Source organism: Barbatula barbatula, assembly GCF_947034865.1.
Source record: "Barbatula barbatula genome assembly, chromosome: 21".
NCBI lineage: Eukaryota > Metazoa > Chordata > Actinopteri > Cypriniformes > Nemacheilidae > Barbatula > Barbatula barbatula.
Window position 1 is genome coordinate 19,007,957 of NC_136784.1, and position 130,430 is coordinate 19,138,386.

Genomic DNA, 130,430 nt, shown 5'->3' on the forward strand with positions numbered 1-130,430 from the left:
AGTTCTGGTACACCTTTGACAACTATTTTAAGGGTATGAATTTAAATTCATGACAGAATTTTTCATTTTTGTGTAAACCATCCCTTTAACATGCATAGACTCCTTGATGCTGATGAAGTCATTCCTGAAGAATGACATCAGACTAAGCAGATGCTCATTAATAGCGGGGTGTGATGCGTTTCCTCCTTATCAAGTAAAGCCTGGCAACAGGACCGATAAGACAATGCAAATGCACTGATGAGAACTGAGCGCAAATATTTTTGATGTACCTTCAGAATGGCACGGACATGAAAAAAACCAAAAGCTTCCTTTGTGTGGTCTGGAGAGGTGACCAGAAAATAAGTTTAGTTGACGCTCTTTTTCTGAAACCGCGTGTTTGCGTGTGAGCGTTCTTCTTAGCTTTTCATTTAGAGAGGGTAATTACTTACTGTAATTACAGTGATGTCATTGGCTTAATTGTTTTTGAAAGTGACTGTACAGCTGTCAGAAAAGATTGCTGGACCCTTTACAGGATTTGAGCCGGAAAGCGTTTGCTTCAACACCAAAGTCTGCTTTTTGTAGCATCGACTAAACAACCTTTTCCGAGGAAAGATGTTTGTGTATCGTCTCATTTAGGTTAATTAGCAAATGTAATGCCCGCACTTGGATTAGAAAACATAAAAAACAAAGATTTGAATGAATTACCGGTGGGCTGGATGTAAACACAAGTTTGAATTTAAATTCTGCCGAGAGCAGGTGAGTGGCTCACTGCTCTCATGCACAGTGCCATTACAACAGACAACATAACATCATTTAACCTTTACAATGGTCCTATCGATTTGTTTTGTGCTTATCAAGACTGGGATCCGAGCTCGTCGCTGGTCCTGATGCTGGGTGATTGGGTTAATTGAACGCGTGCGAGAAGACAAAGAAGTCCACCGGGTTAGACTAGCTGCCGCGACTGGGCAAAAAAGTCAGCAAGAGCCAAATAGGTCCATTGTAGAGACATTTACATTTATTCATTTGGCAGACGCTTTTATCCAAAGCGACTTACAAGTAGTTTTTATACAGTGGAACATTACTGCAGAGCAATCAGGGGTAAGGTGCCTTGCTCAAGGGCACTTCAGTCATGACCTGCTGGCACTGAGATTAGAACCGGCAACCTTCTGACCACAAGCCCAACGCTCTAACCATTAGGCCACAGCTGACCCCTAGAGACGTATCGTACGTCATTCCTATAAAACCTAACCAAAGGAAGAACCGTTATATTTAAATACGCACAATATACAGAAGTCACTAAATCAAACCCTATAGGCCTACGGCTGATTTTCAGTTCCTTGGGAAGTCCCTCCGAGGGATCTCTGGACAGAATTTGGAACACACGTTTTAATTAAATCTCTGGGAAATAACCACTGACCATTATAAATCATTTGGTATCACGTAAAACTATTTTACGCTTCCCATCGTGGTGAGCAGAGTGAAAGGCCTTTTCAGGTCCAGATAAGTGTTAATAAATTACCCATGTTTCCCCGTTAATGGCTGTCAGCCTGCCTTGGCGAGATATCATTGTGTGTCATGAATATTTTGATGTTGTGATTAGATCAAAAACGCAGCGAATTCCTAAACAGCCTGACGCGGGCACCGCTGATCAGAAATGGCTATTTCACCCAAACAGATTACAGTGCTTGCATATCTGCAGATAGGGAATAATTAGAATGACACTGGGCCTGTATTCTGCTGTAATAGCCGTGCAACTTTAGTCTATCCCTGTGATCTGGAGACTGCGGGAAAATGCATGTGTTTCTGAGATTCAGCCTACCTTGGCAGCTGAGATAATGACGGTTCTGATGCATAAGCAATTTGTATTTACTGGAGGGGGAAAATAAAATAAAACAGATCCAAAAAACTCTATTCTCGTCCCTGTGAGACATTGATTAGATACTTCAAGCCATTCGTGTACGGTAGTTTCATTGCCTGTGCTCATTATTTGTTGAAGATTATCATCGCACAGCATGCGCACACGCCAGTTGATGTTTTAATTGACAGACACAACAAAGAAAGAAGTGAGCTGGGTGTTTGAAAAGCACTGTTGAAATAGTTTGGTGCATTCCCCATTCCGTGCCTGCTATTTCAAAACCTTTCTGTGCATATGCAAGTGTCAGACCAAAAATCCAGTGTTGAGTGTTCCCTTATAATGGAAATTTGTGAAGAGATGTGGGGAGGGCATGTTTACAATATTTGCTTCAAATGGCCTTTCACTTTAGATTAAACCATCCAAATTTGACGTATATGGTGTCATGATCTTACCTCGCCTTGTCGTGATTTTCTAGTCTTGTGGCAGGGTCATGACAGTCCCACGTGTTTTGTATGGAAACGCCAGATCATTTTTTGTTTACGGTGGTCATGCGTTCTCCGGTCTCGTATTTGTCCCCGCCCCCTCGTTCCCTCATTATTGCTTGTTAATGACTTCGTGCTCCGCAGCTGTTCCCCTCTTGATTTGGTCCCTTTTTAATGCCCTTGTGTTTTCTGTCCTGTGCTGGTGCATCTTGTCATTTCTCTGTGTCATTCTGTGTCATTCTGTGTCATTCTGTGTCATTCTGTGTCATTCTGTGTCATTCTGTGTCAAGTCAAGTCAAGTCAAGTCAAGTCAAGTCAAGTCACCTATCCTACCCTTTTTCATGTATTTTTGTTTCCTCCACTTCTGTCGGCGCCTGGGTTATCTGTCCTTGCAATCCCTGACAATATGGTACATAATAAACATGCAGTTTAATTTGACTAAATGAAAAAAGGAAAACTACACATTAGGTATATTTTGTTATTTCTTTCTACACAGACGCTTCAGCAGTCATTCTCCAGGCTCCTAATAAATGTGTAGTTTTATTTTTTGCAAAGCCTTCTTACATTCTTTTCAAAGATGAGCTTCAGTGAACATCCCAAACACAACCACACAGCATGCATACCAAATCTTTAAGAATATACTGTATATTTAAACATAAAAGATGTCAATTTGGACAGCTTTTTGCCCCTTCTGTACGTTTCTTCCAGACAGAAATGACATTGCCTGAAAAGCAAATGCAGACTTAACTCTCCTGTTTCTTAAATTTCTTTCAAATCTAAAATCTTAGGTGGACAGTTTCATAAACTATTGTCATTATTAGGTCAAACTTTACAAATTGTTCCATGATCAAATGGTTATTTAGTCATTTTTTAAGTATGTAAATGTATTAACATTCCTTGTTGGTGGTTAGTTTTTCTTCGCCTAAGGAATGTTAGGAAAACTTTAAAGACAAAGTTGATACATTACAAAGTTAAAATATTACTGATAATGACAAATCAACATCTGAGTATTACGTTTTTTCTCTAGGTTGATGTTAACACGCATACCTTAATAGATTAAGTAGATGTTTCTTATAAATAATTTAACTTTGTAAAGTAACTTATTTTTAATCATTAATTAGTTTGCCCATATGCCACACATATGTATATTCACTTTAATCCATATGGTACATTCTTTATGAACAAATCTGAGAGCAATTGCGTGCAGTCTACGATCTAGTCAGAACAACAGAAGACAACAGCAAACTTCTAACTGTGCATGTGTGGAAAGAAACCAGTAATCAGTGCAGATGGTTGTCAAAATTGATGAATCTTTCAAAAGAGACGCGTCACTCCAGATTGCCACTACAGTATCAGACCACAATGCAGTGGCACGCTCACGTTGCACGCTATTTGCCTGCCATACCGCTGAAAATGAGCAGGGAGAAGTCGGCAAACATCTGGAAAAGCAAATCCCAAATGGCATCCTGCGAGATTCTGCACTTGTCAGTCATCAGCCGTAATGGCGCTCTCGGGGGTTGACAAGCTTTCATCAGAAAAGTTGATGTTTATCGCTTCAGAAAACTGATGCAAAGCAGCTGTGCACTGACTGTTCACAGCACACTTGACCATTTAAGCAATGACACTGTGCTATTACTTTGCACAAATGAAGTTCATCCAGTCAACTGTGACTTTGAATTGAAAGATGCTACCCTTAAAACCCCAAGAATTAAAATAAAATATGACACATATTCGACACGAATGATACCTAAGGTTGTGCATGTAGACTTGATGAGTTCAAAAAATGTGTTTTTACATTACAATTAATATCACTCAAACTGCAGTTGGGTTGTTATGATTAGGTAATATTAACTCAAAGAAATACAGCTAACTAACACAATAAAGACATGAACATAACCAAGAACAAGATCTTTGGAAATGTATCAGTTATCTGTTTTTGCAAATTCACTCTTCAATTGTAAACAGAATATCACTGCGATTTTTGCCAGGTCATACAATATGAATCTCATTAATACGATTAAGTACGGTCTGTTTGCGTGTAACACTTACAATTGTACGTTTTGCAGACCATTAAAAAAATTTGTAACATATATAACAAAACACACTTTAGTAATAACCACTCATAACAACCCTGGTCATCTAGAATGATGATTTAATCTATAAGCACTGTGGTGTCCAGGCATTTTTTGTTTTCTTGCTAGTTTTAATGCTTAAGAGAGGATCAACGTGTTCGTCTGTCAAATAAAGATGACTGCTATACAACGCATCGCAGATATCTTTATTGGATTAGACAGACGGTTCACTTGAAGTTCAGTGTCATCTTCTGATGTTTAATGTATCTCCCTCTCTGTTTCTGCTTCTTGGTGTATAGCAGGGCTACTATTTTTTACCCCCTCTCTAAAGACCCTTCATCTGAGCACTGAGATATGACTAGGGTGACATTTTATGGAGTCAACAGTCTCTTATCGAGTACTGTGTCTTAAGCTCTTCTCTCTGGGGTTTACTACCACTGAGAGTATGCTGAACCGCTCTGATAGCGCCACCGATCTGAGCCATGAAAACACTGATGTGTGGAGTTCTGAACCAGTTTCTATCATTGATCTTTTCTAAATTAAAGAGCACCCTTTACAGGCATTTTCCTTTGCTGTACAACTCTCTTGGCAGACGCGATATGTAAAATATCTTCATCCATCAGTCCTTTTCTAAGAAGAGCTTTGTGGTATTTTGGAACAAACCAGACTGCCCAGACGTGCTTGAAAAGCATTTCAACATTATCGAGTAACACTGAAAATGTCCTTGTTGATTTTGAAGCGAAAGGCGCAAATAGCGTGTCTCCTCTGTAAAGCTGTCAAGGTGTCATGCATATTATGTTTCCAGGATTGTCTTTATCGCACATGTCTGTGGTCTAAAGAAACTTGTTGGATATTGGACATTTTTAGGAAAAATGTCAAGACAGAGGCAACAATGCATAGTGTGATGAAGATAATGACACAATACACCAATGCTGCCATCTAGTGAGCAAATGTGATAGGCACCTTTATGGCATAAAGTCGTCTAGAATTATTGGAGTGTATGGACTTTTAAAATTAAAGATTAAATAGGGAGATACTAGTAATGGAAGACAGAATCGAATACAGAAGATATATTTACACAGAAAATGTACCTGCAATTTTCTGCCAGTAGCCTACATTCATTAATTTTACAGACCATTTCATTTGTCTGTACAGAATCTAAAAGTATAGGCAAAACGTTTCCCAATATATTATTCAAAATCAACCTAAAATCTTGATGTTTAAAACTAAATCTTAACTTGTTCATCAACCTAAAAAGCACCATGCTGGAGCTTAAGGACACTATTTTAGTAAAAATAATACGCTTATAATAATATATGAATATAGTATGCTAAAGAAGATATTTCGAACAATGTTGGCATCCGAACAATGGCGGTATCCATTTACTTTTAATGTATGGACACAAAATCAATGAGTACCGCCATTATTTGGTTACAACATTCTTTATCTTCTTTTTGAATACTTGACAGACAAATGAAAGAAAATGACACTAACCCTCTTCTCTCAACGGGTAGTGGTCTAGCTTTTGTTGAAACTAGTAACTTTGTATTAGCACCTGATGTACTATCGCTCCCCGAACTCTTTGTAAGTCGCTTTGGATAAAAGCGTCTGCTAAATGACTAAATGTAAATGTGAATGTCTTTTTGTGTTCTGCTGAAGAAGGTCATACAGGTTTGAAATTTTTGGGTGAACTATCTCTTTAGCCCATAAATAAACATTCTCATCCTCATATTGTGAAAAGTGCATACCTGTGAAACACAAAAGAAGACATTTTGAGAAATGTATCAGTGGTTTTGTCTCCGCAATGCAACAAGTCAATGTGGGACACATTTGTTTGGTTACCAACATTCTTCGAAATCTTCTTTTGTTTTCTATAGAAGAAAGTCATACATGTTTGCTGTGACTTAAGAGTGAGTAAATGTAATGATGAACTGTCACTTTTAGCAGCTTTCGGACAAAAGCTAAAAATCCTGAGCCATCTGTTTACTTCCTAACGGATTAAATCCCTTTTACTTGGCATGCGCGGCTGACACGGCATCTGTCACTCAGGTCAGAAAGGGGCACAGGGACCCTTTGAATGGAGACAGATGTTTTTTAACCCCTTGGATCTGAGTCCAACAACAACAAGGGATCCTGAATGCAATGACCTCTCTCACTATAGAAAGACAATCCTTTTACCAAATCCTTTGTTAAACAGTATAAAGCTCAAAATGTGTGGTTTACATTTTGAATATTATGTGCTGTTTTTCGTTCTCACAGGCTCTGCTGAACTTTGGAACCCAGTTAGGACATTTTGATCAAATATTGTAGAACCTAAATCATATCTGTGTGTGTGTGTAACACAAACCGCTTATTATTCAAACATGATGGGCATGAAAATGTGTAATTCATAACCTCAGCTCTCTATAGTACAATCGGAAGATGCAGAGAGAGAGAGAGAGAGAGAGAGAGAGAGAGAGAGAGAGAGAGAGAGAGAGAGAGAGAGAGAGAGAGAGAGAGAGAGAGAGAGAGAGAGAGAGAGAGAGAGAGAGAGAGAGAGAGAGAGAGAGAGAGAGAGAGAGGTGGGTAGAGGGGGAAGGGATGATTTGTGATGGTAAATACCCGGCTGTAACAACACACAACCGATCGGAAAGGCCAAAATTCAGCGTGTGTTTGTGGATTACAGTCAGGACAGCAGATGGTCATGTTGTATTCATGAAGCCAGAAATGTAACTTTATATCCAGCGTTTCTACTGATCGGATAGTAGCGAGTCTCATAATGCTGTAGATCAGTGAGCCGCTATATTTCTCTGGATTAGGGCTCTGTAACACCTTCAACTGTGGGAATGTGTTATTTCACGTCGGATCGTCAATAGATCATTGCCGATGTCGTTTTATGCGTTTAAGGAAACGGTTTGTGGTGTACAGGAGCTCGAGAGCCAACAACAATAGCGCAAGCACAATCGGCTAACGTTAGTCAAACACCGGTTTCTGTAACCATTTGTTGTTAAAATACACCCGCGATGGACAACATCATTAATTTGCCTTCATTATTAATACGTTAACTCGACTGCAAACCTCATAGATGCGTTCAATCATCCATGGGGTTTATATCATGCATTAGATGTATAGGTTGACATTTAGCGTTAGCTTGTTAGCACTAGCCGCTTTGTTGTGGAAAAAACCCAGGGTTGCTTTAACGGCTTTTGCCTTTTTGTTTAGGTAACTGTCATTTTTATGACTTTTAATTGATTCTTTTATTGCCTTTTTATCGTTCGCACGTGATTTATTTTTAACCTTCTGCATTGTAGTAGTATTGCGTTTAGTGATGTCCAGACGAAACGAGATGTTACACGATTAGCGTCTCTTTAAAAAAAAAGCAACACAGACACGTACTGTGTATAAATAACCACATCAAGCTACAAAGTGGCACGTTTTATGGTTAGATAACGCTATTATGGCCTACACTTTAAGCTCAAAGAGGAGCTGTTTGTTGCGGACACATCTAATCTTCATTTTCATAGGTAAGAGCTCTTATTTGTCGTTTTTCACTGTGCTAATAATGGTTGGTTATTATGGTGTTTTGTGCATGGCATTGCATGCTACACAATAACACTTTAAAACAAGTCCGAATTGACCCGTGCATGTCATTATTGGTCAGTGCTTTTATGGGAGTCTCTTTGTTGGCCATTGTGTGTTTTTTTTAATGTTTAAAATAGGGTTTGATTTTGTTACAACCACAAATATGTAGTGTAACTCTTCAGTCAACCCTTTCAAAACTAACATGTTTGACCTGTGTGTTTGAGATCAAACCCTGTTTAATAAAGGGAACAAAGACTTCTATTGTTTACTGGATCATGCAATATGATGCATATCCCCCCCCCCCCCCCCCCATATCTCTACACGTTGTTATTTTTACTTTCACTTTTGCTTGTTTTGTTTGGATTATTTTTACCTTTCCTTGCAGATGGTTCTTAAAGTCGCACATGTTTTAATGTAAAACTATTTACAGACAGTGCATTACAAGGTATCATTTTATTTTTAAAGGATGTAGGGATCGAAGGCATGATGGTTTTTTTGTGCTGTTTACAAAATGCTCTGCCAATGGAGTTACAGGAACGAACACTTTCATATTTGCATGTCATGTTTAAACTTGGAAATACCTTTGATATCCAACCTGGGACATTTTGGCAAAATGTTCAAGTGAAGGAGTTGGTTGTCAAGCACACTTGAGTTATTAAGGGTTTTCAAGTGTCCTGATGGACAGATCCATCTGTTCCACAAATCCGTTGCAAGGGATATTACAAAAGACCTATTGATGAAGGCATCATCTGTATCCATCAGTTGTTGAACATTTGCTCTGTAGAAGGTTTTGCGTTCCTGTGTTTGCATGTGGGCTGTTCCTCTTCTTGGTGTGCTCCCACGATGCAGTCAGCTGCTATACACAAACATCAGACAGAAGTGAGGGAAAGCCCAGCAGAGGAACATCACACTCAAACAATGAGCGCTGTTCAGGGTTTGTCCCACGGACTGTTTTCAGCATTCCACACTCTGAACTTGCTTTTTATTTCAATTTTAGCAGGAACCATCATCCCAACCAAACATTTAACGCAACAAGTAAAAATCATAATATGGAAGCTTACCATGTTTTTATGCTGCTTCAAAAAGTGGAAATATCGAATAAACATTTTCAAGTTCTGCGGTGAAAAGGTATTATTTTCTTCAGGGCTCCAGACCTAACTTCTTCTTTAATAGGAGCACTGTAGCCCCTGACTTAATTAAAGGAGCGCAATAGGGGACCTATTGTGATTTGGCTACCTCGGCTAACACGTATGTAGAAAGAAATAGCTCATTCTAAGATAATAAAAACATTACGCTTCTTTGTGTAAGCTCTTTATACACTTCTGTAGGCATAGCTACAGTATGTATATTAGATTGCATTACTGTCAATAGGTCATCCTAAAAATGACACTGGACCTTTAAAGCAAAATATAAGGTCTCGTGTTCTTACATTCTTACGATGATTTTGTTGACTATTAAGTAGAGGTGTGAGGAGACGATACTCGAGACTGGGTTCACGAGAACGAGTCGATTTTTAGACTTTTAAAAAAAATCCTCTATGATGAAATATATAGTGAAAAATAGTCATTTCTTCACCTTAAAACACAATAGGCAAAAAATGTAGAGCATTATAAAATCACATTGTACTTTATGAAATAAATTAAACTTCTATTTTAATGAATTATAATATGCAGTAATAAACAATATGTAAATACTGCGAAATATTTTGTCACAAACTCAACTGACAGGCAGGAACCGCACAAAAAAATTTGCTTTGTTTTCTTAACAGGCGCAGCTTTTAGTAAAGAGCTGTTATCTTTAGTGCTCGACTGCTCGTGTTAGCCGAGGTAGCCAAATCACAATGTCAATCCTCCTTCCTACACTGTCTGAACCCTCATAGCCTTCAGAGAAACAGTTAAAAGTACATAAACACAATGTTTTATGCATACATTGCACATAAGAAATTTGCAGTTCGCACACGCGCAAGTACTTGTATAAAATCCTTGCAATATCTCAAATGCGACCATTTAGTCTGGAAGTCTGGAGCCCTGTTCTTTATGAAACCTGCCCTTGATCCGTTATAGCAAGTCAGAATTGTGACGAGGGTTATCCATGTGTTATGATACTCATGACTTGATCACCAGCATTCTTCGTGGGTACATTTGGAGCGAGACAGCCGGTTACCCATATTATCAATCAAATGAAGCTAAGGATTCAAAATTTCTTGTATTCTCAAAACCCTGCTGAATCAGTTGACGCTATACATTTGATTTGTGGCTCTTTGCATCCTGTAGGTTGTCATTTGCTTTCTGCTGTAAAACATTGTCTTTTGCATCTCAGAAAACCCTTTCTTTCTGTTGTTTCTATAGGACATGCAGTTTCTTTACAACACAGCGAGAATGTATATGTATCAGGGATGTCAAACGGTGAGTAATCCGTAATGATATAATCTTCTGATTATCCCTCTAAATCAAGTTAAACAAAATGTAGATTGTTAAAATCAAAGCTCATAAGTTTGTTTTGACCAAGCCACGTAAGGCATAAAATGGGTCATGATAGCCCATAAAACATTTCCTTCTGCCCCAGTAATTTTGTCGAATACAATTTCAGTGTTTTGGTGTCATGTTTATTTAGCTAATACATTTACACGGTAGCTCTGATACAAAAAACTATTGAGATGTTTTCAAGTTATAACGTCGGCAAGTTATGCCTTAGTTTTAGAAACCAGTTTTTCACCCATATTTAGAGCAGTATTTGTTGCCTTGCAGTACTAATTCCATTAACAGATTTCATTAAATTTGGGATGCTGCATGTGTAGACAGACAGCCTGACAGTTCAGTAACGATTTGGAGCTGAGCTATTCAAGTTTAATAACCCAGAATACTTCAGAATGCATGATCCTTCCTAACTATTATGTTGGTGTGGATTTCTTTAGCTTGTGGAGATGTGGCAGAGCAGATCAGAGCATCCAGTGGAGTGATAACCAGCCCTGGCTGGCCCTTTGAATACCCATCTCAAATCAACTGCAGCTGGAACATCAGGGCCAACCCTGGAGAGATCATCACAATTAGGTAAAACTGCATTAACAGCAATGTTTGTTAGGGCTTGGCTGTTAGACGATGCCATCTATGGCTAATAGACATGACGATGTTGAGCCGGCATCGTGAATCCAACACATGTTTCACTTTCGTCACATGACTCGCTGCTCTGCGGTGCAGTCTTGCAAATCGCGTTTTAAACAAATATGAACAATGCTAAGGGGCCTAAATCCTCTCACTGTACAGATCAGACTAGCCTGACTTTGTAACTGTTAAGCTTATGCTGTTAAAATAGGACACGCAGTTTGCGCGCAGTGTATAAAGAAGACGCGTGTCTGCGCAGCTCGCGACCCGCCTCACTTTATATTTTTTATTGAATATAACATCAGAATAAGAATGCAATCTAACCCCACTTTACAACTGTGAAGCTTGCGCTGTATAAAGAAGCTGTGTCTCTGCGCAGCTCATGCCAGTCGGACCTCACTTTATAATGACGCGATGTTTCACTGTAACCGATGCCAATTTGGTAGACATCGCCCAACCCTTGATGATACACCTGAATTGATAACTGCCCAGCTTGCGCTGTTTAAAGATATGTCTCTGGGTAGCTCGTGCCAGATGTACCTCACTTTATAACACCGCAGGGCGATGGTCATTGGCCATCACCCAACCCTAATGTTTGTGAAAAAAAAAATCAAGATCACAAAAGTTAAACTTTTCCCACAAACTAGAAGGGCGTGATTACCCAGAATTACAGGCTTTATCAATTTTAGTCAATTATACTTGCACTCCACGTGGAAAGGTTTTCAATGTAATTTCCTGCCATGGTGAAGTCCAGTTGTTCGTTCCAAACTCTTGACATTTCGTCTTTACTCTTATTTAAGCTATAAAAACATTCTGCAGATGTGCAACATGTCAGATCTATTTGTTTTCTATATCACTCATGTACATGTAATGCCGCCTCAAAATGTTTATTTAGGTTACATTTTGTATTTGCACTTAAAGGGATGGTGGTTCATACATTTTGGCGAAGAATTATTGCCACCTCAAACAAACTCCTTCCAACTGGTTCTGTATTTGTGTTCTCCTTCTGCTTGGCTCCTGCATTGATTTGTCTCAGCCTGTGTATTTGTTTGCATCTTCATCTGAACATTATGTCCATGGTTACCCGAGCAGAAATAGACCCGGTATTTTCTTCAACAGGATGTGATTTTGTGGCAAAAACAGCAACTCACTAAATCTCCCAGTGGGAACAGTGTGTCTTAAAAGTATTTTTGGCCTGATTTTCATTGAGATTTGCATCCCACAAGTTATGGCAAGCTCACACTACGTGATTTTTGGTGGGATTTTGCTGTCCTGGAAAGGTTGGTTACAAACCCTCGTTAAGCAGGTCTGCAACGTTATCTGGACCTGTCTCGAGCTATCCCAGACACTACGATATTTTCAAACCTGCTTGATATTATCGGCAAGTGATCTCGGCGCAGGTGGTTTATGTCAAATTATTGCGTGGAGGATATATGTGTGTAACCCAACCTTAAAAATATTTTGGACTTAGTTTTCAGGACTTTGAGATTCAGAGCTCACACCGATGTGGTCTGGATTGGATCTCCATTGGAACCTACAAGAACCTGGATGGGTACCGGGCATGTGGCTCGTCCATTCCAGCCCCGTACATCTCCTCTCAGGATCACGTGTGGATCAAGTTCCACTCTGATGACAGCATTACTGGAAAGGGCTTCAGGTTTTCGTACATAACAGGTAGACTGCTATTTATATTCCTTTGTAGACAAATGGTCGCATCACAGAGGATGCAGTTACGTAGATGTCTCATGCTGTGTGGTGCTGGCATACCACACTAATACAGTCACTCTCTCACATCTAGGCCAGTAAGCAGTCAGGTAGCAACTACACAAAAGTCTCTAGCAACCCTCTGGCAACATGCAAAAACCATTCAGAAGTCGATACTGCTTTATATCTTACTTTATTATTTACTTGATTTTCAAATGTCTTCCTTTATTTCATCCTTTATCTTTATATCTACTGGATGTAATATTTGTATTTTGTAGGGAAATCTGAGGAGGCCAGCTGCAAGCCAGAACAATTCCACTGCACTAACGGCAAGTGTATCCCAGAAACATGGAAGTGCAACACTATGGACGAATGTGGCGATAATTCGGACGAGGAGCTGTGCGTGCAGCCCAACCCCTCTGCGTTCTTCTCCTTCCAACCATGCGCCTTCAACCAGTTTCCCTGCCTCTCACGCTACACCCGCGTTTACACCTGTCTGCCGGAGTCGCTCAAATGCGACGGCAGCATCGACTGTCAGGACCTGGGTGATGAGATCGACTGCGACGTGCCAACCTGCGGCGAGTGGCTTCGTAACTTCTATGGCACTTTCAGCTCGCCCAACTATCCCGACTTCTACCCGCCCGGCAGTAACTGCACCTGGCTGATTGACACCGGCGACCACCGGAAGGTTATCCTGCGTTTTATGGACTTTAAACTGGATGGCACTGGCTACGGCGACTACGTTAAAGTCTATGATGGGCTGGAGGAGAACCCCAGGCGTCTGTTGCGTGTCTTGACTGCCTTCGACTCTCGAGCGCCCGTAGCAGTGGTTTCGTCCTCGGGACAGCTCCGGATCCATTTTTATGCAGACAAAATCAATGCAGCCCGTGGCTTTAACGTTACTTACCAAGTCGATGGCTTCTGTCTGCCGTGGGAGATTCCTTGTGGTGGGAACTGGGGTTGTTACACTGAGCAACAGCGGTGTGACGGCTACTGGCACTGCCCCAATGGACGGGATGAGCTGAACTGCAGCAACTGCCAGGAGGACGAATTCCCGTGCTCTCGAAACGGCGCATGCTACCCACGCTCTGACCGCTGCAACTACCAGAACCGTTGTCCAAATGGCTCGGATGAGAAAAACTGCTTTTTCTGCCAGCCTGGAAACTTTCACTGCAAGAATAACCGCTGTGTGTTTGAAAGCTGGGTGTGCGATGCCCAAGATGATTGTGGGGATGGAAGCGACGAGGAGAGCTGCCCGGTGATCGTTCCCACGCGAGTCATCACTGCTGCTGTCATTGGGAGTTTGATCTGCGGCCTTCTGCTGGTCATTGCTTTGGGCTGCACATGCAAACTCTACTCACTTCGGATGTTTGAGCGAAGGTAAGCAAAGCTGTCTAAGTTGCACTTATTCATCAAATTACCCTGGACAACAAAACCAGTCTTATGGGTCAATTTTACGAAATTGAGATTTTTACATCAACCGAAAGCTGAATAGTTAAGCTTTTTATGATATATGGGATGTTAAGATGGGACAATATCTGGTGGAGATACAAGAGTTCAAAACTCTGGAAGTAAAGGGTGCAAAAAATCGAGAAAATCGCCTTTGAAGTTGTTAATCCGAGTCACTGTAGCAGGCCATCCACTCACAAAAATAAAGTTTTTATATATTTTGGGTGGAAAATTTACAAAATATCTTTATGGAACATGATCTTTACTTAATATGATTTTTGGCATAAAAGAAAAATCTATCATTTTGACCCACACAATGTATTTTTGGCTTTTACTAAAAATGTTCCCGTGCTACTTAAGACTGATTTTGTGATCCATGGTCACATATGCAATTTTTTTGCAGTTTGATATTCATCATATGTTTTAGGAGTTGGGTTTCTGTTTCTTTAACAATTCTAATGACAGCCAATAAAATATGGGTTTGCACTTGCAGGTCTTTTGAGACACAGCTCTCCAGGGTGGAGGCGGAGTTACTGAGAAGAGAAGCCCCTCCTTCATATGGTCAGCTGATCGCTCAAGGCCTGATACCACCAGTAGAGGATTTTCCTGTTTGCTCTGGAAATCAGGTATTGAATATTAAAATGGGTAAAAATGTTTGAGGTTTTAAATATTTGCTGATATAGTCCAGTTCAACATTTAAGTGACAGACTGAAGATGACCTGCAGTGTAATTTTAGAGAAAAAAAAATATTGTGAGTTTGTGTGATGCTGCATGATTGGTCAAAAGTAGAACTTCGACTTCAAGAATACAATTAATGTTTAGATTGTTAGTAGTTTTTGTTGTTGCTGTAGATTATCAAAGTTGGTAGCAAGAGTTGTCAAATTTTGCTGCTGTTGATATCAGGTTTTGTAAAAAACATAGTCACTAATGCTCTATTTCTCATACATTTAGGCATCTGTTTTAGAAAATCTGAGACTGGCAGTTCGATCTCAACTGGGATTCACCTCAATCAGACTCCCCACCACGGGACGTCACAGTAACATCTGGAGACGCTTGTTCAATTTCACACGTTCGCGGCGGTCTGGTTCTCTCGCCCTGGTTTCTGCAGACACCGAAGAAGGAGCCGTAGGCAGCGGTTCACGAGAGCCAGAGAGGCTTGGCTCTCACCGCGGGCTCCTGCCCCTGGACTCTGACGACACGGACACTGAGAGCGAGCACCATTCCCGCAGGGACGTTGCAGGGGCTGTTGGTGGCCTGATGTCTCCCCTGCCGCAGAAAACTCCCCCTACGTCGGCAGTGGAAGCCATTGTCTCGGTCTCTGCCAGCTCGGCTCCACTGGTCAGCCGTGAGAGCAGCATCTCTGAGAGTATTTCAGAAAGTTCTGCAGTGAACGGACCTTCATGCCCCACCTCCTTGGTCTCTTCTGGACGGAGCCCGTTCAGCTCCGCTTTAAACCGAGTCACTCGCAGTCTGCGCTGGATCCGTTTCTCCCTCGGTCGCTCTGGAGATGGCGGATCAATTAGCGTAGGACAGAATCACAGCCCGTTGCGCCAGCTGGAGCAGGGAAGCGCAGGCGCTGCTGGTGCCAGCATCAGGGGCGAGGACGAAGATGATGTGGAACTTCTCATTCCCGTCTCAGACAACGGCTCACTGGACAGTGATGAGTGTTCCAGGCCCCTGCTGGAACCAGGTCTAGAGCATGCCTTCGGACCTCACCTGGCCCCAGCTGCCGTCTCTCTCAGAGGCCGGGTGGTGGGCAGAGACGGGCCCTGTGAACACTGTGGAATTGTCCACACAGCACGGATCCCTGATGGCTGCCTGGAGGCGACAGCAAAAACGGAAAGCAGTGATGATGAGTCACTGCTGCTTTGTTAAGACTCGGTACATGACCCATGTGACTCTAAAGCGCCCCTGCTCACAGCTTGCCGCTTCTTTTATCACCTGCTAGTGGAGCAGAGGACCGGTGTGTCCTTTTAGAAAACGAAGTGCTGTAGAATTCAGATACTTTTTAAGATCGTTCTGCAAGAATGAGACCGAAGAGTACGAGAGCTCCCCACACTCCCTTACACTGTGCAATATCAGTATTTGTTAAGATGTTTACTAGGTCAAAGTCTATTTTTCTGCCGATCAAATTAAAAATCATGTCAAATTAAAATCGCTTAGAGAGAGTGAGACACTCTGCAGTTCTTTATCCGGGAAAGCAGCACATATAAATGCATCTATCCTGAGTAGTGTGGAGCGATGAACGAATGAACGCATACAAGCTCGCCGGAGATTTGTTATCTAACCTTTAAGTTATTTGTACTTTGATGTCAAATATTTTTTTGTTTCAATTCAAGAAATGGTTCAGGCAAAAATGTAATGTAAAATGTGTGAGTTGCCACCCTTACCCAAATTTCACGAAAGAAAGTGTTACAGGATTAAAGTCATGGTACACGATGGTGGTAGGGGTTATAAATAATGGCAGATTTTTCATTCTTGTCTGAACCTCTCCTTAAACTGAAAGAAAAAAATTAGAACTCACTATTATAAAAAAGTTGCATTGCTACAGCTGTACGAGGCATGTAACATGCAATTATGGGCAAAGGACGTATATTTATAAGAGTATAATCTGAGAGGGAGCTATTGTTGTTAATGGTATTTGAGTTGTATAACAGCCATTTTTGTTTGTTGTATTTATTTTGTTACCTCAAACCCTTTGGTAACTCTAACGTTTTGGTACTGAGAATTCTTGTGTGAGTGTGTGTATATTTATTATTGGTTTTCATTTCAATAGCGTTTACTTGAAAAGCATGTCCAGCAGTCTTGTGCTTAGTTTATCCCATTTCTTAATGCGATGTTAATAATATATAAATATAAGCACGTACACAAACATGCATACACATACACACACACACACACACACACACACACATATATACAAATAAAAAGACAACTGTTAACTGCACTATCAGAATAAAGTGTTCATCCCACGTGTTTGTGTCTGATATTTTTCTCTGTCTTTATGTAGTCTCGCGTGTGCCATTTGGATACAGATGACTGTATTGAAAACATTGTAGCCAGAAAACACCAGTAAACTACAGAGCTGCGTGTGCAGATTAACCGCAAGAGGGGGTTGTGTGCACGGGCGATTCTAGGATTTTTTCAACAGGGGGGCACAAGAGGGGCAACCATTAATACAGAGGGTCCAATCTTGTGTTGTGTGAACTGTATATCAAAATCATTTTTAGAGTTTAGGAACCTTTAAATTCAGTAATAAACAGTGATACCCTATTATATTTTAATAGCAGTTATTCACTGCTCTAAATCAAAACAATTTGTGTTAACTTTTCACATTACAAAAGTGAAAGAAAAACTTCTGTGAAAACACAGTACACACTAAATTTGAGACTCATTTTATTTTCTTTGACACAAAATTCAAGAAAACTACAATATATTGTATAGCAAGATGGCAAGAAAAGTAAACATCAAGTTACAGAAATTAGATACAATTAATTTTAGCCAAACAACTGTTAATACTGTGATAGAATTGTGAAAAGCGCTATATAAATAAAATTGAATTGAATTGAATTAAATTAAAAAATCTGACTGGAATGTATCCCTTCTAACTTTAATTTGATTTATTATTTTGGAAAATTGGAGGTATTGAATGTTTTTTACAGAGTCCCTTCTCACTTGGTAAATTACTCATAAAATAAGCAAAATAAAAAAGAAAACTGGTTTTATTATCATGGTTACTTCACTGTTGCCTTACTTGGAATAATCAGAGTATTGTGTACAGAAATAAATCATAATTTCTTTGAGAGATGGTATTTGAATTTTTTTGTTAATCAGTTGATGGATGATATGGTGGATTTTATTCATTTTTAGAATTTTCTGAGATGTTTGATTTTGAATTTTCGTAAAAAGAATATAACATTCCTAGGCAAGCAAACCTTTGATTCTGTGTCTTTGTACAATAACTCTATTTCAGTAGAAAGGGTTTTGATTGTTAAGGACGAATTAATGACCGTTTGTTTGAAATCTTATTAATAAAACGTTTATACCAGCTTATATAGTTTCCCCCTCTATTTTATTTTTTGTTTATTGGTTATTTATTTATTTATTTTTATTCCTTGTATGATTTAGATTTTTGTATCAATATTGTTCTAAATAGTTTCTGTATGTTATATTGGTTTATTGGCTTATAAAAAGCCTGCCAAAATGGCGGAGTTTAGATTGCGTGGTGTCAACCTCCGGAGCTCAATAGCAGAAAAATAGCCAGAGATCATTTTATATTTGCACTGCTGATAGTCAACGTTGACCCTCATCCTATTAGCTACACCTATGTTTCTATACAGCACAATTACAGATTGTGTACTGTGGCTTAATTTTGAATACAGATAGAAGTAGCTCTTTACTCTATGAAAGAGAGGCAATATGTAAAATATTCCCACAAGCTGCAATTATCGGTGTACAAGCAGGTTAGGCAAAATGGGAACCAGGGTCTCAAATGGACAGCCAATCCGGTTCTAAGGAAGAATCCAACGGACTCACCCGCTTGCTTTAAACTCATCAGGACTCTGAAGCCTTCTTCATCGCACACCAGAATTTGTTCAGCACACCCAAAAAGCCAATGCAAGTACCTGATCTATTTCTAAATAGCTGCGTTTAAGCTTTGCCCCTCATAAATAAGGAGATTGTCCTTGATGGTTTATGCAGATGTGAATAGCTGATGGTAATACTGCCACTCTTACTTTGTCTATTTCTTTCTTTACTGCCTTAACGTTTCATGTGTGTTCGTTATTTGTTAGTTGGTTTGTATCCCCTTCTACGTAGTCAATAAACCCGCATTTGTATTTCACGCATGAATTGTTTCTGTGCTTATTGATCACATTTTAACGTCACTTAAACTGCTTGATTTTGTTACGAAGACTGAAGTGTTACTGTACTACAGTAAGAGTAATGTTTTCCAAGGCCAGGAAGGTGATATTTCTTAATATACGATCTGCTGATCACCCGCTGGGAGAGTGTATTTAGTTGTTGCTATTATTGATTCTGCTGCATCAGGTAAAGTGTAAAAGATAGGTATGGTTAATCACCGTTAAGCATACATATCTTACTGGGGTTAAATTCATAGTTCCCTGAGAATACACTACACACTTCTGATATCTGTTTCTCTTTTATCTGTTTTTTTTTGCTCTACGCAAAAAGGGATGGCAGGCAGAGTGCACTACGTCAGCTGAGTGGCTCATCAAAAACAGCACACGCCTCAAAATCTCAAGGTCGCAGGTTAGATTCTGAGAAGCATGTGTGTTGCTTATTTATATATAAAGTGTACTGTCATAATTCTGCTGCATCATGTCATTTTTCTCTTGGTTTAGTGGCAGGATCATGACAGAGTCTCATGTTTTGTGTGGAGAGAGGCATTTATGGCCCTTATGGCCTTCCATACATTCTCTCCGGTCTTGTCTCTGTTCCCGCCCTCTCGTCTCCTCGTTATTGATTCATGCCCTTCACATGTTCCCCTCTTGATTTGCTCCCTTATTTAATGCCCTTGTGTGTTCTGTCGGTACATTGTGCTTGTCAGTTTAGTCATGTGTAGTTATTTGTAGTTCATGTTTAAAGTTAATTTTAGTCCTGTTTAACTGTAGATAGTCTCAGGCCTGTCTTGTCTTGTTATTATATCCATCGCTGTTTTGTTATGTTACCCCCTCGTGGGTGTTAGTTTTATATTTATTATTAAAGTCCTCTGTTAACCCCTTACCCACTGTCTGCACCTGGGTCCTCTGTCCTTGTCTTACCACCCACGTTCACGACATGTACACACTGATGACATTCTTGACTGTTCTTTAAACATATCTGTTTTGACGTACATATTGTTCTTGTTCTTGTGCGCTGTCATAGTTACCACTTTGGTTATTGTTAATTATCACTATTTACACCTCTATCAACTTATCTTAGTAGCCTGATTACCGGATATAGGCGAGTATCACTAAGCCACTGGCGTTGAGTCTTTGGGGTCAGCGGTTTGTATCCGGCTGTGAGTGTGTTCTCTGCTTGTGTAAATTGTGTGCTTATGGCAAGCCGAATTAGCTTAAATTGTCCCCAGCCTTATTTGGATATAGGCGAGTATCACTAAGCCACTGGTGTTGAGTCTTTGGGGTCAGTGGTTTGTATCCGGCTGTGAGTGTGTTCTCTGCTTGTGTAAATTGTGCGCTTATGGCAAGCCGAATTAGCTTAAATTGTCCCCAGCCTTACTTGTCTTAATTGCATTTTTACTAGTAAGAATTAAATTAGAGAGCTTTATAATTCAACTTTTACTAGTAACAATTACGATTAGAGATCTCTATATTTAAATTTTTACTAGTAACCATTATGATTAGAGAGCTCTGCAATTGCATTTTTACTAGTAAGAATTGAATAACAGAGCTCTCTAATTAAATTCAATTGCAATTGCAATTACGACGAGTAACGCTGGGGACAATATAAGCTACTTCGGCTTGCCATACGGATGCTGCTGCGGGTAACACAAAACTAACATTTCCAACGCGAAACTGAAACCAATATATTGAATTTAATAGGTGTCTCTCACATTGACCCACAGCAACAATAAAGTATTGTACATAAAAAGCAGAAATAGAGCGTGATCGATCATATAGGCAAATAAATACTTAAGAAAATTCCAATTCAGAAGACTGCACACACAGCCAGTCATACTCACGCGTCTCTGCCCTGGTTGCGCGTCCACAATATAACATTTCATGGATTTAAGGGTTATTATGGGAGTTGTATTTTTTTATGGAAACTATAATAGAGTACACTGTTATTTGTATTCTATTGATGTGATGTAATCTGAGTTGGGAACCAATAGAACAACAGTAATTCATATTTAAATAATACCCCAAAAAAAATTACAAAATGATTTTTTCAATGGAAACAATTAGAATTTCTGTAATGTATTTTCTTTTTTCTTTCAGCAGGGTAGCTATACCCATAGTGTGCTCCACAGTATTGACAATATTGATCTGAAGCTTGACTTGACAAATCAAAGCGCAATCGCAATGTCTAAAAAAATTGCAATTCGATATTTCCCCAAATTTGCACAGCCCTTCTGACACTTTTTTCAGAAGAATTATAATGATAACAAGAACAAACTTACCTTACAAATGCAATACAGTTCCAGCACTTCCTGCTTGGACCACTAATGATGAATTTCTGAACAGCACATGACTCTTGAACCAACAAAACCGTTTGTCAACATTTGTGGAATGATTTTGTTTATCTTCTGTAATGATCATGCCTCTTTCCCTACTACGGCCGTCCCATCTTGCCCTACCCCTTCTAGTTCCTCCCACTCCCACAGAGGTTTCCTCTGTCCATTGTCGGTTCATTGTCATTATTTGTCATCAGTACTCACCAGTTGGATTACCCGTGTTTCTTGTTTCTGTTTCTTGTGCTCAAGTTTGTGGACTATAGTTTATTTATTATTCAAAGGACCTTGTTTGTTTTGTCCCCCTTGTGGGAAGTGTTCATTTGCATATTTGTCTTTTGTTTCTGTTTTCCCCATCGTGGGTCTTTTGTTTAAATAAAGTTTTGATTTGTTCTCACGTCTGCCTGTGCTTGGGTTCTGTCCATAACCGTGACATCTTCTTTAAACATTCAACATGCTTGTTGTCATCTTGGGTTTTTATACAGTTTCTTTGCACATTTTAACTCGACGTTAAAGTTGTTAGTGTGTTTATGATGCTGTTCAACTCATTCAGAGCAGCACATTTCTCTGCAGGGACAAAAAATACATTTATTAAGTAATTATCTGCACTTCAGTTTAAAGGGATAAATCACCCAAAAATGAAAATCCTGTCATCATTTACTCACCCTCATGTTATTTGTAAAAATGTATTTGTTCTGATGAACGCAGAGAAAGATATTTGGAAGGATGTTAGCAATTGTCAGTTCTGGTACATCACTGACTACCATAGTAGGACAAATAAATGGTAGGCAAAGCTGCCCCAGAACTGTATGTTTTCCTATACTCTCAAAATATCCCATTTTGTGTTGAACAGAACAAAAAATATACAATATTGCTTGATGCTATGGTAGTGGGTATTGTCCCGGAATTGAAAATTGTTAACATTCTTCCAAGTATCTTTCTCTGTGTTCATCAGAATAAATACAGTTATACAGATTTGGAACAACATGGGGTGAGCTAATGATGACAGAATTTTCATTTTTGGGTGTTCCTTGAAGTTGTGATGTCCACCAGCTTTTCGTGTACCGTGGAAATACAAACACAGGAATTAGTAAATGAATTTTATTCTCTCAAAACAAGAAACAATTAAAAATTCATATTTTGTGGCAATTTTCCCATCTTCACGAACTGTGTGACTCCTAATTTAACAACCGTTGTGTCCGTTGTGTTTCACAACACATGGGAGAACATTGTCCAGTCTTTAGAGTCTTCATACAGCACCATCCAATGGGAAACTTTTTTTATACCATTTTCTTTATAACAATAATAAAATAAAATATAATTGCAACTTTTTTCCAAGTCAACCTTGAATAAATATACATTTTCTTTCCTTTTTTCCCCTTGTTTTTTTCTTTCATGTGTTTGATTTTCTTTTATTTCCTTTTGAAAACTTCAAGAAACGATGAGTGCCAAGAGGTGGAATGTTGCATTGAATGTCTGAACCATCAGCCACAAAACCTCGATCCCGAGTCCACGGACGATCAGATCAAGGGTCTGGTCCACATGCACTGTACACAAAACTGTGGAAAACTCCCAGATGTCTCTATCAAAAACATGCTGTTTTACTCAGACAGTGTGCTCAATCCATGTTGCAGACCCTTTTCAACATGCTTGCTTTGAATAAATGAGCCATTCTAGTGTAACAACTGAGTTAAGACAGACCCGTAACATAATCTACGGCTGTCTCCACATGTACACAAACATGGCTGCCGCTGAAGGGGGAAATGTACGATTTTCATATAACTTTACAATCTGAGGCTTGCGCCTTACATTGCAATGAATATTGTACATTTATTAAGTTTTCCTCTGCCATCTCTTATTTTTCTCGATAGCTTTTTTCATTAATGACGGCAACACCTGTGTCTGAGCTCTGTAAAAATACAGAAGAATAGTCTTAAGGATGACAAACACATCTTTAGCTTGTTGCATTCAGTCTCTTTGAAAACCATGCACTAGAGAATTTCATATTAAAAATAATACAAATGTTGAAAATGGCTGATCCTGAAATCTTTTTCTTTTTTCGCAAGTTGCAGCCTTGAGGAAAATAACTTTTTGAAACAAATTTGCATTCATGCAAACAAAAAATGAACAAAAAATCCCCATGAATTTCATACAGTACATTAACAAAGAATGTCATACCGGAGCACAAAAGGTCTATATGTTTCTTTCATGATTCTGTTTTCTCCTGAATTAAAACACGAACGGCATATTCATTTACATATTCATCATCGAATGCTAAAGATCACATGGAGATCTGGCTTGTCAGAGTATGAACATCATCTTTCTGAGGTTCCCTTTTCTTAGCCAAGTGCTTCTTTCTTAAAGGAGCTTTTTTCAGAGCTTGGCTCACAGTAATGGCTACAATGCATCGAGTTCTAGTTAAGAAACACCGACATCTCTCTGAATAAAACAGAGAGTACACAGCCAGAATAGTATGATGTCTTCCTTTCCATGTTCCATGTTCCTGTGCTCCATCCACGAGTCAGAACTCTGCTGTGTAAGGCGACCGCATCTCTTCGGAGACGTCCTGTGGCTTTATTTTCCTGCACGTGACAGCAGCATGCTGTTTTCTTTTCGTATATTTTTTTGGCAGAAGGATGCAGGCCTTTTCGCAGCCTCTCATCGAACGGGCTCAGAGAACACAACATCAAGCATGCAGTGTAACCAGGACGTGACCCGTCGAGACTGTTTTCTCTCTGTCTGTAGCTGGAGCTACTCACGCTGCTCTCTACCTCTCATCTCCCTGTGCTGCTACGACCGAACTTTGGAGCGCTCCACGCCTGTTTCTGGAGGTTTACTACTTAAAGGGGCCAAGGTCGGGTCCACCAAAGAGGTGGGAGGGAAGAGCTTGTACCAGCCAATGACCATGTTGGTCAGCTCTAAATCGTCCAATAGGATCTGGGCTGCTCCCATGAAAGATTTGTGGTCCATGCGTCCATAGTCCCCCCAAACAATGATCTGTAAGGGTAGGAACAAATGTTAATACCATGTAATCTGTAATACAACATATTATATGTATTGCAAGATACGATCATTGTTATTTCGTCTATACTGTTTGTTCTAAAAATACATGCCATAGTAGGAAAAATACAAAAAAGAAGATATTTTGAGGAATGTAGGACAACAAACAGTTCTGGGGCACTTTTTCCTACTATGGCAGTCAATGGTGCTTCAGAACTGTTGGTTGCTTACATTATTCCAAAATATCTCTCTTCGTGTTCAACCGAACAAAGAAATGTAAACATGTCTGGAACAACTAGAGGGTGAGTAATTCATGACAGAATTTTCATTTCTGGGTGGAGTGTCCCTTTTAAGATGCCGAAAGGCATGAACGCATGCTTTTTGACTGAAAAATAATTGCAAATAACACTACCCCATTTTCCACATAATTTACTGTAAAAATACATGAATATGGATGCTGCCCTGGTGTTACCTGTAAAACCTTCCCTTCAGGATTCTCCTCAAACTGAAGCTGCTGTTGATAAAGAGGATCCAGTGTTTTTCTTGCTGTCCGTGTTTTCTTCTTGTTTATGCACTTCCCGTTGTCTAACAGATATACTTTAACATAGGGTGCTGCAAATGGAATGACACCAGGATTTAATTTTCAACCACAGAATAGGCCATATTTAAAGAAGAAGACTGGTCGCTTTGGCTTACCTGGCGTCTGTTTGTTGCCTGGTTTGCCCACCAGGCCTCTAGCCCGAATAACTTCCACATCCAGCCTCTCCTTCCGGTGCACCATACCGATCTGTATGTCGCCTGCAATAGAAAGACCACAGAGGACTCTCAGAGCAGAGGAAAGTTTCTTTTTAACCTGATAAAGAACTGCTATAAAGGCTTGATGTGCTATGTTGTGTTGAACTTATCATCTGTGCCAATATAAAATGGAAGTAAGAATACTTACCCATTGGAGGTGTGGCCAATGTCTGTCTCCCTGCCAGTTGGGCGGGGCCAAGACCATCCAAAAACTCAGTGAACTGACTGTCTGACGAAATCTTCACCCCAGGGAAGATAAAACTTTAAAAAGAAAGATCAGTAAATCAGGTGTTAATGTCATGAAACATTTTTTAATTTTGAACTTGAGAAGGCAGAAGTCACAGTACATACTTTCCAGGTTTAGCCTTTTCACCATCTTCTGCGGTCTCTCTACTGGGCTGACGTGTCATTCTGTTCTTCATCTCGATGGCCAATCCCGTCTCCACGCTTCGCTGGATTGCCAGGCGCACTGGCTTCTTCTTCTTGCCTTCCTCTGAAAAAGAGATAAATGAATGAGAAACACACATGAGACTTCTACCCCCACCCCAAACTGAGCCAATAGACTGTTGAGCCGTGAAGTTTTAACACGTCAGGAAGTCAGTCTATGGTTTAAGTTCTGCGCATTAAACCGGGATGATTGTTAAATTCCCAGTGAATATGCATTTGGATAAAAGGTTCACCTTGAAGGTCACTTTGGATAAAAGCATCCACCAAATGCATAAATGTCAATATAAAATAATATAACACATATTGCAGCCATGCATACGGACTTCCTCATGCACATGTCGCATTGGAACACCTGCCACCAAGGTCAAACCCTGTCTCCCTCTCCTTCACAACGTAGCAAACATCACACAAGCTCATCCGCCAGTTCATCTACTTCATCACGGCACAGAACACAGCATCAATCTCACATCATATTGCTCTGAGTATTTTGATTTTAAAAGAGCAGAAGACCATGCGCAGTGTCCTCCAAGCAGCACAGAGCGAGCGATTCTTACCTCCGTCACCCACTTCAAAGGAGTTCATACAGGGAAAGTAGACAGCCAGCGCCTCGAAGGACGCAGACAGGCTGAGTCTGCTCTGGGATCGCTGCATGCGTGTGCCAGGGAGAGTGGCGCTACTATCCTGCCCTTGTCTGCCCATTTTACCAACCCGGCGTCCTCGGACACCTCAAACTACAGTGCGCAGAGCGAGAGAGACCTATCAAAGATGGTTTTGGAGAAATGGGTATCCGAGGGTTTTCATCAGCAGCATGTGCCGCCGCGCGTCTGGTTTCTTTCTCAAGAGTGTTGTTATGCAGTGAGAACGGTATCTGAGACGGTCTGGTCTGCAGCGAGGTACTGCTCATCTTGCAGGGGACTGGGAGGGAGGGCGGTAATGTGCGTGTGGCTTGCAAATGATGCGGCCAATCAGAGGCAGAGGAACTGAGAAGTCACTCGAGTGAGACAGAGCTCTGCCTAGAGATATGTCTTCACACAGACGCATATAAAAACACACGCACATGACTTCATCTGCCACGCACAATAATATGGTCCTTTTGACATCTAGATGTCTTAAATCTCTCGCATTTTTCTCTAGGAGTAGAAATGTTAACAAAGATGTTCATTGAGACAAAGCTACATGAAGCTGGATTTCGCCAATAACAGTCGACAAGCTAACTAAAAGTTTTTTCAGGCTGAAAAAGTGGTTCTTTGTTGTGGAAAAAGGATCTTCAGATTGTAAAAGGATAAGAAGTACATGTTTATAAGAACCAATGGCATTGTTTTTATGGCATTGCTGTGATAAAAATGTAATAAGTGTGGCAAAAAGGGATTTGTGTGTTCAGGATGCGACAAAGACCCTTAAAAAGACAGGGGTCTCAACAATGGACAAACAAATTGCCAGCAAATTCTCATTACCATAGGGACTCTTACTATTTCCCACAACACTCCTTGATGGTTCTCATTACTGTTATAGAAATCTGTACATTAAAACTCTCATGACAATAATTTAAAAGAAGAAAATCTTAAATGTCCTAAAAATAAAACAATGTTTTAACTGTCTACCCCCCTTTTCCGCACTTCTAATACAAATCCATAAATATCTTACAGTGGGTATAAAATCATCACCTGCGCAGAATATCATCTGAAAATAGTAACGTCTCAACCTTCCTATTAAAGTCTGAAGAGAGCTGAATGCAGCTGTGACTCACATCGCTGCTTCAATATCAACACATCTGACATAAACTCAGACAGTGTTAGCCGACACACTCAACACAAAAAGGCTTGTGTGTTCTTGGATAAAATCACGCTTCTCTTGTTTTATTTCTTTTCAAGTACTCCTTCACTGCTGACAACACACTAAAATAAACCTGGGTGGTGGAAATTGGCGTAACGTAAACCACTGCCTCTAGTTAATGCTGCTAATAATAACAAACAGACAAGATGTAAAGTTTGACAGCTCGCACTGTGTGGTCTCAGAGTACCAGTACAAAAGGGTTACAGTGTCATGTAAATACAACGATTATAAAAGACACTGTGTCCTGAATAAGTGTTGGAGAAAGGATATGTTCCCATCGTATCATCTCCTGAGGTTCTGTTGACCCCATGACCTCTACCCACTCCCATCTACAGGAGCAGATAGGTGCAAGAGAGATGAGAATGTTATTAACACCTTGACCACACACAGATGATAAAAATGATATTGTTGTTACACAACAAGTGTTTCCACAACCTTGTATAACCAAGCTTCCAACATCTAGTGAGCGGTCTACCCAGACAGCCTTTTAAGGACTTGTAGGGTCCCACATTAATGACGTACAACAAAATAAGATAATCATCGATTGGAAAAATATATTGTGCACTTCTCGTAGAAGGCAATCCCAGAATGCATTCCAAAAAGTGTAATAAGATTAATTGGACATTATACACGTACTAATGAACTACACAGAGATGAAATAAGAAACAAAATGTAAATGTCACTTTGGAGCTCTATGTTATCTTCGAAAAAGAGATACAGTTCCGTCACCTGACTTTAGCCTAGGTAAAGTGAGCTACCACACAGCAACACCTCAAACACAGGCAACCACACAGCAACACCTCGAACACAGGCAACCACACAGAAACACCTCAAACAATAAAGCATCCACACAGCAACACCTCGAACACTCTAGCAACCACACAGCAACACCTCGAACACAGGCAACCACACAGCAACACCTCGAACACAGGCAACCACACAGAAACACCTCAAACAATAAAGCATCCACACAGCAACACCTCGAACACTCTAGCAACCACACAGCAACACCTCGAACACAGGCAACCACACAGCAACACCTCGAACACAGGTAACCACACAGCAACACCTCGAACACAGGTAACCACACAGCAACACCTCGAACACAGGCAACCACACAGCAACACCTCGAACACTCTAGCGCCACACAGAAACACCTCAAACACTCTAGCGCCACAAAGAAACACCTCAAACACTATAGCAACCACACAGCAACACCTTGAACACTATAGCAACCACACAGCAACACCTCGAACACTCTAGCGCCACACAGAAACACCTCAAACACTCTAGCGCCACACAGAAACACCTCAAACACTATAGCAACCACACAGCAACACCTCGAACACTATAGCAACCACACAGCAACACCTTGAACACTCTAGCAACCACACAGCAACACCTCGAACACAGGCAACCACACAGCAACACCTCGAACACTCTAGCGCCACACAGAAACACCTCAAACACTCTAGCGCCACACAGAAACACCTCAAACACTATAGCAACCACACAGCAACACCTCGAACACTATAGCAACCACACAGCAACACCTTGAACACTCTAGCAACGACACAGCCACACCTTGAACACTCTAGCAACCACACAGCAACACCTGAAGCACAGGCAACCACACAGCAACACCTCGAACACTTTAGCAACCACACAGAAACACCTCAAACACTATAGCAACCACACAGCAACACCTCGAACACTCTAGCAATGACACAGCCACACCTCGAACACTCTGGCAACCACACAGAAACACCTCAAACACTATAGCAACCACACAGCAACACCTCGAACACTCTAGCAATGACACAGCAACACCTTGAACACTCTAGCAACGACACAGCCACACCTCGAACACTCTAGCAACCACACAGAAACACCTCAAACACACTAACAACCACACCTCGAACACTCTAGCAACCACACAGCAACACCTCAATCACTAAAGCAACCACACAGCAACACCTCGAACACAGGCAACCAAACAGCAACACCTCGAACACTCTAGCAACGACACAGCAACACCTTGAACACAGGCAACCAAACAGCAACACCTCGAACACTCTAGCAACGACACAGCAACACCTTGAACACAGGCAACCACACAGCAACACATTTAACCCTCTAGCAACCACACAGCAACACTTCGAACACTCTAACAACCACACAGCAACACCTCGAACACAGGCAACTACACAGCAACACCTCGAACATTCTAGCAACCACAGAGCAACACATTGAACATGCAACCAAACAGAAACACCTCGAGCACTCTAGCAACCACACAGCAACACCTTGAACACAGGCAACCACAGAAATACCTCGAACACACTAGGCCACACTGCAAGACATCAAACACTCTAGCAACCACACAGCAACACCTCAAATACAGGCAACTACACAGCAACACCTCAAACACTCAAGCAACCACACAGCAACACCTTGAACACAGGCAACCACACCGAAACACCTCGAACACTCAAGCAAGCACACAGCAACACCTTGAACACAGGCAACCACACAGCAACACCTCAAGCACTATAGCAGCCACACAGCAACACCTCAAACACTCTAGCAACCACACAGCAACACCTCGAATACAGGCAACCACAGAAACACCTCGAATACTCTAGCAACCACACAGAAACACCTCGAATACTCTAGCAACCACACAGCAACACCTCGAATACAGGCAACTACACAGCAACACCTCAAACACTCAAGCAACCACACAGCAACACCTTGAACACAGGGAGCCACAGAAATACCTCGAACACAGGCAACCACAGAAATACCTCGAACACAGGCAACACCTCAAACACTCAAGCAACCACACAGCAACACCTTGAACACAGGCAACCACACCGAAACACCTCGAACACTCTAGCAACCACACTGCAACACATCAAACACTCTAGCAACCACACAGCAACACCTCGAATACAGGCAACCACAGAAATACCTCGGACACAGGCAACTACACAGCAACACCTCAAACACTCAAGCAACCACACAGCAACATCTCGAATACAGGCAACCACAGAAATACCTCGAACACAGGCAACCACACAGCAACACCTCAATCACTAAAGCAACCACACAGCAACACCTTGAACACAGGCAACCACACAGAAACACCTCGAACACTCTAGCAACCACACAGCAACACCTTGAACACAAACAACCACACAGCAACACCTCGAACACAGGCGACCACACAGCAACACCTCAAGCACTATAGCAGCCACACAGCAACACCTCAAACACTCTAGCAACCACACAGCAACACCTCGAATACAGGCAACCACAGAAACACCTCGAATACTCTAGCAACCACACAGAAACACCTCGAATACTCTAGCAACCACACAGCAACACCTCAAATACAGGCAACTACACAGCAACACCTCAAACACTCAAGCAACCACACAGCAACACCTTGAACACAGGCAACCACAGAAATACCTCGAACACAGGCAACACCTCAAACACTCAAGCAACCACACAGCAACACCTTGAACACAGGCAACCACACCGAAACACCTCGAACACTCTAATAACCACACAGCAACACCTCGAACACAGGCGACCACACAGCAACACCTCAAGCACTATAGCAGCCACACAGCAACACCTCAAACACTCTAGCAACCACACAGCAACACCTCGAATACAGGCAACCACAGAAACACCTCGAATACTCTAGCAACCACACAGAAACACCTCAAACACTCTAGCAACCACACAGCAACACCTTGAATACAGGCAACTACACAGCAACAACTCAAATACTCAAGCAACCACACAGCAACACCTTGAACACAGGCAACCACAGAAATACCTCGAACACAGGCAACCACATAGCAACACCTTAAACACTCAAGCAACCACACTGCATCACCTTGAACACAGGCAACCACACCGAAACACCTCGAACACTCTAGCAACCACACTGCAACACATCAAACACTCTAGCAACCACACAGCAACACCTCGAATACAGGCAACCACAGAAATACCTCGGACACAGGCAACTACACAGCAACACCTCAAACACTCAAGCAACCACACAGCAACACCTTGAACACAAACAACCACACCGAAACACCTCGAACACTCTAGCAACCACACTGCAACACATCAAACACTCTAGCAACCACACAGCAACACCTCGAATACAGGCAACCACAGAAATACCTCGGACACAGGCAACTACACAGCAACACCTCAAACACTCAAGCAACCACACAGCAACATCTCAATCACTAAAGCAACCACACAGCAACATCTCGAATACAGGCAACCACACAGCAACATCTCAATCACTAAAGCAACCACACAGCAACACCTCAAACACTCTAGCAACCACACAGCAACACCTTGAACACAGGCAACCACAGAAATACCTCGAACACAGGCAACCACACAGCAACACCTCAAACACTCAAGCAACCACACAGCAACACCTCGAATACAGGCAACTACACAGCAACACCTCAAACACTCAAGCAACCACACAGCAACACCTTGAACACAGGCAACCACAGAAATACCTCGAACACAGGCAACCACACAGCAACACCTCAAACACTCTAGCAACCACACTGCAACACATCAAACACTCTAGCAACCACACAGCAACACCTCGAATACAGGCAACCACAGAAATACCTCGGACACAGGCAACTACACAGCAACACCTCAAACACTCAAGCAACCACACAGCAACATCTCAATCACTAAAGCAACCACACAGCAACATCTCGAATACAGGCAACCACACAGCAACATCTCAATCACTAAAGCAACCACACAGCAACACCTCAAACACTCTAGCAACCACACAGCAACACCTTGAACACAGGCAACCACAGAAATACCTCGAACACAGGCAACCACACAGCAACACCTCAAACACTCAAGCAACCACACAGCAACACCTCGAATACAGGCAACTACACAGCAACACCTCAAACACTCAAGCAACCACACAGCAACACCTTGAACACTCGAGCAACCACACAGCAACACCTCGAATACAGGCAACCACAGAAATACCTCGGACACAGGCAACTACACAGCAACACCTCAAACACTCAAGCAACCACACAGCAACACCTTGAACACAGGCAACCACACCGAAACACCTCGAACACTCTAGCAACCACACTGCAACACATCAAACACTCTAGCAACCACACAGCAACACCTCGAATACAGGCAACCACAGAAATACCTCGGACACAGGCAACTACACAGCAACACCTCAAACACTCAAGCAACCACACAGCAACATCTCGAATACAGGCAACCACAGAAATACCTCGAACACTCTAGCAACCACACTGCAACACATCAAACACTCTAGCAACCACACAGCAACACCTCGAATACAGGCAACCACACCGAAACACCTCGAACACTCTAGCAACCACACTGCAACACATCAAACACTCTAGCAACCACACAGCAACACCTCGAATACAGGCAACCACAGAAATACCTCGAACACAGGCAACCACACAGCAACACCTCAATCACTAAAGCAACCACACAGCAACACCTTGAACACAGGCAACCACACAGAAACACCTCGAACACTCTAATAACCACACAGCAACACCTCGAACACAGGCGACCACACAGCAACACCTCAAGCACTATAGCAGCCACACAGCAACACCTCAAACACTCTAGCAACCACACAGCAACACCTCGAATACAGGCAACCACAGAAACACCTCGAATACTCTAGCAACCACACAGAAACACCTCGAATACTCTAGCAACCACACTGCAACACATCAAACACTCTAGCAACCACACAGCAACACCTCAAACACTCAAGCAACCACACAGCAACACCTTGAACACAGGGAACCACAGAAATACCTCGAACACAGGCAACCACACAGCAACACCTCAAACACTCAAGCAACCACACAGCAACACCTCAAACACTCAAGCAACCACACAGCAACACCTCAAACACTCAAGCAACCACACAGCAACACCTTGAACACAGGCAACCACACCGAAACACCTCGAACACTCTAGCAACCACACTGCAACACATCAAACACTCTAGCAACCACACAGCAACACCTTGAATACAGGCAACCACAGAAATACCTCGGACACAGGCAACTACACAGCAACACCTCAAACACTCAAGCAACCACACAGCAACATCTCAGTCACTAAAGAAACCACACAGCAACATCTCGAATACAGGTAACCACACAGCAACATCTCAATCACTAAAGCAACCACACAGCAACACCTTGAACACAGGCAACCACACAGAAACACCTCGAACACTCTAATAACCACACAGCAACACCTCGAACACAGGCGACCACACAGCAACACCTCAAACACTATAGCAGCCATACAGCAACACCTCAAACACATTAGCAACCACACAGCAACACCTCGAATACAGGCAACCACAGAAACACCTCGAACACTCTAGCAACCACACAGAAACACCTCAAACACTCTAGCAACCACACAGAAACACCTCGAACATGCTAGCAACCACACAGCAATACCTTGAACACTCTAGCAACAACATACCAACACCTTGAAATCTCTTGCAACCACACAGCAACCCCTCGAACACTTTAGCAACCACACAGCAACACCACGAATACTCCCGTAGCCACACAGTAACACCGTAAAAAAACATTATAGCAACCACACACCAACAACTTAAACCATCTAGCACACACCTTGAACACTAAAAACCACACAGCGACACCGTGTACACCCTAGCAACAACACAGCAACACCTCAAACACCCTAGCAACAACACAGCAACACCTTGAACACAGGCAACCACAAAAATACCTCGAACACAGGCAACCACACAGCAACACCTCAAACACTCGAGCAACCACACTGCAACACATCAAACACTCTAGCAACCACACAGCAACACCTCGAATACAGGCAACCACAGAAATACCTCGGACACAGGCAACTACACAGCAACACCTCAAACACTCAAGCAACCACACAGCAACACCTTGAACACAGGCAACCACACCGAAACACCTCGAACACTCTAGCAACCACACTGCAACACATCAAACACTCTAGCAACCACACAGCAACACCTCGAATACAGGCAACCACAGAAATACCTCGGACACAGGCAACTACACAGCAACACCTCAAACACTCAAGCAACCACACAGCAACATCTCGAATACAGGCAACCACAGAAATACCTCGAACACTCTAGCAACCACACTGCAACACATCAAACACTCTAGCAACCACACAGCAACACCTCGAATACAGGCAACCACACCGAAACACCTCGAACACTCTAGCAACCACACTGCAACACATCAAACACTCTAACAACCACACAGCAACACCTCGAATACAGGCAACCACAGAAATACCTCGAACACAGGCAACCACACAGCAACACCTCAATCACTAAAGCACAGGCAACCACACAGAAACACCTCGAACACTCTAATAACCACACAGCAACACCTCGAACACAGGCGACCACACAGCAACACCTCAAGCACTATAGCAGCCACACAGCAACACCTCAAACACTCTAGCAACCACACAGCAACACCTCGAATACAGGCAACCACAGAAACACCTCGAATACTCTAGCAACCACACAGAAACACCTCGAATACTCTAGCAACCACACAGCAACACCTTGAATACAGGCAACTACACAGCAACACCTCAAACACTCAAGCAACCACACAGCAACACCTTGAACACAGGGAACCACAGAAATACCTCGAACACAGGCAACCACACAGCAACACCTCAAACACTCAAGCAACCACACAGCAACACCTCAAACACTCAAGCAACCACACAGCAACACCTCAAACACTCAAGCAACCACACAGCAACACCTTGAACACAGGCAACCACACCGAAACACCTCGAACACTCTAGCAACCACACTGCAACACATCAAACACTCTAGCAACCACACAGCAACACCTTGAATACAGGCAACCACAGAAATACCTCGGACACAGGCAACTACACAGCAACACCTCAAACACTCAAGCAACCACACAGCAACATCTCAATCACTAAAGAAACCACACAGCAACATCTCGAATACAGGTAACCACACAGCAACATCTCAATCACTAAAGCAACCACACAGCAACACCTTGAACACAGGCAACCACACAGAAACACCTCGAACACCCTAGCAACAACACAGCAACACCTCAAACACCCTAGCAACAACACAGCAACACCTTGAACACAGGCAACCACAAAAATACCTCGAACACAGGCAACCACACAGCAACACCTCAAACACTCGAGCAACCACACTGCAACACATCAAACACTCTAGCAACCACACAGCAACACCTCGAATACAGGCAACCACAGAAATACCTCGGACACAGGCAACTACACAGCAACACCTCAAACACTCAAGCAACCACACAGCAACACCTTGAACACAGGCAACCACACCGAAACACCTCGAACACTCTAGCAACCACACTGCAACACATCAAACACTCTAGCAACCACACAGCAACACCTCGAATACAGGCAACCACAGAAATACCTCGGACACAGGCAACTACACAGCAACACCTCAAACACTCAAGCAACCACACAGCAACATCTCGAATACAGGCAACCACAGAAATACCTCGAACACTCTAGCAACCACACTGCAACACATCAAACACTCTAGCAACCACACAGCAACACCTCGAATACAGGCAACCACACCGAAACACCTCGAACACTCTAGCAACCACACTGCAACACATCAAACACTCTAGCAACCACACAGCAACACCTCGAATACAGGCAACCACAGAAATACCTCGAACACAGGCAACCACACAGCAACACCTCAATCACTAAAGCACAGGCAACCACACAGAAACACCTCGAACACTCTAATAACCACACAGCAACACCTCGAACACAGGCGACCACACAGCAACACCTCAAGCACTATAGCAGCCACACAGCAACACCTCAAACACTCTAGCAACCACACAGCAACACCTCGAATACAGGCAACCACAGAAACACCTCGAATACTCTAGCAACCACACAGAAACACCTCGAATACTCTAGCAACCACACAGCAACACCTTGAATACAGGCAACTACACAGCAACACCTCAAACACTCAAGCAACCACACAGCAACACCTTGAACACAGGGAACCACAGAAATACCTCGAACACAGGCAACCACACAGCAACACCTCAAACACTCAAGCAACCACACAGGAACACCTCAAACACTCAAGCAACCACACAGCAACACCTCAAACACTCAAGCAACCACACAGCAACACCTTGAACACAGGCAACCACACCGAAACACCTCGAACACTCTAGCAACCACACTGCAACACATCAAACACTCTAGCAACCACACAGCAACACCTTGAATACAGGCAACCACAGAAATACCTCGGACACAGGCAACTACACAGCAACACCTCAAACACTCAAGCAACCACACAGCAACATCTCAATCACTAAAGAAACCACACAGCAACATCTCGAATACAGGTAACCACACAGCAACATCTCAATCACTAAAGCAACCACACAGCAACACCTTGAACACAGGCAACCACACAGAAACACCTCGAACACTCTAATAACCACACAGCAACACCTCGAACACAGGCGACCACACAGCAACACCTCAAACACTATAGCAGCCATACAGCAACACCTCAAACACATTAGCAACCACACAGCAACACCTCGAATACAGGCAACCACAGAAACACCTCGAACACTCTAGCAACCACACAGAAACACCTCAAACACTCTAGCAACCACACAGAAACACCTCGAACATGCTAGCAACCACACAGCAATACCTCGAACACTCTAGCAACAACATACCAACACCTTGAAATCTCTTGCAACCACACAGCAACCCCTCGAACACTTTAGCAACCACACAGCAACACCACGAATACTCCCGTAGCCACACAGTAACACCGTAAAAAAACATTATAGCAACCACACACCAACAACTTAAACCATCTAGCACACACCTTGAACACTAAAAACCACACAGCGACACCGTGTACACCCTAGCAACAACACAGCAACACCTCAAACACCCTAGCAACAACACAGCAACACCTCAAACACCCTAACAACTACACATACACTCTAGCAACCACATAGCAAAATCTTGAACAATGAAAAAAATCACATCTATTGTGAATTGCCAAAGTAACATGGGATTTTTTTTGATGATGCAGGTCCTATAAATGATTATTACATCAGTACACCATTAGGTGCTGCTAAATGAGACATATGCTCCTAAACAGCAGTTTGTCATCACCCCATACTGACGTACACATCGCTTCCTCCCCCGTACTGTGTGACTGTGTGTGAAAATCAGAGGAATAGCAGGGAATATATTTTTAGCTGAGTATGACTGATCTGGCAGGATATAGAAAAGTGAACATCTTAAAATATGTGCAGAGTGAGAACGAGCCTTTCGAATATGGAAACATGTTGATATGTTAAGCGGGATAGTGAATAATTTTTTCATCTGTTCTGATACTACAGATATATTTTGGATGGCTGTAAATGGATCCTTGTGGCCAACCAATGATGTGGTTACATCAGGTTAAACCACAGATGTGTTCCAATTTACTCAGACAAGATTACAAAGAATTCAGACAAGATTACAATTTCTTTTCCCATTTACATCCATTGAATAGCTCAGTTTTAGGAAAAAGGAAGTCGAGCAGGTTCGTCCAGCATCGAAGCCGTTTAAAACCCAGCAGTCTTTCCTCAACAGACAGCAACAGGATTTCTGTGAAGTCAATATACCCCCCTGCATGTGTCTACAGAGGTATATCTAGTTAATTTAAATGGGAAGTGTCGACCGGCGTCTCGGAACAGACTCTAATGATTGAACTGTATGACCATGCTGAGCATGTGGTTCAATCCATCTTATCCTTGCAGGTCTTTATGAGACAGAAGGAGTTGCGAGGCATGTCCACACCAGAGGAGATCCCCGATTTCCACCTGTGCACCGTAGAAAGGGACATGCACTTCCTAAAATCTACCCTACACTTCACAGCTGTGTACATGTTAATGTATGTAGGTCAAGACAAAAAAATTCCAAGAAAAAGAGAACAAAACAGTCATTTTTGGACATTAATTGAGATTTGGAGTCAAATGTAGTTTAAATTTTTCTTTTAAAATCACTGTTTGAAGATTAGATACTTCGATTGGAGCATGAGTTGACACAGTCGAATCTTTGCAAAGGTGTTATGCAATGGGGATCATGCCATTTGGTTATATGGGCAGTTGCGCACCAGACGGGCACGCACTGCACCGCCAAAAACAATTTTATGATGTAAAGAAATGGGATATTTTAAGGGTTGGGTACCGAAACCCCCAGCGCATATGAGCGCGAGGTCTGGCTATGACCCAGCGCAGGATCGTATCTCTACGCGTCTTCTGTTATGTGAGATCAGTAAAGGGAAGCCGCATGCCCCCGCAGATGACTCGCAGTTGAATGAATGTATACACCGTTTCCAAACATTTCTCAAATACTGAATATTTGTCCATTTAAATATGAATTAACACTTTGTCTGTAATTGCACGTAGTTTGGCACTTAGTCTGAACATTTTGCGCTGCATGATACAAATTTTTTTATATAAGTAATATAATAAAAATCACCACATATAGCAAGCATGGTGCAAACTTTCGGAGCGCGTCATTCTTTGCACTTAAAAACGTGCGCTTTGATTGATGTTTTTTATCACTCTGCACAAGCACAAATAATATTACTGAAATCAAGCGTATAGCCTCAGTTCTGGCAAGTCACGTGAGTCAAGCTTGCATTAGCCCACATCAGGTGAAGCTAACCAATAGTCATACAACACATTATAGACCGTGTCCTCTTGAAATTGCCTTTCTTAGCTGCTTATCAGCTTCTTTATCCTACCACACTCAAAACCCACCTCCATCCCCATCTCCTCCATATCTGTCAGATAATTTAAATTCAATCCTGTTACGCATCACACACTGTTCTTGTTCCCCAGGTAGGGGGGATTTGTAAGGCCTGTCGTGGTAGTCAAGTTATCGACTTGTCGCATGATATACTGTATAAACTTGACGTCGGTAGTTTTTGGTGATGCAATATATAGCCATTGTGTTTATACTGTATATGCGTTTGTTTACATAAAATGAATGACATTCATCAACAACTACTCCTTTCCGAACAGCCAGAAACCTGGGAGTGGAAATTGATGATCAGCTGAAATTCACAGATCATGTTGGCAGCACCACCAGGTCCTATAGATTCTTCCTCTACAATATTGGGAAAATTAGACCTTTCCTGTATGAGCATGCTACGCCAGTTCTTTTCCAGACTCTTGTCCTGTCCAGAATGGACTATTGCAATGCTCTACTAGCTGGTGTACTAGCTTGTACAACCAGACCTGCAGCGGCAAGAGTGGTCTTTAACGTGCCAAAAGGAGCGCACGTCACTCCTCTATTCGTTAGGTTGCACTGGCTCCAAATAGTCGCACAAACGGAAAAAGTCACTCTCACGCATTTTCTCCGGATGTGTTAGACGACTCTGGAACAATCTCCCTCTTGCCGTGAGATCAGCGGATTATGTATTTGACTTTTCGGCTAAAAACACATCTCTTCCATCAACATCTGACCCATTAGTACTTTCCTATCCTATTTTTAATAAACTTAGCTTCGTATACTGTGGTAGGCTAACTGAGACCAGTCTTACTGTGTTGTTTATTTTTTATTAAAAAAAAGTATTTTGCCTTGTTGTGAAGCACTATCGAGCTTGTGCAGAGGCTGCAGCTTTTGCCAGAGGGGAACTGGAATCCCCTGGTTAGGCCAGGGTTCTCCTGAGGTTTTTTTTCTCCTCCAATGGAGTTTTGGGTTCCTCGCCACCGTTTGCATACTGTTTTGCACTGTTTGCCTGGCCGGGGGGGCTGCTAGAATTGTATAGTCTTATTTATTAAACACTGCATATAGGAATTTATAGTGTGTCTAATATTTGACCTGTGTTTTGACTTGCATAACCTTTTATGTTTTGCTTATAGTCAATGTTTTCTTGTAACAATGAAAATTGTATAAAGCGCTATATAAATAAAGCTGACTTGACAGTGTGAATGACTTGGTGTGTCAAGTCCAGATCCTCCCCTTTGAGGTCTATTGACGGTAGTTTCAGGTATGTGCTGTAGCACGTAGTAGTTTGCTAACCGTTTACATACAAATCCGCATGGCACGATTCGTTTGTTGCATCCCAGCCTGTCTTTTCCACTACGAATGTCTTCTTTGGTTGCTTTACTAGTGGACTTAATGACTGCCCTCCCTCCTGTTCTTTAATGGTAAACAGAATGCTCCGTGTAGGCAACTATTGGCGGGTAGTTTTTGTAATGTATAGTCCTTATACTTTAGTCTTGCAGCGGGTTGTTTGAAGGCTGTGTATCCTGGCCTGTGAACTAATTTCGAAGCTCGTCTAGCCTCGATTGGTAAGTTTAGCATGTGGCCTCTAGTGTGATATTCTTTGCAAATTACATGCAACTATTAGTAACACTGTGTTTTGTCATTCGTATTTGCTGCAGCTCTGTCGTTTTTCTGCTGTGCGTGACACGAACACTTACATTGAAATTACGGAGAGGGACTACTGCTGCTGCTGCATTCTTTGCTTAACCGTGTACTTTATAATTTCACCTCGGGGCGGAGGATCGTCCAGTTTATTAGCCACTGCGTAGAGATTACGCTGTCACTCACTACATGTTGTGATCTCCTCGTAGTTTGCTCGTAGTGTACTTTCGTGGGTAACCTCAGCCCTGTCGGTTGGTGTATTTTGTTTGTTGATTTTGTTAAATGTGTTTTCCTGTGTTCTGTTTGAACCAGTTGTCAGTCACTGTGTTCAATAGTACATTTTCTTTTTGTTTTGTGATTCTTCGTATAATTAGAGTTTTTAATTTCTTTTGATTTCTTTACATTTTTTATTTTTGTATTCTCTGGGTGAGCCTTGAGCTGCCAGTGGAGAGATTTGCCAGGAATAGCCCCGTAGGAGGAGGCCATTTTAAGTGTTTTTCGCTGTTTTTTTAATTCAATGTGTGAATAAACTGCCTACCTTTAATTATAAGAGAAGTAAACCTGTGTGTCCTAAACAAACTTTAAGGTTTACTTCTATTTCCTGGGTGAAACCTTCCCAGGTGGCCAAGTAGATTGGTGTTTGAGCGTTAACCTGTACCGTTCTCCCTTGCCACACGTTGACAGGGTGTCGGTCGTACCGTACGAAAATACCACTGGGCGTCAAACGCATTGTTGTTCTGTTGAAAACAAAGGAGCGCTTGAACAAGACGCTCTACTCTTTAAATACGGAGGTAACGAAAACAGCAACTCAACCGATTAAAAAAAAGCCACATTCCGAGCACAAGAGAAGTCTTACAAACAGTTAAGTTAAATATGTCATGTCACATGTATAAATACACCTTTTAAAAACACTTTTTTGTTCCTTTGAAGGACTATTCATGAACGGAAAAGTCATTCCAGACAAAGAGACATTGTTTTTCATTGCTCAATTGGGCAAGTGTATTTTAAACGGCCATATTATGACATACAATCGTGTCGCCCTCCCCAGAGTTCACATATCAAGGGCTCCGCCTGCCCTAAACTTCATCAGAATGGCTTGTAATGTAAATCAACCAATTATAATTGAGGACTGGAAGTGTCTTTTTATTTTTAATACTTACACCAGTTATTATTTACATTCTAATGTCAATGTCCAAATATTATATTTAAAGGTATTTGTTCTGTAAAAGGATGTCCATGCAATATTATATAATAATATTTAGTCCTTGCATATTACGTATGTAACCTCGGTTCCCTCATGGAGGGAACGAGACGCTGTGTCGAAACTGACGAAAATGGGGTTTGACTTGAATCTCCGATTCTACTTTGAAAAGGCCAATGAACTTGGCGAATGGGACGGCCCGCCAGACTCTGCATACATACGTGTATAAAAGGAAGATGGCGTGCCTATTCATTCACCTTTTGGGGCTGAGGAACTTGAGAGGCGCTCTCGTTCGCTGCAGCGGGCCGGTTCAGCGCTCATGGCATGATGGACACAATGTCTCGTTCCCTCCGTCAGGGAACTGAGGTTACATACGTAACTGAGACGTTCCCTTTCTGTCGGTCTCTTGACGTTGTGTCGAGAGAATGGGGTTCCTGTCGAAAACGCCACGGTGCCGCATCCCTTTGTGCCGACACTAAGCAGCCTAGGCGAGTCACGAATGAGTGTCCTCGCAAATCGTAACCATCCAGTGGTGTAAAAAGACATCAATTTATGTGACCACGATGAGAGGTTCTTACTACCGTCCATACAGGCGGTGGCTTTGCTACTCTAGAGGCGAGTAGGCCGCCCGACACCATAAGGAACACTGGGAAGCGCTACCACCTCGCCTGCGGGGGGCGCTACGGAGACCTAATCTACCGAAGGGAAGAGCATATTTCTGTCTCGAGGTTGGTGCTGTCGCACCCAAGACTACAGCGGCAATGAAGTTGCTCTTTTAGAAATATGCTCTTTTAGACACCTCCGACCAGCTACTGAAACGCCCAGGGGAATCGCAAACGCCATGACGAGTTCCGCTGCTCTTCTAATTGCTCAGCATAAACCTTGCAGGTTCCGAAGTACAAAAAGGTGAATGAATGGGCACGCCATCTTCCCTTTTATACCCGTATGTACGGGGCGGAGTCTGGTGTGCCGTCCCATTCGCCAAGTTCATTGGCCTTTTCAAAGTAGACTCGGAGATGATAGGTTCTCAAGTCAAACCCCATTCTGTCAGTCTCGACACAACGTTGAGAGATCGACAGAAAGGAAACTGTATTTTAAAGGGATGTATAATGAATGAATTCAAATCTATTCAGGCTCAGTTTTATGAATGATTGATTTGATATGCTGAGCCGTGTGCTTTAGCCAACCTTTTGCATAACACTGTAAAAGGTTCAACATTCAGATCGACTGAACTCGCTGTTAATCCTCCTAGTAGCATGGCCTTGTAAACTAACGGTACTGTTTAGCGTGTTGACAAAATGTTTATATACTCTCCTACTTGTAAGTCGCTTTGGATAAATGCGTCTGCCAAATGAAAAAAAATCTAATATAATGTAACACTGTGCTCAACTGTCTTGAACCTGAAGTGCTGTTCCCCAAAGAAAGTATAGAACTTAACTTTTTCCCTAAGGATTAGTCTGTTGTGATGTATTCAGAGTACTTATTGTATTTGCTGCTAAATGTTTATTCACAGGTTTCTATGGAAGACTGCCTTGTACTTGTTGTCCCAGAGCCCTACAGGCACCATAACCTTCCCCAACTATGATACAACGGAGGTTTTTTATAATTTAGAAACCAACCATACTTCTAAAATGGCAAAGAATTATACAAACAAGCATAATTTTTATATAAGTCGCACCCAAAAATCACAATCCACTCACCCTCTGGGTCCAGCTGGGATGTGCTTTGGCTCTTTTTCCCCAGTCCCACCATGGCAGCCATCTTCGCCCCAAAACTTGAACGTCTCTTCTTGTCATCATCCTCATCATCATTTCTACCCAGTGAACACATGTCTCCGCCGACGCTGGAACTCTTTGTGATGTTGGAGCCTGGTGTGGCCGTTTGAGCCCTGTGTTTTATTTTAGATGTAAACTCAATGTCAGCGTGTCACGTGAAAGTTGAAGACAAAATAGGGGTTAAGGACAGAGAGAGGAGGACAGCAGAGAGAGGAAGGGACAGGCTTCAGCTACAGGATTCAAGCTCAAAGGTAAACAGTGTTACAACATCAACAGGTACAAGGATGGAAATACAGCAACATCAACAGTGACCAGTAGCCACTAGCATAAGACATTTGAAAAGGTTGGACAACACGGTTGGTCCAAAGGCCTTATTGTCAATGAAAAACTATATGCTTACAAGAGCAAAGTCAAAAACTTATTTTCTGTTTTGAATTTTAAAGTTGAAACATAAATCAATTCTGAACACTAACATTTTTTTCTGGGTTGCCGAGCTCACCTGCCATTTATTAATGGATTTAACACCTGGATTTATTAATAAATAATCAAAACCCTAGGACAGCGAGCATTAATTTAAGAATAAATGTTTATTCTTAAAATGGCTTTTACATCCTGCTGCCTCAAGCGTATAGGCCAAAAACATTTTATACTATTAGACATTTTGACGGAAGCTTATATACGAAGTGACCTATTTAGGTTACATAACCAGCAGAAAATAATGAGACGGTGAGTCATAAAACTGGAGTTCATTGTTCTGATAACATAAGTAAGGGAAGCTGTATATGACAATACCATCAGATGAGAATATGAGTACATTCCAGTTCATTTCTACAGTTAAATAAAGTAGATAAATCTACTGTTCCTATAGCAACTACACCATCAACCCTTATCTTTGCTCTGAATGTTGAATAAATGAAATAATTTTGTTTTAAGGGCTATAAATTGGCTTATCGGTATTGATTCTTTCATGAGCTACTTTGTTTTGTTGTCTGATAATGCAGCGACATGTTTCTGTGGAAAAGGATGAAGTTAAATCATCTATCTGAAACATTTTCACTTCCTGTGATGTTTGGGTTGGAAGGTATGTGATTGTGTCTGTAAAGCACAAAACAGAAAATGACTCGGTAATGACATCCGCATGTCATCCTGTGAATTAGATTCCTCCTCCTTAACCTGACACTAATAAACATCACACAGTATGTCAGCAATGAGATTTTTTCTGGCTTTAAAATGACTTTTGACATCAGCAGGTATAAAAACTCAGACAGCAGATGCATTTGTTGCTAATTGGTAAAATATACAAATCACAACAAATGCATATTTTGTCATTTAGACTCCACAACGAGTGTTGGAAAGAAATGTAAACCCGAGAACCCTGCAAGCTTATTTATCTTGTTTAAACCTAAATAGAGACAGCAGCTGTTTATGTGTCACTGCTGATGGCTGTGAAGATGACATGAATTATGTAAGAGACCATTTTCTTGGGGGAGAGTATGACGATCTATGGGGCAGGAAGGGGGTGGAGAAAGGTTTCATCTAGCACTAACAAAGACATAATCAGATACAGAGACGCATAAGGAATATTTGATGTGCACACATGATCACAAATTTGCACATCGCACGTCAGAGCTTATGTCACGAAATGTGTTTACAAGAGACGTGATTTACACTATTACGTAAACAACCTGGCAAACAAGTCTTCATCTCATTTTCACTATCAGCATAAAGTCTGTTCCACAAAGTCTGATCGAGTTCTGTATCAAATCTGGCCATTTAGACAAGAAGAGATTATTTAGTAAATTCATCCGATAATGGTTGTGTGTCCGGCATCATGCTCACGTTCACACATCGCCTCATGCTGGTAATTTGCGGTTAATATAACAACTCCGTTTATGTATTGCGATTTGTATGAACTATTTCAGATTTACCCCTAAACAAAACTATATGTGTAAACACACTTCATGCTGACAGTCAAAAGTTTTGCCACACAACGCTAATGAAAACATTTTGCTATAAAAGGTTCTTCACAGTGATGGCACATATTTTAGGTTAATGATAATGACCAAATGAGTCTGGGTCATCTAACCGTTTTCCACTCCAAAGAACCTTTTGTAAGGCAAAAGTGACCATGGTAACTCGCACTGGCACTGGTTACATATGGAGCCGCGTTGGTTACATTTAACCTAATCTACACAAAATGGTCTCTAGGTAGCTAGGTCTACGAGATGCTGACCTCTCAGGTTCCTCCTCTTCTCCTTCCCCTTCTGGGTTCTCAGTAGCACCACCCACCTCCCCTTCCTGCCCCGCCCCCTGAGCATTTCCCGACGCTGGCTCCACCTGCTCCTCCACCACCACAGTGCCCTCCTCTCCCTGACTCTGAAGGGCCTCCGCACGGCTGACACAAACACATAAACCATTCCATGACATCAAGAAAGGAAGCATGCGTGACAGAAAAGACACAGAAGAGACTTGACATGCAGACGGTGAAAATAAAAGAAGTTCCAATGAAAACAACAGTATGAATGTGGGGACATGGAAAAAAGACTCAGTATGATGTCATATTCGTCTAGACTTCATTTAACCTATACGATAAACCTTAACATCTAGGCTAAATGAAGAAATAAGAGTTTACATTTTCTATAAACCAAATAAAGCCCATTTTAAAACCAATACATTGTTTTGTATTGTAACTTAATACTGCAACCTATCAAATGCTAGTATATAACACTGTATATTATTTAACAACTGTAATTATAAAGAATATTTAATCATTTTATTAGTAGTAATGAAAAGTGTTGCATTCCATTTCCAATGCAAAGAATTTTCTTAATTTTCATTAATATTAATAAAATAAAAATAATATCCTGTTGAAAATCATGTGTGGTGTGGTAAATACACTCTGGTCACATAAAGGTTCAGAGGTTTTCAACTCAACTTCAAGTGAGAACTTTAGTGTGCCCAGAGTGTCCATGACCGATCAGGCCTCCACAGCTGCTAGAGATCAGAGGTCAGTATGAGTCTGAATACCTGATCCTGCGGCTGGCCCGCGCTCTTTCTGACTGGACAGACATGTAACTCGTGCTGCTAAGCCGAGATGCACTCGACATAGCGGACACGTCGCTTACATCGCTGTCCGATGATCTCATGGACAGATTGTCCATTCCCCGCTGAAAAAAAGCAAAATGACGATTTTTACAATAATGTTACATAAACTCAAGTTCTTGACGCTTTATATGAACATAAGGATCAAATTAATTATGCTAATTATGAAGGAACACTTCCCTCCTGAAACACTGCTGGCACTTTCAGATCATTATTTAGTTATTTTAAGCATATCATTTTTGATGTATCCTATTAAACTTGTTAGGGTTCTATGATTTAATTTTGCAATGCAAATGGCTTTAAATGCATAAACGTTCACCATCATTTACTCATAAATATTTGCTATTCACAGAGTGACGGTGGCGCAGTAATGAAGGGACTCGGGACTCTGGATTGGACATCACCTTATAAATATAAATATAAAAGTGAAGAAAAGTTGACAGAATCAAACTGTAGTAATAGAAAACATACCCTTGATGGATCCTTTAAAATACCTGTGAAAAAAAAAGAACAGATGCAGTGACACCCAGCAGACACAATCTGATTTTGTAAATATAAATTTGGTAATATAAATATACATTAACACAAAAGCGACACAAGCCGGACACCATATAAAGACTGATATTCCAGTTATTTCTCACAATTAACGATAACAAACTGCCACAAAAACATACTTTCTGAATACCAGGATTCATGTCAACACTGGTGCAATGAGTGAATCACCTGTTTACGACATCACTTAATCAGATTCTTGTAAAACACCCTTAAAATAGTATTTAATTTAAGTAGGGTTGGTACTCGAAAAAAACAATTCCCATTTGATATCGGAGGGGAAACAAAAGGAATCTGTGAAATTCCTCTTATCAAATGCTGTGTGCATATTTTCAGAAAAGTACCCTCTTTGCGTGATCTGCTGATATCTCAATTAAAGCCCAATAAAAATTAACAATATTTGTACTATAGTAAGCATAGTTAGACTACAGTACTTGCATTAAAAAGCACAGGAGCCACAAATGCACCATAGTTTCATTATAGTTACTACAGTTTAACCGTAATGTAGTTCGGCTATGGTTATACAAATTGTAATAAATCAGAAAAAACATGGATCCATGTGTATAAATACACACAACGGTGCTCATAAATATATACAGACATTTTGCAAACAAGTCGATAAGCAGGCTAAATGACCTACATGTTGATATCTAAATGTTTTACTTCCATAAGAATCGAAATTGCTAAAATTCAAACGATTCGCAACCCTAAAATCAAGATGAAACACACACACACACACACACACACACGCGTCTACTCAATTAAGTGTCTCTTTAATGGTAGTGTTTTGAGATGGAATTCCTTGCTTCAGGTGCATCCTATAAAAGGATAGCTACACATTCTTAGAAATAAAGGTTGTCTGTTGAAGGAACTTAATGAATAAGTCAGTCTGTATACAGTACCTGCATCTTCGTTCTCTGATACTGTCTCTACCGCTGGTGTGTGGATGAAACACAATGAGAGAACAGACACATGAAATAATTTTAATAATGATGACACGCACACACAAACACAGATTTTCGATGAGTTTTTGACTGAGGAACTCATCAGTCAAACACACAGAAACAAACAGATCCAGAAAAGTGACAGAAGATATTAAGCAATGCCTCCCTTATCTGACATTCTGCTGTCTTCTAATAAGATGATAATGTGATTACGTAACTGAGAGTTACACAACGTGGATCTCTATAGAATAGGAGCTCAGAACCACTGCATGTACTGTCGTGGGCCATGCAGAGCAAAGTTTATTCAGAACATGGGTCTCGAACACCCTTAAAACGCAGGTCACCATCTCTATCATCTTCCCCATGCAGCACCGTAACACTTAACTCAGCTCGGCTACATTCACAGTGTGCTTTTAGGTTCAATATTTGTAGCAATATCAGCAGCTTTGACAGTATTCTCTGAATCCCTCGTTGTCATTCAGGTTAATGTATAAAAGTCTGCTCTATGCTGTAAGTACATACGGTAAGCGACATCTTAACATGCCCTTCTACACAGAACAAATCTCAGAATAACTCTAACGTGAACCTTCATTCAGTCTTTCATATAGTAAACAGGATCTGTCAAGTTTCACAAAGACTAAAAACCATGATCAAAGTCATACATATATGAAAGCTCCTAGAGATTTCGAAATTCTCAGAAACACATGAAGCAACACCTTACGCCAAAAAGAAAAGCAAAAGGAAGAGCTACACAGCAGAAAGACTAGATTCCCTTAAAAGCAAACTAAGGTTTATCTACTCTACTAAGGGCCGATGGTTGTACGATACCGGTGGCTTTCTTCTGCAGGTCTCCCCATGTCACTTCTGAAGATACACACAAGGAAAAACAGTAAATGATCCTGCTTAACTCAACCATAGAAACACACAAAGCCAAGGCTTCAACAGAGAGCAAACTGAGAGAATCTGCGTAACCTACTGTAAATACTGTACGTAATGCAAATGAAAGATTAATGGGAATTCAGAGCTTTAAATGTCTATAAAAGAACTTCGTTCCCTCTTTTCCTTTTGATCAATTTTAGTGATTTTTTTTGTGCAATGACACCAAGACTGTTATTATTAAAACAAAATAGACACTGATGTAATATGTAACATACTAATGAATATTAAAATTAAAATAATTAAAAGCCAGTTCCTGAAAAACGTGCTGTTACAGCATAAATCTGGCTCTTCCCAAACAATGTCATTGCTCCATCTTGAGGTAAATAAAAATACTCAGTTTACACAAAATAATCCTAAATATTAGTTTCTCATTATGTCATCAAAGCTATTAATACAGTTTAAAACACAACAGCAGTACGAGCTGGTCAGTGTTCCTGTAAACAAACGAAAACAACGGGGGACCGTTTCAGAAAGGAGGTTTAGTGAAAACTCTGAGTATATTAACCCTGAAATGAGGGAAACTCCGGATATTCCGTTTCAGAATGTGAGGTATGTCAAACCCGAGAAAGCGGGGTAACTCAAGCCAGTTTCACAAAGAGAGGTCACTTATGCTCAGAGTCAGGAGCCATAGTAACTTACTCTGTGAACCTAAACAGGTTTGCTCTGGTGAGTTTCTTTCCATCTCCTCCACCTTTTATGGCGCAAGTGGTGTACCTCATTCATTCATTCCTTCATTAATACAATCACACATTTAGATCACACAGAGACCATCTCAGTGACTTATATGTCATAGTTTATTTTATAGAGGATTCACTACATGAAGAGGATGCATTCATTCATAGGAATGCACTTTGATTTCAGGAAAGCAAATTAGGACCCGAGTGGAATTGACTCATTTCCCTGTGCATTTTTATTACTGTAAAGAAAAGCTGTAGCGTTTCTCTCATGGTGACTGAGAACATGTCTGAGTTCTATTGTTTCATTCATTTAATGATTAATGTATTTGTTTATTGGTACATTTATCTATTTATTAATTAAACTTAAGTCATATTCAGCACTTTAGTAAATCCACTGTAGTAAATCGCCCTTAAGTGCTTTTTTTGGTGCCGTTGCCATGGTGAATCGTCCTATCGGAGCTCCATTGATCATGGCTTGTCGTAGGTAAGTCAAGGTAAGAGTTGATGGAACTAACTCAAATCAGCTGTTCTGAAACCAAAAACTCAGTTTTGCATATCGGTGTAAATCAACTCAAGAGTTCACATTTTAAACCGGTGTTGGCTGAACCTCCTTATTGAAACGTGCCCGGATCTTGTGCAGTAAATCACTTCGAAACAAACACTAAAACATTCACACACTTGCCTTTCCTCCCGTTGACAGCTGGGGGAGCTACAGGCTTTTCCTCTGGTTCTTGTGTTAAAAACGACACACGCACACACACACACACAAACCCAGCCAACAATGAAGTTAATGAGAGAGTGGAGGAAACATTTTCCTTCAACACACAGCTTTATTTTAACAGAAGATTAACTATGCTGACAAACACATGTACACACTTTCGACCTTCATCTACTTCATCAAACTAAGCACTCAACATAATAAGTTCATACTACTGTGTGGAATGTTTATAAATGCATACCGTTACACGTGCTATTCTATAAACTAGTATGCAGATACTACAGAGTATGCAGAACAGTAGTATGCCAAGAGTTCGACTTCATGCGCTGCCACGTGGACCAATCAGCATGTGACATCACAGTATCCCAAGAGTCACTTGCCGATCGGTCTGTGCAGCCCCGCTCGAAGTCGAACGAGCCAAACATCTTTGGTCTCCGCATACAAACAGTGTGTTTGGATATATTCCATACACTGACACACCTGGCGCAGACGCCTGTTGGACAGAAGGTGGGGCTGTCGCTGGAGCGAGAGCAGGAGGGGCCGGACCAGGGGGAGGAGGAGGAGGAGCAGGGTCTGGAGGGGGAGTGGCATGCGTGACAGGAGGAGTGTGTATATGAGGGGGTGTGGCAGGAGCATGAGCAGAAGGTGGAACAGGGGCATGAGCAGTGGAATGAGCGATGGTAGGACCAGGAACAGGAGGCTCCATTCCCATGTAAGCTTTGATGGTAAAAGAAGATAACATGGTTTGAGGGATGGGGTTGGAGGCAATGAAAAAAAGCTCATCACTTATTCTTATTTCTAATTATCTATATAAAAACAAGTTCTCTTTATTATCAGATCAATTTGTAGGACTATGATAGTCTAAACAGCATTACCAGCCACTGTTTGTGAAATCTGAGGAGGTGCAGGGGGCGGGGCTGGGGATTGAGAAGTCCCTCCCACTGATTCACGCATTCATACAGAAATGAGAGCAAGTACAGAAAAAGAAAAGTACACCATAAGATGTGAAAAGAAGAACGGAGGAAACAGAACAGAAAGCTGGTAAAGCTCTACAAATCAAGTTCAAAAGTGAAATGACAAGTGCAACATTTAGAAACAAGCGATATATTTAATATATCAATAATAACAAGTCAAGAATAAATAAACAGACTATATCAACTCTGAACTGAATGCCTGTGCTCATGGAATCATCAAAATCATATGAGCATTGGAATGATGATGAGCATGTGGTTCATGTTTCCTACAAAATGAATCTACCAGTCACAGTCTGTGGAAGTTGGCAGCGTTGGTTGATAAATTAGGCAAATCTAGTTTTTAACTTAATTCTTTTGACTCAAAGATTGAGCTTTTATTTAAAATATAATTAAGGTTTAAAGATATCAAAAAACATTTATAGCACTTTCAGTAAATCATCCAGACGCACACACACAAACACACACAGACGCAAAAACACACCTCTTACTTTCATAATAATATTTGAACAGGTATTGCCAAAGCAAAAACGAATGGTTCCTTTTACCGCATTAAACAAATAGGCAAAAGCAAATCCGGTGACATGTTAACTGCACAGACCAGCGCTAACAGGTTTGGAGTAGATGATAAAGCTGTAATAAAACAGACTGAGGCTACACACACAGAAGCCAGTGTTTACAGACCTTCATAAGGCTCAGTCATGCCCTCGCCATCTTCTGGGAAAAAGGGTGACAAAAGAACCAAGCCGTGTTGTGTTATGTAAAGAAGCTGACTTTAAGAGTAAGTCACATTATCTAATTTTGCAGAAGGGAGTTGTTTATACACTATACCGTCACACTATACACAATGCCATTGGCCAAAGTACATTATAACTTGAACCGTAGTTTTAGGTCAGCATTTGCCAGGGTTGGGTCAGGACGGTCAGCTACTCCCCCAAACAACTAGTTAGTTAGTGATTTGTTTGTCAAGTATTTTTGGGCTTTATTACTTTAACATCTTAGGATCTACCATCGTGGACTTTTTCACAAAAACATTTGAGTAGGCCAGTTTATTCACTTACTTCTGTCAATGGAGCCCTTCAGTGGGACCTGGGGTAGCTGCCGACCTCTCCGACTTGATACCGGTGTGCTGGTGGGACTTGTTTGAACCGATCCGGTGCGTGGGTTTGCCCTGCAGGATACACAGTGCGTCAGTATTGATGATAAAGCATTGCATCTGAAGATTGTTTGGTGGTTGAGTCATAAAACTGCATAAAAACCACAGCTGGTCATGCCGATGCGAAAATACTAGGAAATACAAACCTACTAACTACAATTATATCTGTGTCATAAAACAAAGTTCATGTTATGTTGTCATGTTGACTGACATAGAAAATAAGTCAGTGTTTGGCACAGTTTTCTCGGGGGTTAGTAAAAAAGAAAAAGAAGCAAAAATATTTGGTGAAATTTATGTTCTGTAGGCAAAGTTTGTACAACAACCTACAAAAGTTTGAATCTCACATTGAAACCATTCAAAAACAATTTCAGATTACAAAAATCTTTATTTTAAAAATGATAGTTTTTTGTACCACTATAGTAGAAATATAAAATTTGTATTAGTTCCAACATACAGGTTGTTGTTAATACGTTACACTGTATGTCAAAAAGCATTCGGGTCACATGACAATAAAACATGGCTGACGCAGTACGTCCAAAATGTATTCATACTCTTCCCGCTCAAAATATATAGAAGGTGCTGTTTTCAGCAGCTGATTTCAATTCCGTACGTACTGTCATGGTATTATAGTTACACACTGTATGTATTCAAACGGTAAAGTAATATAACATATTATTGTCAGTATTGATTTGACTAACAAAATATTGATTGATTTAAAAACTCAAAAGTAAAACAGTAATGAGGATTTGGGTGAAAGTTTTTCACAAAATCTTGACAGTCCAAAAACATGAACTTCATCTTTTTGGTGCAAAATGAAATTGTTCTTTTTGGGGTTTAACATAACCCACACAGTTCTCGCTTTGTGAGATTCCCCCTTGGATTGTTTAAAAGCACAGAAAGAAATCACCAGTCTAATTCTACACAGTATTAGAACATGCATTTAAATGGAAAAATACTGCATGTCACAGTCGAGTGCATTTTAGTCACGTAACCAAATATAAAATGCATTTCGACGCCACAGTAAACACAATGATCTTTCAAGCCCCTTTTTAGCTGAAAGTCACATTTGTATATGGTATATCATTATATAATAAACTGTGGCACATTCAAGAGCAACTGTGCCTCTTGCATCAGTGGAAAGTCATGCACAAATTTATGTTCCTTGTGACTTATGATGTGCCCGGCAAATCATGAGTCAAAAGGTTTAGTGGGCCTCTCAGAAGGAGCGATGTGGTCAGCATCGGGACAGGTGCGTTTGACTGCTAAAGCTGCAAGAAAGGTGAGAAGGCCAACAAGCACACACACTCAAACAGCCCACAACTTAAAGCAGAAACTGTTAAACTACAAACAAATAATAATAATGTTAGTCAAAAACAAAAGTAAGAAAGTAAACCGTACGATGCCAGGTACACACCATTATATCCCAAGAGAATATAACAGGTGTGTCTATAATCGAAATGAAAAGACGTTAGTAACCGTCATCACTACTTTCCACTACATAGAAATGAAGAGAAATCAAAATCAGCATCGTTACGACAGGGTCAAATGAAAGAGGAAGTGGAGAGGGGCATTCCAGGTGACAGGAAGCAGAAGGCATGGTTTGGTTTAGCGGATCAGTGCTTAGTTGTGATTGGTCTGGGTCACCTCGATAAGGCGGGAGAGGGAGGGGCAGATCTCCCTGACGGTAAGGATGGCATGGATCTCATGTAGCCGGAGTCGGGCCGCTCAGACGAGCGGGAACGGGTGTAGACCGGACGATCCATCATGGGCCGCTGATCAGCTGACCTGGACCTGTAATGGTCATGCCTGACCACCATGCTGCGGCTGTACCTGCAGAATGTTAGTCAAACAATGGATGCTCAGCACGGCCCCAGTGCATTATGGGATGTAAGGGCATAAAACACTGTAATCCTCTGTAAAAGCATCTTCGGGGTTCCTGTGAAACAACGTCGGCTTACTGTAAAAAAAAAGTTATCCACGCCCATCCAATATGACTGCTCATTGGGTCACCAATGTATCAAACAAAACCAAATTGAGGGAAACAAACGTTAATACATACTGTACATGCAAAGGATAAATGTTATCTTGTTAAGCTCCAGAAATCAGCTGTAAGGAATATTACTGATTACCACCCAAATATGAGCCCCTATTGCTATGATCTACTCCTTCTGGACACGTTTCTATGTCAACATATGTTTCCACTCACAATCTAACACGTTACCTTAGATCATCTTCAAAGTGCTCATGGTTAGCTGGGAACTCTGGGTTATGGTCCTCTCTATGGGGGTGCATGAAAGAAAAACATACAGCAGCACTGATTTTCTAGACTATTTTGATATTTTTTAAACGTTCCTCTATGATACCAGGGAGCTGGGAAGTTTTTATGGCACTGCTATGTGGTCTTCTGGGTGGTTTACTTGCCAAAGACAAAAGACAAATAGCTAGATATAGGTCGGGTCCTTCTTTAAAAATAAAACTACAATTGTATCCAATTCAATTCATAAGTCAGATCAGAAATAGTATGCCATTCTTCGACTTATCCCACGAATAATGTCATCATAGGCTATATAGAGTATTTAAAAAAAGTATATGAGACCTGACATATTCATTTAGAAAATGATCTAGTGGTGAGAGATGTTAAAGGTAACAACCAGGTAAAGCAAAACTACTCCTAATCAAACTAGATTCTTCACTGAAGCTACTGGTATTCCGGTACCTTTCTGTATCTGTAGAAGGTTCAATTTCTATCCTGGGACATGTCCTTCTAAATAAACCAGCTTCAATGTTAAGGTTGTTAAATCTTTAGTGTGCTCGGTACCTTAGTATGTGTTATTCAGTATTAATTTGCTTCAAAAGATGCTTCTATTCTGGCCGAGTGATAACCAATAAATACAGAGAAGCTGTGGGAGTCTCTGGAGAGCCTTACCTGAAGTCCCCACAGGTTCCGTTCAAAACACGATTGGGCCCATTGTAATATCTTTAAACAGAACATGAAGATTGATGGATTGAAATAAAAGAAAATGAAAGGATGATTAAAAGCTCACCAACAGCAAAATGACTACTGCTACGTCTGTGACTACAGAAAAGTCTGGTTTTAGTGCTTTGTAAACACAGTCAAATCTAACACAAACTCATTTTACCTCTCAGGAGAATCAAACGAGTCATTGAAGGCAGAAATCTGTCTATCCCTCCTCATTCTCCTGAATATAAAATAACACACAATCAGAATTCTACACGTAAACATTCTCATTCCGCTAAAATCGAAAAACCATATGGAAGCCCTAAAGATTTGTTCACATTTGAATTTTGCTCTGTTTTAATGTGACAATGAAGTAGATATGTAATTTGCATGTAATGTTATCCGGATCATGGAAAGCATTACTTAAGCCAGTAAGAAATCACCTAGCAACCACCTAGAACAACTAGGTTTTTACCCCGGCATATTTACTAACAGTTTTAAGTTACATTGTGAGCGGTGCTTGCCATTTCTTCATTACAGTCCTAGGTGGATGGTTGCCAGGGTGTTGCCATGGAGCGTCTAAGGTGTTTTGAGTAGTTGTTAAGTTGTTGCCAGATGGTTTCAAATCAGTCTTGAAAAACGTGTGTTTTCTTGTTGTTCCTCGGATCTGTTTTTCAATGCAAGTGTATAGAATTGATTTGGCAATAACAAAACAACAGTTTTATTTGAGTCATATAAAGCTTCATTAAAAACTTTGATCATCATCACACTGAAAACAGAGTAAAAGAAGATCTGGATCCAGGTCACCTTATGGCTTCCATACAGCAAATCTGGTTAGATCCACTCCGAAACATTTGGAACTTCACTACAGTTAGCCTCCAAAACTCAATAGATGAACTCACACATATTTGTGGAGTACGCCTACAGTATATACTGTATATCTACGTATGCTTTCACAGCGAACATCCACTGTAGCTTGTTGGTTTTTGACAGGCACTTCTGTCAGAAAATAAAGCTGGTTGGCTCTTTACTGAAGGAGCTTGTGCCCAGTCATCAAAACAACACAAGCCCACCCTCAGTCATCCAGCAAGACACAATTCATTACACTGCAGTGGGGAAGGCAGCTGAGGACACGCACATTTACTGCACACACTACCTTTGGGAAATGGAGCTTTAAGATTACTGACGGACTTAGAGGCGTAGTGTTCAAACTCACAATTGGAACGTTATCCTCTTGAGAGGAATCATAATGGCTTCACAGCATTACAATGATTGCACAAAGCTTTCTCAAAAGGCGGTACAGTAGCACTCTTTGTAAGTCTGCATACTGTATTTCATTATATCACCACCCAATAATTAATTGTTTGCCGTCCGCACATTTTGAAGAGAGAATGATCCATTTTATAAGACTCCAAATGTAAATCTGGAAACAAAAACTGGCATCACTAGCTATTCTAGTCAAAACTACTACCCTCGACACAAGAGACAGTGGTTTACTACCTTTCCACGCTATTGTAAGCGCCTTCTGAGTATGCACGAGCCATTTTAGTGGAGCAAAGTAATCTGACCGCGTCTTCTCGATACAGAGGGTATATACTACAATTCAGAAAAGAAACAGAGTGTAAGAGTGCAGAGAAATGGTGGATGAGACAATCTGGTGGACATGTGGGCAGTGCTTCTTAGCGGGGTTTTTTAGTCACTCCATCCCCGACAGCAGGCTGACGGAAGGCAAAGATCACCCAAAGTGCAAAAGAAGAAATAAAATGACCCTGAGTCAATCGAACAGGCAAACATGCAGAGCTACAAAAATATCATTTAGACCCGAGCATTCACTAGAACCAACAGAGATGGCTGAAGTCCTTTCATTTATCCCAGAGATGGAGTGCTGCTCTTGACTTAACTATGAAAAATGTGCTAGCATAAATAACTGTTTATATTACTACCCACACCAGCAAACAGATACCAAAAGCTCTGCGTGGCTGTGAGCAAGAGAGTCATTACCTTACATCATGCTTTTAGCTCAATGGTATTTCAGGTTAAATACAACTAAAGCTTGTCAAGCAATATGCAAAAAATGGTGTTAACAGTAAACAATGTAAGGCATTGCACATGTTACTTTCCATACTGTTCATGTGTTGAAATCAAATGTTACGAATTGCAGCTTTAAACATCATGAATATTAATGTATACTAAGAAAATATTAATAATTCACAAAGTACTGGCGCCACCTGCATTACATTTGTAATATACAAATTCAGCCCCCTATAATGCCTTGCCCATAGATACCCATTGTGCAATATAGTAAATAAAATGTTTGCCTTATTTGACAAGGTTCGAGATAACAAACAGCATGTCAAAGATGCTATCCATATAGCTTAACTGGCATAGAATCAGAAATGATATTTTCAAAATGCTTCTACAAAAGGTGCCTTTGCCTGGTGAAAGCACAATTCCTTGTTTCTAAGTGTGAGTGTACTTCTGACTGATCATTTGCCTTTGTGAGATAAGTGAGATAAGCACCCTCCTATTCATGTGCTCTGAGTGGGTAATCTGTCAATCAATTAGCAGCAGCAAAGTGGGCGGGTCAAAGTGAGACAGGTGATGTGAACTGGACAGAATGGGAAGGCATTTGGGAAGGTAGGTTGGGTTGAACATAATGGCACTCTAAGGTATCCGAATACCTGGGGTCCTGGATAGCAGGGTCGATGGATGGCTGTCTTTGTCTGGTTCGAGGAGGGAGGGTAAGATACTGGCTGCAACCACAGGGAGCAAGGAACAGAAAAATGATTTAATGGAACATGGAGAAAAAAAATGATAAGCTCTTGTAGCGTAAGCTGGAGAATTTCACTAGCAATGCCGAGGTCATGGGTTCGATTCCCAGAATAAACAGACACTAACTAAATGTACCGTGAGCCACTTTGGATAGAACCCTCAGCCAAATGCATAAATGAATACAGGAATGATAGGTGGATAAAATGAGAGTCAAGTAAGACAAAAATATAGATATATATATACAGTACAGTGCCAACTGTAAAATAAGGGAAATGGGAAATGAAGATTCTCTGTGCACTGAAGTTCTTGGCACGTAATATTAATCTCATGTAATTTCTGAAATCAGGTTAACTGAAATGATGAAAAATATGCCGACATTCCTATTTATGTTCTTTATAACAAAAAGGGAAATCTTAAAACACTGGAGATTCACAGGAGAGTTTTTTGAGGCCACAATAAATGTAAGCATCAGTACAGAACTTTGAGAAAATCTGAGCAGCCTTGTGGCATGAACACATACCTGTCTGGTGAGTAGTGGTCTTCGGACAGACGATGACGGGGGCCATACAACGAGGGTCCTCCTCTGACACCATGATCTAAACTTCGACTAGAGGGGAGGCAAACAAGACTCTTGTAACCAAACTTGCTATTATATTAAAATTGTCAATTACAAACAATGAAAAGAGCTGTTAATGTTTCAGAGAGATAGCACGCGTTTGGACGGATGGGTCTAATTCACTGACAAAATTTGGTGTTTGGCTTATGTTAGCAAGATGCTTGACCAAGGGTTTTTGGAGGTTACCTTTGTGGGGGAGGAACGCTGGGGGACCGCGAACGTGTGCGAATCACGTCCGATCGTGAACAGTGATTGGATGACATAACCTGCTCAGGTACAGACAGCGTGGAGCTCTGGAAATCCCTGCCATTGAGCCGATAATCTGAGACCAAACACACCAACAAACGCAAATACGTATATATATGCACATATACATAAATATACTATATTTACTGAAAAAAACAGAAGTAGTACACCTGCGTACAAACGTAGGAAACTAGATTCCATATTCAGTGTTTCCAAGTGCTTGCAACGCAGCAAAAGCATTTTAACGTTTAGATTTTAGGCTTTGACTGTGTACATAAAACGATGGTTAACATACATACACGTTTCCATGCTTAGTGGTGACTGTGATCAAATCTCAATGTACAGTCAGTAAGAGCTGCTACTAGTACCTATTAAAATGATGTCATCGATTATTAAAGTTATTTAAGTTAAAGGTTTTAATAAAGTATTTTGAATGGGTTTGGGCTAAATTATTTCGAAAAGTTAATATGTTGAGCTTCAATCTGTAAAAAAGATTTTGTTTCATCACTGTAAAATAATGTCGCTGGCTGAGTCAGGAGAGACTCAAGTTGGCTGTGTGGGGGAAAGTGTTCACAGTAATCTCATCTCTGACAATATCCTTTCATTTGATTTGTTGATAAGCACAAGTGAGCGTATACAGAAACGGGGACAGCGCGTGCCAGCTAGAAAAGTAAAGATCATTCCCTGATCTTTACTTTAGGCTTTTCAAAAAGCTCCACTTAGTATGATTGGGGCATTTAACAGACAAAAGTTAATTTTCCAATAAAAGTGTTTTGAAGGGTAAGTTGAGCCAGCTGTTCAAGGAAAAGCAGCCATCAAGTACCCAGCATATACGAGAATGCCTGTGTTTGAAAACAATCTCATAATGCACATAAAGAAAAAAATGCTCCATGTGCGCAGCGATGTGATGCCTAAAATGGCTAAAAATTTCATAAAAGCTGAAGAATAACAATAGAAAAAGCATGAAGATATTGTAGGCCCAAATCTTTGAGTATTAACAACTTTGTGTTAACATTTTTGGGAAACAATTATTTCAGTACATACATCATTCAGTCTGTGTATAAATGCTGTATATAAAACCTGTATACATGTCTCTGTTCTGCTAAACACAAAGGAAGATATTTGAAAGAATGCCAGATCTCATCTCCCATTGGCTCCCATAATATTAATTTTCGCTACTATGGCAGAAAATGGTTTGGTTACTGACATTCTTTCAAATATCTTTCTTTGCGTTCGGTAGAAATGTCCAAAGACATTTATACAGATTTGGAACAACCTGAGGGTGAGTAAATGACAGAATTTTTAGGTGAACTATCCCTTTAAGGACAATGTTGACAGTGAAGACTGTACCTGAGATAACACCAATCCCGTCTTCACAGTCATAATCAGAGAACTCGCTGTCACTGATTCTCTGTGACCCTGAGAGAGAGCGAGCGAGAGAGAAATAAAGAGAGAGAGAGAGAGAGAGAGAGAGTGAGAGAGAGAGAGAGAGAGAGAGAGAGAGAGAGGATTGTTGGAAGAAGGGATCACAAAGGACATAACAAAGAGAAAACATTTTTGACGTAAGGTTTGGACAGTGTGATAAGACAACACAAACACACAAAACCTGCATGTGATTATGGTTAACATTGCCATTTTGGGTTACGCGATTCCTGCTGTGAATAATGAGTGATATTTTAGATTAAAAAAGCTTTTATCATTTTGGAAAGGCTAATAATATATACAGTATATAAATCTTTGTGTGTGTGTGTATACAGTATACTGTATATAACTACATCCTTTAAAATCTCTTTTCTAAGGTAAGTTCAACTGTATTGTAGGATAAACAGTCCCACTTAAACTGAAGGTTTACTCTTCCTACTTCCCCCTTAAATAATACACTACGGACCCGAGTAAAAAGTACAAAAACCCACAATATACATCCTATGAAATATTTGCAACACCATTTATTTAAATACCATGCATTTTATCCTCATGTTCTGGTGTTTATATCATTTCTTCAATCTTTGCTATTGCTTTTTTATGACTCTACTGCTAAAATGTATTTTATACGATGATGCAACAATACAAAACTCTGAAAAGTGCAATAGAAGTAATGAACTGTTTTGAGGCTTTGTCGCTGGTTTGGCCAAAAAGCAAAACCAACAAACATAGCGGACATTAGAAATCTCTGTGAGAGGGTGAGGAAAAGCAGTCCACAACAAATCCACCCAGGAATAGTCAAAACTCTCCAGTGGAGATCAGGTCTGAAGGGAAGACAAGCTGAAATGTGAGGATGTGTGTCGAGAAGCAGCAGCAGCAGCGATGGACATTAAACAACTCCATGCAAGCTGTGTGGAACAGTACAGGGTTTCTGAAGGTGTCTGAGGAGATGTAGAGAGGGTGCAGGGGGCAGATACTGATCTTCACAATAACCACATGCTACTGGATCTGGGGCAAGCAAGAAGTTACCTGAGTTGTAATAATATGGCCCCTTGTCTGGACATGTGTCAATGGATTGATAGAGAGTAATATTTTTATGAGGAAAACAAAACATAAACACAGAAAACATCAACAAAAACAAACACACTGAAGCATACTCCAAATAACATTATTGTCATTATTATCAACAAAACCTTTTATTTTATAACCATAATAACGGCTTACCTAGGCAATTGTCACATCTCTTTAGGTTTTTGTTCAAGTTTAGTGGTTCTTGTTCTATATTTTTGGTGAAATTATTCATTTCATGTTCCCTCATTTTATGTGTCATCTCCTTTCTTAGACCTTGTCTAAAGCCCTCATCTTCCCTTAGTCTCGGGTCTAACCTTGTTTCATGTGTTGTCATAAAAATCCACTGAAGGTAAGTCAAGTTGAACCCATGTGCTGTTTAGTAATGCAAAACATCAACAACAATAACAAAGACTTGAATTAGCTAAACATCACCAACATGAAAGATGACTCAAACACAAACCAAAACAGATGTGACGTCAACATTTAGGCATCACAAATGCATTCCAACCTACGACGCCGTTCCAAATTATATATGCACCCCGACAAGATACACCAAGGAGACATAATAGTTATTGCTCTTCGATAAGGCAATCCCATAATGCACAGTGATGCATGTTTTATTCAGTATTGAAAAATACTTTTAGTAATATTGAATAAATACAGATTATTACATTGAAATCATCTGTGGCGGGTAACACTGTCGAATCACTAGCCAATCTGGCGGGCTACGTGCTTACTTCGAAAGGGTTAGTTCGTGCCCAAACCTGCGCTCAAACAATCTTATTCATAAGGGTGATGAGATATAATAAAGCAGACGTAGGTGAGACTGTGTTTAAATGCATTAGAACAGCAGGTGCATGTACGTACTCTGTAACCTGCGTGTTGGACTCTCTCCATGTGGAAGGCGTCTCTGCGTGTAAGGGGAGGGGTTGGGCAGCGGCATAGAAGACATGTCGTGTGTTTGTAGTTTATACCAGTGAGGTTGGTCATCCAACAGTGCCGTCTCCAGCTCTATCAGAATCTAAAAACACATAAATACATCCTTTTTATACTGTATATTTTTGACTATGCTTTGTTATCAATTCAATCTCATGAGCAACTAGCTGAGTGACACAATGAACGGAATAAGAGATTCAATTATTCCATCACAGGTACAACGTGTATCTATTATTTAATAAAAATAATGTCAAGTTCACTGGCAGGGAAGAAATATTTATAGCTCAGATGTTTTCTGAAGTGACGTGTTTTTGGCAGGTATGGCAATACTTAAATTTTTGGCCCTGCTTATAATGACACATAAATGCAGCAGCCCCTTTTGCATTACAAGAGCATCTGGACACAGGGGTTCCTCCCTCACCTCTCCCAGGAACTCACTCTCCTCCTCTCGGACTCTGGCCTGGTCCCATAGCGTGATCTCCAGCATACGTTCTCTGAACTCTCGTCTGTGCACCGGTGAGTACATGAACGTCTGGTTCCACTTTGGCTCGAGGGATTTCTTCACTGTTTTTGTTCGTCTCTTGCTTTTGTCACTGAGAAGAGTACACGAGCTCATAACTTAAAGCTGCCGATGCTCTAGCTACAGTATAGTACAGAATGCAAACATTGCAAAAATAAAAGATGTGTTTTGCATAAACTTATTTTTGCATTGTGGACACATTCTTTCTCAAATAATCATTAATGTCATGTCATCAAATGTTTTACTTTTGAGGTATTTTTTGCAGTATTTGTAATAACAATTGGAGGGGTTGTAAGGTGGGCTTAATAATTTCAAATGCAAACAAAAAGGCTACAAATACACCATAGACGATGTTGACCCAACATTGTATTTCATCTGGCCATTAAATGCCGGCAGAGCTCTGGCATGCATTTACCTTCTGTCGGGGAGAAAGTAGATTTTGACATAGGGGTTCCTAGGGCGCCCGTCTTCCTGTGAAGGCAGGTCTTTGGCTCCCAGGATTGTTACAATGAGTTGATGTCCCACTTTATCGTACCAAAGCTTTACCTAGAGGATAGACAGACTCTGTTGGGAGGTCTGCAGGGTGAGCTCACCCCAGAGGGACTACGACAGACCTGCAGAAGCCCCCGGTGCGCTGGTGGGAGCATTGCATGCTTGGCAGAACACTACAAGAGCAGATACAGCAACAGCAGACACGGACTAAAACAACATGGCTACTGTAGCTCTCACTATCTGAGCCTCAGATGATATCTAAACACAAACACTAGACAATTCTAACCTCAAGAGATCTATTTTTAAACATTGAATCACATGGAACTGTGAGGTAGATACAACTTAAAGCTCATTGCTTATTTTGTAAAAACAAAGATAATGCATTTAAAATAGAAGTCTATTGGACAAAGCATTGTGTCAGAATAAAAAAAAAAACGAAAGTTCATGAAGGAATTAGTATGATAAACCTGTCTGATGTTTGTCTATTATAAAAATATATATATATATTATCTAAGCTGAACCAAAATGTAACACTAACAAAATGCATGCTGCATATAGCACAAAATAATATTAATTTGTAAGAATTAAACGGGTGAAACTTAAGCGACAGAAACCTGATGGATGTGACAACACATTCTCACTCCCGACTCGTCACATATGGACCTTTATCACAAGACTGTGATGACACGTTCAATGGTCATCAGCATCGTAAATCCTCCAAGGTTTTGTATATTTTCATATAAAAAATTTATGTAAGTTTATAACACTATACTTTGTATCATATTACCTTTGCATCAAATTATTAAAAAAAAATATGTATGACCAATGCGAGGGTGTTGCCATTGACGTTCGGTCAAGCGCCCTCTGCTTCGCTTTTTAACATGCAGTGTAATCAGAGGAGTCTGATTGTTTGCAATCGTTTGTATACAGGGAGAAGAGCAGTGGGGAGAGTACACATCCCTGAGGGGCACCAGTGCAGATGGTGAGGGTCCTGGATGTGAGTTTACCCAGCTTCCCTTGTTGCTGCCTGTATGTTACGCAGATAGTGATCCATTGACAGATTGGGGTGGGCACAGAGAGCTGGGTCAGTTTGTCTGAGAGAAGGTCAGGCATGATGGTATTAAAGGCCGAGCTGAAGTCAACAAATAAGATCCTTGTGTAACTCCCAGGTCTTTCCAGGTGTTGCAAAACATAATGCAGCCCCATGTTGACTGCATCATCAACAGACCTGTTTGCACTGTAGACAAATTAAAGAAGATCCAGCAAGGGTCCAGTGATATCCTTCAGGTAGGCCAGGACCAGGTCTATAGTTGTAAAGATTTTTTGGGGACCGGAATGATTGTGGAGCGTTTGAGGCAGTGGGGAACTTCACAAAGCTCCAGAGATCTGTTGAAGATCTGTGTGAAGATGGGGGCCAGTTGGTCAGTGCAGACTTGCAGGCAGGTGAAACATCATCTGGGCCTGGAGCTTTCTAAGTCTTCTGCTTCTTGAATACCCGGTTCACATCCTGTACGCATATCTTAAGTGCAGGTAGAATGATGGGGGAGTTGCACAGGGGTGGGTGAATGTGTGAAGTCCAGATCAAAAGTTGGGTGTGAGTCTGGTCTTTTCAAATCGGCAGTAAAACACATTCAGATCGTTAGCCAAGTATTGATTCTCCAGAGACTGTGGGGGTGGTGTCTTGTACTTGGTGATGTTCTTCAGACCAGTCCATACTGATGCTGGGTCGTTGGCCGAAAACAGTTTTTTTTAGCTGTTCAGAGTAGTATTTTTTAGCCACTATGATCTCCTTTGTTAATCTGTTCCTGGCTACAGGAACAAGATTTTATCCCTACTTTTGTAAGCATCCTCTTTGGTGCGACGAAGCTGTTTGAGTTTCCCAAAAAAACATGGTTTATCATTATTAAATGACAACAATGTCCTGGTACGAATGCACATATCCTCAAAGAAACTGATATATGAAGTCACGGGCTCTGTGAGCTCGTCCAGATCGGAGTCTGCAGCTTCAAAAACACTCCAATCAGTGCAGTCGAAACAGGCTTGTAAATCCACAATCCGCCGCTTCTCGTTGTCCCCGTTAACTTTGTGATGCGATCCGCCCTGAACAGCTGGAAGCCCGGCAGGTGAGGTGTGTTGTCCAGAATGGCTACACTTAGCCAGGTTTCCGTGAAGCACAATGCAGCAGAGTCCTTGTTGAGTCGGGTTGAATGCTCGGGATCGGTGTTCGAAAGCCGTGCTCTTATTCCTCTTCTGCATCTGGACACGCGTTTGAACAGCATTTACATTTATGCATTTGGCAGACGCATTCATCCACAGTGACTTATATTATTGCATTATACTATTTGTTTCTGACTATGTGCAATCCCCTGGGATCGATCCCATGACCTTGGCTTTGCTAGCACCATGCTCTATCCGCTGAGCTACATGAAAGCAGTGCCAACTGGAATGTCCAACAAAACATCAGAATAATCAAAAACCAGAAAAATATTGTCTGGGATGTGTTGTTTAATGTTAAGGAGTTTGTCCCTGGTAAATATTATTAAAGAAGAATGACAAAACACAGACCAAACAAACAAAAACAGTAGAATGATTGCAGAGCTCGGCGCCGTGGCTGCCATTCGCGGCGTCATTAAATATTGGGGTGTCATTTTGCAATGATGACATGTGTTGGGGTTTGATTTTCAGTTTAGCTGTCAGGTTGATTGTGTTTACGTGATGCTTTTCACGCAGTTTGAGCAAGCAACGTAACAGTTTATATACAGTTAAAATATTATAAAACAAAAGATACAAGCAGTCACAGTGTCGTTAAAAAAAGAATACAATTGCATACTGTTTTTGGTCTGTTTGTGCAATAAATACCAGTCACTGTGGTTTTATTCGTGTTTTATGTTTTATATGGTTGACAAGTGGTTAAGTTAAGGGCGGGGGTGGGGTTAGATGCTCCAAATCAATAAATATTTATGAAACCAATTACATTTTTACAAATGCAACGAATGAAACGGCTTTCGGTCTGGAGTGTATAGCAAACAACCTAAAGCAATGGAATAACCCGCTCGTCGAAAAATTACAGCAAAAGGGTAACCTGCACGAACGTCAATATGTGACAAGTCGGGAGTGAGAATGAGTTGAATATGATGTAAGACTCAAAAAATGTGTTGACATGGTGCAAACTGCAACCATAGGAATAACATCTGTATTGCATAAACAGACGTTTATGTGCCCAAACATAACTCTCTAGAAACCATAAAAAAACATAAACGTACTTCCAATAATACATTGTCCAATAGATGTACACTGTAAGTGCACTACTGTTTGAAAAAACCAATAGCATAAGCTGAGTTTATGTCAAAATATCATAATTTGCCAATTTTATTGTTCAGCTAGACATGAGAGGATTTGAACAGATGTCTGTGTGCTGTGAGTCTGGCCTGTGGAACATTCCATTCCTCATTGGCTGGCCAAGGGACGTGGGCGTGTCCGCCAGGAGTCTCGCCCAATTAGATGACTCAGTCTTAATTGCAATTATCACCATTTCACGTTAAACTGACAGACACGTTCAAAGCCCAAATAAAACAATACCGCAAAAAGAACACAAATGAACTTCTACTCAGATCAGATATTGAAATTGAATAGCTTCGAAAGTCTCAGTTGTTATATCTGACACATGCCTAATCTATGCTTAAAGCAACTATATCCCCCACAATCTGAAAAAAGGGAAGGGCAACAACAAGACTATAAATAATTATTGATTTTTCAATAATTTATTCATTTCATTATTTAATTTGGCATGTTCTGGTTCTCCATAACCAAACACTGATGCATTTAGCAATAGAAATTCTTCAAGCAGTTGCCCTTCCATTTGTAGAGCAAACACACGTCTATACTGTACCTTTAGAGAGTACTCGCTATTCTAAAAATAGTCCAGCACTAATGCATGCAGCAAAGCAACCGAAAGTGCTCAATGCAGACTGGAGCAATCCAGATAGCTTTCATTGCAAAAATGGCAGAGGGGGGAAGGCTTCGGTGAAAACAAATTGTACCATTAAATGATGATAGAGACGTGACCAAGTTTATGTCCTATCAGTTTAAGAAAATCATTTTAGACTGCAACCGGAAATCTAAACAACAACCATAGGGGATATATGGTAATTGAAATGAGAAGATTATAAAAAGTCAAAGAAATTTGTGAAAGCAAAATCTGGATTTTGGGGTTTTTGTTTTGGTCATTTTAGTCTGCCTTGTACAGCTGAAGAGCCGTAATGGGTTTGTGGGTTGGTTCTCTTTATTATTAGGAGGGCTTTCTTATTATATGCAGAAGAAACATGTTATTAACATATTACATAGAAGATATGCAGTAGAGCAAAACACCTCAATTGCATTTTCATGTGCAAAATCATTGGGAAGGCATTTTATTGTTACTTTAACATAAAGCACCTAATCAGGTGTAGTTCACTATGTAATTAAAATTCACTCACCGACACGTCATACAATCCATCCGTGTGATTCTTTCTTCTGTCGAAAACAAATTTAGGCTTCCCTGTTCAAGTCCAATATATGGCAAAGAACCCTGGAAAGCGTTCATCATAAGGCTCAATTTCTTTTCGACAGAGGAATAAACACACAGACACTTGTGTGACATGTCGGTGAGTGAATTATCATGAAAGTTATATTTCATAGTGTACTAGTCCTTAAATTTATTGTCGTGGCAGCAAGGAATATTGTTGGAGATTTGCTAAAAGGTGTATCAGGACAGAAAAGACAGCAACAACAGGATTTATATTTGAAGAATTGCCACGACGAACCTTGTGAACCCGGGTAACCCAGAGCCCCTTCTCATTACAAAACAGCAGCCATGCAACAGATCTTCAAAGTAAGATCCTTGAACAACAAATCAGAACAACATAAACATTACAAGGGAACCAACCCACAAAGCCATTACGACATAACTAATGTATTGCACATGCACAAGTGCACTTTCATCGGTACAATTTGTTTATTGAAGTTTAAAGATATGTTTTTAGTTGGAAAATGCAGTATGTGCATACTGTAACCTTCCATTGTATCACAGAACATAATATTTAATAGTACTGATATATCCACACTGGGACCAAAGGGATTTTTTCAAGTCTGTATTTCCGATAACAATCAAGCAAGAGAGACTATTCAGAATGTATAAATGACAAATGTAATATCCTAATCGATGACTGATATCATATATCAATACAAATACGATGTTCCATGTTACATGTAAAAATTGAACTTAAAGAGACTTTATTCTGTAATCTAGTTTAATTAAATATGCAAGTCAAACATGCTATATTTAGTGAGTATTTAAAAAACATCCAAAATACATGTCTCTTAAAACTACTTAAAACAGACATGAATGCTTAATGCTGTTTAGAATAAGTACACGGATTGTGGATGCAATTGTAATTGCGATGAAATATAACATTAGGCAAAAAAATGAAAAACCAAAGAAGGCAACTTGGAATGTTGCCAATTTCCTGCAGTGCATTTTCCAAATTACGCAGAGAGAAAGTAATGGAGTGAGACACTGCCAGAAATAAGAAACAAAAAAAGAGAGAAAGAGAGAAGTCTGACGATGTTACCTGGACCCTAGGGACAAAAGGCGTGGTTCTTCTACTAAGGCATGGGCTCTGGATAAGCAAAATTAACAAAGAAAAAGCAATAAAACCCAAAACTGCACAGAGGCACACAAATCAAAACACATGTATATGTATATACATGTATTACTATACTTTTATATATTACTAGCCAATATAGTTATGTTTTAAGAGCCAATGCAGATACAGTAGGCCCTTAGATATCTGTTGTGTTCAGAGCTACTTTCATATGTGACCCTGGACCACAAAACCAGTCATAAGTAGCAATAGTCAACAACCCAATTTTGTATAGGTCAAGATTATCGGTTTTTCTTATATGATAAAATCATTAGGATATTATTTAAAGAGCATGTTCCATGAGGATATTTGGTAAATTTCAAAAAAATGTGTGAGTGAATGAAGCAAAATCACGAACAAAAATGGCCGGAAACTTCGCTTGCTCTTTTGAGAATTACCCACTCAAGTTGGGTATTTATGTAAAGCTTAGAATTTAAGCTTTTGGGTTCGTCTACTGTCCACAATGTCATTACAGTGGCAAGCCAATAGATAGTGTTCACACAACCTGTTTCTTCATAGCAACGGCCTGCTACAGCGCTTCCGATGGACACCTTCAAAGGCGATTTCCTCAATATTTTCCCCAAACAAATTCAAATAGTTGTACCTCGGCCAAATATTGTCATATATTAAAAATCCATACATCAATGGAAAGTGTTTTTATTCTGCTTTCAGATGATGTATACATCTTGTGACTGTTCTTGTCATCCCGGGTCACATATTTGACGACTTAAAACATTTTCGAACCGTTTACAACAGCACATTAGATTGTGCATAAGCAAGAATGTGACGTGAGCTGAGTAAACCAAGGAAAAATCTAAAATTGTTCTCATGTGTTTTTTAAGCCCCTGCTGATCTCTCTACGTATAGAAAAATATATTTTACACTTACATGAAATACATACATTTTTGTGATAAAGATATGGCTCGGGTTATGGTATAAATGATTTAAATGAATAGAAAGACAGGCGTAGTGCCCCATGCACTTCAATATAGTACTTTCTGTTAGTAACTTGTAGTGAAGTCATTTTTTTAAATAGATTCAATCAAGAGCATGTTGATAGTTAAATAGCAAAAATCACCATATATGTGTCTGCATTCTGTATGGTAGTATTTTAGGTTATAGCTCCTTCATTTCAAACAAAATAATATTTACAACAGAGCAACCCGGAGACAACACCCAACAGAAAAACAGATATACTCCAAGGCAAAAACAGACAAAGGCACATATCAATCAGCTTTTGGCTATCATTGTCAACTTGTCATTAACAAAACCTATTTTAAAAATACACAATAGTTATCACTGACCAATTGAAATGAAATAAAATCGTTGTTCATACCTTAAAGTCAACATGAAACAATATTCACAATCTCTTTAATTTCATAACAGGACATGTTGTTGATAGATAGAATATACGAGATGTGAGTGTTGTGGGCTTATTAAATTAGAGGCCCTGTATACATGTTGATGAAAGGTTATTGAAGACAAAGATTGATATAATCATTATTTTAGCATTAAGAAATAAAATAATGTAAATGTTGAATGAAATAATCCACCAAAACAATGAAAATGGCCTCATAATGGATTTATCAACATGTTATTCCAGACGCATGTGACTTGGTTTTTGGGAGACGCAATTGATGTATCGTCAAACTCGAAAGTATATGTTTTAGTCGCTAGGTATAAGCCTAAAACAAGAACTGTTTTCTCATAAGTTAATAGTTAATCATAGTTAATCATAAGAGAATTTTCATTTTTGGGTAAACTTTTCTTTTTGGCACATGACAGATTTGACTGTGTGAAACTTAACCGGCACATGTCTCATAATTTAAGGCTACCCCTAATGCAAACAGTGTAAAATATTCGACACAACCCCAACGTTCTAATCTGCAAGTTAGATCAAGGTTGGTCATTTTAATAAATACAACAACTTCAGTGAAAGAACAATAGCCTTTCAAGGAATTTCTTTTACATAGCAGTCTTATGCACCAGTGCTGTGTCAGATCTGACTGGCTGCCAAGTTCACGTCAAGGTAACAAGCTTGAAAACTAATCATACATTTTCCGTTTGAGGGTCCAGACTGAACTGCGACCGAGAGCATCTAGGACTGTTGCATCTGTCTCGAATCAATGGCCCCAAAGTACATGTAACTTAAGAGATGTAATTTTGCCTTTTTTAAGTCATAACACCTACGATCACTGAGCAGCACCAAAAATATGTTCCCAATCATACCTGTCCTAAATCCTCAGCTGACCAGCCAGAGAAAGCAAAAGAAGTTGATATTGTGGGTACTTACGGAGAGCTGTCCAGACAGATACTGAGGGCTGTCCCGGAGCATGCCAGGGCTCATTGGGGACGTGACAGAAATAGAAGGGCCCATTTTTTGGGATTCAAAGGAACTTGAACCTAAAATACAAGAAAAAAACACAAACTGTGGAATTGCTTTCCCACTATAGGCATTTTAATGCAAGTTTATTGTCTTGACTTATGTGTGAAACTGACAAAACTTACTTGATTCAAGTTGACCATGTGTGCTCTCTGGTATTCTAGGGACGTCTCTACAAAAAGTACCAGTAAGGTTTGTTGAATCATTTTCTTTTTTAAATGTTCCATACATATATACAGACGGGTGAGAAAGTGAAGGAAACAATTTTTCATTTAATCAAACTTCCCTGTCTGCACTATTTTAAATGTGCACTAAAACCTCTGTGGTATTCACCACGATGGTCTATTTGATATTATCATTTATATGATCTATCCATGGGGTTAAGATAGATAATAAAATACAAAATTTTAAGGCATGTCAGGATGTCCTCCTAAAGTAGAAGTTTATAAAAAAGGCCTTTGGCGAATAGATGTTGTGTGTCTGGCTGTGCAACATTTCTATGTTCAGCTCCCACAGGTCATCCTTCTTTATAAACCGACATTGTCAGGCAAAATGAGCTTTGTGTCCCTGAAGTGACATGCTGAGAATTGTGCAGAATAATGATCCATCACCCGCTTCAACTCACCCAATGGGCCGCGAGACCACCAGCTCCACCTGGGGCTCGGACTTGGAATCTAGAATGATATTGTAAACTTCCTTAAATGTGGCTCCCTGCAAGACCCTCCCGTTCCACTCCAGGACCTGATCACCTGAGGAGGGAAACAACACAAGCTTTGAATGCTTGAATGCTGCTTTTTTATGTTCTGAGGATGTTTCTACTGAATGTCATATGTGATTTCATTTAAGCTGCGCTAGACAGTTTAATGCTGTATTTTCATTCATATTTGTGTTTCAATCAAAAAGCTGGTGTACTTTTTAAAAGGTGTCAAAATTAACTATAGACATTTATAAATCAACAGTAGTATTTTTTTATTATTTACATAATTTCGTCTTCATGGAATTGTAATGTTCTATCTGACGTTTTTGTCAAAATAGAGTTACTCACATATTCTTAGCCTGTGATAACTTATTTACATCATGTGATGTTTTTTCTTTATATTGTGTTGTTCTGTGACTGAAAACAAACAGTCAAATGGAACACAGAAACTCAAAATTGCTCAGAATGCAGATAGAACCTTATAATTCCAAGGCAACAATTTGTCAATAGTAAAAACTGGTTTCAACAAGGTCGTGGTCTCTTTAGGGTTAATGATTAGCAACTCAAAAGCATCCTAATAAACGAAGATGATTATAAGTGACAGTGTGCAAAAATATGTATACATACACACATATATACAGTATATACATATGAATTAGCCAATTCACTAAAATGTAAAGAAAAGTTACACATTGCTATGTGTGGATGTGCTCACCTGGTCGGAGATGGCCGACGGTATCTGCTAGACTGCCTTTCTTCACTTTTGTGATGAAAGCACACAGTCTCCCAGACTCTGTCATCTTCCCCCCCACGACCTGCAATAGAATAGACAGCACTGATATTTAACTTTTCAAACATGCTCTATGTGAAATGTGTTTAAAATACGCCTGCAGTTTTCAACTTTATGACTACAGTTTTTCGTACTCAGGCAGATGATATTGCATGAGAGAATTTGCATATAAAGAAGGTGTGTTGGTGTGGTAAAATAATGACAATCCTTAACAGCCCACATATAGTGTTCAGCTGAACCGTGACTGATGCTGTATGACACACAGTTTGCACGTGAACACTAAAACGATGTTTTATGTATTGGACCCAAAACATTTAGGCTTAAAAGCATTTCAAACCAAATTAAGTCGACAATGTTACGATGACAGCATTCTAATACAGAGTAGAGTCATAAGCATGACTTTGTGAATTTTGGGGATAATTTTAGTGCATTTTGACGGTATAAGGGTCTCTCTCGTTGAACACTTCTTACCTTGAGGCCCAGCAGCGTGCCTGTGTCCCTGGGCACTGTGCCATCTTTCATCCGCTTGTTTAACACTACCCGCCCTATTAGGCGCTCTCCATCTTTGGACGGTTGCCATGTCACCGGGTGCTACAGGGTCAAAGTGACAGTACACCTCTGGATTTAATACAAGCATCTAAATTGCACATTACACATGCACAATTGCAAAGGTTCAGAAAGAAATACAGGCAGAAGAGGTAGAACTCTTGTTTGCTTTCAAGACACAAACCACTCCACACAATTATGAGCAATATTGTTCTACATTTAGTGGCTTCTAGACCACAAATAAAACAATAGGAACCATATCATTGGATTTCCTTCCAGCAGATACAGGAAATGATAAAAAATTGACTGCCAATCAAAATGCTAATGTAAAGGGCTCACATAATTGCATGCAAGCTTAGAATATATGACCCCTTGATGTGGACGCTAATATATTTATCGTTATCAAAAACGGGCCATGACAAAGAAAAAGGCATACACAATTTCAGCCAAATAGTGACATATATCAGAGTTAGAGTAAGTTACAATATTTTGTACAATGAAGGCAAACCTTCCTTGTATTTCAAAGAACCAAGTGATAAATGTTCACGTCTCATTATTTTGTTACTGTACCAATATATCACAAGTGGTTAATATGTTATTCTGAGCAGGATCAATGCTGCAATATGTATATTAATAAAAGTTACAGTTCACCCATGACCTGAAAAAATCTGCCTTCATTTGAGGAAAGGTCTGAAATTTAATTCAGTATGTGCTGTGATTCGTTATTTATTATTCATTGTTTTAGTTGTTAAATCACATATTTGATTCAGTTTGTGTTTGCGACATCACTGATGTTAAACCTGCCGGCGAAAGAGGAACATTTTCAAATGAATAACTACTATAAATAATCAAAAGTTTTCCTCAAACATATATATTGTACGGCTTTGGAATAGCATAGTACGATTTCTTAAGAATAGAGCACTTTCATTGTATTTTACTTGTTCTTTTTTGCCATTGTCGGACAGCCACTCTGGACTGCCAGCAATATATCTTCTTTTGTGGAACAAAGGCAGACAGAAAATCTCGTCCGTATTATTTAACATAAAGGGTGAGTATAACATTTTTCATTTGAGATTTTTCATTGTTGGGTGAACTAGCAAATAAATTGCATCTCTACTAGCAAAAATCTTTTTAAATGATTTTTTATCCATTTTTAAAATAGACTTTAATTGTGGGAGTTGGTTTGTGAGTTAAAACAAGAGGAGACCCAAAACACAGGACGGGGTGAGACATTTCAAGCACAGCTTTCAGTGGACAACAGTGAGCAAGGTCAGTGGATCTCAGCTGGTGGTCTGCAAAACAAAAACGGGCCGCACGTGTGCTATGACGTTGCAATGGCACATGCAATAATCAAATGCAACCTACTTTCAAATTTATTCTCGCCACTTTGTAGAAGCCATCAAATCAGCCAGATTGTGTAACATCTAATTACAGCAAATAAAGTAAAAAAAACTTAAAATATTGTGATTACTTGCACCCTGGATAAACATGTAAAACTAACAATAACAAATGAATACATTTCCATGTTAGATTTTTTTGGTTCAGCTTTTGTATAAACAAATTTGGCACTGTATTAAGATGTGGGCTCTTAAGCAGATCAAGGACCACTGAGCTCGACCAAATCACTCATTAGTGAATTAAAAGCAAATGAAAGTACTCTTGCATCCTCAAGCAGTATGGATGAATGACGCAAGTTACTGTGACAGACAAACACTAGTGAATGGACAGGGCAGGAAAGGACATAATGAAGAATGACACAGTGAAAAGGGGAAAAGAAAAACAACTGCGTAGTGTAAGACTGAATCTCACACTAGTCTATCTCTGTGTTAATATAGGCTGAGACTATAGGACTGCGTGGAAAAATCATGTCAGGAAATCCCAGAGGGGGAAAAAGTGTGGAAAGGTGACGTGACCAAGTGAGGAAAACAGCCTTGCAATCAAAATGGAGCGTTTGGCCGAATCGAGAAGCATGCAGGACATGTAGCAAACAGTGCCAGGAAGTTATTCATTCGCTTTTTTTGGCGTGTTAGAACGTTTGCAGCCGCAGATAGTGGAGCAGAGCCACCAAGAGGGTTCTCCTCCCCTTTGAGAGGCTCGATATGAGTAGAGAACCCTCGAGGGCCAGAAACAAACAGTGAGCGCTTTGAGCAGGTCAGTAGTGAGGTCGCAGTAAGCGAGAAACAGGCGGCAAGGAGTCGTCTCTGTACCTTGTCGCTATGGCTATGCTCTTCGTTTAGCGTGGTGCTACTGCACGTGTCAACCCCTGAATCTTTCACCTGGGGCTCGCACCACTCCGCGTCCTCCTCGTGGGAACGGTCCCAAAATCGCACCACTGTCTTTTGCCTCTCGGACGGGGCATTATTGGCGTCCAAAAAATAAGTCTGCTCGTTTGTTTTTCTTTTTCCCCTTTGAATGTCGCCTACAAGTTATGGATGATATAAAAAAGGAGGAGAAAAACACATGCAGAGGTGAATTAAACGAGGGGAAATGGGAGAGTCCCAAGCCTCACCATAGACAATGAGGAGGCCTCGCTGTGCCATGACGCATGGTCCCACCAGTGACCATCCATATCTCCTGAGGACAGCACACATGATCGGCATTCATTTACACACAAACACTGTACATATTCAATCTTATACACTATTGCATCATACTGTATCATGTAAAAGTGCTCTTTTCTCTTATATCACTCACAAAATAGTTTACAGCAGAAGAACACATTTTGAGAAACAACTTACGGACTTCAAATGCAAACAACAATATATTTTTTAAATGGCAATACGAATCGACAACGAAACAACTGAGTGACAACATGCACTTTGATTTGTATGTAATTGTCATAACGTTTAATTCAACATTCACATAACACAAAAGCCAAAATATCACTAAAGCCAACCAGCAAATTATTGACTGCTGCATTCTCTTACCTCAAATCATGTGGCTTGTTAAAGGGACAGTTCACTCAAAAATGTAATATTCCGTCATCATTTACTCACCCTCGAGTTGTTTCAAGTCTGTATAAATTCCTTTGGTCTGATGAACACAGAGAAAGATATTTGTAGGAATGTTTGTAACTAAACAGTTCTTGGCCATCATTGACTACCATTGTAGGAAAATTGCAATGGAAGTCAAAACTCTTTGCTGTCCTACATTCTTCAAAATATCTTCTTTTGTGTTCAACGGAACAACAAATTTGATAAAGCCATTTTTATACTATGGTAGTCAATGGTGGCCAAAAACTGCTTGGTTACGAGCATTCTTCACAATATTTACATTTACATTTTATCCAAAGCGACTTACATTCCATTGCACTATACAAGAATGTGCAATCCCTGGGATCGAACCCATGACCTTGGCGTTGCTAGCCAATATCTTTCTCTGTGTTCATCAGAACAAAATAAATTCAGATTTGGAACATCTTAAGGGTGAGTAAACAAAGACAGCATTTTCACTTTCGGGTAAACTGTTCCTTTAAGGTTGCTTTTTTTATAAATATTTAATTTTGACCAATTAAAGACGCAGAATATGCTACAAATAGGCTATTAGCCACAACATGCAGTACCAGCATGGTGATGGCAGGTTTTGCATTAATATCATTGCATGTTGAATAAAATACACTTAAGTTCCGCCTAATTGCTTCTTTCTGTCATTTCATTATTTCTTCTATTCTGTATATTGTATTATTAACATATTGCAATCTTTTATTTTTCTTTCAAAATCACAGGCAATTCAGTGGTAAGCTCAAGAAAAAACTAAAGTAAACATAATTGGAAAGTGACTAGGTTAGAAACAGTACAACCGCACCTGTTGAATATGGATGTGTCTGCTGTGTCAGTAAAGGTTTTATGATGCACATAATTTGGTAAGAACAAATACACAAATTCATAAAAAAATGTTTTACTCAAGTAAGCTGTATTTTTATACATAACCAGCAGGGATGTTTTATATGTAAGTGAGATCAATCTCACCAAACCACTGAACATTCTCTTGTCATGATGTGTACATACTTTTTTATTTTCATTACCGAAATGGTTACATATAATTTTCTAGTAAAATATTATTCATTTATGTCTAATTATGTAAGAAGCCTCATGACTTTTTGTTTTTTAGCAAAACATGCTATTGTATTGACAGTATTTAAATGGTAACAGTAATGACATTTTTTGAGCGTCTGTTTTTAATTAAATCATATTTGACATCTTGAAACCAAGATTTTATGAGAATCACCCATTTGTAGTTTTTTAAACGCGTCTGCGCGAAATATTAACAGAGGGGATTTCAGTAAAGTAATATTGTACAAACACTGACACGCCTTCTTACCAGTACACAACCAATCACAGCCTAGATTTGGTTTTGTACCGCACCATTAAATCACAAAATGCTTAAGTCATGTGCAAAATGGGTGGAGTATACTGTGACTATATCATCTAGTATTAAAAATAGCAATTGTTAACAAACAATTTAATCTTACAAAGGCACAATAATAAACTGGAGAAAGACAAGTGGCTTACTGTTCTGCATATACAGTAAATGTCACAAAAGTCTTATCTCCAACATTCAATTACCCTATCCTAAATTTCTATGCAACATGTTACACCTCGGAAATATTGCAAAAGTAAGCTTACTTCAGTAGACATTACTTCCGTCTTAACATACACCATGCCTCACAAACCATGAGCATTCAGCATTTTCCCAGGATGCCCAGACCGTGCCAAGTGTCTTCCGGAAAAAAGATCTCTGTTGTGTAATGTCCTAAAATATTGTTGATAATCCGTCTTTTATTTACTGATTTACTTGACCTGGTCCACCAGGATGTTTACCAGAACTTAGCTGCAATTCTTTCATTCACACTTGGGTCACTTAAATTTCTTGCCTCACCCCCTCATGAAAGATGTAAACCCAACTGCCCGCCTTTCTTCAGCGCCTCTCTGTGTATATTCATCCTTCCCCCTCTCTCTCTCTCTTCCTTGCACTGAAATGGAGTTCATGCCTTACAATAATGAGCTTACCGTTATTCTTGTAAGCCAGCTCAAACACCCTGCCCTACATAGTCCCTGCATCACAACAGACTGTTCCCCTGAATTTGCCGGACTGATCCCTGACTCTGAGAACTCCCACAGCTTGCCTACGGGTACCCGGTTGCAGGCATAAATCACTTAAACCCTAGGCCACACTCCTACACCTTTAGCTATTCTGACCCTGTCGATACAATTTTTTGCTCAGAACCGGAAAGTTCAAAATGATCGTACAATTTTGTTCAAGAAACAGTCCAATGCACACTGCAGAAGAACTGTCACAGTTATCACAGTTGGTGCATCAAAAAATCCACTTACCACCATTTTCCCTGACTTCACACAGCGTAGCGTCTCGGTGCGTGCCTTTACCAGGTTGCTACTTTGACCAAATCCCTTTCTCTTTTTGCCGGTGGGGGTGACATCAAGCACTTTAAACCAATCAATTTGGTTGACTGACGTGCATCCAATTGAAGCATAAGAACTTCTCATCAGAGATCAACCTCCTTCCTGTCTATATTCAAGACTTGTACTTCGTTATATGTAGAAAGAGCAAATGTATGTCTGTTATATTTCTAGTAGTAGAGTGTGGCAAATCCAAATATATTGTCCACAGTTCTTCTGCTGCACTCCAGCATCTTGAATATATTAAGTAACTGTAGTGGAGAAGTCATGACACATGAACTGGTGTAATTTCACTTTCTGACCCCTTTACAAGCGCCCTCCTTGTCTAGCTGCTGAGACTCACTGTCTTCATTGAGAATAGACAGTTTCTAGAGAGGTCTCTAGCTACTGCTCCGGTGCCAAGAGGCTTATCCAATTGAGCTAATTATGACCCTGACAACATCAGAGCTCTCCGGAGGGGCCAGAAACACCCCACACATCTCACAAGATAGAAAAAGAAAAGAGAAGGTTGATGGAAGGATCGGTGGACCTATACGACCTGCCTCATCTAAGGCCTTCAACACATATGGCGAACTTTACGAGTTATATATCAAAACTTCTGCTAGCTAAAAGCAAACAGATATCAAAGAAGATAATGTACAGCCTGTCAGTTTACTTCAATATCTATGGATTGATCTCAAATCAGTCGATTAGAAATATAAAGAAACTGATAAATAAAGCCCCTATTTTAGAGATGATGAAAACATAAACACTTCAGATGTCTTGTAGCAAAAGCTCTAGAAATATATTACAGGAACAAACTGGTTATCAATGGTGAATGGCAATATGTGTAGCCTTATTCGCAAGCTCTACACTACCTTCCATTCACGCTACATCTACACGCATCTACAGCCCAAGCCTGTCTGATTTATAAAACACCCTGCATGGGTAAAACTCAAAGCACGCAACACATCCCAATGCAATAATTTTGAGTCTTTTTGGAGCAAGTACAGTTTCAAATTTATAATGGTCAGATTAAACAAAATGCATTATAATTTGACAAAACCACTGCCATCATTAAATTGAGAGCTAGCGGCCTTTACCTTTCTCACTGATGGACTCACTTTCCAGCTCCACATCCTCACAGCTGGTGTACTCTGGCGTAGTGGCCAGCTCTTCCTCTGAGCTACTGAAGCTGTCCATGGTCCTGAGCTTTCCAATGCGTCTGCTGCGGTGGGGTCTGGGTGGAGGAGGCCGAACCGACTCCGATTGGTCCGAGCTTAGCGAGTCATTTCGCAGCATGCTATCCATTTTATCCCCTTTGTTCCTAAGCATGGCTGAGCTAGGGTCCAAGTGGTGCTGCTGGGGCATGGGCTTTCTCGCAGGGTCCCCCAGGCCTCGCCGACTGTCTCCCAGCACAGGGCTGCGGTGGGGTGTCGGTGGGCTGTGATTGGATGTGCGAAGGCCTGATGAGCTTCTGTCCACCGAGTATGAGCGCTGATTCTGGCCTCCCAAAAGAGGAAGGCGAGACTGACGGACCCCAGGGCCGTGCAGATGGTCATCAAGTTCTGTGTAGGCAAGCGAGACGTCACTATGGCGGCGCTCGTGCCGAGCCCGTGACACCTGTGCATGGATGCGCATCTGCTCCTCGTAGGGTTGGGGTTTGACCGGGTAGCGTGCCAGGTTAGGATCGCTGCGATATCGAGCCTGGTACTCCTCCTCACGACGCCTCTGGATTTCATAGTCATCTAACTGGCCGTCCAAACGCTGGTCCTGCGAATGCCAGCGTCCCAGAGTGTCTTGGTAACCTACCACCTCGTCGTACATCCTTGAACTCCTTGGTGATCGGCCAGGGTCCCGTCCGTAGTCGGACGGTGAGCGTGGCATGCCACCTTCAGCCGGGGCATACTGCAATCCTCCTTCCCCCTCCCTTTGGTTATATGGCGCGTTTGGATCCCTGGATGCTGATGGGTTTCTTTTCCTGAAAATGCAGAAGAAGAATAAAGTCATGTGACTTGCCAAAGCAAAACGAACAACTGCAACTGCAAATCTCATTTAGTTTTTAAGCTATTCATTTATAAAAAATGTTTTTACCAAAGGTCTACCGAATATATGAATATTGCATATCAAGTGGTGACAATATTAAATATTGTCCCCGGATAAGCCGTGTGTAATCAGTTTTATTGGCAGAAAACCGACCTTAGAATGTCACTACAGAATCTCTAAACTATTTGAATCTGGTCATGAATCAACAATTTCAAGAACTGTCTGGAATCATCTCAAAAGTGACTTTTTAAGTGGTTTTATCAGTGATACCTTAAAATTGGTCATTTAAAGGGATTCATTCAAAGAGTAGGTAACTGTTGGGTTAATTGCTAAAGCACAACGATGTAAAAATGGAAAAGCACTTTAAAGCACTACAGATAAAATATATTATTTTAAAAAGGAAACCAGTTGACCGTCAGAAAACTGGTCAGGTTGACCTTCCTGACTCATCCCGAACTCATACATAGCACCAGTCCCTTATGCTGACACATACTAAACCTTAACATCCATGCCCATCATTTCCACCCCACTCATCTTCAGGGTTTAACTGTCAACAAGTATTAATGTTGTTCTACCCCTGTGGCTCTTTTATTTTGTGGAGCCCACAGGCATTGTGAAGCTCTGTAAGAATGAGCTGCTGGTGGGGTTAGATTGTCTGTCTTCTATAACAGACCTTCATGCCATGGCGATTATAGCGAATAACCTGTAAGAGCAGAGTGTTTAGCTTTGTACGTATTTATGATGAGAAGCGTGTCAACGTTAAAGGTGGGGTAACAAGCTATTTCATGCATTCTGACTTCTTTACACTGTTAAACGTGCTGGCTTCTCAAGCTTTACAAGGTCAACTGATACGAGTTGAACGTATGATGTAGTGTTTCTTTGCTCGATTCACTCCCCTGGGGTTCGTACAGGTTTTGGAAGTATTTTTCGAACATGGATTCCCGTTTCGTAAGAAGTGTTCTAAATCCCTTTTTGGACAATTCTCCCAGAGAAGCATGCCCTCACGTCAAATAATGCTAGTCCTAGAGTCATAGAGCTAAAGAGCACGAAAGGGCACGCCCACGCTTGCCGCTTCACTCGGCTGACGGAAGTTTAGCTGTGTTTGTTTGTTCACTGCATTGCGCTGATGAATGTAATATAAAAATATAAAACCGGTGGATATAACTCTGGATTTGGAGACCGTTTGAAACTGATAGATTTAATAAATTCAACATGCAGTGCAGACCAGCCTTAATCTTCTCCTATTCATCTCAGTATGTAACCTGCCCTACAGTTGATCCCTTGAACAAGAGTCTTTCAACGTAACAAGACGTTGGTTAAAGTTGGTTAAAACGTTGTTAAGTTAAATGAATCTATGTCCATGTGTGAAATGATAAAACATCATGAGAAGCAATGCAGCAGCCAAAGATTTTCTTCTGCGTTCTTAGCACTTTATTTAAAATAACAGCACAGAGTAAGGTTACATTTACACAACAATAATGCAATGAAATGTGAAAGATTTCCCTTTGCCTATTTGTTGAATATCCGTGTGAATGGGGATCGTTTTTGGCAACTTTTCAAAATGCAAAGTATCAATTATCCTTCATTGTACTTGACATACTAGAACAACACAACACAATACAATACAAAACTATATGACTTAGAGACTATTCAAACTGCTGGCAGTAGACAAATTCTACAGTAATGAATTTAAGATTATTTGTCTTTAAATTAGTTTTTTAAAGGTGGTGGATTTTATGCCTGTATAGGGGTGAGAGAGGTACGCACAGGTAGAGCAAAGAGTCCACCACACACTGTCAGCATGCAAAGGACTCTCCCAGAAGTTGTCTAATCGACTAGATGGTAAACAGACGCCAGCGCCCGACCAGCCTGAAGCTCTATAGATTTGAACAGCCTAGCAATCACCAGTCATCAATTTAAAGGAGTAGTTCATTATCAAAGTAAATTTTTATGATCATTTACTCACCCCCATGTTATCCAAGATGTTTATGTATTTTAATTAATTTAGTCGAAAAGAAATTAAGGTTTTTGATTAAACATTCCAGGATTTTTCTCAATATAGAACTTTTCAACGTAATTACGTGAAGTCATATAAGTGCTTCGCAGAACAGAGCAAGGTGAGCATTTGTGATTATAAAGCATATCATTTTTAGTAAATAACCGATCGTTTAGCTAGATTAGACCCCTATTCATCGTCTGGTATCGTTTAAAGCCCTTTGAAGCTGCACTGAAACTGTAATTTTGACCTTCAACCGTTTGGAGTCCATTGAAGTCCACAATATGGAGCAAAATTCCGGAATGTTTTCATCAAAAACCTTAATTTATTTTCAAAGAAACAAATACATAAACATCTTGGATTACATGGGGGTGAGTAAATTATCATGAAAATGTATTTAGAAAATGAACTACCCCTTTAATGTCAACGCACCACAAAAGCAAGTATTCAATTAACACTGTGATATGCTGTGATGCACCAGATTTTTCTACAAGCCATGCTCTTGAAAATATCCATTGTGACATCATACTCCTGCAGTTTAATACATGAACGAATGATGTCATTCCTCGACTTGCGCTGTCTCATCTCTGTTATTATGCACCACTGTCTATGAGCTCAAACTTAGCTTCCCGACAGACAGGTACAGGAGTTTTATAGGAGCATATTTTAAGACCTCCGATTCTGCTGAGTCTGCCTTTTGTCTGTGCCATTTTATAACTGGACCTGAAACAAACTCTTAGGAAAGATCATTTCAACATTCAGGGACTTGCTACTAAATAATGGCACATTTGAGCACAGCTGACACACTGGTGGTGGTTTGGATTGTGAAGATAACATCATTTCACATCTGCTTAACTCATTTTTGCACTGCATCTGTACCGAGCCTGCAGATATCTAATGCTTGCCCATTGAAATAGTGCTGATGTTTGAACAACGGATCGGTCTCAGAACCCACAAACACTCCCATAAATAAACATGACGTCTCATGCCTTTCCAAACTGCACCAGTCAGAAGTGATGTGCATAGAAATGCTTTTTTAAATGTTTTGTCACCTCATAAACAAAACCTTTTTATATTTCTAATTATATCATATTGTTACTAGAAGATAACAAGGTCCTGAAAGGATCAAAAGGTGCCATTTAAATGTTCGAAATGGCTTTACTTAAAGGTCCAGTGTATGAAATTTGCTGGCTTCTAGTGGTAATGGTTGTGTATTAATACCAATGGCTCATTCCACCGCTCACAACTCTCCTTTGAAAAACTAGGGTGGCTGACACAGGACTAAGATGTTGTCAGATTTTCACTTCTTTGCCGAATGAGATAATGTATTTACGAAGAGTTTGTCTGTTCAGGGCTACAGTAGAAGCAACATGATGCATTCCACGCAAGGGGACGAGCGGTGTATAGAAAGAAATTGCCAATTTTAAGCTAATAAAACCATAACGTCTCATTGTGTAAGATCCACTTCTGAAGACATACTTCGGTATATTATATTGCATTTCTGTCAAAAGATCCTCCAAAAACTACACATTGGACCTTTAACGAGGCAAAAATGTTACACCTACATTTCCAGAAAAACACAACTGTCATCACTTTTGTCGCAAATACACATATTTAACCTTAGCATTTGGTTACAACACAAAGGAGTCTTTTTATGGATTGGCGTGCACATCATGATCTTATCCCATCAAATTCTGAACAGCTTGGATACAAGCTAAGATGAAGGGCTGAACAAAAAAGCCATCACAGTACAAATTCTACATCATCATCATGAAATTATTTTATGTAAACAGCCAAATCCTTCCTGCAAACATAATTTACTTTTATAAATCGGCAGCTCTGTGCAGATATGACTCAGCATAATAATGACTCATTTATGAACATCTGTACAGCTGTCACACCCTGTCGGCTAAACAACATTCAATGAGAAAAAACAAATCTCCACTTTTTTTGAGGCCACAGTTGAGCGCAATATGCATGCACGCACCTGTCAGTCAAGAGCTGCACATCTGGGCTTCGAGTGTGTGCACGTCGACCACGCAGCTGCATCAACCGCAAATCCCTCTTTGAGTAGTGCACCGCACCACACTGCTGAAGAGCTTGAAGAGATCCAGTTAAGAGGAAACCAGGCCACTGCTACTGCTAGCTTAGCATCTTTAGCCACGCTACCCTCCCCTACACGCTCTCAAACATGCACAGGCATTAGAGTTACCGGCGGACAGGCCACGTGGGAGCCAAGACTTGAATCTAGTAGGTTGAAAAGTGCCAAGATGCCAAACGTGCAAGGAGCAAAGGCTTCTGGGAATGAAGAGTGGTGTTACCGTTTAATGCTGTTATCACAGGCTGTATATAGCTGGAGGTCAAGCGCGACTTTACCCTGCAAGGAGGATTATGGTACTTAGCTGATTACTGGCTGATGGCAGTTATTACCAATTGTAGGGCCTGGGAACTCCTTTATTCCTGTGGATTACAAGACTAGATGTGGACATGATGAACTCTAAGAACAAAAAAACACAATATCCCACTGACACAAACCTTTCTCAATTTGATGTTTCGGCATAACCTGGTCGTCTCAGCATGTGTGCCGTAAATACGTGTATGTGGATGTTTTTATGCATTCCGTGCCACTGTGAGAACGCAAAAGTACTGTGCGTGTCAGATTAATGCCGGCCCTGGAGTGCACCTGGCGATATGTGTGAAACATAGCGAGTACACAGCGCCACCTACTGTTAGTGAGGTAGAATGATTTTCAGGTGGGTTGCGTAATTACTTTTTAATATTGAAAGATCTATCCTATTCCATTTTTTGAAGAGCAAGATATCACTAACTGTTTAGACATATCAACAACCACGTGAATCTTGGGCGGAACTTTCTGTTTGTCAAACTGTGGCAGATCGAGCTGAAGCAGAAAGGGTGATTTAAACATGAGGAAATGTTAATGGTCTTTGTCAAGTAACAAGTATCACTGCTGTCATTCTTAGGCATTCAGGGTTTGAATCCCCAACCCAAAGATTTACAGCGACATTTAGCAGCTTTAGCAACACCACTCATAATATCTTAATACAATACAATGCACAACAACCTGGCAACCGCCCACAAGTTACATCCAGGTGGATGCTGCACACTGTTGGGGGTTGAGGAGAACCCCCTTTCTCCCCCTCAAGTAATTGTAAAGCACTTTGGGTGTACAGCAATACACAAAAAGCGCTATATACTGTAAATGCCTCGTTCATTCCTACTTTATATTGACAACTAAGGAAAAAAGAGTTCATAGCTCAATTCTACCTTTAGACAAAAAGGATGAACCAAATCTCTGAAGGCCTACATTGATTCCAGTGGTGCACTGGTGTAGTGATCACAGTCTCTCACCGTGTGGGAGGAAGCTGATCAACGAGCTGCCATGTAAACAGCTCTGTGTCTGCCTTATTAGCTTCTCAAACACACACACACACACACACACACACACATTGTAAGTAGGACATACCCCAACAGAGATGGAAACACTTTATTTAAGAGCGCACAGAAATTTGAGAAAGGAGAATCCACAACGACAACCGCCTGTAAATTGTAAATAGACAACTTACCAATATGACATCCAATAGTCCCACTTGAATTTTGGAGTTTTGCACAGCAGGCACCCATCAACAGAAATGTGAACAACATCACTGCATCACTTTTTCTGGCCTCTAAATATGGCTCAGCCCCTCGTTCCGTGTAACTTTATGAGATTTTATGAGACAACTAACAGCATCCACCTACCCTCGACATTATTTATGACATTGTTCATTGTCCGCAGCTCAACTGGGACAAGTTACACTCCCGTGTTTAATATAGAGGGCTAGGGGTCTTTTATGAATCTCCCACCCTAAGTATGAGCAATAATAATAGTGATGCTTGCCAAAACCATTAGTAATATTTCCCTTTTAAAGTACGGCTGGCTCCACTGTACCGCTATAATAAGCTTCACCATTAGTTAGATTGCAGAGCATTATAGAGCTGTCATTTCAAACCAGCCAAAAAAATGCTACGTCTGTTCGACACCAATATCCGGAGACAATACCACTCAAAAGCGCAACTATGCGCTAAGTTCAGTATGCCAGAAATGAGTCATACTTCAGAAGGCTGTAGCAGAACGCTCCAGAACGTTGGTGCAGCACTCTGAATCTATTAGTATGCCTCTTGTGTTCCAAATATGCACTGATTTTAATTACCTACACTTCCGATTCAGGGTACATCACTCAAGCACTGCGCTTAAAAAGGAGTAATGCTGTTTGCACCACTCCAAAACCAAGTAAACTTCCTCTCTTTCTATGGAGGGGCTTTAAAGAAGCAGTTCACAAAAATACAACTTCCATCATTCTTGGGTCTCTCTCATCTCATTTAATTTCTTTGTGCCAGTTTTCTTCCATGAAGCTCGAACTCATGTAAATGCTGCTATTTTCCATGCAATGAAAGTGAATGGTGATCATGTCCAAGTGTGCAGGCCAAGTTTTCGTATTCAAGATCTCAAAATGTTACTTGGTACAAAAGACATTTCTGAAAATTGGGCATAAAACGGGTATTCTTTAAGCCAAGCTGACGAGTTTTAATGCACTATTTATCATAATGATATTTCACGAGTTCTTTAACCATGTCTTTTTTCACATGTCTTTTTGTCACTTGTACAGCACAACAAACGAGAAGTTAATATTGCTGGTTACTGCATTTTTACATTTAGAAAATTTAGAATAAGATACTGGTAACATGTTACTGTTGTGGATATTCTAAATCATAGCATCAAACGGGTCTCCCCCGAAAAACGGAAATACGGCTGATTGCAGAACAGCAGAACGTCACGGAAGTCACAAGGCAGCAGCGCCTTGGCCGCAGTCTCATGCAAACAATATCAAATTACTTAGCTTTGTGGAGCGTTTCAAAGTTGTAAGCAATTCATGTTAAGTCAGTTTTTAATTAAAAGGTTGTAATTGAAAAGATGCATATACATATACATATTCATAGCCTAAATATATGTGTGTGTGTGTGTGTGTGTGTGTGTGTGTGTGCGTGCGTGCGTGCGTGCGTGCGTGCGTGCGTGTGTGTGTCCGTTAGGGTTGTGCAATTAATCTAAAATGAATCGTAATCGTCAATTTGCCCTTCATTATACTTTTGTTTTATTGTTTGTTTATTTCATTTAAATGTTGTTTTACGTTCGTCGGTTCCCGCATCCTTCCTTTCCTTTTATTGAACCTTGTTACACTGCAATATTTCATGAAAAAATAGGAATTTTAATTTTTCCTTTCACGTCGATTTTAATTTCAAAGCAAAACTTGAAAGACCAGCAGAGTCTCATCATTCGTTTCTGCCTGTCCTCCTCTTTCACGTCAGATAATCCATCAACAATCGATTAGATTAACTACACAAAGTAACAACGTTTTATAATTTAACTCGGACAAAACAGAAGTGTTACTTATTGGGTTGAGTTAGCCTCTCTTGTATTACAGTCCAGCACGTTCGCAACGTTCTCTGTGCTCCGGTCAGTTGGTAATACCTATAATTTCAAAATCAAGTGCTTTTTACCCTATTTATTAATGATTGGAATTCATTAACATACAGACATTTAACTATCAAATCTGATGATGGAGAGTTTTTAGAAAAGGTCTGTTTTATGCTCAAATCCCTCATATATTTACGAATGTTTCATGAATGAGGCCCAGTGTGAGTATTCTTTCAGGCTTCCAAAGTACCCAAAAGCTTGATTGTATGAAGGCATACGAAACGTCTCGGTTACGTCTGTAACCTCGGTTCCCTGATGGAGGGAACGAGACGTTGTGAGAGACTGACTGGGGTTTGATCTTGAGAACCTACCTTCTCCGAGATAATTAATTAATAAAACGCCAATGGGCTTGGCGAATGGCACGCGCACGCCAGTCTCCGCCCCGTGCATACGGGTATAAAGGAAGATGGCGGCGGTCATTCACTCACCCTTTGTACTGAGGAACCTGAGAGGGCACTCCCGTTCACTGCAGTGATTCGGTGCAGCGTTGTGGCATGAAGTCACAACGTCTCGTTCCCTCCATCAGGGAACCGAGGTTACAGACGTAACCGAGACGTTCCCCTTCAGTCGGTCTCTCGACGTTGTGAGAGACTGACTGGGGATCAATCTAAAACGCCACAGCGCTTGCACCGATATCACGACCTCTAGCGGAGCGACCCTGACTGGGCTAGCGAGTCCCAGAGTGCTACCGCGAGACGTAATCTTCCAGTCATATAGTATTGGTCATACCGAGAAGCCTCTACTGACGGCCTCACGGACAGTGGCGTACGCCTCTAGTAGCGAGGAGCTGTCCGGAGCCGAACACTGGGGAAACACTGCTCTCCTCTTAGAAGAGTGTGCTACGGAGGCCACATCCTACCCGGAGGGGAGGTACATGTGGAGACATGACATGGTCTCCCCGGCGGGGAGAACAACATGCGGAACGGTGTTAGCCCGAATAGGGGGACGATCCTATTTTTTTTTGGGATTACCACCGGCGGGGAGGTCACAGATTCACCAATCGGGAAATCCTGAGTGAGGAATTCAACACACGGGACGACCCAAAGGGGAGTCACTACGTATGGGGCACTAGTCCTAATACAGGGGTCTGCCTGAGCAGGGATGACTCTACCTGTAACGGACCTGGTTCTAACAGACGGCTCCGCCCAGTCTGTTACCAAGTGCAATGCTTAGTGATGGATGGAATGCCTATACTTCGCCCGAGAGGGGAAAGTAGGTAGGCTACAATAGCGCACTAGTCTCACCTGGTGAGGGGAGAAGGCGCTTTCGCAGGCGTACGCCCAAACCAGGAGCCCACCCTAAACGTTGGCGGCGTTTAAGGGATGTGCTGCAACTGGTTCCACGTGGAGATTGTAAAATCTCGTGAAGGTACTGGGCGTAGCCCAACCCGCAGTTCTACAATGTCTGCCAGAGAGGCGCCCTGTGCCAGTGCCCACGAGTGGAGTGGGCTCTCACTGCCAGCGGGCACGGCGATCCTGGGATTGGTACCCAGTGCGCCACTTCTGTTTGGAGACAGCCCCCCCCGGGTGCCGTCTCCCAGAACAGACAAAGAGCTGCTCAGAGCTTCTGAGGCTCTGTGTGCGGTCCAGACCGAGGCGCAGCGCGCGTACTGGACACAACACATAGAAAGGTTGGGTCTTCCTCTCCGGAGGGGAGCGCCTGCAGGTTCACCACCTGGTCCCGGAAGGGAGTAGTGGGAAGCTTGGGCTCGTTGTTGGGATAGGATCTCAGGACCACGTGAGAATTACCGATCCCGAGTTCCAGGCACCTTTGGGACACAGAGAATGCCTGTAGGTCTCCCACCCTCTTGATGGAGGTGAGCGCCACAAAGAGTGCATCTTTCATCCGACTGAGGAAGATTGGCAATACTTAGGGGCTCACCAGGGCCGTACCAAGGCCCTGTAGGACCCCATTAGGGTCCCAAGAGGGTACGGAGCGCGGCCAGGGTGGACACACCCTTCTCGCGCTCCTGAGGAACCTGGTGACCAGGTTGTGCTGACGGGGATACTTACCTGCGGGTCAGCACTGATCCGATCAGGCAACTCCGCGGGTTCTCCTCCCGGGGAGAACACCAGGACAATTGGCGCCACTTATAAGCGTATGACCGCCTAGAGGCGGGGCTCTAGCCTGTAAGACAGTCTCCCGGACCGCTAACGGGCAAGCCCTCGTCCCGTCCAGGGGCCAGGCATGGAGGTTCCAGAGGCCTGCGTTGGGGTGCCACAACGTGCCCTTCCCCTGCAACGGAAGGTCCTTCGTCAGGGGAATGGGCCAGGGGGGCTGTCGTCAGATCTACCAGATCCGAGAGCCAGGTCTGGTTGGGCCAGTATGGCACCACTCACCAGAACCTGATGCCCCTTCTCTGACCTTGCACAGGACCTGTGCAAGGAGGCTCACTGGGGGGGAAGGCGTACTTCCGCTTGTCCCGCGGCCAGCTGTGTGCTAGGGCATCCGTGCCGAGGGGACCCTCGGTCTTGGAATACCATAGCGGGTAATGGGTGGAGTCCGGGGAGGCAACAGGTCCACCTGTGCCTGCCGAACCGCTTCCCACATGAGCCGGGCTGCACGGGGATGGAGTCGCCACTCTCCGTGGGGAGTACACTGTCGAGAGAGCGCATCGGCTGTCTGGTTCAGGTTGCCCAGAAGAAACGTGGCCCGCAGGGATTCACCTGCTGACTCCCAAGGAGGAGGCGTCGGGCGAGTTGTGATAACTGCGGTGAGCGTATGCCGCCTTGCGATTGATGTACGCTACGGCAGTCGTGCTGTCCAACCGGACTAGCACGTGTTTGTCCTGCACGAGGGGCTGGAGCCTCCTCAGTGCCAGAAGGATTGCCAACAACTCTAGGCAGTTGATATGCCCACGCAGTCGGGGACCTGTCCACCGCCCCGATACTGCGTGCCCACTTGCACACCGCACCCCACCCTTGCAGGGAGGCGTCTGTCATTCCCACGACCCCCGCTCGGAGAAAAGGTCAAGTCTGACCAGGGTAAGAGAGTGCGAAGGCACTGAGGCGTTACCGTAATCCGCCTGGTGCCGGCGTGCCACGCCGTCCAGGGAACCCGACTCTGTAGCCAGTGCTGAAGCGGCCGCATGTGCATCAACCCGAGAGGGATTACCCCCGTCGAGGACCGCATGTGCCCCAGGAGCCTCTGAAAATTCTTCAGCGGCGTCGAGGGATTCTGACTGATCAACCTCAGACAACGCAGCACTGACTGTGCACGCTCGTTGGTGAGACGTGCTGACATACGGACAGAGTCTAGTTCCATACCGAGGTAAGAGGTGCTCTGCGCGGGGGAGAGCTTGCTCTTCTCCTGGTTGACCCGGAGGCCTAGACGGTCTAGGTGCCGAAGCACAAGGTCCCTGTGCGTGCACAACACATCTCGCGAGTGTGCCAAGACAAGCCAGTCGTCAAGATAGTTTAGCACTCGCACGCCTTGCTCCCTGCCAGGAGCTAAGGCAGCCTCCACTAGCTTGGAAAAAACCCGTGGAGACAGGGCCAGACCGAATGGCAGGACCCTGTACTGATTCGCCCTTCCCTCGAACGCGAACCGTAGGAACGGCCGGTGTCGGGGGAGAATAGAGACGTGAAAGTACGCGTCCTTCAGGTCGATTGCCACGAACCAATCCTGGTGACGTACCGAGCCCAGGATGCGCCTCTGCGTCAGCACTCTGAACGGCAGCTTGTGCAGGTGCTTGTTCAGGTGCCGCAGATCCAAAAATGGGCCGCAGCCCCCCGCCCTTTTTTGGGCACGATGAAGTGTAAAACTCGGACGACATCTCGGTTATAGGGACGGGTTCGACCGCACCCTTCGCCAGAAGGGCGGCGACCTCCTGCCGAAGTACGGAAGCATTCTCTCCTCGCCCCGAGGTGTACAGAATGCCACGAAACTTGGGGGGGGCGCCTGGCGAATTGGATCGAGTAACCGAGACGGACCGTCCTCTCTATCCAGTGTGACGGGCTGGTGCGCTACCAAGCGCCCAAGAACCGTGACAACGGGACCAGAGGGACAATCTGCCTCACCGTGCCGGGGGAGGCTGGTTCGGTGGCTGACAGTACGGTCACCTCGCACAGGGGGGACCCCCAGGGAGGTTGACGGCTCTGTATGTTTACCTGCTTCAGGCGGCCCAACGCAATGTCCGGAGGAGATTGCGGTCGGCGGCCCGATCCATCCCATACACCGTCTGGACGAGAGTGTTGTGGAGGAAAACCCAGGGAAGATTTGTCTCTTTGAGAGTATGTGGGCGCCGGACCCTGAAAAGGGCCCAGACTCGATGGAACGCGGCAGGCAGCGTCCTTTTCCGATCCGGCATTGGAAAGGCCGGGATTCGGGCCCAGTAAAATCTCCCCCTGGTTCGTCCCGTCAGGGCCGCTTTAAAGAGCCTCTTGGCGGGCTGCTGACGGGGAACAGATGCCCTCTTCCGCGGGGGTCCACCTCTGGTGGGTCGTCCTCTGGGAGGTTCCTTAACCGGAGGGCCGCCGCGGGAGGGCAGGGCTGCTGGGAACCAGACTGTGCCCGAGACCATGCCGACCTGTTGGCGGGCACGTTGCCGCGTGGCAGGATCTGTTCGATCGCCTCAGTCTGCCAGACCGCGGAGAACTGCCGTCCTCCACGGTATCACCAAGCAGCCCTGCTTGCGAGATGGGCGCATCCAGAACCGACGTTCTGGGCGCCGCTCACCTGCGCAAGACTAAGCCACAGATACCTCTCTTGGACCACCATTGTGGACATCGACCGACCCAGTGCACGTGCCGTGGCCTTCGTCGCTCGTAGCGCGAGGTCTGTGGCAGTACGTAGCTCTCATACGAGTTGGGTCGAACTTCCCGTCGTCCAAATCCTTCAGGACTTACCTGAAAAACCCGGAGGACCGCCATGGCGTGGAGAGCGGAGGCGGTTCGTCCAGCAGCACTGCAAGTCCTCGACGAGTGTCGAAGAGCTTACGTGCTCTGGACGGGAGTCTAGGTCGAGCCCCCCCCAGTGGCAGCTGTCTGCGGGCACAAGTGGCCCGCGACTGCACGCTCCACGCGGGGAACGTCAACATAGACTCTAGCCGCCCCACCAACCAGGGAAGTCACAGCCACAGAGCCCTCCGGCCTGAAACGTGCCAAAAGGAGCGCATTCCAGGACTTGGCGAGCTCGTCATGCACCTCCGGGAAAAATGGTAACGGAGCGGGGCGTGGCTTTTGACCACGCCCCCGAAACCGCGCATCTAGCCGCGAGCGTTCCGGCGAGGATGTTGTTACACCCTGCAACCCGATGCACGCGGCTGCCCGGGAAAGCATGGCCGACATCTTAGCCCGAGTCTCCTCCGGAGCTCTCTTCCGCATCCGATGCCAGCAGGCAGCTGTCCGACGCAGCGACACAGATAGCGTCATCATCCGTGTGCGAAGTCTTACCACTATGAGACGGCCGTCTGCCGCTCGTAGGGGACGAACCAGGTGAGCGTGAAGAGGTATAGATGGTCCGCGAGCGTGAAGCTGACGGAGCGACATCTATCGCGTCCCTAAATCACCCCCGCCGCTCGCCAAAGCGGTCAACCTCGCCGAAACGGCAGCTGAACACGCCTGGGAAACAGACGGGGTGGTGGCAGCGCTCGAAAGAACGTAGCCAACCGTGACCGCAACACCCTGATTGCTATGTCCGCACACACGGGACATTGCATCAGTGAAAACCTGCCTCAGCATGCTTGAGCCCCAAGCAAGTGACACAGGAATCATGGCCGTCAGACTCCGGGATGAGTCTGTCGCACCCAAGGATACAGCTACGAAACATGCTCGTAGCCGGAGGGACTTACCTCTTAAGGTCTGTAGCCTTCTGCCGAAACGCCCAGGGGAAGTCCACCGAAAGGAGAAGTCCGCTGCTCCGCGTCATAAATCCAGCAGGTTTTTCTCGAAGTCGAGTATCGCGTGTAGCATCAGCAAACACACAGGTTCCGAAGAACAAAGGATGAGTGAATGACCGCCGCCATCTTCCTTTATACCCGTATGCACGGGGCGGAGACTGGCGTGCGCGTGCCATTCGCCAAGCCCATTGGCGTTTTATTAATTAATTATCTCGGAGAAGGTAGGTTCTCAAGATCAAACCCCAGTCAGTCTCTCACAACGTCGAGAGACCGACTGAAGGGGAACAACATTTTCATTCTGGGTGAAAGAACCCTTTAACGTCTTTGTACATAAACAAGAAGAATATTCACACAGTAAAAGTGAACCTACAAACTCCTCTTCTGAAGCAATACAATAGCTTTGAGAAGGTTGCACAGAATTAAAATCCCTATTGCTTTTTATGGCAGGTTAGCAAAGATATGAAGGGAGGATATTATGACTACTTTTTTATTTTAAAGTCTTCCGGAATCCTTCTCAATGGGCACTCCAGCATGCTGGTCTGATACACTTAGCCCACACTTAGCCCAGTAGCACACCCGACCATCTCTATTTCGGGGCCGGACAGGCAGGTCATAGGGCTGTCGAGTGCCTTGGAGGCTGCTGAATAAATTATTTGTTTCTTTATTTAGTAGGCAAAGCGGATGACAGTTGAGTCAGGCTGGACTCCAAAGAGGATGTGATAGAAAATAGACAGACGTCGGCATCTTTGGTTCATACCATGCAGCTCAGTGCATCGAGAGAGAGGCGTGGGTGAGCGGTAGAACTTTCTCGTCTCATTTTAAATGAAAACTGATTTTCTCGCTTCTCTCCCTCATATAAATGCTTTCCTATTCATACACTCCACTCGAGCCTTTTCAACCACTTTCAATCAGATTTCACACAAAAGATAAAAGCGGCGAGACGCACAACAGCCAAAGTGCAGAAAATTGCACTGTTGCTGAGGGCAGGGAGCTAAAAATGCATCTGTGACTGGCTCAGAGCTAAAAATGACTAATATTTCTACACTCCAGTTTTTTTTTCTTCCTCAAGGACAGAAGTGAAGAAATGTTCTTTACATATTATCAAAGGCACAGTGATGTCAAGTGGCAGAGAAGTTGGGAGCTCTCCGGGGTTGAAACGGTTATGGGTTGTACAGCGTCACATGAAGTGTTGGGTGCCGCCTGCACCGAGATCTTTCATGTGGAGTCAAAGCCATTCCTGTTAAAATGCTCTGATATCACAAAAAACAATATGATTCAGCGCACATACAGAACAAACTGAACAAAATTCAATCCGATTGGATTGAATATCAAGATCTAATATGAATTTAATGCCTAGTGCATAATCCGATAATCTGTGCACGTAAAACAAGACTATCTAGGTGTGAAAGCTTTTGGCTACATCATCTGTCTTTAATGAAAAAACTCCAAACGTAATAAGAGAATCTTGACCATCTAGGCAGAGCGCAAGCAGCCGTGCATATCCTGCATTAATCTATTCCCTGTTGATTTAAGCAAGGCCACGACGCGCTAACTGATGTCTTTAATGCTCGTATATCCTTCTTCAAACAGAATGATTTAGGAAACAGACTCCCAAGAGCACTATCACCTGGTCTTTCCTGGTTTCTGGTCTTAACAGCGGCTTATTCTTACTGCTGTTACAATTACCATGAAAAGGAAATCCAAAACCCCTTGTCTCGTAGTAGATGCACAATGCCATTAGTCAACCATTCAATGATCTTATAAAGACAAATATCTTTCCAACCTCAGTTTAAGAATCGATAAGTCAACACCGATGTCAATACTTAGATTTATCTCCATCTTCTCCATTACCTTTGCCCCCTGACCTTATTAGTGTTGCACGTCTCACACCGTTTAAGCTAAGGACATGAAAGATGCCATAAATTGTGTGGCTTCTGTAAGCAGCCATACCAAATGTACAATGGACTGTATCTAAGTGCTAGAATATCATATGTGCTTTTCACACTCTCCCGATGAAAATGTTATTATCCGCTCACTAAAGGTAACCTTTGGTTGCCATGTTTCATGCTTTATCCTGGGTAAGTAATGCATTCATGACTTTACATTTGTAAACACTGGTTTCAATTTCTTACTAACTCTTCTAAACGTGTAAATCTTCTAAAAACGTAAAAAGAAATCTAGCTGCAGTTTTCCACCTCTGCTTGCAATATTTATGAGAAAACCAAAACAGGCATCTTTATTCTTCCATGAATCAGTGGAGATGCACTTCTTTAGACATTCCACCCTTCTGCTTCAACATTATAAGAGCTCCAGTGTGTGATGGGATGGGCCGTCTTACTGTCCATCGATCGGTTTGGATTTCCATTAAAAGGAGCTGGCACACAAGGACCTAAGTGATTCAGAGCGAGTGCTTTTGGGAAGAGAGTACCCTAGAAAAAACACAGCTGCTAAATAATCAATGATTGATGGAGTAAATCACCCACAGTGAAAGAGGCCGAAATGTGGATGGCAATTCATTAGACATCTGAGAGAAAGAGTCAGAGTCCACTTCTGTGGCCCACCGCTCACACACAACATCCACAGCATCAGTAGAGAGACAAGGTACAGGAGAAAGCTTTGGTCGGTAAAAACAACAAAGGTCGGATTCTGAGGTTGACAATCAACAAATTATTTAAGATATCAAACACTCTTCATATAGTAGACAGCAACTCAAGTATGCAGATGTTTTCGAGATTTCATTATTGTTATTATGTTGCAAAGGCCAACAATACAATATAAAATACAAACACACAAAAATATTGGGAGAATAACCAAGTATTTATATACTATTATGAACTATTGTACCGATACTGTTTTTATGTAACAAGTCTACTCTATATGTCATCAATATTTCTCATCTTAGATTTAGTTTTATTGAGCCTGGTTCACAAAAAACGCAGTCTTCAGAAAGTCCATATTTACAGTCCCTCTGTAGTTAAAATCAAGTTTTATTGTAATTTATGTACATACAGTTTATGTTTTTTTTATATGCTTTAAGGCAAAGCATGTGCAAATTCATCATTTTAAACCTTTGCTGAGTATTTTCTCTGTAAAACTGCAGTTTACCAAAGGCAGTTTAGAAAAGTGGTTTGAAACTGTGACCAATCACGACAACACATTTGCATTGAGAATCGGGCTTTAGCGGCATCTGGAACTACAGGTATATATTCATGGTCTGAGACTAAGTGGAGGCGGGGACTGATTTGCATATTCATTAATCCAGGTATACTAAATGTGCATAAAGAAGCATAAAGAATCGTTCTTTGTAGTTAAACTTACAGTTTAACTTTTGATAAATGGACCTTGTGGAACCAGAAATGGTTCTTCTATGGCACCGCTGTGAAGAACCTTTTGTAGCACCCTTTTTTTAAAAGCGTATTCTATATCTGTCTCACACACTTTGATTCTGGGAATTGAAATGTCACAGAATAGCATGTGGCAGTTGACTACATTAGTCCAAGTAATGTTTGTTGATAACTAAGAGTAAAAGAAAACTGATTTGTTGGTGGCAGGTAAAACCTGTTAAATTATAGAAAGCAGAGAAACGTTTAGTCCGTAAGTTGTACTTGTAAGTCGCTTTGGATAAAAGCGTCTGCCAAATGAATAAATGTAAATGTAAGTTTAGTGCAGTTATTTTATGGGCCAAACAAAACAAATGAATTCAATTAGAAATATTACAGTAGTCACCGCTACTCAACGTGAAGATGTTTATAAAATAAATCTCAACTAAGATTCTTCTTTTGCGCTGTTAAGATTCGAGGCAATGCAATGTCAATATCAAGATGGGTCATGGTTTAAAAGTTGATTTTGAACGAGAAACGATTGAAATAAAATCCTCTAGAAACCCTGTCTGTGTGTTGTGAATGAAAATGTTTACACTCTGGTTCGGATTGTAACGTAATCCATCTGTATTGTTTCAGGTATGCCATAACATTGCTTAATAAATCATGACTTGACTGAATGACTCACTAGGATACACTTTACCCAAAGCAAACTATGTTCCTTGAGTTATAAATAGTTAAAGGTTCCTCATAATTCCTAATATAGTGGCATTAGGAAACTAAAATTGGCTATTCAGCTGTGAGCACTTTACAGTTTAGACAGAAATAATGTCTAATCTTCAAATCTGCATTTAGATCCCAATCTCACCACAAAGTCACCAAATAAGATTGAGATGTTTAAAATAAGACACCTTTGGTGTCGTTTTTGACGAACGGGGTAGTCCGTTGCTTTATTGTTTGCTACAACGTTTAATTCACTGCATTTGTAAAAATATACCAAGTTAATAAATATATATGGTTTTAAAATTATTTGGAGGACCCAATGCCCCAAACCTAACCAATTTTCAACCATATAAAACACAACACGCAAATAAAAGTACAGTCACAGGTATTTATTGCACAAGAACAGTATTAAACGTATTACAAACAAACAACTCGCATCGCAGACCATCTGAACCGAAGCCGTATGATAAGTCTATCTGGAGAACTCTGCATCCATGAATGCATGCCTGCAGTTGCAGTCAGCAGCTCCCGACCGTTCAAACATTAACCAGAACGTAAGCATGACGCAGTTGATCACAGGAGCCAATCAACGTTTAACATTCAAAGCAGACGTAATGACGCAATCGGTCATAACGAGACACAAAAGAGCCAAAACTATAGGGAGCCGCAAAGAGGCCAAACCGGAACTGCATTGGTTGCCTCAACCGGTTGCATTTTTCCCATAGACTTTTGGAAGATTGCAAAAAATAAGCTCTGTGGTTAACAAATGTTCATGATGTTCACTCGTATTGTCTATCAAGATAATCCTTACATATTAACAAAACATTTGTTTCTTTTGAAGCAGAAATACAATTGAAAGCTAACGCGATGCTATAAACAGACTACACATAAAGCTGGGGTGTCCGATTTCTCTTCAAATCACATAAACAAACACACAGCTACCCCATCTTTCACTTTCGTCAGCGATCGGATCGACTAATGTCCCTCCTGTGCACTGTGCACCTTACTGCTGATTGGCTACAGTGTTGTTTTGGTACTCGGCTCGACTTTGTCTAAACAAGCGTAATTCGGAAATCGGACAAGGTCGCCTTTAAGGTCCCTCGACATCAACGTCACCACCACCAATTCTCAGACAACTCTTTCAAACTTTATAAAAAATGTGTTCCCTTGTAATGTAATGTGGAGTCAGAGACGTTCGGATCCAAATGCAGTGTTTATTAACAGAATGGTCAAACAGGCAGAAATCAACAACAGCGTAAGGTATGTAGGGGATATCCAAAATCATAAACAGTCACAAGGAGAGGTCAGGGCAAGCAGCAGAGAATCGCAGTCAATATCAAAAGTCCAAGGTAATACACAGAAGGACTCAATACAGGGACCCGCTCAGAAATGTTAGACTGGCTAAACAAGATTTCGCAATGATTGAGAGTGCAAACACAGTATATATAGTGGAGTGGTAATGGGGAACACCTGTTGGCGGTTAGCATGGGATTATGAGAAATGGAGTTGTAAGTGGGAATGGATACAAAATGCCAGAGTCCTGAGTGGAGTGCCCTCTACTGGAGTTCATGGGCAGTCCAGCTGACGATCGTGACAGGTAAGTTCTTACTTCATGAATGAATCCGCATCTACGTTTTTAGAGATTCGTGTCCATGTTGCATTAGTTGTGAGATTTATATGCACGATGATGTCCCCGCCAAAGGAAGTAGTTGCTTTTACAACTTGTTAGCAACCGTTTTTAAGACACAATAAGGCTTTAAAAAAAATTTGGCGGTTTTGTTTACCACAGACCTTAATTCAGATATTTACCAAAAACCCATTTTAAAAAAACCATTGACTTTGGGGCGATGTAACCGGAAGTCCTTAAATGCTAATTCGCTTCCAGGGTTTGCATACACAAGTACGTTATCTCTGTGGCTCCCTATTGCATAAACTAAACTTACATAACGCTTTCATCCTGGCGGCAGTTTTTGAACGTCTGTTCACCGGACCTGAGATGTTCAGCAGATGATGATCGCTTTCGCATCTGTTGGTACACTTATTTGTATTTTTTAAAACGACACTGTGACTGCTTGTATCTTGTGTTTTATATGATATAATAAGTAAACTTTTACGTTACTTGCTCAAACTGGCTGAATAGCGTCACATAGACACAGTTATCCTGGCTGTTAAACAGAAAATCAAACCCCAACACATGTCATAATTGCAAAATTACACACCAATATATCATTTCATAATGAGAGTAAAACTTAACAGCCTAACTCCACAGGAAAAAACGCAGAGTTTGCAACGCAGACCGGCTTGCACCTTTCCAATATGGCGGACAATGTAGGTATAGCGGCCCATAGAAACATCTGCTAATGCTGCATCTGGTTATATATATCTATATATCCTAGCTACATCCTAATTTTGCTCAAAACTAGCTCTATCATATAAAATTGATCTCTATGAGCCGGTGGCTGGAGAATTCTGACGGGAACGTCTGCAAAACAGAAAAAGCTTTGCTACAAAAATAGTCATTAACATCACTTACTGTGTCACCCAATTCAGTTTGAACATCAATGCTCTCCTGCTGGTCAACACTTAAGTTTGATCTGCATGAATTGTACGATCATTCATCTTTACTGAACTCCTTGATTTTATATTCATTTAGCTTTTCCATTTTTTTACTTCGCAAATGATGCAGTGCTGCCTGAGATAGAGGCTCATTTTCAGGAAAATTGTAGCTCGTTGTCTACATTACTTGGACTGAGATGTCATTTGTGTTTAACAAGGTTTAGCTCACAAGTTATTGATCGGAAATCCGAGAATAAATTGTCAACATTACTGAACTCACTGATTGTATTTCTTAAGTTTCTCAAAAGTGCCATATCATCACATTATATAAAAATGCTTTTCATTGGTAAACGTAATTGTCTACATTTAAAGGCTAATAAAAAGTGGGCCAGGACAGAGCCCAGCACAAGCTTAAGAAACACCAGACAATTCATCAAGCAGAAACATAATAAACTTACAAGTATAACATATGAAAGTACCATGTCCCTTGTTCGGCCAACAAGTAAAATATTTTAAAGGTTGTGACAATTTCCCCCAAACTGACATTTAGAGAAAAATCTGTGACCTGATAAAAAGATCAAAAGTTATCAGGATCAGATTTGGTAACAATTGCACTTCGACTCAAAACCTTATATATTGAAACTATAGCCCCAGATCTCTTTATTTATTTTGTAATTAAACTAAAATATAATATGCAACACGAACGCTGCACAATTATTATTGCAAGCAAACATCACATTATCAAACGAAGTCGTATGGCTGCTTTAGGGTTGCATACACTGTAATATGCATGCAAATCATAGCCCACAAACAAGTTCAAAACACCAGACACGGCACACAAATGTCAATCTACTTCTATCTGTAGCTGGATGCCCCCATAACCAAACACAGCTCGTCTTATGATGATCTGTAGACATCGATGGTCTCACCTGCCGTTAGGCGCCTTTCCCAACAGCTCCGGCTTCGAGGTGTTCTGAGGTGGCTTGAAATGCGATAGAAAAGAGCTACAAAACTGTCGCACTGTCCCAAATTGCATTTTCGCCTGCCCCCTCCTACCTAAGCAACCCAGCAGTCTTTCACTTCGGGAAACAACAGCAGCACACCCACAGCACCACGACCCCCAATATCCGACGCGCTGCCGTGTGGATCAAGTCCCATATTTTTTGCCGGAGATGTGATGGACGCGCGCCTCACGGTCCAGCCCTGAGGTGATGCTGCGAATGCGGGGAGCGCGGGATGGATGCCGTCTGACGGCGTGCCAGAGAGAGAGAAAAACGGCGCTGCATTTTTACCGGCTAAAATGTCCGGATGCGTCCATGCGCCACCGTCTCGCCTCGAAAAATCAGCCAGACCCGGAGAAGAGCAGACTCTCTCTCACTCATCGTTCCCGACGCGCAGTCGCCGGCTGTTTTATTACGCGTGTCTCCGTGAGAGATGCGCAAACGGGGACGTAGACGCGGTGCGCTCTAACGGGAGAGGTAGAGACAGAGGCTGCGTCCCCAAACCTCGCGAGGCACCAGTTTTGGACGGCGTAGGCTCAAATGGAACGTGTCTGTGATGCTGACTAGGTAGGCAGCTCACTGGGTTTTTGAGCCGGAGCCGAAGAGCGCGCTGGAGTCTGTTTCAGCAGACCGTCCAAAGCACTCGAGCAGCGCGCTCTAGAGTGTGCGACTGAAATATCTGCGCTTATGCCTTTATGAAAAGCACCATATGTCGTTTTATTATACGTTCAGAATTCCGAGGAGAAGCTTGAGGAGGATCTTTGAAGCAAGGGCGTTTCTGGATGTAAGTACTCGTTTTAATGTTTAACCCACTCTTTTTCCAAATGCTGTCAGTATGGCTAAAGATCCCATAATGTTCTTTTTTTCTCTCTGTCTTTGGTTACGCGCTTAAACGACAAGTTTCTTTCTCAAAGAGCAATTTTTGTTCTATTTTCTAGGATTGTTTTTTATTCAGATGTTACTACAGCTAGCTTTTTGACTAATGATTTCTAACAACTGTCCCTACTGACAAGACCATCATGATGACATCATAAGAATGGGCACTTGGAAGTGACAGCAATTGCCATGACAACTTCATATATGAACGATTTGATTCTGATTTAAAATGTAAACGTTTCGGTTTTGTTTTGTTTTGTTATTGGCGCATTTGTGGTCAGAAGAATTCGATCTGGGATAGAAACGGTGACATTGTCCGGGACGCAACAGCGCCTATCACAGTTAAGAGGGCCCATTCACCCAAGGAGTTATTGCATACAGAATCAAACAGAGAGCATTCTCTAAATATAACAGAACACAGGGGATTGTTTGATGAAGCCTACAAATGCTTCATTATCTGTTTATCTGATGTAGCCTATATGTAGACTTCTCTTATTATATCATCTAGACCACTTAAGAAGCAAAAACTGTCCAGAGTCCATAATGGCGGAGGAATATGTTCCACTGAGAAATGTGTATATAGAAACAGACACAGACACACCTTTAATAGGGTGTACTTAGAGTAAAGTGTTGGTGGTCACAGCTTAATGATTTTTAGAAAATGTTGTCTTTTCAGCTGAAGGCGACTGATTCAAAATGCAGACACGGTTCTTTAGGGAGTGGTGTAGCTAAGCATTACTACAACTGCCTATGCTCTAAAGGTTCCTAAAAGGTTCTTTGTTGGGACTTTAACATCCACATAGTGTAGCACAAACAGTTCTTTAAACAGAGAAAGGTTCTGACCACTCTAAAAAGATGAGAAATAAATGGTTCTTTTAAGACATTTACACAGTGTCCACACCGGACGTTGCACGACACGACAAAAGACATTAAAATGCATTATAAGCCATTATAATTTTATAATGGATGTGCCGTGTAAAGGTTCTCTTTATATTCCATTGCCAAGAACAACCATTTTAAGCACCTTTCTTCTTCAAAGTGTACTTTTTAAGCATACACCCTCTGAAGTAATTGAGATAACTAAGAACATGCAAGCAACTGCATAGGACCATACCAAAACCATTCAGAACACCACAGAAGGTAAAGGCAACCACACTGTTTTCCCAACATGAAAATCTCATTTGAGAGTTAGCCATACACTGCTATATTAATAAATACATATGAATGTTCCTTTATGTCAAACAAATATCATAGATAATTGTTCCTAGATGAGAGGATAACACAGTTCTGCTAAATTAAGGAGGCGAATTACTGCAATGTTGCAAAAGTAGTGCGTGAATGTTTGAATTTTGTTTGAACAAATATAATCTTATTCTAGTGTAGTTAAATTTTAAAAGAAGAACATAAAGCAATTCGGTCTGTATTCTTTACAGTAACCCTAGCAACTGAACGCCCACAACCCTAGCAACTGATATATACATACAGTATTCCAATCCATATGTTTCTGTACGCAAGAAGACAGCTAAATCGGAAGACAGCTAAAACAAATCAGATTACATTTTTCATTCTATGAGATGCTGGAGAATAAATTGGGTATTCCTAACCTGTCTGTGGGGACCCCCGAACCGTTTCTGAGAGGGTCCTGGCTCGCACTGACTGGGCCTCCTCTCACTTTGGCTTGGGGCCCTGATCTGGACCCCTCAGAACCACTGTAGAACCACTCTCCCGACTTGGTGAGGATTTCTTGTTGTTTTCGGCACAGGTTGCATACCCACATTACCTGCATTAGAAATGATTTAAATAAAAAAAACTGAAGTGGATGAATCTGTCAGCGCTTTTCACCAGTACTGCAGAAAGAACATGTACAGTAGTGGCCAAAAGTGAGGTCTGCCTTAGGACAATTGAAAAATATATAAATATAAAATAAGAGTCTATTTCAATATATTATTAAAGATGTATTAAAGTTATTGTATGTGTGTAGTTGTATTTGGAGTGCAGTGGAGCTCAGTTTAATAAGACAAATTTAAGGAGACCTGGCAAAAATGACACCACATCCGCAAAGCCTATTGAGTCTGGGCTTTAGACCCCACATTTTCTGATATGCCATAGTTTCTCTTTTTGCCAAATACGTTTCTAGAATAAAAACTTTACTGTTTAAAGTTCCGTATTTTCACCACTTTGTACCATACACATCATATATTGATACCTTACTTGAACCTGTAGGGTTAAAGCAAAAACGTTACAAATATCCCTCCGGACTTCAGCTTTAAGCCAATACTGTGAGATTAAAACAGTTTTGATATAGATTACATTTAAATGAATGAACTTTTGTTCAAACCGAAAATCGATAATAATGAAGTGGAGTGTGGATTCAAACACAGAATGTATCAAATTTAGCTTCCTTTGCTGTTTAGCAGGGAGAAAAAGAATAGGATTTGGCTTCAATATAACGGTGCAATTACAGAAAATGAAAAACATACAAAACTAGATTTTTACATTTGTGTTTGAAACTGTGACTCTGTGGTTATTCCGGTGTTCTGAGTGTTTCGATGGGTATCAAAATGAGTTACGCGTGCATATTTATCGCATATAAATGCAATGGCGAGGGCATGCGTGAATCAATGTAAACCATCAGAGAAGGTGCTAGAAGAAAACGGACAACACACAGAGAGAGGAAGACAGTCACCTTTACAAAGAGAGAGAAAGGGAAAAAGACAAACAACAAACTAAAAAAACACTATGAAAGAATAGAAAATAGAGAAACAGAAAAGACAGAATGAGTGAGTTAAAAAAGCGAGAAAGAGAGTGCAAGAAAAGTAGAAACGTTTCAACAAAGACAACACAAGAGAAAATAATAAATGAGTTTGTGTTTGAATGGGCCCAGAATATAAAACATAACAGTCCAGAGACCTAAATGATAAGAAAATATTGCCTGAACTTCTTTTGAAATGTAATGTGGACATTAAAGTGCTTGACGCAAATGTTGTTCAACGAGAGATGCTGTACTGCGTAAGTTACACAAACGTCTGCATTCAGAGATACACAAAGACGTCAACAAGAACTGCAGTCTTTTAACACCCCCAAATCATGTTCCTCTAAATGATGAACTCACAAATCACCAAGAGCTCCAAATACCTTCAAGATTAAGTTCAAGGTAAACATTTTATATATTGTAATATTTTCTATTGCCCAGAAAAAATATAATTCATTTAATGGATACCCAATGGGAACACAATGGGAACCTTCTGCTTATTGACAATGATTAAAAACGCATGAATTCATATACAGTATATATTTACCATAATAAACGGAGTACCTATAAAGGTACAATGGGAAGGAACATACTAACAGATAATGTACGGTATAAAATTAGAACATATTAAACGCCTACCACAACTTGACATTTATTCCAATGAGTAAGTAAACCCTATTGTCCTTTATATAATTTATGAAATTGTTTATTGATCTGGTGTTTGTCTGCTATTCGAATGGGTAATCCAAAGAACATAAATAATAAACATCACACCTGTTGAAGCTACCGGGCTATTTTAAGACATTGTGAAACATTAAACATCAGACTCTTAAAGCAAAGATAGATCCATTTCCTACCCATTTTGTAGCTATATGTCATTTTGTGTCCGTCGAGATACGATGCAGGACGACAGAGAAGATGATTTGAATGAAGTTCACGGACAGCACCAGAGACTCGACACCGGCCACTCGATTCTGTCTGAGCTCGGGAACTGATCAGCGTTTAAGAGGCTGAATGTCCGATAAAGCCGGCTCAATGCTTTTCGCTTTATCCTACATTATTTACGTATTTCGCCGCTATCAAGCGTCTAAGCCGGAATCCAGCTCATTACAAATGCATGCCACCTCAAACTGCGCAAAAACCCAGGTAAGAATTAACTTCATGGCAGCAGTAAGCTGTCTGATACATAGGAAGCAGAACTAATTCAATTCAATTAAACTAGTTTAATAACAAAAATGATTTGGAGCTCTTGGTGAATAAACAGTTCAACAAAACGCAATGTGTTTGTATTGGCCGGGACAGAACTTGAAATAAAATTAGTTGGAAGGTTTAAGTACCATAAAAAATAATTGTAACTGTTTTAACTGTTTAGTAATAAATTAACAAACATTGCATTAATACTCATATATCAGCAGTTCATCAATAGTAAACAAAAGTTAATTTAACTATTATACTTATATCCATTAAGGGAAACATCTTAAAAAAGTATAATCACATGATTTATCACATAAAATTGATGTGAATTTGTATGGAGAAAAATGACAGTAAACGTTTTGGATGTCATAAATGAACTTTAAATGTATTTGCATATATCTTTTTTAGATAGATAACTAAATGATCTTGGCTTATCCTGCACTTCTCACATATATGTTGTGGGTGTGTAGCAAGAGCTTCATGACATCACTGTCCCAGTACTGAAAAAGTATCTGGTCATCTAGCACTGCGGGGGCAACCCAATCCATGGCCTCACTAACATGTAGAGCCATTGACACTGACATCAGACACAGCCGCGCCGGTGTCCATGACACCCTGCCGCTGGCTGCTTACAGCAGCGAGCGCACAGCATCATGGGAAAAACAGATCTCTGAGTTAAATCGCCTTCCAAAATACCATTATCACTATTTTATCGCAGTACTTCTTTTCGACCACATTCCAGTGCGGGACATTCTACACCGACCAATGCGTGATCTCCAAAATATAATTCTTCTATAACTTACCCATCTGTGATAAATAATTCATTAGAAACATATAGGTAAAGTTGATAAGCTGTCTGGTATTTATAAAGTTACCACCGAAAACTGCTTTTAATTCAGATTTAGGTACAATAGAGTTCCGTTGTGCACCTGTATTACATCTTCGACAAAAGACTTTTAAACTCAAGACTTTGCCACTGACTCAAGTTGAGTGACCAGTGTGAAGTACATATGTGCAGTTTATCAGAGTGTCATCTCAGCAGAAGCATGTACTGCTCTTCCTGTGGCTGCACCCGCGCTAAACACTATGCATTATGCACACGATCCATCATTCATGAGCTGTGAATACTGAATTAGTCACTGATTAACAATTGACCATCAGTAAAGTTATGTTCCACATTCTTCAACTCCTTGGGGGGACGAGAACACAGGTGGCCGAAAAAATTAGGACGTATATAATCTTTATAGATGGAGAGCTACTGCATGGGTGAGGTGTTGTAATGTCTGTTGTTGTGTATATCAGGGTTCCCCTTCAGTCGGTCTCTCGACGTTGTGAGAGACTGACTGGGGTTTGATCTTGAGAACCTACCTTCTCCGAGATAATTAATTAATAAAACGCCAATGGGCTTGGCGAATGGCACGCGCACGCCAGTCTCCGCCCCGTGCATACGGGTATAAAGGAAGATGGCGGCGGTCATTCACTCATCCTTTGTTCTTCGGAACCTGTGTGTTTGCTGATGCTACACGCGATACTCGACTTCGAGAAAAACCTGCTGGATTTATGACGCGGAGCAGCGGACTTCTCCTTTCGGTGGACTTCCCCTGGGCGTTTCGGCAGAAGGCTACAGACCTTAAGAGGTAAGTCCCTCCGGCTACGAGCATGTTTCGTAGCTGTATCCTTGGGTGCGACAGACTCATCCCGGAGTCTGACGGCCATGATTCCTGTGTCACTTGCTTGGGGCTCAAGCATGCTGAGGCAGGTTTTCACTGATGCAATGTCCCGTGTGTGCGGACATAGCAATCAGGGTGTTGCGGTCACGGTTGGCTACGTTCTTTCGAGCGCTGCCACCACCCCGTCTGTTTCCCAGGCGTGTTCAGCTGCCGTTTCGGCGAGGTTGACCGCTTTGGCGAGCGGCGGGGGTGATTTAGGGACGCGATAGATGTCGCTCCGTCAGCTTCACGCTCGCGGACCATCTATACCTCTTCACGCTCACCTGGTTCGTCCCCTACGAGCGGCAGACGGCCGTCTCATAGTGGTAAGACTTCGCACACGGATGATGACGCTATCTGTGTCGCTGCGTCGGACAGCTGCCTGCTGGCATCGGATGCGGAAGAGAGCTCCGGAGGAGACTCGGGCTAAGATGTCGGCCATGCTTTCCCGGGCAGCCGCGTGCATCGGGTTGCAGGGTGTAACAACATCCTCGCCGGAACGCTCGCGGCTAGATGCGCGGTTTCGGGGGCGTGGTCAAAAGCCACGCCCCGCTCCGTTACCATTTTTCCCGGAGGTGCATGACGAGCTCGCCAAGTCCTGGAATGCGCTCCTTTTGGCGCGTTTCAGGCCGGAGGGCTCTGTGGCTGTGACTTCCCTGGTTGGTGGGGCGGCTAGAGTCTATGTTGACGTTCCCCGCGTGGAGCGTGCAGTCGCGGGCCACTTGACTCCCGTCCAGAGCACGTAAGCTCTTCGACACTCGTCGAAGACTTGCAGTGCTGCTGGACGAACCGCCTCCGCTCTCCACGCCATGGCGGTCCTCCGGGTTTTTCAGGTAAGTCCTGAAGGATTTGGACGACGGGAAGTTCGACCCAACTCGTATGAGAGCTACGTACTGCCACAGACCTCGCGCTACGAGCGACGAAGGCCACGGCACGTGCACTGGGTCGGTCGATGTCCACAATGGTGGTCCAAGAGAGGCATCTGTGGCTTAGTCTTGCGCAGGTGAGCGGCGCCCAGAACGTCGGTTCTGGATGCGCCCATCTCGCAAGCAGGGCTGCTTGGTGATACCGTGGAGGACGGCAGTTCTCCGCGGTCTGGCAGACTGAGGCGATCGAACAGATCCTGCCACGCGGCAACGTGCCCGCCAACAGGTCGGCATGGTCTCGGGCACAGTCTGGTTCCCAGCAGCCCTGCCCTCCCGCGGCGGCCCTCCGGTTAAGGAACCTCCCAGAGGACGACCCACCAGAGGTGGACCCCCGCGGAAGAGGGCATCTGTTCCCCGTCAGCAGCCCGCCAAGAGGCTCTTTAAAGCGGCCCTGACGGGACGAACCAGGGGGAGATTTTACTGGGCCCGAATCCCGGCCTTTCCAATGCCGGATCGGAAAAGGACGCTGCCTGCCGCGTTCCATCGAGTCTGGGCCCTTTTCAGGGTCCGGCGCCCACATACTCTCAAAGAGACAAATCTCCCCTGGGTTTTCCTCCACAACACTCTCGTCCAGACGGTGTATGGGATGGATCGGGCCGCCGACCGCAATCTCCTCCGGACATTGCGTTGGGCCGCCTGAAGCAGGTAAACATACAGAGCCGTCAACCTCCCTGGGGGTCCCCCCTGTGCGAGGTGACCGTACTGTCAGCCACCGAACCAGCCTCCCCCGGCACGGTGAGGCAGATTGTCCCTCTGGTCCCGTTGTCACGGTTCTTGGGCGCTTGGTAGCGCACCAGCCCGTCACACTGGATAGAGAGGACGGTCCGTCTCGGTTACTCGATCCAATTCGCCAGGCGCCCCCCCCAAGTTTCGTGGCATTCTGTACACCTCGGGGCGAGGAGAGAATGCTTCCGTACTTCGGCAGGAGGTCGCCGCCCTTCTGGCGAAGGGTGCGGTCGAACCCGTCCCTATAACCGAGATGTCGTCCGAGTTTTACACTTCATCGTGCCCAAAAAAGGGCGGGGGGCTGCGGCCCATTTTTGGATCTGCGGCACCTGAACAAGCACCTGCACAAGCTGCCGTTCAGAGTGCTGACGCAGAGGCGCATCCTGGGCTCGGTACGTCACCAGGATTGGTTCGTGGCAATCGACCTGAAGGACGCGTACTTTCACGTCTCTATTCTCCCCCGACACCGGCCGTTCCTACGGTTCGCGTTCGAGGGAAGGGCGAATCAGTACAGGGTCCTGCCATTCGGTCTGGCCCTGTCTCCACGGGTTTTTTCCAAGCTAGTGGAGGCTGCCTTAGCTCCTGGCAGGGAGCAAGGCGTGCGAGTGCTAAACTATCTTGACGACTGGCTTGTCTTGGCACACTCGCGAGATGTGTTGTGCACGCACAGGGACCTTGTGCTTCGGCACCTAGACCGTCTAGGCCTCCGGGTCAACCAGGAGAAGAGCAAGCTCTCCCCCGCGCAGAGCACCTCTTACCTCGGTATGGAACTAGACTCTGTCCGTATGTCAGCACGTCTCACCAACGAGCGTGCACAGTCAGTGCTGCGTTGTCTGAGGTTGATCAGTCAGAATCCCTCGACGCCGCTGAAGAATTTTCAGAGGCTCCTGGGGCACATGCCGTCCTCGACGGGGGTAATCCCTCTCGGGTTGATGCACATGCGGCCGCTTCAGCACTGGCTACAGAGTCGGGTTCCCTGGACGGCGTGGCACGCCGGCACCAGGCGGATTACGGTAACGCCTCAGTGCCTTCGCACTCTCTTACCCTGGTCAGACTTGACCTTTTCTCCGAGCGGGGGTCCCGCTCGGACAGGTTTCGAGGCGTGTCGTGGGAACGACAGACGCCTCCCTGCAAGGGTGGGGTGCGGTGTGCAAGTGGGCACGCAGTATCGGGGCGGTGGACAGGTCCCCGACTGCGTGGGCATATCAACTGCCTAGAGTTGTTGGCAATCCTTCTGGCACTGAGGAGGCTCCAGCCCCTCGTGCAGGACAAACGTGCTAGTCCGGTTGGACAGCACGACTGCCGTAGCGTACATCAATCGCAAGGCGGCATACGCTCACCGCAGTTATCACAACTCGCCCGACGCCTCCTCCTTGGGAGTCAGCAGGTGAATCCCTGCGGGCCACGTTTCTTCTGGGCAACCTGAACCAGACAGCCGATGCGCTCTCTCGACAGTGTACTCCCCACGGAGAGTGGCGACTCCATCCCCGTGCAGCCCGGCTCATGTGGGAAGCGGTTCGGCAGGCACAGGTGGACCTGTTGCCTCCCCGGACTCCACCCATTACCCGCTATGGTATTCCAAGACCGAGGGTCCCCTCGGCACGGATGCCCTAGCACACAGCTGGCCGCGGGACAAGCGGAAGTACGCCTTCCCCCCCAGTGAGCCTCCTTGCACAGGTCCTGTGCAAGGTCAGAGAAGGGGCATCAGGTTCTGGTGAGTGGTGCCATACTGGCCCAACCAGACCTGGCTCTCGGATCTGGTAGATCTGACGACAGCCCCCCTGGCCCATTCCCCTGACGAAGGACCTTCCGTTGCAGGGGAAGGGCACGTTGTGGCACCCCAACGCAGGCCTCTGGAACCTCCATGCCTGGCCCCTGGACGGGACGAGGGCTTGCCCGTTAGCGGTCCGGGAGACTGTCTTACAGGCTAGAGCCCCGCCTCTAGGCGGTCATACGCTTATAAGTGGCGCCAATTGTCCTGGTGTTCTCCCCGGGAGGAGAACCCGCGGAGTTGCCTGATCGGATCAGTGCTGACCCACAGGTAAGTATCCCCGTCAGCACAACCTGGTCACCAGGTTCCTCAGGAGCGCGAGAAGGGTGTGTCCACCCTGGCCGCGCTCCGTACCCTCTTGGGACCCTAATGGGGTCCTACAGGGCCTTGGTACGGCCCTGGTGAGCCCCTAAGTATTGCCAATCTTCCTCAGTCGGATGAAAGATGCACTCTTTGTGGCGCTCACCTCCATCAAGAGGGTGGGGGACCTACAGGCATTCTCTGTGTCCCAAAGGTGCCTGGAACTCGGGATCGGTAATTCTCACGTGGTCCTGAGATCCTATCCCGACAACGAGCCCAAGCTTCCCACTACTCCCTTCCGGGACCAGGTGGTGAACCTGCAGGCGCTCCCCTCCGGAGAGGAAGACCCAACCTTTCTATGTGTTGTGTCCAGTACGCGCGCTGCGCCTCGGTCTGGACCGCACACAGAGCCTCAGAAGCTCTGAGCAGCTCTTTGTCTGTTCTGGGAGACGGCACCCGGGGGGGGCTGTCTCCAAACAGAAGTGGCGCACTGGGTACCAATCCCAGGATCGCCGTGCCCGCTGGCAGTGAGAGCCCACTCCACTCGTGGGCACTGGCACAAGGCGCCTCTCTGGCAGACATTGTAGAACTGCGGGTTGGGCTACGCCCAGTACCTTCACGAGATTTTACAATCTCCACGTGGAACCAGTTGCAGCACATCCCTTAAACGCCGCCAACGTTTAGGGTGGGCTCCTGGTTTGGGCGTACGCCTGCGAAAGCGCCTTCTCCCCTCACCAGGTGAGACTAGTGCGCTATTGTAGCCTACCTACTTTCCCCTCTCGGGCGAAGTATAGGCATTCCATCCATCACTAAGCATTGCACTTGGTAACAGACTGGGCGGAGCCGTCTGTTAGAACCAGGTCCGTTACAGGTAGAGTCATCCCTGCTCAGGCAGACCCCTGTATTAGGACTAGTGCCCCATACGTAGTGACTCCCCTTTGGGTCGTCCCGTGTGTTGAATTCCTCACTCAGGATTTCCCGATTGGTGAATCTGTGACCTCCCCGCCGGTGGTAATCCCACCTGGATCGTCCCCCTATTCGGGCTAACACCGTTCCGCATGTTGTTCTCCCCGCCGGGGAGACCATGTCATGTCTCCACATGTACCTCCCCTCCGGGTAGGATGTGGCCTCCGTAGCACACTCTTCTAAGAGGAGAGCAGTGTTTCCCCAGTGTTCGGCTCCGGACAGCTCCTCGCTACTAGAGGCGTACGCCACTGTCCGTGAGGCCGTCAGTAGAGGCTTCTCGGTATGACCAATACTATATGACTGGAAGATTACGTCTCGCGGTAGCACTCTGGGACTCGCTAGCCCAGTCAGGGTCGCTCCGCTAGAGGTCGTGATATCGGTGCAAGCGCTGTGGCGTTTAAGATTGATCCCCAGTCAGTCTCTCACAACGTCGAGAGACCGACTGAAGGGGAACGTCTCGGTTACGTCTGTAACCTCGGTTCCCTGATGGAGGGAACGAGACGTTGTGACTTCATGCCACAACGCTGCACCGAATCACTGCAGTGAACGGGAGTGCCCTCTCAGGTTCCTCAGTACAAAGGGTGAGTGAATGACCGCCGCCATCTTCCTTTATACCCGTATGCACGGGGCGGAGACTGGCGTGCGCGTGCCATTCGCCAAGCCCATTGGCGTTTTATTAATTAATTATCTCGGAGAAGGTAGGTTCTCAAGATCAAACCCCAGTCAGTCTCTCACAACGTCTCGTTCCCTCCATCAGGGAACCGAGGTTACAGACGTAACCGAGACGTTTCCCAACCCCTGGTGGTTCACGAGGGAACTGCAGGGGGTTCTCAAGGTAGCCTACACTGTGTGTCTATGAGTGCACTGCACATACAAGTTGTTTCCATTACTTGAAAAACTTTACATAGCAAATACATGTTTAGAAATAACAATAGTTAATTGTTTTTATAACAATAAATGTTTTTGAAGTGAAACGTGTAAATGTGCTATTAAATGATCAACATCTTTCCTTCCTCGCAGGGGAGTACCTCTCAGAGGGTACTTCAGGTACAGGATTTAGGTCAAAGGGGTTCGACCGACGAGAAACGTTTGAAAACCCCCTGATCTATAGAACAGATAAAGCTCTTGTTTTCACACAAAATACAAAATGAATACTGTGTTGCTATTTTTGTATTTCAGAGACTCATAACCTATAAACAGAACTAGAGGATAAAAATTTATAATGGGGATCACCGTAAAAAGTATTATTTTGTAAGTGTAAACTCTTATAATTTTATAACAAAATGTCAAACTAAAGCGGCCTTATTTCAGAAATATTCGTTTTTCATTTGATTGTTACATGCCTAAAAACATCTTTCATATAATGAGAAGTATTTATTAATTTATATTAATAATCAATACATGTACCCTATTATTATTAGTATTAATATAATTCATTGTTTGAGAATTTGTGTGATGATGCTATTGTTCCTTAAAATAAACAACACTCATGTTAAAACAGTAATATTTTGATAAATATTGTGTATTAAGTGCGTTTTGGGGTTCCTGGTTTTAGAAATCGTAGTTGAGGTTGATAGCAAACAAATGCCATCACACAGCAAAAATGAGACAGGGGCTTCATGTTTTAAAAGACAGCGCCCCCTTGTGGCTTTACAACGACGGGCCGTTCAAGTATTCGAAACACCTGGGTGTGCATTCACTTTCGTTTATACCCCGGGGCTGTTGAATGCTTCAATCTGATTGGTTGACAAACATTCTATGGGTGTGCAGTAACTTTCAGTAAATGTAAACATATGAAGCATTCAACAGCCCCCTTGGTATAAATGAACTTACTTAAGTACTTCACACTTTTTTATCTTAAATCTTTAAATCCAAAAGGGCTTCCTTGTTTCCAAGATTTTGGAAGGCATTTTTGGTATGTTTGCCTTTAACATCATGTTATGTTGCATTTACACAGTTGACGTTTAAGCTGCTGTATCACAACATTTTATAATCTTTACAATCTTTAAACATTTTACTTATGAATGCCTCATGATTTTGTTTCTGTGTTGTGTTTGTAATGTTTTCCATAAACAAAAGCCATAAATTCATGCCACAGCCGTGAGATGTGATAATTTAAGACATGACACACAGACACAGGATCACATTGACAGGGTCTTTATACAGGATACTACTGACACAACAGACACACAGACAGTGATACAGACAGGCAGACTGACAGACAGACAATCACTTAGTGTCTACAGACGCAATGGTGAGAGACTCAAGCCAGACGTACTTTGTTGGACCGGAGAGATACTCGTCCTCCGCAGCGAGCGCAGAACTTTGTTTGGCAATAAGAACAGACGTGGCCGCAGCCATCGGCAAACTTGGTTTTGTGGCAAATTCCACAGGTGGGCGAGTCGGCCTTCTGCTCGGGTTTCTTCTGGGCCTCGTCGCCGATCTTCTTCACCTGGTCCTTATACATCTCAAACTGCTGGTGCAGCTTCCTGCGGAGAACAGAAAAGAAATCAATACAGGGTTGTTTAGTAGTGGGCGTAACCTTTAAAGGCTCATCTGAGACCAGCGGTCAGGGCTGATTGTTACATCAAATGTGAATCTGTCACATCGAAAAGATGTCGGGGTTGTCTGTCACATCGAAAAGAAAGTCTCATGTTCAAACACGTTTGTATTTGGTGTTTATATCATATTCATTTCACACAAAGGTGGCCAATTCTGGAACCCTGTTATCAAAATCTTGTCAAAAATCTTTAAGCCCAGTTTGTGTTTAATACTTTTACTAATAAGACTCATAAGACAATAGACTGCAACAGTATCCCAGGATGACATTCGCCCGATCCGGGACTCAATCAATAACCTATCCAGAGAAAACACTTACTCGTCAGATGTTTATTGATCTAGAAGGCATCTCTCAGTGCTTTTAGATGTATGGAAGAGTCAAGGATGTAACAAGGGGTTTGCCATGAACTACAGATCGTGATCTTCGGCTGAGATAATGAACGGGCTCCACTCTGAAACTATTCCACGCTGTTTCTCGAATGCCCTGATCTCGTTATTTGCGTTAATGCTCCTTGATGAAATATCGTAAATATGCTCAACTAAAGAAATGGTCTTACTAAACTGCTTCATATAGGTCAAATCATGTAGAAGTATATGAAACTGCTTAAAAAAAGCAAACAGCCAATGCATAAACAAAGAAAGTTTTGTCAGGACCCAAAAAGATGGTTGCATTTATATCGACTGGTTTTGTTAAAAATACCTGACCGAATGAGGTTACACCAACAAAAGCATTTTTATAGGTTAGATCAACGTACTAATAAAGTTGAATCGTTGCACTTTTATTGGGTGAATCTCGGGAAAAAAGTCAAACCAAAAGAAAAAGTATATTAAAAGTAAAGCCTATTTAGGATTCCAGTTAGAATCAGTTTTTCACGTTACAGGAATGCGTTCATCAAAAAACCATTGTGCCAATAATGTCAAAGTGCAACACATCACAATGCATATTGGAATACTCAATACTTCCTGAGCGCTTTTTTGAGATTCACAGTTGACAATCTTACATTGAAACATCCCTCACTGCAGGTCTAGTTACTGTTGTTCACTGTACTTACGCCTTTGGCTCCTCCTCACTGGGGGACTTTGACTGAGGTTGAAGAACATTACTAACCAACTTAGTGATTCCACTGAAAGGGTTCCACCTGTTCAGACAAGCACAGTAACATCAACAGCCAAGAACCGAGCGATGCAGTTTATCTTTCCCCTCTAACAGCCTAACTGGGACATACCGTACTGTAGAAAACTGTAAACGTTTGCTGAATAATGCTGTAATACTGGTTTGCCATTCGAAACAAACCAATGGACATACAGCAAGCTTGTTTAAAGGAATAGTTCACACAAATGGCTGAATGTTTCACAGCTGGACACATTTCAATCTACTTAGAAAGTAAATAACTGGCCTTTATTCTCCAAACAGAACAAATACGTGTAGTATAAACTATTTATTTCAAGTCTTCTGAGGCCTTTGTATTAGAAACGGGTCGGGATTTAAGTTTTACACTTCGCTGCAGATTTTCAATCGTAATTTTCAATCATGTTATATTGTTTTTTACAACAGTTTAATAGACAACAGACATTGACATCGGCTCGTACATGTGTCACAGCATAAAAAGTCAGTTTGACATACCAAACACGATGTACTGCACATATGCACGGGCCGAATACCGTTTCATGTTATACCGCGGATTGAAAGGTCACGGTTTTAAATGTTCTGTTATACCGTTCCAAAGGTATGCTATTTTCTGTTAATGCTAAACCTGTTGTTTGCTCATCTGCATTTTATTTACAGTATATACAGTATTAATGTATGCATGTCATTTAAATGACTAGAAATGAATGTAAAAAAAGACTAGAAAGGGGTGTCATGCTTTCAAAAAGTTTGGGAACCACTGATTTAACCTGACATATATTTTGTGCTGCTTAAAAATAAAAGATATTATGTTCAAGGTTTTTTACCCAGACATTTAAAAGAACACATTTTAAAGCTCAAATTGTAATACTGCCTTATACCGCGATATTTTGGCTTATGGTTTTCATACCGTTAAAACATCATAACGGCCCATGCTTGAACATGTAAGGGCAAGAATTACGACACGGACCATACAGCTTTAGAATATTTGTAATACAATGCACGTTAGCTATATGAACTACTTAACGTTGAACCCAAATAATGATTGTTTTACCTTGATAATGGCCCATTTGCTAAAGACCAACTCGGACATCTATTATGTCTAGGCTATAACAGCAGGTTATCAGCTAAAGACATAAAAATATAAAGGTTTGCAACATATGGATGAAAATTACATTATTTGTGTGAACTATTCCCGTCAAATGATGTATTATACTGTACACAAAGTGATGTATTATACTTTACGGCATAATGTGTAGCTGGGAATATAAAATACACTCTCCAGAATATACGATCTTTTATTTATTTGACTTGAAGCTATAGCTCTATATATACAGTGGACACAGGAGATCATTGCAGTAATATAGATGTCAGAGAAATGTAGAAAGATATGGTGGGGAAAGAAGCCACAATACAAAAAGAGGTCTAAAAAGGGGTATAACTGGAGCGATGTGGGCAGCACACTGACCAACTGTGAATGTCTGAAGTGTAAATACGGGTCACGACCGCAACACAGATATAGGCCAGAGGTTAGTAGGGTAGGAAAGCATAAACAGTATGAAAAGCACTACATTAGAATGAGTAGAGAACTTCATGAGTTTCCATCAACACCACATCTTATAGCCCGGGAACTGATTCTAGGTCAGCACTGGGGGATGTTTCAAAGACAGAGAAAGGAAAGCTTAAAGAATGCTTGACAACTGACTTTTCTTGTACTTACTGAGATGGTTGAGGCATTTTGTCTTCCTTGGAAGGTTCCCTAAAACATACGTTTAAAAACTCAGTACACACAGAAGGCAAAACAAGTGACAAATGAAAAAAGACAAATGAACATTGTGAACACGAATGAAGTCAAATCATTGCACGGTCAATTTTCGTGGCAAAATCAAAGTTGATCATTTAGTACATAAATGTTGCGACTGGGGCTTCCAAAATGTTGTGCTGACTTATTAGATGAACGAACTGTGTTAACAATTTAACTTAAAAAACATATATTGATACAAAATAAGACGCATGTAACATTTAAAATGTATCCAGACAATTTTAATGATTTAAAGATCAATGGGTCTTAATCCTTTGACAACCCCAACATGATGTTTTTAAAAAGTAAAACAAAAACAAATGCGTTATAACAAAAAAGAAAAAAACAATAATAAAAATACAACATACGATAAATATAACACCCAGTCATCAATCATGCAGTGGAAAATAAATGAACACTTTAAAGCATCATTTTTGTTTTGCCTTATCTGTGATGCTTAATAACGTTCACTACAGCCTTAATCATTGTGTATAATACCAATATAATCAATACAATATGAGATACACAGATCCAGGGCCAGGACTAAAGGGGCATCCCCCAGATTTTTCTTGGGCCCCCCAAAAAAGAAATCACCAGCTGACAATAAAAACAATCAAAATGATTCATGCAATGAACTATGATTGCATTAATTGAAAAGGTGTTGCCCAACCAGAATACCTGAATCCTTTTCCCAAAGTCCAGCCAGTTAAGAATGGAATTCTTATTTTCTATTGAAAATGGTAAAAATACAGTAGTACGCAAAACAAAGCGCAGTATGCTGTGATAAATGTGGCAGATCAAATCCGTAGGCTGGACAGTGTGCTCTCTGTAGTAAATTCATTTTGTATTAGAGGCCATTTAAATATTATTTCGCAAACAGAAAATAGTCTCTGACTCTCCTTTATGGGTCAAAGGGCAGAACAGTCCACCATAGTGTGGAAACCACAGTGTACACTCGGCCAGCTAAACACTGTGCCAGAGTAAAGAGATTATAACCGGTGATCAGCCAATCAGCATCAGCCATTTTAAATGCCTGACACTGAGTCTTAATACAGCTCAGGTGCAGAGATCAACAGCACTCTCTCACTACAACATCATTCATACAGGTGTATACTCTTCCGTTCAAAAACACTCGCTGTTATGCTGCCCACTGTACATATATCTAAACATACGTTGTAAAAAATACTTACTTTTTATGGTTAAAAAAAATGGGCTGTAGTGGTTGCCAGATACCTTGAAATGTGTGAAAAATATGGTAGCAAAATGTTATGCATTACATCAGAATGTTTTATATTAAAAATGTTTTAAACATATTTCATGGCAAAGTCTTGTGTTTTCTGTAATAACTTATAAACTAATCAGAACACCATGAGGGTAAGACGTGACGAAAATAATGCTTAAATAAACAACCTGAAATGTAACATAAAACACCTAAATGGCCACATGGGTTTAGTCACAGCTTGTGGTCGTTTCCCAGCTCCCTTTGCCCTCTTTCTCATCCCATCATTTCCTGTCTTTCCTTCACTGTCCAACTAATGTTAAGGCCAAAAAATAACAATAACTTTATCACAGGAGTAATAATAAGTTATTGGTTTTGTAGCACATCTGGCCATGTCATGGTGAATATAGTCAGGCGGTAGAACAAATGACGCAGTAATAAAACATTTAGTGGGGCTTTTTGACCACATGATGTCCCAAGTTAAACTCTATTTTGCTGCATCATCAGACACCCCTATATCACATCAGGAAGGGTCACTATGCAAACGGTGAATTTGTCTCTGCAAACACAAACAAGCATCACTGTAAATGCAACTTTATGATTCTCATAGCTTGTAATGTGCTTTTCCAAAGTACATTCATACTTGTCCAACATTATACATCAGTTCTGTATATCACTGGTTCTCAAACGTTTTCATTGTAAGGCCCCCTTTGGTAGAGTGCACCGCTTTGCAGCCCCCAAATAAAGACTTAGAATCTTAAACTTAGAATTTCATAAATTCCACAAAATCTGTGCCCCCCATATCCATCACTGCTGTATATACTGTACATCAGTAGCAAACCCTCAGTGCACACTCGGGGAGAACCTAAACTATTGTGTTTAAAAAAACAAGCTAAAAAGTAAATATTGTTTACTAAATAACTAAATGTTATTAGATTATGTTTATTACAATTGGCTGATTGATAACACAAAGCGCAGATGAAGGCACCAACTAAATGTCACCAACTATGTACTAAGTACATGAAATAAATGAATGTATTTATTGCATTTGCAAAGTTTTTATTTTCACTGTGTGCTTGTACCAGTTCTGCGTGATATTGAATAGTTACGAATAACCGTTTTTTTCCAAGTCTGGAAGCTTGACTGAGTTTAGTTCAACTCAATCTGATAAACATTTGATTTTTTATTAAAAACTAGGATTATACCTTATAAAAAATAAAGTAAGAGGACACTGTGTTGCATTTTATTAATTTGCTTGTCAGAGTGTAACCATATGATCATGACTCTTTTCAGTGTGCAGATCTGTACACAATACTTCTGCTATCTGTGAGATCTGCATTATTGACTCAAATGAATAAACTACATCGTAGTCGCAGGTCAAAACACCACTCAACCGTTCCGACTACAGTCTCGAACAGGTTTGCCCCGCTCAGTGACGCACCGACTGAGAAACCTGCTGAAAGTGCCCCAGTTATCGGTGATTCTATTGTTCGGAACGTTAACATAGAGGCACCAGCCACCATAGTCAAATGTTTACCGGGAGCCAGAGCGCCTGACATCAAGTCAAATTTAAATGTGCTGGCTAAGGCTAATCGTTAATTCAGTAAGATTGTTATTCACGTCGGCACAAATGATGTTCGACTACGTCAATCGGAGATCACTAGAGATAATATTAAAGAGGTGTGTGAGCTCGCAAGCACGATGTCAGACACTGTAATATTCTCTGGCCCCCTCCCCACTTATCGTGGTGATGAGATACATAGCAGAGTATCATCACTAAATGGCTGGTTGTCTGGGTGGTGCCTGCAGAATGATATAGTTTTTATAAATAACTGGAAGAGTTTTGAGGACAGACCTGACCTGTTGAAAAGTGATGGTCTCCACCCCTCCTGGGCTGGAGCTTTTCTACTGTCTAGAAATATGGCACATAGTCTTAATGCTAAAACTTGACTCACTGGGGCCCAGATCAGTGAGCAGACAGAATGGCTTAGTCAACGGTCTGCTTGCCGTCTCACGTTGCAGAACACACTAAATACACAACATGCGATAATACTTTCTCCCAAACATCATAAAATAGAGACTGTGTCTGTCCCCCGGACTAGCAAACATAAAATAATGCGTAAACCTCTCAAAGGTCATTTAATTAACGTTAAACTAACTAAACATGAACATAATACAGATAATCAACTGTTACGACTCGGATTGCTAAATATTAGATCTCTCTCTAATAAAGCACTTTTTGTTAACGATATGATAACAGATCATAAAATAGACATGCTCTGTCTAACAGAAACATGGCTAAAGCAAGATGATTATATTACTTTAATGAGTCTGTCCAACAAGATTATTATTATAAACACGAGCCTCACCTAAAAGGCAGAGGGGGAGGTGTTGCTGCACTTTACCGTAACTCTTTTAGCATTTCTCAGAAGTCTAATCCTAAATACAATTCTTTTGAAGTCATGGTACTTGATGCATCAATACCTAATACTAAGGACAAAACATATTTAAAATTTATTCTGGCTATTGTATATAGGCCTCCAGGGCACCACACAGATTTTATTAAAGAATTTGGTGGGTTCTTATCAGAACTAGTACTGGCTGCAGACAGATGTAGATAATGATACAGATGCTTTAGGAATGGCTTTTAAAGACACACTTAACTCCATGGGCGTTAGTCAACATGTGTCGGGACCTACTCACCTTCGTAATCATACTTTAGATTTAATATTGTCTTACGGTATAAACGTGGGCGACATAAAAATCCTTCAGCAGAGCGAAGACATTTCAGATCATTATCTGGTATCATGCTTGCTGCAACTTTAACAAAAACTAAATTAGAGGTATTTCATACTGCCTGGAAGGATAGTTGTAATGAAGTGTCGGACACAGCAGGATCCATTTGCAGCTTTATTTGGAACAATCAAACAGGCAAGGTATATCGGGGACAGACAGAACAACGGAGATAATCCCAGAGCCGAAGTGAGTCACAGGCAGGGGTCGAGGCAGGCAGAGAGCAATCAGAGGTTAATATAACAATCCGGATCGAGGCAGGTAGCAGAAGAATCAGAAGTCGGTATAACAGTCCGGGTCCGGGCAGGTAGCAGAAGAATCAGAAGTCGATATACACAATCCAAGGTCGATAACAGAATAACAAACACAATGAATAAACCGCTCAGAAATTGTACGCCGGGGCAATGCACTACTTCACGATGAACTGAAGGTAAGCAGGGCTTATATGGATGGGTGTAGATTAGCTGCAGGTGTGCATGCAATCAGTCCCAGGTGAATGGCATGGTGGGATGTTGAGTTTGAGCCGGTTAATATACTGGTGAGTTTGTCCTACAGTGATTGAGAGGAGGTGGAAAGGAAGCCTGCTCTGTGACAATAGTATTAAAAAATACAGGAAAGCCCTAAAAACGTCTAGATCTGCCTACCTTTGATCACTAATTGAAGAAAACCAGCATAACCCTAGGTTTTTATTTGATACAGGTGCTAAATTAACCAAAAATAAATCGTCAACGACTTCTGATTCTGTTTACCAGCATAGCAGTGATGATTTTATGAAGTATTTCACAAATAAAATCCAAGATATTAGAGAAAAAATTATAACTATGCAACCAGAAGTGAATCCCGCTGAACAAACTACAGCGCCTCTAAGGAGAAATTACGTTTATTTTCTACTAAAATCATTAGATCATCTAAATCAACTTCATGCATGTTAGACCCTATACCTACAAATCTACTGAAAGAGATGCTCCCAGAAATTATAGATCCTCTACTTAGCATTATTAACTCATCTCTGACATTAGGACATGTGCCTAAAGCATATAAGGTGGCTGTTATAAGGCCCCTTGTCAAAAAAAACCCATCTGGACCCTGGAGAACTAGTTAACTACAGACCTATTTCGAATCTACCTTTCTTAACTAAAGTTCTGGAAAAAGTAGTCTCAATTCAAATATGCTCCTTCCTCCAAAGGAATGAGATTAATGAAGATTTCCAGTCTGGATTTAGAGCACATCACATTACAGAGACTGCTCTGATTAGAGTTACAAATGATCTGCTTATGGTGTCCGACCGAGGTTGTATCTCCTTATTGGTGCTGCTAGATCTTAGTGCTGCATTCGACACCATTGACCACAGCATGCTCCTACATAGACTCGAAAATGATGTCGGTATTAAGGAAATAGCTTTGAAATGGCTTAGATCTTATTTATGCGACCGTTTTCAATATGTAGCAATAAACAATGAGGTATCACGCAAATCGCAAGTCCAGTACGGTGTACCACAGGGCTCAGTCTTAGGGCCTATGCTCTTCGCATTATACATGCTACCTCTAGGAGATATAATAAAGCGACACGGAGTAAGCTTTCACTGTTATGCTGATGATACGCAACTTTATATTTCCTCGAAGCCTCACGAAACACAGCAATTCCATCGAATAGTGGAATGCATAGTCGATATAAAAAAGTGGATGAGTAGCAATTGTTTATTACTAAACTCGGACAAAACTGAAGTGTTACTTATCCGACCGAAAACCACCCTACGTAACAACCAAGAATACTGCTTAACTATTGATGGATCTTCCATAAAACCCTCATCTTCAGCTAAGAATCTTGGCTTTATATTCGATAGTACTCTGTCATTTGAGAACCAGGTCGCCAACACCTGTAAAATTGCGTTTTTCTATCTTTAAAATATATCTAAACTACGTCATATGCTGTCACCATCAGATGCAGAGAAGCTTATACATGCCTTTATGACATCAAGACTAGATTACTGTAATGCACTATTAGGTGGTTGCCCTGCAGGCCTATTACAAAAACTCCAACTGGTCCAAAATGCGGCTGCTCGAGTTCTTACACGTAGAAAAAAGTATGAGCATATTAACCCGGTTCTGTCAACCTTGCACTGGTTACCTATAAAGCATCGCATAAACTTTAAAATCTTGCTTATTACCTATAAAGCCTTGCATGGTTTAGCTCCTCACTACTTGAGAGAACTTCTAACGTATTATAGTCCATCACGTGCACTACGCTCTCAGGTGTCGGGTCAGTTGGTAATACCTAGAATTTCAAAATCAAGTGCAGGCGGCAGATCCTTTTCCTATCTAGCGCCTAAACTTTGGAACAGTCTTCCCTGCACTGTCCGGGAGGCAGACACACTCTGTCAGTTTAAATCTAGACTAAAGACGCATCTTTTTAATCTTGCTTACACTACACTATCATAATATATATATTTCAAAGATCTAGGCTGCACTAGTTAGATCAACCGGAACCAGGGACACTTCCAATAACAACTGATGCATTTTTTGCATCAAAGAGTGCAGAACAGTACTCTACTCTAAGCCAGTCTTGTCTCATTGTTCCAAGGTTACCAGAGCGAGCAGGATGCAGTCCAAGGTTACCGGAGCGGGCAGGGCGCAATCCATTCCCAGACCTGACAAATGCTGGACGAAGGACGTGGCGACTCTACAAAACTTCAGTCCGTATTAGATTATTAATGATAATTTTAAATCTAACTTTTTTTATTTTGCCTTGTTGTGCAAGCACTGTCGTGCTTGTGCAGAGGCTGCAGTTTTTGCCAGAGGGGAACTGGAATCCCCTGGTTAGGCCTGGTTTCCCTCTGAGGTTTTTTTCTCCTCCAATGCAGTTTTGGGTTCCTCGCTACCGTTTGCATACTGTTTTGCACTGTTTGCCTGGCCGGGGGGGCTGCTAGAATTGTCATGATTCTGCCTGCTCTTGTCTTGATTTTCTGGTCTAGGGGCAGAATCATGACAGACCCACGTGTTTTATGTGGAGAGGAACATATTATGGTCAATCAGGACATAATATGCGTTCTCTCCTGTCTCGTCATTTGGCCCTGCCCCTCTCGTTTCTAGTATAGCTCTCCTCCTGTGTCGCATTACCCACACCTGCCCATCGTTATCCCCTTTGTTAGTCTCCCTATATAATACCCTCTTGTCTATTGTCTTGTGCTCGTTGGTTGTACGTATTCATGTATCCTGCCCTGTTGGAGTGTTCATGTTTCCTGATGATTCTATTGAGTGTTTGCTAGTCTTGTTTAGTTTTCAGTTGGTTTCTTGTTTAATAGTGTTTTCCCCATCGAGGGTGTTTGTTTTGTTCCTGTTTTATTATTAAAGTCTGTTTGTTAACCCCTTCATCCCTGCTGCCTGCGCTTGGGTTCTTCCACTACCACGATCGTGACAAGAGTCTTATTTAATTAACACTGCATATAGGAATTTATTGTGTGTCTGATATTTGACCTGTGTTTTGACTTCCATAACCTTTTATGTTTTGCTTATAGTCAATGTTTTCTTGTACAGCTGCTTTGTAACAATGAAAATTGTAAAAAGCGCTATATAAATAAAGCTGACTTGACTTGACATCCAAAACGGCTTCACCTTACTGCCGATACAAAGCTTTTGATTCTCATGAAATCACTCATCATTGCAGTGTTTGAATAACCAGTGCAATGCAAAGGACTCAAGGAGCATAACACAAACTGTTTAATAATGAGTTTGTGCATGCAACTTTTTTGACAGGTCCATAATTCAGGTTCAGACAGTCAGTCTATACAGATGCCATTTCAAAGCTCGAATACAGACAAATTGGACAAGTGATCCTTGCGCATCTAAAATGTGATGCTATGATTGGTACTGTAGAGTGGTCTGAGTGGTTGCTTACTGGCCCAAGTCAAAAAGCTCACCCCCAAGTCATAATAGGATTCTGGTCTCCAGATAGGATTTGGTTCCATTCTTAAATGTAAGTCTAATGGATATTTATTTATAATGCTCTAGGCACAGAACATTAGTCAGATCTACAAATACGTTTTGCCTTAGGGACAAAATAACATTACAGGCCGGTTATTTATATAAATTAGTAATTGGCCTTTGATAAATATTGCGTTTTAAATGTATAAAGTGTGTCTATAATACGTCCCTGATCTAAAATAATTAAAAATAATTAAAGTTCAACAATTCTTTAAGCTGTGAGTGTCATGATTCCGCTATCATGTCATGTTTATTTTTGGTCTTGCAGCGGAGTCATGGCATAGCCTTAGGTTTTGTGTGAGAAAGACATGGCTTTGTTTTGATTCTGACATGCCATGTGCTTTCTCGTGTCTCGTCAGTGTTTCCCGCCCTTTTGTCTCGTTAGCCTTCCCATTAGTGTCTCATTACCTACACCTGCCCCTTGTTCAATTATCCTGTGTTTGTTTCCCTTTAAAGCCTCCTCTTGTCTATAGTCCTGTGCTCGTTCATTGTATTCTGTAAGTTGTTTGCCTTTCCCATGCGCTACCTGTTTGTTGGTTTATTTGTATCTTGAATTATTGTTACCTTGTAAGTTAGTCTAGTCTAGTCTTGTCTTAGTATTTTATTTTGTTCAGTCTAGTTAGTCCATGTCCTGTAGTTGTTATTATTTATCTAGTCTTGTTTTACCCCCTCGTGGGTTTTTGTTTTGTGTTTATTTAAATATTAAAATCTTTGTTAACCCCGTCATCCCTGTTTTGGCTGCCTGCATTTGGGTTCTCCATCTTTGTGATTCATGACAGAATGAACGAGCCCAACTGAACCCAGCAGGCAGAATGGACCCGAGAGACCGTGTCAAGGAGGCGCACCTCCTCTTTGGCCTCCGCCAGGGAAACTCCAGGATTTGGGACTTCGCCGACCACTTCCTGGCAACCGCCAAGCGAGGCTGCTTCTCTGAGGAGGAATTGAAGGCGATATTCAACCGCTGCCTTGCAGAGCCAATCTCCCAGTCGGAGATGAGGAGGCTGAGACCCCTGGGTTTCACAGATCTGGTCAGCTGGATTTATGATCGGGATTCGCCCAGGGTCTCAAACCATCTCAACCCCACGGCCCTCTTGGACTCGGCCCCTGGGGGTCGGGTTTTGCAAATCGGGGCCGTGTGCCTCTCCCCACCCTCTGCTCCCTTCGACGACTCTAGCACGGAGCTAGTCGAGCTCCCCACCGCTTCTCCGCAGCCGGCTACACCCACCGTGAGCCGGTCAAAGAAAGGGAAGCCGAGGAGGGGTGTATTGTCCAGCCCGAAGCTCCAGCCGGAAGAAAACACCGGGACTCAGCCCAAATATTTTTTGGGGGGGCGCCATACGAGCAGGAGGGCCCGATCGTCCAGCGGGCCTCCTGAGGTCCCAAGTCCGGTGGTCCCAAGTCCGGTGGTCCCAAGTCCGGTGGTCCCAAGTCCGGTGGTCCCAAGTCCGGTGGTCCCAAGTCCGGTGGTCCCAAGTCCGGTGGTCCCAAGTCCGGTGGTCCCAAGTCCGGTGGTCCCAAGTCCGGTGGTCCCAAGTCCGGTGGTCCCAAGTCCGGTGGTCCCAAGTCCGGTGGTCCCAAGTCCGGTGGTCCCAAGTCCGGTGGTCCCAAGTCCGGTGGTCCCAAGTCCGGTGGTCCCAAGTCCGGTGGTCCCAAGTCCGGTGGTCCCAAGTCCGGTGGTCCCAAGTCCGGTGGTCCCAAGTCCGGTGGTCCCACCTGCACTCAGTCAAGTGCCAAGTCCTGCCCAGGCGTCCACGCAAGTGCCAAGTCCTGCCCAGGCGTCCACGCAAGTGCCAAGTCCTGCCCAGGCGTCCACGCAAGTGCCAAGTCCTGCCCAGGCGTCCACGCAAGTGCCAAGTCCTGCCCAGGCGTCCACGCAAGTGCCAAGTCCTGCCCAGGCGTCCACGCAAGTGCCAAGTCCTGCCCAGGCGTCCACGCAAGTGCCAAGTCCTGCACCCAGTCCTGCCCTGCCGGCCTTCCAGCCGGCGTCAAGTCCTGCACCCAGTCCTGCCCTGCCGGCCTTCCAGCCGGCGTCAAGTCCTGCACCCAGTCCTGCCCTGCCGGCCTTCCAGCCGGCGTCAAGTCCTGCACCCAGTCCTGCCCTGCCGGCCTTCCAGCCGGCGTCAAGTCCTGCACCCAGTCCTGCCCTGCCGGCCTTCCAGCCGGCGTCAAGTCCTGCACCCAGTCCTGCCCTGCCGGCCTTCCAGCCGGCGTCAAGTCCTGCACCCAGTCCTGCCCTGCCGGCCTTCCAGCCGGCGTCAAGTCCTGCTCCCAGTCCTATCCAGCCGGCCTTCCAGCCGGTGGCTCAGACGGCCTTCCAGCCGGTGGCTCAGCCGGCCTTCCAGACGGCCTTCCAGCCGGCCTTCCAGACGGCCTTCCAGCCGGTGGCTCAGCCGGCCTTCCAGCCGGTGGCTCAGCCGGCCTTCCAGCCGGTGGCTCAGCCGGCCTTCCAGCCGGTGGCTCAGCCGGCCTTCAAGCCTGTGGCTCAGCCGGCCTTCAAGCCGGGAACAAGAACAGTTCCCCCGAGGACTTCTCCCATCAAGTCCCCTGGGATTCCACGCTCGCGAGCGCCCCCGGGAACTAGGACTGTCCCACCCTATCCCTACCCTCTTGGACACCCTCCCGTGAACTTTGTTGTTCCCCCACCCCCCCTCCCATGTTTATTATTTTTATTGTCTCACCCCAACCCTGTGATTTTGCTTGCTTGTTTGCCCCTGATATTGTTTTCTTTGTTTTGCCTTGTATTGTCGTGTTCCCAGTCTGTCTTGTCTTGTTAGTCTACCCCTTGATGAACACCTGGAGGTGTTCATTTAAGGGGGGGCTTATGTCATGATTCCGCTATCATGTCATGTTTATTTTTGGTCTTGCAGCGGAGTCATGGCATAGCCTTAGGTTTTGTGTGAGAAAGACATGGCTTTGTTTTGATTCTGACATGCCATGTGCTTTCTCGTGTCTCGTCAGTGTTTCCCGCCCTTTTGTCTCGTTAGCCTTCCCATTAGTGTCTCATTACCTACACCTGCCCCTTGTTCAATTATCCTGTGTTTGTTTCCCTTTAAAGCCTCCTCTTGT

General features: G+C 42.2%; 2 protein-coding genes across 6 annotated transcripts; one reads left to right on the forward strand and one right to left on the reverse strand.

The window, feature by feature from the left end:
• The first annotated feature begins 6,904 nt into the window (after window positions 1-6,904).
• On the forward strand, window positions 6,905-17,189 carry lrp12 (low density lipoprotein receptor-related protein 12). Of its 3 annotated transcripts, none has more exons than XM_079484157.1 (7): window positions 6,905-7,891; window positions 10,298-10,354; window positions 10,864-10,999; window positions 12,522-12,724; window positions 13,033-14,134; window positions 14,697-14,829; window positions 15,155-17,189. In XM_079484157.1, the coding sequence occupies exons 1-7, from the start codon at window positions 7,825-7,827 to the stop codon at window positions 16,076-16,078; spliced, it is 2,622 nt and encodes an 873-aa protein (XP_079340283.1). In that variant the 5' UTR covers window positions 6,905-7,824; the 3' UTR covers window positions 16,079-17,189. The 3 variants fall into 3 exon arrangements, with proteins under 3 accessions (XP_079340283.1, XP_079340284.1, XP_079340282.1); XM_079484158.1 differs by having other exon boundaries at window positions 6,923-7,891; window positions 10,298-10,358; XM_079484156.1 differs by lacking the exon at window positions 6,905-7,891 and having other exon boundaries at window positions 10,009-10,354.
• A 5,293-nt stretch (window positions 17,190-22,482) lies between these two features.
• Window positions 22,483-116,369, reverse strand: rims2b (regulating synaptic membrane exocytosis 2b). Of its 3 annotated transcripts, XM_079484153.1 has the most exons (39): window positions 116,165-116,369; window positions 105,147-105,322; window positions 80,756-81,633; window positions 76,464-76,675; window positions 74,182-74,301; window positions 73,636-73,735; window positions 72,849-72,972; window positions 72,349-72,395; window positions 72,134-72,243; window positions 69,769-69,816; window positions 64,083-64,213; window positions 63,569-63,740; window positions 63,079-63,232; window positions 62,170-62,196; window positions 61,069-61,137; window positions 59,659-59,794; window positions 59,377-59,463; window positions 58,766-58,837; window positions 57,585-57,680; window positions 56,266-56,325; window positions 56,052-56,102; window positions 55,842-55,889; window positions 55,347-55,403; window positions 53,031-53,140; window positions 52,654-52,686; window positions 51,874-51,939; window positions 51,479-51,715; window positions 50,963-51,010; window positions 49,493-49,528; window positions 48,623-48,655; window positions 47,640-47,662; window positions 47,094-47,233; window positions 46,300-46,461; window positions 43,992-44,179; window positions 25,542-25,683; window positions 25,339-25,451; window positions 25,092-25,193; window positions 24,868-25,007; window positions 22,483-24,392 (listed from the first exon to the last, which is right to left on the reverse strand). In XM_079484153.1, the coding sequence occupies exons 1-39, from the start codon at window positions 116,351-116,353 to the stop codon at window positions 24,186-24,188; spliced, it is 4,944 nt and encodes a 1,647-aa protein (XP_079340279.1). In that variant the 5' UTR covers window positions 116,354-116,369; the 3' UTR covers window positions 22,483-24,185. The 3 variants fall into 3 exon arrangements, with proteins under 3 accessions (XP_079340279.1, XP_079340281.1, XP_079340280.1); XM_079484155.1 differs by lacking the exons at window positions 76,464-76,675; window positions 80,756-81,633; window positions 105,147-105,322; window positions 116,165-116,369 and adding exons at window positions 76,766-76,830; window positions 79,590-79,665 and having other exon boundaries at window positions 52,654-52,683; XM_079484154.1 differs by lacking the exons at window positions 76,464-76,675; window positions 80,756-81,633; window positions 105,147-105,322; window positions 116,165-116,369 and adding exons at window positions 76,766-76,830; window positions 78,882-79,230 and having other exon boundaries at window positions 52,654-52,683.
• Window positions 116,370-130,430: the final 14,061 nt, after the last annotated feature.

Excerpts from the sequence above, each read along its gene's own strand:
- lrp12 (XM_079484156.1), top strand. The coding sequence starts at position 10,129 with ATGAAGCTAAGGATTCAAAATTTCTTGTATTCTCAAAACCCTGCTGAA. Across the intron at positions 12,725-13,032 it reads CAGGTTTTCGTACATAACAG|GGAAATCTGAGGAGGCCAGC; the intron begins GTAGACTGCTAT and ends TGTATTTTGTAG. Across the intron at positions 14,830-15,154 it reads CTGTTTGCTCTGGAAATCAG|GCATCTGTTTTAGAAAATCT; the intron begins GTATTGAATATT and ends TCATACATTTAG.
- rims2b (XM_079484153.1), bottom strand. The coding sequence starts at position 116,353 with ATGTATAAGGACCAGGTGAAGAAGATCGGCGACGAGGCCCAGAAGAAA. Across the intron at positions 69,817-72,133 it reads ATCTGTCTGGACAGCTCTCC|AGCCCATGCCTTAGTAGAAG; the intron begins GTAAGTACCCAC and ends TTGCTTATCCAG. Across the intron at positions 55,890-56,051 it reads GGAACCTGTGGGGACTTCAG|AAGGACATGTCCCAGGATAG; the intron begins GTAAGGCTCTCC and ends TGGTTTATTTAG.